This window comes from Ananas comosus, linkage group 21, assembly GCF_001540865.1.
Source record: "Ananas comosus cultivar F153 linkage group 21, ASM154086v1, whole genome shotgun sequence".
Taxonomy (NCBI): domain Eukaryota; kingdom Viridiplantae; phylum Streptophyta; class Magnoliopsida; order Poales; family Bromeliaceae; genus Ananas; species Ananas comosus.
Genome location: NC_033641.1, coordinates 9,255,818 through 9,396,806, shown reverse-complemented (window position 1 = coordinate 9,396,806; position 140,989 = coordinate 9,255,818). Strand labels below are relative to the sequence as shown.

The 140,989-nt window shown below is 36.4% G+C and overlaps 17 protein-coding genes and 1 non-coding gene across 21 annotated transcripts in view; 8 read left to right on the top strand and 10 right to left on the bottom strand.

Annotated features, from left to right (window-relative positions):
• Positions 8,327–12,129, top strand: LOC109726804 (probable inactive ATP-dependent zinc metalloprotease FTSHI 4, chloroplastic). 2 transcript variants are annotated; one of them, XM_020256594.1, is made up of 4 exons: positions 8,327–8,624; positions 8,934–9,303; positions 9,956–10,214; positions 11,865–12,129. In XM_020256594.1, the coding sequence occupies exons 1-4, from the start codon at positions 8,342–8,344 to the stop codon at positions 11,883–11,885; spliced, it is 933 nt and encodes a 310-aa protein (XP_020112183.1). In that variant the 5' UTR covers positions 8,327–8,341; the 3' UTR covers positions 11,886–12,129. The 2 variants fall into 2 exon arrangements, with proteins under 2 accessions (XP_020112183.1, XP_020112182.1); XM_020256593.1 differs by having other exon boundaries at positions 11,857–12,129.
• On the top strand, positions 23,794–30,658 carry LOC109726352 (bifunctional levopimaradiene synthase, chloroplastic-like). Its single transcript, XM_020255889.1, has 3 exons — positions 23,794–23,810; positions 23,917–24,166; positions 30,110–30,658. The coding sequence occupies exons 1-3, from the start codon at positions 23,794–23,796 to the stop codon at positions 30,656–30,658; spliced, it is 816 nt and encodes a 271-aa protein (XP_020111478.1).
• On the top strand, positions 35,212–42,725 carry LOC109726287 (probable inactive ATP-dependent zinc metalloprotease FTSHI 4, chloroplastic). The gene is made up of 17 exons (XM_020255799.1): positions 35,212–35,559; positions 36,383–36,638; positions 36,948–37,317; positions 37,970–38,228; positions 38,479–38,610; positions 38,729–38,803; positions 38,883–39,008; positions 39,371–39,480; positions 39,559–39,637; positions 40,109–40,246; positions 40,338–40,449; positions 40,738–40,901; positions 41,030–41,135; positions 41,242–41,318; positions 41,465–41,608; positions 41,702–41,867; positions 42,159–42,725. Exons 1-16 carry the CDS (start codon positions 35,266–35,268, stop codon positions 41,843–41,845), a joined length of 2,586 nt encoding a protein of 861 aa, XP_020111388.1. The 5' UTR covers positions 35,212–35,265; the 3' UTR covers positions 41,846–41,867; positions 42,159–42,725.
• On the bottom strand, positions 42,952–45,562 carry LOC109726288 (psbP domain-containing protein 4, chloroplastic). Its single transcript, XM_020255801.1, has 5 exons — positions 45,020–45,562; positions 44,264–44,367; positions 44,006–44,114; positions 43,354–43,581; positions 42,952–43,227 (listed from the first exon to the last, which is right to left on the bottom strand). The coding sequence occupies exons 1-5, from the start codon at positions 45,387–45,389 to the stop codon at positions 43,163–43,165; spliced, it is 876 nt and encodes a 291-aa protein (XP_020111390.1). The 5' UTR covers positions 45,390–45,562; the 3' UTR covers positions 42,952–43,162.
• LOC109726351 lies at positions 46,936–58,370 on the bottom strand. The gene is made up of 8 exons (XM_020255887.1): positions 57,932–58,370; positions 57,224–57,725; positions 53,665–54,002; positions 52,952–53,453; positions 50,937–50,946; positions 49,879–50,071; positions 48,319–48,557; positions 46,936–47,592 (listed from the first exon to the last, which is right to left on the bottom strand). Exons 1-8 carry the CDS (start codon positions 58,245–58,247, stop codon positions 47,164–47,166), a joined length of 2,529 nt encoding a protein of 842 aa, XP_020111476.1. The 5' UTR covers positions 58,248–58,370; the 3' UTR covers positions 46,936–47,163.
• On the bottom strand, positions 63,030–67,386 carry LOC109726181 (alcohol dehydrogenase 3). Its single transcript, XM_020255639.1, has 10 exons — positions 67,228–67,386; positions 65,381–65,517; positions 65,182–65,228; positions 64,713–65,038; positions 64,439–64,521; positions 64,248–64,323; positions 64,070–64,131; positions 63,902–63,997; positions 63,634–63,795; positions 63,030–63,237 (listed from the first exon to the last, which is right to left on the bottom strand). Exons 1-10 carry the CDS (start codon positions 67,262–67,264, stop codon positions 63,121–63,123), a joined length of 1,143 nt encoding a protein of 380 aa, XP_020111228.1. The 5' UTR covers positions 67,265–67,386; the 3' UTR covers positions 63,030–63,120.
• Positions 79,766–81,724, top strand: LOC109726350 (probable pectinesterase/pectinesterase inhibitor 51; the record flags this gene model as incomplete). The annotated part of the gene is made up of 2 exons (XM_020255886.1): positions 79,766–80,814; positions 81,052–81,724. Coding segments are annotated over 2 exons (1,491 nt in total), but the record flags the coding sequence as incomplete, so codon positions are not given.
• On the bottom strand, positions 83,224–87,286 carry LOC109726152 (UDP-glucuronate:xylan alpha-glucuronosyltransferase 1). The gene is made up of 4 exons (XM_020255599.1): positions 86,917–87,286; positions 85,863–86,069; positions 85,070–85,713; positions 83,224–84,445 (listed from the first exon to the last, which is right to left on the bottom strand). Exons 1-4 carry the CDS (start codon positions 86,973–86,975, stop codon positions 83,427–83,429), a joined length of 1,929 nt encoding a protein of 642 aa, XP_020111188.1. The 5' UTR covers positions 86,976–87,286; the 3' UTR covers positions 83,224–83,426.
• LOC109726870 (tRNA (guanine(10)-N2)-methyltransferase homolog) lies at positions 90,788–95,384 on the bottom strand. The gene is made up of 6 exons (XM_020256698.1): positions 94,998–95,384; positions 94,278–94,489; positions 93,498–93,815; positions 93,326–93,400; positions 91,985–92,059; positions 90,788–91,632 (listed from the first exon to the last, which is right to left on the bottom strand). The coding sequence occupies exons 1-6, from the start codon at positions 95,260–95,262 to the stop codon at positions 91,084–91,086; spliced, it is 1,494 nt and encodes a 497-aa protein (XP_020112287.1). The 5' UTR covers positions 95,263–95,384; the 3' UTR covers positions 90,788–91,083.
• Positions 100,662–101,773, top strand: LOC109726702 (dirigent protein 2-like). Its single transcript, XM_020256465.1, has 2 exons — positions 100,662–101,091; positions 101,305–101,773. The coding sequence occupies exons 1-2, from the start codon at positions 100,795–100,797 to the stop codon at positions 101,566–101,568; spliced, it is 561 nt and encodes a 186-aa protein (XP_020112054.1). The 5' UTR covers positions 100,662–100,794; the 3' UTR covers positions 101,569–101,773.
• LOC109726650 (pyruvate kinase 2, cytosolic-like) lies at positions 103,834–110,127 on the top strand. The gene is made up of 16 exons (XM_020256390.1): positions 103,834–104,061; positions 105,048–105,144; positions 105,225–105,322; positions 105,585–105,740; positions 106,306–106,383; positions 106,474–106,605; positions 107,211–107,291; positions 107,380–107,448; positions 107,544–107,633; positions 107,868–108,012; positions 108,291–108,379; positions 108,462–108,557; positions 108,642–108,709; positions 108,807–108,906; positions 108,981–109,037; positions 109,748–110,127. The coding sequence occupies exons 1-16, from the start codon at positions 103,993–103,995 to the stop codon at positions 109,901–109,903; spliced, it is 1,581 nt and encodes a 526-aa protein (XP_020111979.1). The 5' UTR covers positions 103,834–103,992; the 3' UTR covers positions 109,904–110,127.
• On the bottom strand, positions 110,195–111,459 carry LOC109726651 (NAD(P)H-quinone oxidoreductase subunit T, chloroplastic). The gene is made up of 2 exons (XM_020256391.1): positions 111,035–111,459; positions 110,195–110,678 (listed from the first exon to the last, which is right to left on the bottom strand). The coding sequence occupies exons 1-2, from the start codon at positions 111,340–111,342 to the stop codon at positions 110,258–110,260; spliced, it is 729 nt and encodes a 242-aa protein (XP_020111980.1). The 5' UTR covers positions 111,343–111,459; the 3' UTR covers positions 110,195–110,257.
• On the bottom strand, positions 111,773–111,845 carry TRNAA-UGC. The gene has a single exon. It is a non-coding gene; the product is annotated as a tRNA-Ala (tRNA).
• On the bottom strand, positions 112,370–115,836 carry LOC109726636 (multiple organellar RNA editing factor 1, mitochondrial-like). The gene is made up of 5 exons (XM_020256364.1): positions 115,393–115,836; positions 114,232–114,329; positions 114,019–114,084; positions 113,254–113,846; positions 112,370–112,653 (listed from the first exon to the last, which is right to left on the bottom strand). Exons 1-5 carry the CDS (start codon positions 115,776–115,778, stop codon positions 112,642–112,644), a joined length of 1,155 nt encoding a protein of 384 aa, XP_020111953.1. The 5' UTR covers positions 115,779–115,836; the 3' UTR covers positions 112,370–112,641.
• Positions 116,062–119,741, top strand: LOC109726833 (methylthioribose-1-phosphate isomerase). The gene is made up of 9 exons (XM_020256636.1): positions 116,062–116,301; positions 116,395–116,450; positions 116,874–117,029; positions 117,177–117,276; positions 117,711–117,853; positions 117,960–118,065; positions 118,327–118,465; positions 118,551–118,819; positions 119,372–119,741. Exons 1-9 carry the CDS (start codon positions 116,224–116,226, stop codon positions 119,435–119,437), a joined length of 1,113 nt encoding a protein of 370 aa, XP_020112225.1. The 5' UTR covers positions 116,062–116,223; the 3' UTR covers positions 119,438–119,741.
• On the bottom strand, positions 120,763–128,536 carry LOC109726534 (ran-binding protein 10-like). The gene is made up of 11 exons (XM_020256164.1): positions 128,370–128,536; positions 127,625–128,040; positions 126,464–126,610; positions 125,220–125,312; positions 124,743–124,788; positions 123,804–123,880; positions 123,155–123,308; positions 122,494–122,562; positions 122,025–122,084; positions 121,731–121,817; positions 120,763–121,390 (listed from the first exon to the last, which is right to left on the bottom strand). Exons 2-11 carry the CDS (start codon positions 127,996–127,998, stop codon positions 121,091–121,093), a joined length of 1,407 nt encoding a protein of 468 aa, XP_020111753.1. The 5' UTR covers positions 127,999–128,040; positions 128,370–128,536; the 3' UTR covers positions 120,763–121,090.
• LOC109726541 (uncharacterized protein At4g06598-like) lies at positions 133,912–138,228 on the top strand. Of its 3 annotated transcripts, none has more exons than XM_020256174.1 (5): positions 133,912–134,060; positions 134,507–135,152; positions 135,535–135,610; positions 135,735–135,861; positions 137,338–138,228. In XM_020256174.1, the coding sequence occupies exons 2-5, from the start codon at positions 134,530–134,532 to the stop codon at positions 137,538–137,540; spliced, it is 1,029 nt and encodes a 342-aa protein (XP_020111763.1). In that variant the 5' UTR covers positions 133,912–134,060; positions 134,507–134,529; the 3' UTR covers positions 137,541–138,228. The 3 variants fall into 3 exon arrangements, with proteins under 3 accessions (XP_020111763.1, XP_020111764.1, XP_020111765.1); XM_020256175.1 differs by having other exon boundaries at positions 133,912–134,098; XM_020256176.1 differs by having other exon boundaries at positions 133,912–134,103.
• Positions 138,518–140,989, bottom strand: part of LOC109726542 — a 3,281-nt gene continuing 809 nt past the window's right edge. The window contains exon 2 of the mRNA XM_020256177.1: positions 138,518–138,737. Within this exon, the coding sequence (XP_020111766.1) occupies positions 138,721–138,737 (17 nt within the window). The 3' untranslated portion in view covers positions 138,518–138,720. The remainder of the gene's footprint in view (positions 138,738–140,989) is intronic.

Below are 140,989 nucleotides of genomic sequence, written 5' to 3'. Positions count from 1 at the left end.
CGACGAAAGCTCCAACCGAGCCCTTCCTTTCCTTCAACCGGATGAGAGTGAGAGAGAGATGAAGATGGAGCAAAATGGCTCATCTCTCTCTCTACGCAAAGCTATATAGAGAGAAAGAGAGTTGGTGATACAAACGAGGGATAAAATTACCCAATTAGCCCTCTACCTACCCTTTTGTACCGGTACACGGGCTACTGTACCGGTACAAGAGCCAACCCGAGAGCAACTTGTGCGTAGCCTTGCTGGTTGTATCGGTACAGCCACGCTGGTTGTACCGGTACAGCAAGTCGAGAAATCTGCTGTTTTGCAGATTTCTTCGCTATAAGCTGCCCTCGCGTCGCACGGAGTCCGTTTTGCGTCTATTTGATACCAACGCGACTCGGACTTGTCCCGACACTCTCCAGAGCTGCCGACAAGCCACCACAGCTGTACACCAGGGACCTCACATCCTCCCCCTTTACAAAAAGTTTCGTCCCCGAAACTTAAACGTACCTCAGCTCAGGTATTAAACAGATAGGGATAGGCCTCCCTCTGTTTGAACAGGTACTTAAGACTTTTGTGATCGGTGAAGACCTCGCAGTGCTCGCCGTACAAATAATGCCGCCAGAGCTTCAAAGCAAAAACCACCGCGGCAAGCTCCAAGTCATGCGTGGGGTAATTCTTCTCATAATCCTTTAACTGCCGTGAAGCATAAGCAATCACCCTACAATGCTGCATCAGCACGCAACCAAGTCCACTGTGCGATGCATCACTGTAGATCACGAATCCATCCCCCATCACCGGAAGGGCAAGGATAGGAGCCGACGTCAACCTCAGTCTCAACTCGTCATAACTCCTCTGACAGTCGTCGCTCCAGACAAAACGAATCCCCTTCTGCGTCAAGCGTGTGAGGGGTGTGGAATGCTTCTCAAAGCCTTCCACAAACCGACGGTAATATCCTGCCAGTCCCAGGAAGCTCCGTACCTCAGTCACCGTCGTCGGTCTAGGCCAATCTCGAATCGCCTCAATCTTCTTCGGGTCCACTGCTACGCCCTCAGCTGAAATCACGTGGCCCAAGAAAGCAACCTCCCGTAGCCAGAACTCGCACTTCTTTAACTTGGCATACAACTTCTTCTCGCGCAGAAGCTGTAGCACAATCCTCAAGTGCTCCTCATGCTCAGCATCACTCCGGGAGTAAATCAGGATATCGTCGATGAAGACTACCACAAACCTATCCAAGAACGGCTTGAACACTCTGTTCATCAAATCCATGAATGCGGCAGGGGCATTCGTCAATCCAAAAGGCATCACCGTGAACTCATAATGCCCGTACCGAGTCCGAAAAGCCGTCTTGGGAACATCCTCGGCCCTCACCCTCAGCTGGTGGTAACATGACTGGAGATCAATCTTCGAGAAGACATAAGATCCCTGCAGCTGATCAAACAAATCATCAATGCGCGGCAAAGGATACTTATTCTTGATGGTCACTTTATTCAGCTCCCGGTAATCCACGCACAGCCTAAGTGAACCATCATTCTTCTTCACAAACAATATCGGCGCTCCCCAATGCGACACACTAGGCCTCACAAACCCTCTATCCATCAAATCCTGCAGCTGCGCCTTTAGCTCTCTCAGCTCTGCCGGCGCCATCCGATAAGGTACCTTCGAGATTGGTGGAGTTTCAGGAACTACATCAATCACAAACTCAATCTCCCTCTCCGGCGGCAACGACGTCAACTCAGGGGAAAAATACATCTGGAAACTCGCGGACTACAGGGATATCCTCGAGTTCTGGCGCCGCCGTAGGTATCTCCACAACTGTCGCTAAGAAAGCGATACACCCGCTACTCAGCATCTGTTGAGCCCTCGCCGAAGATATCCAAGTGGCAAACAACGTACTCCTGCAGCCTCTGAAAGTGAACTCCTCCTGGCCTGGCTTGCGGAACGTCACCGTCCTCGCTCCACAGTCGATCGTAGCATAGTACAGCGCCAGCCAATCCATACCGAGCACGACGTCGAAGTCCTGCAGCTGCCCTACCACCAACAGGTCTGCGGGCATAATCCACAAGTCTAGCTGCACTGGACACGACCAACAACACTCCACAACCTGCAAAACATGGTCTGAGATCTGCACCTCTCGTGCCTGAGATAACGCTCCTAACTCTAGACCATGTAACTGTGCAAATGCTCGGCTAACAAAGGAATGCGATACACCGGTATAAAAAAGAGTGCGAACTCTAATGCCAGAAATCAAAGTGATACCTGCTACCACTCGGTCGGCTGCTGTAGAGTCCTCCACCTGAGCTGCGTAGACCCTGCCACTCGGAGCCTGCTGTTGCCGCTCACTTGACCGCGGCACAGACGATCTGTCCTCCTGGCGGTAACTCGATACTGCTCCGTAAGACTGCTGTGGTGCTGGTGGTGCTGAGGCTGATGATGGTGTTGGAGATGCTGCTCCGGGACAAGCTGCCCTCATGTGTCCCGGCTGACCACATCCGTAGCACCTGCCCTCTCTCTGCTCGCACTGCCGGGGCCAGTGTGGTCCCCCGCAGATCACACACTGTGGCGTCCTCTGAGTCTGCCCCTACTGACGGGATCCCCTGGTACGCTGACGTCCCGAAGGCCCACGACCCTGATAGATTTAGAAGTGACAGATATATTAGTAATAATAATTGGGCTTAAATATTTTGGATCGATAGTGTAGACCTAACAAATTATTATTGTTAATGGATCCGACGTTTCAAAAACTTTTGGAGCTACAACTGTGACCTCATTTCTCTGTTTTTTCCTTTTTGCTAGTGGAAAATTTGGACACGTGGAAGAAAATGTAACATATATTCTACTTGGTAGAGAAATTAATTTTGTCACATTTGAATTATTGTAGTTTAGTGAGGTTGTTCATTGACTTGTCTTTGTATAACGATTTAGATATTTTGCGTTTGTATAACGATTTAGATATTTGCGTTACGTGTGGTAAGAAAGTACGATAAAAATATATTTTATTTATTTCTATACGTAATATTGCGTTCCGCATATCGCAATAAGTCGGTTACGATATATTTCTATTGTCCCACCGGAAAATGTAAAAATATATTCCTGTATGTCTTTACCCTAACTTTATTTTATCTAATAATGCCAATGGACCCGAATACCAAAAGAAGCCTTAATTAGTTTACTTAAAAATGACACGAACTGATATACTTATCATATAGAATAGTACGCTCGAAATATTTATGAATCAACTCGTAAATATTTAGGTGCAATTTTGGATGAGCACGAACATGATGCTGATTGTTGCTCTTTATTGTGCACAATGACTGCTTTTGTTTTAACCGAAAGTGAAGAGGGGCGAAGTAGTTTTGGTTGTCAATGTCCATTTTTGTTGTTTGGTTCATTGCACCATTATCTTTGTTCGAAACTCAAATTTCTCAAAAATATATGGTATAATTGACTTTGGTCTACACTGGGCAAAAAGTGAATTTCGAAAATATATATATATATATATATATATATATGTAATACTATATAGAATTATGTTACTATACTATCAATAGTACTAAGTCCTTGTACTATTGAGTTTTCGGCCGTGATGAAAGGATGTGCGCGTTAGGGATGATAGTGGTCACGTAGGGGTTGAGTGGGTGGTTGGTTTAATAGTATAATTAACGGGTAGAAATGATCAAAGGGTAGATCTAACGGTAGAAACTCAATAGTACCAAGGGCTTGGTACTATCGATTTGTATAGTAGTCGGCTCTATATATATATATATATATAATATATATATTATATATATATATATATATATATATATATATAGAGTTTTGCTAGAATACTATCGGTAGTAAACCGCTACCGATTTGTTTTCGATAATAGAGCCTTCCAAATTGATGATCGGCATCGCTGTAAACATGATCTAAACTATTTTAAACTATCTGGAAATCAAATTTCACACATTTTCGATATTGTTCTCTTGTCCATCAAGTGAACAGAAAAATGAATGGCTGGAAATGAATATCCTTCAAAAAGTGATGATACAATTTTTATATTTGAGATCTAGAGTCTAGATCTTATTTTAAATAGTTTAAAAAAATTTTTAACAAAACTTTAGTTGATTTGAACTCTTTTATACCGTTAAACGAGCAAACGCACTATATCGGCCATTAAAATTATAGATTTTGTGACCCTTTGATCGTTCAGTTAGTGATGCCAAAAAATCATGAAATTTGATTTTTAGATAATTTAAATGGTTTAGATCATGTTCAACAGTGCCGATCGTTGATTTGAAAGCTCTATCATCAAAAACAAATCGGTAGTAAACCGAGTAGTTTACTACCGATAGTAGCCCAGTCAAACTATATATATATATAGGGTCCGGCTACTATACTATTATGAGTACGATCACCCTCGTACTCATAAGTTGTTTTCGATGATAGAGCTTCCGAATCGACGATCCACACCATTAAACGTTATTTACAGCATTTAAAACTTCTAGAAATCAAATTTTATAATTTTTCGATATCATTTACCTTACGATCAAGAGGTCACAAATTTAATAATTTTTAATGGCCGGTATGGAGTACTTGCTAGTTTAACGGTGTAAAAGAATCGGAATTTGTTGAATTTTTGATAGAAAATTCTATTCACTATCTAGATAAAGATCAATAACTCCGATCTTGAATTGAATGATCGGATCATCCTTTTTTAGGACGTCGTTCGATTTTGACCGTTCATTTTATGCCCGCTTGATGGACTTTATTATGAGTTCGAAAAGTTACGAAATTTATTTTCTAGAAGTTTCAAATACTTTAGATCATATTTAACGGAATGGATCGTCGGTTCGGAAGCTCCAGCATCGAAAACAACTTATGAGTACAAGGGCTCCAATACTCATAATAGTATAGTAGCCATGGCCTATATATATATAGAAAGAGAGAGAGAGAGAGAGAGAGAGAGAGAGAGAGAGAGCTAGTCTCCTATACTATCTATAGTACTGGGGCTCTGATACTATAGTCTCGTTTTCGACCTTAGGGTGTTCAAATCAATGATCCACATCATTAAAACTGATTTAGGGTATTTAAAGTTTTTAGAAATAAAATTTTATATTTTTTTGACATAGTTTACTTTATGATCAAACAATTTCAAAATTATCAATTTTTAATGGCCTCTATGGCGAGTTTGAAGTTTAACGGTGTAGAAGAATCTAAATTTCTTCAAATTTTACTAGAAAATACTTTAAACTATCTAGATTAAGGTTAACATTCTTGATCTTGAATTTAAAAGTCCTATGCTCAAATTTTAAAGATTATTCAATTTTCACCGTCCATTTTGACATAATTTATTTAGTAAGTAAACGATGTCGAAAAAAACTAAACTTTTATTTCTAAGAATTTCATATACCCTAGATCATATTTAACGGTGTGGATCATTAATTTGAACACCCTAAGATTGAAAACAAGACTATAGTACCGGAGCTCCGGTACTATAGATAGTATAGTAGCCTAATTATATATAGTGTAAGGCTACTATGCTTTTGGAAGTACGGAGCCTTCCGTGCTTCCAGGTCGTTTTCGATGTTGCGACTTTCGAATTGTCGATCGGCTCCGTTAAACTTGATCTAGAGTATTTGAAGTATCTAGAAAATAAATTTTATGATTTTTCGATATCATTTGCCTAGTAATCGAAGGGGCTCAAAATCAATAATTTTAATGGCCGTAGTGAGCCGTTTGCAAGTTTAACGGTGTAGAAATATCCAAATCACGTGAAATTTTGATAGAAAATTCTTTATACTATATAAAACAAGATCAATATCTTTAATCTAAAATTTTAATGTCATATTATCACGTTTTGTAAGATTTTTATTTTCAGCCGTTGATTTTGAGCCCCTTCGTTCACTAGGCAAATAATATCGAAAAATCATATAATTTATTTTCTAGCTACTTCAAATACTCTAGATCAAGTTTAACGGAGCCGATCGACGATTCGAAAGTCGCAACATTAAAAATGACCTGAAAGCACGGAAGACTTTGTGCTTCCGGAAGCATAGTAGCCTCACTCTCTCTCTCTCTATATATATAGTTGAGCTGGAATACCAGCCTAGCTCAACTATATATATATATATAGAACTAGGCTGGAATACTATCAATAGCATCAAGCTATTGGTGCTATTAATTTTTTAGCTCTTGGATTGAGAAATGGGCGGTTAGGATAATGTGGGCCCNTATATGAATAATCTCTCAAACCTCTATTTTTACTATATTTAATTCACTTCCTGTGAAATAAATGATAAAAACTGGGGGAACTTTAATTCTACAGCTATACAAATAAGTAGCAGAAAAGAAAAAAATTTCACCTAAAGTTTAGTTTAGTTTACCCAAAAGTCTATTTCAACTTAAACTTTATCTTTGGTGAAACAAAAAAGCCTTAACGGCTCGAATAAGATGCTTATTTATAACTCAGTACTAAGGCCAATTAGTTGGATGTAGTTATAAACACAGTGTAATTAAAAATATGCAGCTGAAAGTGCAGCAATTGCTATACCTTGTTTGTTCGGTCCTGTACAGATGCAACTGTTGCAGATGTAATATTTCCTTTTTTTGATAACCTGAAGCTAGCAATCACCTTTGAGAATACTATCAACTTTCAGACAGAGCGGTGATTCGATCCCTCACCAACTGTTGTAGTTGAAACTATATTCAATTTGGGTGTAGTTCTAATTGCAGTATTTAGGTCTCTTTGTGCAGTTCTAACTACATCAATTGGACTTTTTAGATATGTTTTGAATTCTAAAACTGCAAGATTTCTAAACCTATTCGTTACAGTTTTCCTATTAAGTACTGTTTAGATTATGACTAATATACTAAGATTATTCCTAGTCTCAATAGATTTTTATTTCTAAGTGTATTAGGACTTAACCATTATTATAAATATACCATTTTATTTTGTAAATTTAATGTAGCAGATGAGAGAAGGTACGAGTATTTTTTAGGCTAAGGTTTGTGATAGAAGCATATACGAGTATTTTTTAGACTAGGTTTTGTGAGAGAAATATATTTTGTACACAATTTTGATTATATATAACAAAAATCTTCACTCTATTTTCGCCCATGAACATAGGACGAACTCTGTCTTTTCTGCTTTTATTACAATAAACTGGTATCAGAGCAAATCTAGTATCATGATAAATCGCTGATTCATAATAACCTTACTCAAATTGCATTGAACCAAACAGAAAAATTCAAATCTGTATATAATTACAACTTTACGCAACTAAACAATCCCTAATAAGAAGTAGGACGCAGCTGCGTAGACAAAGAGCATATATATATATATATATATATATATATATATATATATATAATAACTAGAGATTGTAGATTCAAGTCTCGGCGACTTGTCACTTGGTTTGGTCATTAATTCGCGATCTCTTTCAGTCTTCTTTCAAACCTTTTACTACTTTTTTTATTTTAGAATTCACAAATAATTAAAATTGAACTGTGAATCTTTAATTTGTTAATGTGCCTCTTATATTAATTACTAACCCCTCGTCAGCCTATAAAAACCAAGCTATGCATACATGGATACAGTTATACTACAGTTGTGAGTTAATTTATTACGAATTCTAGCGTTTCGTCAGAATTCGTAGCTGTAGGGTTCTTACGTGCGGGGTTTAAAAGAAGCAATGGAAGGGTTGTAGCTTCTAAATGCCCTTAGAACTAGGCAATAACAGCTATGTAGCAAGTGATTCCAGTTAAACATACTATGCTGCTTCTGTAAATTACATAGTAAAATGTGTTTCCATTTATAATTGATCATTGTATCAAAAATTTGTCTCATTCAATAGCATCTTTTGATGCATCAGTATCTTGTTCAGCGTACTCTGTTATTTACTCGAGGTCATGTGGTTGTTGATCTGTGACGCCCTAATAGTCCGACATCGTGTTGGATGGGAATGGAGAATTGCATGTGGAAATATAAGAACTTAGTGCTAATGGGCTGACTGGTTAAATGTGGTATCGGAGTCGATTACCAGTCAAAAATGCGAGACAATTCTCACATCGCCCAATGATCTTGGACTACGTGTGTGTGTGATTGGACTTGGTGAGTACGAACGGTGGGAGTTTGAAATACCCCAATAATTCTAAATTGGGTGAGAAAGTAATTATGCATGGAATTTAAGAACTTAGTGCTAATGGGCTGGGTCATTAAATGATCCATAGGGAGTATAGAAAGATGACGTTCTTAAACTGTATACATATATGCTCTGCAAGTCATTTTTCCTGGTTATAGTTGTAATTACTTACCATTTAACTTATTGCTGTATCCAAATAGGCTTTTGTGCCATTTATCTTGCTTGTGTCCCATATGACGTCACATACCTATTGTTTTCAGAGGTTGAAGGAAGCAGAGAGGCAGCGGGTAGAGAAGTTGGAGAAGTTTGAGAAGAAAGCAGATATGCAACTAGAGAGGCAGTTAATCATGGCTTCCTGCTGGAGCCGCACTTTGCTCACTCTACAGGGAAAATTGAAGGGTACAGAGTGGGATCCTGAGAACTCTCATAGAATTGATTTTAGTGAATTTTGGAGACTTCTTAATTCGAATAATGTTCAGTTCATGGAATACTCAAACTTTGGCCAGACCATTTCTGGTATGTGCTCTCTCTTATTACATCACATGTATAAGAACTTATTAGTTGCTTCTATTTGAATTGCTGCCTCAGAGCATACTTTTATAATCCTCGTTTTGTAGTTTGACAAATATAAATGTGTGTGGGTAGCATTTGCAAATAGATAGGTGCTGAAAATATTAACGAAGCTCTCTGTTTGAGACTACAGTTGGAAGGTGCAAAATACGCAGAAATTTTATTTCGAGCAAGGCTGTTAGGGGACACATAGATTTCATTGATGCATCCCTAAAAGTTCTGTATTGCGACACTGACTTCCTATCTCTTCTGCAGTTATTTTACCATATTACAAAGATGGAGGAGAAAAAGAAAACAATCCCAATAGAGAAATAGTATTTCACCGTCATATTGTTGATAAAATGCCTATTGATGGATGGAATGATGTTTGGAGTAAGTTGCACGAACAACTGGTAAATGTTGATGTTATTAACGTGGATGCTGTGCCTGCTGAAGTCTACTCTACTATTGCAACTGCTGTTGTATGGTCAATGCGTTTTGCCCTTTCAGTTGGTATATACCTATTGATCGATAGCGTGACAAGGCCAATTTATGCCAAGCTGATTCCCTGTGACCTTGGAAAACCTGAAAAAAATGCAAGGCAGCCCCTCAAGCGTCGTGCTCTTGGATCCCTAGGTAAAAGCAGGTAATCTACAGAAGTATTTTTTATATCAGCTTGTTTATTTAGTTTCAGCACTTAATTCCTAGAATCATTTACCAGGGGCAAAAATTTTCACACTAGAAAATGTGTACTTTCATTAAACAGCTTATACTTATGTTCATGGCTGTCTAGACTTCATATTGAAGTGCACGTGAATTTGTGACTTATATGTTGCATGATTATAGTACGTAAACTATGGTTTTGAAATGCTAGAATGCATCTTTTTTCATTTACAAGAAAGTTGTAGGTTTGTAATTGTACATAAACTATCATTTTTCGTCACTTTGCCTCTGCCATGTATGTTCCTTATGCGACTAGGTTTGTGTATTTTGTGGGAAATGTATGAACTGCAACCGTTCTTGTCAATATCCAAGTTTGCACGAATCACCAGTGAAAAAAAAGGTCTGTAGGAATCGGCATTGTCAGTGTCCTTGCCTCTTTTTCAGTCAATATGAAGGGAGCAATCTGAAGGTCAGAATATTCATTATCTTTGCTGATTTTTTATCTCTTGTTTCCGAATGGTATATAAAACAGCTTAGCCAAATGTAGCATCTGTTCTAGCTGTCTGTTAATTCTGATGGAAAAAAAAAATTGGTTTGTTAATTTCTCTTAAGCTTTTGAAATTGGTTTGTCGTAGGGCGAAGTTCATATCTGCAGAAGAAACCACCGGCGTCACATTTGATGATTTTGCTGGCCAAGAGTACATAAAAAGAGAATTGCAAGAGATCGTGCGAATCCTTAAAAATGAGGATGAGTTTCAAGATAAGGGAATATACTGTCCAAAAGGAGTGCTTCTTCATGGACCGCCAGGAACTGGGAAAACTCTTCTTGCTAAAGCTATTGCGGGTGAAGCAGGACTTCCTTTCTTTGCTGCAAACGGTACTGATTTTGTTGAGGTGAGAATTAATCTTCTTTTTATCTAACAAGCAGTTTTGGGCATGATCTCTAACTAATCCAAATGGGGTCCATTGAAGAATTAGGAATAAGGAATAAGAAACTATCATTAGGCCCCAAAGAAAAAGCTCGGAGTTATGCGATCGACGCGTATTTGTCGTTTCGGTGAAAATTAAGGTGATTGATTAATCCATGGTTTAGAGTTTGGTTAAAGGAAGTTTGGCTTTGCGGGATGATCCATCCTATAAAACTAAGTTTTGGGCATGGAGATTGTATTTTGATCATTAGTGCTATGCAATGGATCAGGTCGGTTTCGGTGCGGGTTGAAATTAGGTATTAACACCTCTACAGGTCAAATCTGAAGCTGATCGACCCAACCCGACCCGATCCAACCCGTTTCAGACTAGGGTTTAGCCAACTCAAAATTAATGTTAGTCCTAGGTGACCTATTGGGTCATTTGAAATTCGGGTTGACGGGCCCTCCAGGAATGTCCATTTAACTTCGTAAATCTCATCCGAGGTGTCAAGTTAAATCCATCAATCCGTTGTAACCCAATCCAACCCGTTAAGCCGACACAACCCTACCCGTTGACTTGACCTAACTTGTGAGCCGGATCAATTTCGTCCAGAAATGGACTGAAAATCCAATTCGAAACCGACCCGAAATTTTTTTGGATTCATATCTTTCAACCCAAAACTAAACCCGCCTTTATCCGAAGCCGACCCAAACCGGATTAGGTCGGGTTGATCCAATGGGTTTGGATGAAGATACAGGATAATAAGCACATAAAATTTTACGAGTATGGGTAAAAAATGTACAAAACTTACCTGAACTTCGAATAATTTTGAGTTGGCTACTTAATCTTTTAAATTTTGGATTTTACTGTCAAACATTTTAATTTGTTTGATTTGAATCAATCAACGGTATTTTGACTTTAAAATTTAAATGCATAATTTATTTTTACAAATTTACTTAGTATACTTCATACAATTCTCACAACTTAGATTATTAAAATAAGTGATTAGTTTAAATTTTGAAGTCAAAGTACCGTTGACTGGCTTGAATGATTGAATAGTAAAATCAAAATTGTAAAAGATTGAGTTGCAGATTCAAAACCGTCCATAGTTTAGATAAGTTCTATATATTTATACCTATATTATGTGTGACAATTTTTTGTCACAAGTTGGTGATGCTCATGAGGTAAAGAGAATGGGATCAAATATGAGAGTTGTAGGAATTTGTATATAAGTGTAGAGAATGTTGGGTCCATAAGCCTTGATGGGATTAAGGCCAACATATTCGTCCCGACCCGGCCCGACCTGACCCGATTTGACCTGACTTACTAGTCTGGTTTGTGTGGCCCAACATTTTGATGGGTTGGCCCAAACATAACCTGGTTTGTATGGCCCATATTTTTGTTTTGAGATAATTGCATACCGCTTCGCTCGAAGATATTAAATTTGTTCTTCCAAAAATCCTTCTGTATGCAAATATATTCTTTTGTTATGAAAATGTGGATTATGTGGATAACCATGAATTAAAAAAGTTAACCACTGTTTGGAAAGAGGCATAATGACCTTTTTACTTCTTATGTGTACAACTCGTATCTTTCTTTCCACCTCTTTGCTCGTGGTGGCGGTGAGGCCTACAGCGGCGACGGCGTCAGAGGTGAGACCCTTGGTCGCAGCGTCTTATGTTGCGCGGTCCGTGGCGAAGACGAAAGGAGAGAGAGGAAGAAGATAGCTTTTGTTATGGACAAATTTATAAAGATAAAGTGGTTATTTCACGCACCCCACCATTAAAAAATTAACGGTGGATCAAACAACAGAAACAAATATAAATGTATCAGAACTTTTGGAGGAATATATTTGCAAACCATAAAATTTTCAGAGAAATAAATCTGATTACTTAAGTTTTGTATGGATTTATCTGCTATTTTTATATGGATAAATTTATAAGAGTGAAGTGGTCATTTCACGTTTGACACTTTTGCAGGGAGTCGTGTGAAATTAACTCCTTTTTTTGGTAATTAGAATTTCAATTTCAATTGAAGATAGTTATATTTTGTTAGTAATTAATGACTAATCGCTAATAAAGTCTTTAATTTATTGTACCTTTCATAATTGACTAAATGCTGATTCACCTTTTTAGTTGGAGTTCATTTCTAATAAATTGAACTAAATAGGTAGCTTGCTACCTTTCCCTCTGTCTCTGTCTCAAAAAAAAAAAAAGAAAACAAAAGAAAACAAAATGTTCATAATCTTTTTCTCATTCGATGTGTGACTCTATCTCTCTCCCTCTCTCTCTCAAAAAGAAAAAAAAAAAACATTCACAACCTTTTTCTCAATCGATATGACTGTTGATATCCTCACTAGGTTCCATCGCTAACCTATGATTATCAGCCAATGTGAGACCATCATATACTTCTGATCGGTAAATTGGCTCTGATATCAAATGTAATTATTCATCGTGCTCACTATCATTAATAACTTTGTAGGTCCAAACTACAAGAATAAAATGCTTAAATTCAATAATTATAATTAGAGTCCATAATCCTTATATTTTTCGCAAAAATTTCTTTTCCATCTAATGTGGAATGCGATTTTTAATTTGTGCTTAGACCCTGATATTCTCGTTAGGTCTCGTTTCGTAATTTACGATTACCAAGTTATATGAGACCACCCTCGCGCTTTTTATGTGCAAATTGATTCCGATATCAAATGCAATGATCTAGCCCACGAGTACTAATAATTTGTTTGGCCTAAAACACCGGCCAAAAATGATTAAGTCTAGTTATATATTTAATACTACAGCCTGTAATTCTTTTCGGGGCAAGTTGGGATAAGAACAGATTTTTTGCCCCGTTAATTCTCCCTTTTTTTCAAGCAGAGCGGGATGGATTCAAGATGAATTAATTTTTATTCATTTTTGACCTTATTTACCGCTTTATTCAGGATGCCGTGCGGGGACAGAAAAGAATCTCTAGTTTTAAACCCTATTTTCTTTGCAGATCAAGACGGATTTGAGACTGCATCTCTCATTTGGCATATAAAAGTAAAACTAGTGCAGGATTTTCTTTTCTCCATATCCTGAATGGAGCGAGCACGTGCATGACGTTCTTGTACGGTTCATGAATGGAAACATCTCGTGGTCCTAAGAATGTCAACAATCCGTGGTGGATTTATAAGAACCTGAATGGGACCTGACTACTAAACTCAAAATTCAAATCCGAATCCGAATCCGATATATCTTAAAAGTTTATATTCAAACATGAATCCAACCAAAAATTCGAAATCCGAATCCGAAAAATCCCAACCCGAAACAATTATGTCTTTTTACAATATTTCAAAATATATTATATTAAATTTAAAATTTTAAAATACAAATTTAAATATAACATCATGCATATATATATATATATATATATATACCACTCAACTCTAACCGACTAATATCATCCTGACCCTACAATTTTTCATCCAAGGGTTAAAAACTTGATAGCAAAAAGAGCGTTTTACTATTAATAGTATTCCAGCCTAATTCTATATATATATATATATATATATATATAAATAATGTAAAATAATTTTGGGTTTGGATCGGGTTCAGTTTCGAGTTGGGTGCGATCAAAATTCATACTTGAATCCAAATTCTACGGATTTTCGTTTTTGATATCCATATTCGAAACTATATTTATTTAGAATTGGATAAATTCACTCAGTTTGAATTCTGATTCAAATTCAGATAAAATTTCAGGCATCCATATCCATCGACATCCTACGTTCCCCTCACTCTTTGGTCACTCTTTGACTACAACAAGAGGAAAAAAAAAAAAGAAAAAAAAAGAGACACCTACATGGTACAAAGGCATATTAAGCTATACGCCTACATGTGAAATATTTTCCCTCTTTTTGGGGAAAATTTTGGAGCTTTTGAGTAAGGTTAAAATACAAAAATATTCTGAGTAAATATTCCTTTTTTTATTTCTAACTTTAAAAGATCTACGTTTTATTTCTTTAAAATTTTAAAAATATTTTCGAAGGGTTACAATGTTAATGGATAGGATAAAATTACCAAATTATCATTATTTGTTCTATAAAAAAATAATCTCTCAAACCTCTATTTTTACTATATTTAATTCACTTCCTGCGAAATAAATGATAAAAGTATAAAACCAGGAAAACTTCAATTCCACAGCTATACAAATAATTAAGTAGCGAAAAAATTTTCACCTAAAGTTTAGTTTAGTTTACCCAAAAATCTATTTCAACTTAAACTTTATCTTTGGTGAAACAAACAGGCCTTAATGGCTCGAATAAGATGCTCATTTATAACTCAGTACTAGTGCCAATTAGTTGGATGTAGTTATAAACACAGTGTAATTAAAAATATGCAGTTGAAAGTGCGGCAATTGCTATATCTTGTTTGTTCGGTCTTGTATAGATGCAACTATTGCAGATATAATATTTCCTAACCTGAAGCTGGCAATCATCTTTGTGAATACTATCAACTTTCAGACGGAGCGGTGATCCGATCCCTCACCAACTGTTGTAGTTGAAACTATATTCAATTTGGGTGTAGTTCTAATTGCAGCATATTTTGGTCTCTTTGTGCAGTTCTAACTACATCAATTGGACTCTTTAGATATGTTTTAAATTCTGAAACCGCAAGATTTCTAAACCTATTCTATTTCAGATTTCCTATTAAGTAATGTTTAGATTATGACTAATCCTATATACTAAGATTATTCCTAGTCTCAATAGATTCTTATTTCTAACAGTATTAGAATTTAACCATTATTATAAATGTACTATTTTATTTCGTAAATTTAATGCAACAGATAATAGAAGTATATTTTGTACAAAATGTTGATTATAATAAAAACCTTCACTCTATTTCCGCCCATGAACCTAAGACGAACTCTATCTTTTCTGCTTTTATTACAATAAACTGGTACCAGAGCAAATCTAGCTAGTATCACAATTAGTCGCTGATTCATAACAATCTTACTCAACTTGCATTGAACCAAACAGAAAATTTTAAATATGTAAATAATTACAACTGCACGCAACTAAATAACCCCTGATTTTGTCACTTGGTTATGTCATTAATTCGCGATCTCTTTCAGTCAATTCCTTCAAACCTTTTTCTACCTTATTTATTTTAGAATTCACAAATAATTAAAATTGAACTGTGAATCTTTAATTTGTTAATGTGCCTCTTATATTAATTACTAACCCCTCCTCAGCCTATAAAAACCAAGCTATGCATACATGGATACAGTTATACTACAGTTGTGAGTTAATTTATTAGCTCGACAACATTAATAATGGCCCTGTGTCTCTCTTCCTCCCCATGGCTTCTGATCCACTCATCTCCTCCCCAGGGGAGCATCCTCTCTCCTAGGAATACAACTAGGGTTCATCCACTTCATGGTCCTAAGCATTCCCACAGTACTGGGCTCAGGATCATCATGAGCTCATCCATTAATGGTGGTGGTGCAAACCATGTTCACCACCATCCACTATGGTACTCACAATATTCATGTGCACCCACCCTCTCCCCACATCCCCCTCCTTCATGTGCTCTCTCACATGTTCCACAACTGAAGGAGATCAAGGACCCAATACTACTGGTTTGTTCCCTCTCTCTCTCTCTCTCTCTCTCTCTCTCTCTCCCTCTCTCTCTCATTCAATTTCGAAATATTCTGAACTGAACTCGTTTGGGATTACGAGGAGATTGCACTACATATGATAACAAAATACGATAAAAAAATATTATGCTTATTTCGTAAATATATTGCGTTCCGTATATCGTTATTTCGTAAATATATTGCGTTCCGTGTATATCGCAATAAGTTAAGTTAATTGGGATAAATATTCTACAATTTTACCGAAAACACAGAAGCATGCTTTTATATGCTTTCTTAGTTTCTAGTTCCATTTTATATATTAGCATTAGATAAGTTTCAATATTATACGAGCCGTCAGCCATCTAATTTGAAAATTGAGCTATATGCTTTTTTAAAAAAATGTTAATTATATACCATTAACTAACAGAGACTACATATATATTATATGTATGTATGTATGGTGCAGGAGGATCCAAAGGTAGAGGAGTTGATGGAGTTAGTAAGGGGAGAGCTCGGGTACTTGGAAAGAGAATTAATGGCGAGGGGAGATGGAGCATGTTATGCGTACGAAGCTCTATCAATGGTGGATTTGATCCAACGGCTAGGGATTGCCAGATTCTTTGAGCACGAAATCCAAAGCATCCTGCATAAGACCTCCCTGTGCGTAAGAGTGTCACGCCCTGGGGTTCCTTTTCAGTTTAAAACAAAGCGGAAAAGCGTCTGAAATTTTTTTTTTGAAAACCTGACTCCAGAGTATGCCAGATCCGCCACAAATACAGAGAATCCACTATTCACACGGACAGAGTCTCTCCTATATTTGCACGACGTCGCACGAGTACAAGAAGTCATCCAGGCACAACCACAACAAATGAACATACAGATAACCAACCGTTATATATATTCATACACCATTCACCACAGATTCACATTTATGCATAAATCCACACCTATCAGTTAAAATGTTTCCAACCACAGAAACAGATTTTGAAATACTAAGATATAAAATCACAGAAAACCTTTTGAAAGCTGTTTCCTACATGGAAATCTTTATTATTTAAAAACGCTACCACGAGGGGTAGAAAACCTTTTAATTTACAAAAATTCAGAAATCCACATTTTTCAAATGTAAATAAATACTGAACCATATAAGCTATCTAAGCTATATATCAACAGAAATATTAAGGATAATAACTAAACCGAAATAACCTGGGTCGGAAGCTCTATCGACCGCTACACACGTACCTCACGTCTCGTCTCACTACTCATCGCCTGCAATACCTNTTTACAAAAATTCAGAAATCCACATTTTTCAAATGTAAATAAATACTGAACCATATAAGCTATCTAAGCTATATATCAACAGAAATATTAAGGATAATAACTAAACCGAAATAACCTGGGTCGGAAGCTCTATCGACCGCTACACACGTACCTCACGTCTCGTCTCACTACTCATCGCCTGCAATACCTGAAAAGTTGTGGGGGAGGTGAGAACATGTAAACATGTCTCCCCTCCCAGTGGGTACCGCAAGCCGATGAAGGCGAGGAGTACTCACCGGATCAGGAAGAGCTAAATAACAACAAGGGTCAGTGGAAATATAGTAGCAACAATAATAAGGTAAAGAGTAGATATACCGAATACAGTAGCAATAAACTGAAAGACAGAAAGAACTAGACTGAATAACGGCTACCGCTACTGTAACTGGAACCGAAAGCATACATGAATATCTACTATAGCAGCAAGACAACTATAAAGTAAGAACTGTAAGTATGCATGCAATGACTGCTACTATAGACATATGCGTCAATCGGTCAAGAAGTCCAAAAGTACCCAATCTGAAACCAATGCTCTCTTGGTCAGCACCGCAGACCTCAAGCCAGTGCCACTACTACTCTCCAGTGCATATAACCCCTCTAGGGCTCACGGGTTGTCACCATTCAACCACTTTTCCGGAAAAGAACACTCCTTGCGGTGGATCAGACCGCCAGTGTTCGTGAAATGCGACGAGTATCGGGCGATCAGTACAATATGCTCAATGATCAACCGTCGGCAACCAGCCGACAATCCTGCCCCCCAGGGCCCATCGACCGCATAGGTCGTCAACTGTAAAGAAGCACAAGAACCGACCACTCAGGTCAACTAGGATGGGACAACATCGACATCCTCTCAAACATATGCAAATACTGCTCAATGAACCACAAGGACTGACCACTCAGATCAACTAGGATATGAAACTCGACCAATCACATCACAAGTACAGGATAAGAAACTCGACCAATCATGTCACAAGTATAGGATATGAAACTCGACCAATCACGTCACAAGTATAGGATATGAAACTCGACCAATCACGTCACAAGTATAGGATATGAGTAAAGTATAATCATCCGTCGGCAACTAACCGACAATCCCACCCCTCAGGGTATACCGACCTCAACGGTCATCAGACAACAAAGGTCGAGAAACTCACCGAATAGGTCACAAATACTGAATACTAGAATCGACCGACTAGATCACTAATCTCACAGATAATCACAGAATCGCTCTACTATAAATATGAAACAGGGTATGCAGAATAGCTAAGTAGAGCAACAAAGAAATATGGTATAACTACTCTACTCCTACTCATGATATAAAGAGAACAAAGAGAACAACCGAGTAGAGTGTAACTGAACAACATGGTGCTAGGCTCAATACTATATATCAAGATATATATATGCTAGATAATAACGAAAGAGCAAAGGTAAGAAACCATCACCGAGCGTGCACCACTGTACTGACGTCGAATCGAAGTACCCACTTGTACAATTGTCGCGCCTGTCTCCTGACTGCAAAAGAATGTCAACCGGACCTATAGAGGGTCCATCGGGTTAGCATCTAACCCACAACTAAGAAACCCTAAAAGCATAACCCCACAAATAAACCACGGAGATCGGTTTCCCAAAACCGATTACCGAACAAAACGGAAGTCCCGAAAACCGCACGGAGGCTCTGCCGGGACCCACGGACTGTCCCGGAACTCACCGACTCGTACTACGAGTCACCCGCTGCCACTAAATACAATTTACATGCGACTTGGCAGCAAAGACCTTAACTCACTCCAAAACGATTATCGTCGGATAATCGTTCCGAACCAGGTTCCCGGAAGTGTCTATTTCGACACCGGAACCCACCGTCGCTCACCCGTCATTTCCGAACCCTCGAAATGACACGGGTGACCGGCCAACTAGGCTCAGCGACACAATAAATCATCCCGAGACACCGTCGGAATAATTCCGAACCGAAACCGCGTTCCGTCGGCGGATTTTGCCGACAAACGCACCGGAATGCCCTTTTCGATCTTCGCAAAGGTCCGGGACCTTGGACAATCAGTCCGGAGGTTATCCTCAGCCCATACTTGCTGCCAACAGCAGCCACGACGGACAAAGTTGCATAAAAGCCCTTCCGAATACCCGAAATCGCATTATTTCATGCGACTTCGGCGCTTTTATGGTCCGTCCATGCAAACCAGAGGTCAATCAGCCGAGCCAAGATACCCATTGACAGGTTTCGACGTGCCGGAGACCGTGCTCACCTTTTGGAGCAATTTTGGCCACAGAGAGTTTAGTTGCACACATAAACATCATCAACAGAGAGTTTAGTTGCACTGTAAAAATCTCAGTCCTTACAAAGAGCTAGCTCCATGCAGCATATATAGTGCGATTTGATTAAGTGTTGTTTAGATAATATTAGATAAAATATAAAATACTTATTAATTTTTAAAATGTTAATTAAGTTATTATTAGAGAATGGTGCTTTTCATACATATAATATATAAACTAATGGTGCTTTTCATATCTATATCTATACTCTGTATTATATATAAAAGTGTATAGGAATTCCGACAATGACATACGAAATTTAAAAAAGAATAAAATAATATTCCCTAAGAATGGTTATGATTAATTTGTTAAAACTATTTCAAATAAAAACGAACGGTTATGATCAATCTATTAAATCTCTACTATATCCAAAACGGAATAAAATAATATTTCCTACGAATAGTTATGATTAATTTGTTAAAAATATTTCAAATAAAAACGAACGGTTATAATCAATCTATTAAATCTCCACTATATATAAAAATCTATTCCTTACAAATGGTTATAATCAATTTGTTAAAAAAAATTTCAAATAAGAATAGTTATGACTAATCTATTAAAAAATAGTATTCCTATGCACTTATAAATTCAATCCTACGAACGATTATAATCAATTTCTTAAAAAATATCTCAAATGAAAACAAACGGTTATGACCAATTTGTTAAAAAGTAATATTTTTATTCATCTATTTTACATTAAAATTAAAATTTGAGTTTAAATTATGAATTAAATTTAATTTTGATATCAAATTTGAATTAACAATTAACTTTTTTATTATAATAGCTCAAAATTAAATTTTAAATTTTAAAATAAAGGTGAATTAAATTTTGATGCTTTTAATTTAAAACACATATTTAAATTTAATTCATCAAAAATCAAGAAGTATATAAAAATGTTCGATGTATATAAAAAAAAAGAACACTGTAGGATATTGTAAATATTTTCTAACAAAATATAACATATTAATTTATAAATATAATTTTCATTGTAAAATTTTGCATATATATAATGTACAAATTTATATTGATTTGAAATATATTATAATAATTATTATGAGCATTTGCACGTACATTCAACTAGTATATATATATATATATATATATGTTGACTGGGCTACTATCGGTAGTAAACTGCTCGGTTTACTACCGATTTGTTTTTGATGATAGAGCTTCCAAATCGACGATCAGTACCGTTGAACATGATCTAGACCATTTAAATTATCTAAAAATCAAATTACATGATTTTTTGGCATCACTAACTGAACGATCAAAGAGTCACAAAATCTATAATTTTAATGGCCGATATGCTGCGTTTGCTCGTTTAACGGTATAGAAGAGTTCAAATCAACTAAATTTTTGTTAAAAAATTCTTTAAACTATTTAAAATAAGATCTAGACTCTAGATCTCAAATATAAAAATTGTATCATCACTTTTTGAAGGATACTCATTTCCAGCCATTCATTTTTCTGTTCACTTGATGGACAAAAGAACAATATTGAAAATGTGTGAAATTTGATTTCCAGATAGTTTAAATAGTTTAGATCATGCTTAACGGTGTCGATTATCAATTTGGAAGCTCTATGATCGAAAACAAATCGGTAGCAAACCGAGCCGTTTACTACCGATAGTATTCTAGCAAAACTCTCTCTCTCTCTATATATATATATATATATGACCTTTGGATTAATACTATTAACCTGTGGGGACCACTCAATCCTAGGGGTACTACTCAATCCTAGGAGGACCGCAATCATTCTAACCGTATAATTTTTAATCCAATGGTCAAAAAGTTGGAAGCATTAGATCCTCTATACTTCCGATAGCATAGTAGCTTCACGATATATATATATATATAGAACTAGGCTACTATACTATCGGTAGCACGGAGCGCTCCGTGCTACCAAGTTGTTTTCGATGATGCGGTTTTCAAATCGACGATCGGCTCCGTTAGACTTGATCTACACTATTGAAAGTATTTAGAAACTAAATTTTATAATTTTTCGATATCATTTACCTATCAAACAAGTAGTCTAAAATTGAACGGCTGAAAATAAAAATCTCATAAAAAATGATGATAAAAGATTTAAATTCGATAGTCAATATACTGATCTTACTCTAAATAGTGAAAAGAATTTCTATAAATTTTCATCCATTTGAATTGTTTTACACCGTTAAACTCACAAACAACCACTCCGGCTACTATACTATTAATAGCACGAAGCACTTGGTGCTACCAAGTTTTCCGCCATTGTATTAAGAGATGTGCGGTTAGGATGATGTGGGCCCCCTAGGGTTGAGTAGGTGGCTGGTTGAATAGTATGATTTAACGGGTGAAAATAATCAAAATGGTAGATCTAACGGCGAAAAACTTGGTAGCATCAAATGCTTCGTGCTATTAATAGCATGGTAGCCGAACTCTCTCTCTCTCTCTCTCTCATATATATATATATATATATATATATATATAGTCTGGCTGAGATACTATATATATATATATATATATAGTCCGGCTGAGATACTATCGATAGCATCAAGTGTTTGGTGCTATCAAATTTCCGCCATTAGATTTAACCCTTTGACTATTTTCACCCGTTAGATTATATTATTAAACCAATAACTTACTCAACCCTAGGAGGCCCACATCATCCTAACCGTATATTTTTTTTCATCCAAGGGCCGAAAAACCTAATAGCACCAATAGCTTGGTGCTATTGATAGTATTCCAGCCTAGGTCTATATATATAGAGACAGAGAGAGTATGTCTCCTATACTTTCGAAAGTACGGAGGTCTCCTTACTTGTAAGTTGTTTTTTATGATGAGGCATCTGATTCAGCGATTAGCTCCGTTAGGCTACGCTATTAGAACTATTTAAAAACCAAATTTCATAATTTTTCGACATCATTTACAAAGTGATTAAAGAGTTTCAAAAATGACTATTTTAATGCCCGATATGGCATGTTTGAAAGTTCAATGATGTAGAAGAATCCAAATTAAATGAAACTTTAATAAAAAAATTCTACTTAATATCAAGAGTAAAAATAATACTTCAGATTTGAAATTTGAGTCTTTTATCACTATTTTTTGTAAGATTTTTATTTTCAGCCATTCATTTTAAGCCTACTTGTTCACTAGGCAAATGAAGTCAAAAAATTATAAAATTTAGTTTCTAAAAAGTTCCAATAGCGTAGATCATATTTAACGGAGCCGATTGCCAAATCGGATGCTGCATCATTGAAAACAACTTACAAGCACAGAGGCCTCCATACTTTCGAAAGCATAAGAGCCTAGCTCTATATATATATAGTAGGACTTGTGTGCTATTAGGAGCACGGAGGCCTCCGTACTCCTAAGTTTTATTTTCTAAGTTTGGTTTCGAGACTTTGAGAGGTTAAAGAGGTCAAACCGAATTGAATGGGATGAATAAAATAATATTGGGAGTCTGTGGGGACTCAAACTCAAAATTTCATACTCTATTATGATATTAAATAATATAAAGTGATCATTACTTTTTAAAATCTTAAGTTACTAGAGATTCTTTCCATAAAAAAATCAAATCAATCATCAAAAATATTTTAATTTTTGCTGATGATCTTGATTCTGCTGAAAGCCTCTAAATAGTGCATGCTTCATTTGTATAAATAGTTTGAAGGATTTGAAAGAAATTATTGTTAGTATTTTTTTGAACATCACTAGTGAAACAATATATACATCTCTAAAATTTTTGCCAGTTTAATAAACGCTAAAAGGTTTATAGATTAGCTCTCTCAATATATCACTTGTTGCACTTAACCCCTAAAATAGAAAAATATATATATATATACTTAACCCTAGAATAAAAATTTATATAAAAATTTTGATCGTAGATTAGTTATTCTTAGTTAAATACTACATTTTGAAGCATTATTATTTGTGAAAAATTAATGGCAGGGAATGGGATGAGCAATTGGGGTTAAAGGACAAGGATGCCACAGTAATAGCATTTCACTTGCTTAGGCTCCATGGTTATTCTGTATCTTCAGGTACTTGGCTTTTTTTTTTCTTTTTCTTTTTATGAAAATGTTACCTATACACTTACATATAGATGTAAATCTAATACCCTTTTTTTTATTGTATGGTTTAAAATAATTCTTTTAAATTTTTAATATAAAAGAAGATTTATAAGACTAGTCAAGGAATGTAGATCTATGGATGCGTAAAGTGTAAATCTTACATATACACGTACTCTACTCTGTAATGATTGCACTTTTTCGCTTTTATCATGCCTTGTTACATGTTTATGTTTGGCGTAGGGTTGCTACATCTACATGGCCATGTTGCCTTTGTAATTAATTATAAGTCTAAATTACGTATCTTAAGCTTTTGTTAATCCTCTGCAACAAAGTTAATTGGCAGTGTAGTTCTATCTCTCCCTAATAATCCTCATGAAGATCTTGTACTACTATTGTAGAAGTACTTGAGAGAGCTAAAGATGATGAGAATGGAGGCTTCTTCTCTTTGTCTATTGACTCACCTAAAGATATCACAAGCTTGATAAACCTCTACAAGTGCTCCCAAGTAGCTTTTCCCCATGAGTTAGAGACCATGCAAGGTGTGGAGTTGTTTGCAAAGTCCCAACTCCAAAAAGCACTTCTTGTGGGTAACCCAACTGTTTTGAGTGCAAACAACCTTGAGATTGAGGTAATTTTCTTTTTCTTTTCCTGTTCCTTTTCCTTTTTAGTGTACTATCTCAATATTGTGACTAGGCTTTTGTACTTTCTATTTTTCACTATTTAACCATTTGATTATTTAAAAATTAAAGTGTTCACATAAGAAAGTTAAACTATCAAGCCGTGATATAGGGATAGTGGCAGAATTATCAGCGCATTTTACTTTCTGTTTTTTCTATCATCATGGTATCAATATTGAGATCAAATTACTTGGACAAATGAAGATAAAATTTGCTTTGGAGTATCCAAGGAGATATCTTTTGCCAAGATTGGAGTCAAGAAGCATTATAAGGCAATTGTGGCCCAGCAATGGGTGGAGAAAATGGTGCCTAGAACTTGCCAAAATAGACTTGGAGATGCTCCAAAGGCTCCATCAACAAGAGATGCAACTCCTTGAAGAGTTAAGATAACTTGGCCTATCTATCAATTACTCTCTCTTCTTCTTTTTTTTTCCTTTTCTTTTTATACTTTTAATACTTGCCTTGGTCTCACTTATTATAGAATAGCTTGTATGTTAGCACAAGTCTCCAAGATTACTACACACGTAGTGTTAGCCGAAAAAAGGTTTTAGGGTTCTAAATGTTGGCGTCCCAGTTAAAACTAAAAGACCGTTTGGATGCATATAATTATAAATAAATTACAAAATACATGCAGTTAAAAATACATTAATTTTAGTTGCATGAATCTTATTTGATCGAATATAGTAAAAAAATGATGTCGTTATAAATAGCCTACTAAACACAATTTATCTATTTTATTATTGAAAGATAAAAAAATCGCAACGAAGCGCAGCCATTTTACTTGTTAAAAAATGATTGGGCTTTTCCGCACAACTCTAGCCAACTAAAAAAAAGTGAAGTGACGGTTAGGGACCAATAATTATCAACACATTTGCCTAAATAGGTGATATATACATGTATATATGCATTACTAACATATACTATATATATTCATTTATTCCTTTTTTTTTTTTATTCTGTTCGTCATTATAAGAATTTCTATACGCTTATATATATAAATATATATTTTATTTTGTTTTACGTTTTCTCTTTGTATGTGCGGTAGTGGTGGAGGTCCAAGGTTAAAGAATGTGTCTTCGCCGTTTGTATCTGCTGCGAAGTGTTTTGTGGCCGCCGCACCGCGGATTTTGAGCCCCAGTTTTCTGCTTTTTCGGCGTAGCTAGCTTTTGTTAAGCGCATGCTTAGGCCACCATATTGGATTGATATTGTCGTTTTTGATTCCCAAGTTCTGTCTGATAATTTTCCACGTTTAATGGATGGCAGTTCAAAGTTACATGCTTTTATATTGTTATATATATATATATATATCTATATATTATATATATTATTATATATATACAACATTTGCACTTTGGATGATGTGATTTTTCTTAAGTACTTTTATATAGGTTTATGTGATGTATAAAATAAGGATAATTTTATCGCACAAAGAATCACATTAAGTGCGCATTAGGGGTGGAAACGAGCCGAGCTCGAGCGAGTTATCGTGCGCTCAATCGGCTTGATATTTAATTCGAGCTAAATCTGATCAAGTCGGATTGAAATTATTCGAGCGAAATTCCGAGCGAGCCTATTTCGAGTGAGCGGCCTGACTTAAACGAGCCGATTGAAATTCTCGCATTATATAATCAATAGTTTAATTTTTTATAGAATTACTCAATTTTTGATCATATAGTCCATAATTTCAAAATACAAATAATTTGCAAAAATGTGAGCTAGGGTGACTACCTGACTGTGTGAGGTCTGTGATGAGATGAGAGAGAGAAATGAGAGAAGACGAGAGACGAGAGAGAGAGAAAGATGAGTAAAGAGAGAGGGAAAAAAAAATAGGATTTGAAAATTTGAATGTTATCATGTTTTAGTATTATGTGTCTGAAAAAGAGAGTGTGTTATGTAAATTTAGAGTTTGGCTCAATTACACGGTTGTACTTGTTGAGTTTATTTTATGGGCCAACAATAATGGCCCAAATTAAATTAAAGCCTATATATAATTAAAATACATTATATATATATATATATATATATATATATATATTCGAGCTTTTCGAGCTTTTCGAGCCTAATTCGAACGAGCCGAGTAATACTCAAGCTCGGCTTGAAATGAATTTCGAGTCTTTTATTTTGTTCAAGCTCGGCTCATTTAATTTTGAATCGAGTTCGAGCGAGCCGAATACCGAGCCGAACACGAGTCGAACGCGAGCCGGCTCGCTCGTTTGCCAGCCCTAGCAGCAATGAAGTACCAACTGCACTTTACCGTACGTAGTTTGTAATCTATATCAAAATGTTACCACGAAACGTAAAGCATACATTTTTCAATCTGTACTGAAATGATAAAATGTAAATACGCTAAACCACAGAGGGATCCAATTTATTAACTTTGTTTGATTCTCTTTGTTGATTTAATCGTCATGTCTAATTCGTGTGATAGATGGGATCCTTCATTTTTGGCTGATGCGGAAGAACACACGGTAATATTCACAAGCTTGTGCCGTTCCGTAGAAGACATGGCACGAGAAGCAAGTAGGCTTCAAAATAGAGAGCTGCTTCCTCTTGATAAGACCTTGGTATGCATTTTTCTTTTTTTTTCTTTTTTTTTTCTTTTTCTTTTTCTCTTCTTTTAAGTTTTCTAGTATAAAATAATTATGGGTTGACAACTATGTTTCTTGTGCATTCAGACAAATTTTTAGGGTAAATATTTCATACTTATCTTCTCAACTTCATATATATATATAGAGTTGAGCTAGAATACTCTCGATAGTAAACGAGCCCGTTTACTATCGAGTTGTTTTCGATTGTAGAGCTTCCAAATTGACGATTGGCTCCGTTGAACATGATTTATACCATTTGAAGTGTATAGAAATCAAATTTCAAATCTTTTCGACATCATTTGCCTAATGATCAATGGGTTTCAAAATTTGTAATTTTAAAGGTGGATAAGAGATGTTTTCTCGTTTAACGGTGTAAAGATGTCCAAATCAATTGAATTTTTGTTAGAAAATTCTTTAAACTATTTAAAACAAGATCGATACTCTTGATCTTGATTACAAGACTCCTATCATCATTTTTTAAAGAATATTCATTTTCAGCCATTCATTTTTCTGTTCACTAGATGGATAAAAAATAATATCGAAAGTGCGTGAAATTTGATTTCTAAATAGTTTAAATGGTTTAGATCATATTTAACGGAGCCGATCGTCAATTTGGAAGCTCTATCATCGAAAACAACTCGATAGTAAACGGGCTCGTTTACTATCGAGAGTATTCTAGCTCAACTTCTACGTATATATTATATATATATATAGAGAGGAGAGAGAGGAGAGGAGACGAGAGGAGAGGCCGGCTGCCGCTGCGAGGAGGGAGGCGATGGACGAGAGAGAGACCTGGGCGGGCTGGGCCGCGCGGGGGCCGCGGGCGGGTGCCGGCGGGGCGGGCGATGAGGAGAGAGGAGAGAGAGGAGCGAGGGTGGGGCACGGAGAGGATGAGAGAGAGAGAGAGTGAGGCTACTATACTATCAGAAGCACGGAGCTCTTCGTGCTTCCAGCTTGTTTTCGATGTTCGACTTTCGAATCGTCGATCGCTCTGTTAAACTTGATCTAGAGTATTTGGAGTACCTAGAAAATAAATTTTATTATTTTTCGATACCATTTGCCTAGTGATCGAATGGGCTCAAAATCAACAAATTTCAATGCCTGTAGTGAGCCGTTGCAAGTTTAACGGTGTAGAAATATCCAAATCACGTGAAATTTTGATAGAAAATTCTTTATACTATATAAAACAAGATCAATATCTTTGATTTAAATTTTAATGTCATATTATTACATTTTGTAAGATTTTTATTTTCAGCCGTTGATTTTGAGCCCCTTCGTTCACTTAGGCAAATGATATCGTAAAATCATTAAAATTTATTTTTCTAGGTACTTCAAATACTCTAGATCAAGTTTAACGGAGCCGATCGACGATTCGAAAGTCACAACATCGAAAACGAGTTGGAAGCACGGAAGGCTCCGTGCTTCCGATAGCATAGTAGCCTCATTATATATATATATATATATATAGAGTTGGACTGGGCTACTATTAGTAGCAAAATTCCATTGTTGCCTATCAGTTTTTTAGCCTTTGGATCAACCTCTTTTTCATTATTTCTAAACCATTGGATTAAAATACTTAACCCAGTGGGGACACTCAACCCTAGCGGACCACTCAACTCTAACCGACTAATGTCATCCTGACCCTACAATTTTTCATCCAAGAGTTTAAAAACTTGATAGCAAAAGACGGGCGTTTTACTATTAATAGTATTCCAGCATAATTCATAGTATATATATATATATATATATACATATATTAGGGCTATTATACTCTTATGAGTATCGAGTATGAGTATAGACCCCTTCGTACTCATAAGTTGTTTTCGATATTGGGGTTTTCAAATCGACGATCTACACCATTAAATATGATCTAGAGTATTTGAAACTTATAGAAAATAAATTTCGTAATTTTTCGAAATTATTATAAAGTCCATCAAGCAAGTATAAAATGAACAGTTAAAATCGAACGACGTCCTAAAAATGAATAATCGGATCCTTCAATTTAAGATCGGAGTTATTGATCTTTATTTAGGTAGTGAATAGAATTTTCTATTAAAAATTCAACCTATTCTGATTTTTTTTCACCGTTAAACTAGCAAATATCTCATACCGGCCGTTAAAAATTGTCAATTTTGTGAGCTTTTGATCGTAAGGTAAATGATATCGAAAAATTATAAAATTTGATTTCTACAAGTTTTAAATGCTCTAGATAATATTTAACGGTATGGATCGTCGATTCGTAAGCTCTATCATCGAAAACAACTTATGAGTATGAAGGCAATCCTACTCATAAGAGTATAGTAGCCGGACTCTATATATAGATATATATATATATATTCAACTAATATCCTTTTAGGAGGATTGAGTTTTTCGTCCTCGCAAATCATTCTAGATGATAGAGATTCCAAATCGATGATCGAAATCATTAAAGTTGATCTAAAGTATTTAAAGTGTCTAGAAATAAAATTTCATAAATTTTACAAACTACATCAAAGAATCACAAAATTGACAGTTTTTAACAACCTATATGAGCTGTTTGCTTGTTTATAATCTAAGTCGTTTTAGATTATAAAAATTCCGAATCGATAATCGAAACTAAATTTGTTTAACGATGTAGAGCCAATTCAAGCTATTTGAATTTTTTATAATCTAAGTCGTTCTAGAGTATTAATATCATTTAGAAACTAAATTTCATAAAATCAACTGTCTCTCACGGCCTATATGAACCGTTTGTTTGTTTAACGGAGTTTAACGATGTAGAGCCAATTCAAACTGTTTGAATTTTTTATAGAAAATTTTTTATACCATTTAGGTAATGTTTAATAATTCCGATCGTGAATTAAAAAGTTAAATATTTAATTTTACAAGGTTATTCGTTTTTTACTATTTATTTTTTGACTCTTCGATGGACTGGAGTGGGCTAGATTTGGCCCAGCATGGCATGCAGTCGTGCCAGGGCGAGCCGGGCCACTGACAGCCCAGTCCCTTTTGCAGTTTAGATTAAAACATTGCCGGAAGTTGGCACGCAGACAGTAGACCTTGATGAAGGGAGCCAGCTTGCTGAGTCTTGTCCCTTAAAATTTTTGTCCCATAATAATGCTTCTCTAAAGTTCTTTTTATCGATCATGCATGCCTGCTTGCAAATAAACAAAAAAAAAGAAAAAAAGAAAAAAAAAGGAGTTTAAAAGTTTATTAGGAGCATCTGCGTGCAGAGACAGTTTAATCGACCATTCATTACTGTTGTAATATTCGTACATAGCAAACGGACTAACTAACCATGCACGTCGCGCCGTCGACGTAAACTAGTGGAAGGAGTACACGGCGGCAATCTCCAAGTGGCGGATCGACCGCGGCCGCGTGCCGCCGCTCGACGAGTACCTCGCGACGGCGTGCGTCTCCATCGGCGCCCCCGTCGTCTCCTGGACGTCGGCGTTCTTCCTCGGCTGTGGTGATCCCCCGATCTCCGACGCGGCGCTGCGCCATATCGGCAAGGACTCACGGCTGACCCTTCTGGCCGGCCGCGTCGCCCGCCTCACCAACGACGTCGTGACGGCCGACCGGGAGGCCAAAAACGGCGAGCTGGCCTCCGCGGTCAGCTGCTACCGCCGCGAGGGGTGCACCGAGGAGCAGGCTCTGCAGGCAGTGCAAGAAATGATCGGAGCAGCCTGCAGGGAGCTGGAGTGGGAGCTGTTCAGGTCTGCAGGGGTCGCACCCGCGCGCTACGCGCGTGCCGTCGCGAACTACGCGCGGGCCGCCAGCCTTTTGTACAAGAGGGCTGATGGGTTCCCCGCTGGGAATGATACAGCGTACGAGGAGATGGTGAGGGATTTTCTCTACGGCCCTCTCAATGTTTGATCCACTCATATATTGTATCGTATTCGTACGTACGCTTCGTATATAAATTAAATGAATAATTGCCTGTATACTCCTCCCCTCATACGTTTAAAAATATCTAATTTATTCTTTTTTTTTCTTTCTAAAATATTTTTTATGTATTCCACTGTTATTGTAAAATATCCTTTCAATTATCTCCTATTAAGTTAACTTAGGTTAAACATGAAAAAAATTAAAATATCACTTTTGTCCTTAACTTAAGGGCAAATAAGAAATATTGGTGACGGTAGAGGGGTATATTAGAAAAGACCAAAAGTCAAAATATTTTTTGTGCCATTGACTTCAAGGACAAATAAGAAAGTCAGTGATGGTAGAAGGATATATTTGAAAGGGCGAAATTGTAATTTTACAGAGATAATAGAGTCATTAATAGATTTTAACTCTAAAGATATATTAGAAATAAGTTGGAACGTAAAAACGGTATTTTCAATATTAGCATTTTAAGAAAGGTAAATCGGAAAGTCGGAAACTTTTCAGAAATATATAAGCAATTGCCCCTAAATTAAAATAAGGTCTTTTTGTATGCAGAAATTTATTTGGGCTTTGCATTTTCGGTAGGCGTGTTTGGCTCGAAATCGGAATCGAAATAAGTTAGAATCGATGAATCGAAATCGGAATAAGTCATTCCCATTGTAGGTGCTTGGTTAAGGTAAATATAAAAAAAGTAATTAAATTAATATACTAAATTTATCTTTGTAATATATTAATTTAAATTCAAATTAAAAATTAAAAATTAAAAATTTACATCAAAATTTTAAATCTATTTTTTTTAAAAAATAGATTTAAAATTTGGACATTATTTCAAAATTTTAATGTAAATTTTTAAATTTAATTTTTAATTTGAATCCATAAATTTAATTTAAGTTTTGAATGAAATTTGAATAAAATTTTATATAAATTAAAATTTAATTTAAATTCAAATTCATAAGTTAGTTTCGAAATCCTTGATTAAATTTTAATTTTTAATTCAAGTTCATATTAAAATTTAAAATTATAAATATAATTTCTGAATTTAAACTCATATTCTAATTAAAAGTATTAAAAAAATAAATTTAATCCGAATAAATATCAATTCCGTCCGGATTCAATTTTCAATTCGACCTCCTAGACTGGATTGGGAAAACAGATTATTGGAGAATTCTCATTTCACTCGGAAATCGAAATCGAAATGAGACTCTCGTATACTAAACACTTATAAACGAATTCACCAATTCCGATTCTGATTTCAGGGTGAAAAAGAAATAAACCAAACATGCCCAAATCGGATCGCATTTTTTAAATTTGCAGATTATGATCCAATATTTTAAAAGGTAACAAAAAGGTTCCTATTTTTTTTTTTCTTTGAAAAGTAGACAACTGTAACGACAGTACTTTATTTTTTTAAAATTGTACTCTTATCTGATATAAAAATAAAAGAGTAAAAAATAATCAATAAGAATAAAATGGTGTAATCCCTTCTCAAATCGCTAGGGCCCGGTCTAGGCTGGTCCGACCCAAACCCGGTGCACTTCGCAACTAGGGCGTCAATGAGCCGAACACGAGCTGACTTGTTAAAGTATCGAGCTAAAAAATTCAACTGAAAAAATGAGTCGAATGCGAGCTGACCAACGAATAATAAATTAAAAAAAATAGATTTGATACATAAAAATTAAATTTATAAAATCTTATTCATTAGACTTTGATTAAATGGTTGAAAGTCTTCATATAAATTAGTTTTTTTATAATTGAGTTCGGCTTTATATTTTTATTTTACTAAAAAAAATAATAAATAAATAAATAAATATATATATATATAATTATTTATTTAGAGCTAGGCTACTATACTATCGGTAGCACGGAGCGCTCCGTGCTACCAAGTTGTTTTCGATGATGTGACTTCCAAATCGACAATCGGCTCCGTTAGAGTTGATCTACACTATTGAAAGTATTTAGAAACTAAATTTCATAATTTTTCGATATCATTTATCTATCAAACAAGTAGTCTAAAATTGAACGGCTGAAAATAAAAATCTCATAAAAAATGATGATAAAAGATTTAAATTCAAGNCCCGTCGTCTCCTGGACGTCGGCGTTCTTCCTCGGCTGTGGCGAGCCCCCGATCTCCGACGCGGCGCTGCGCCGGATCGGCAAGGACTCGCGGCTGACCCTTCTGGTCGGCCGCATCGCCCGCCTCGCCAACGACGTCATGACAGCCGACCGGGAGGCCGAAAACGGCGAGCTGGCCTCCGCGGTCAGCTGCTACCGCCGCAGCCGCCGCGAGGGGGGGTGCACCGAGCAGCAGGCCTTGCAAGCAATACAAGCGATGATTGAAGCAGACTGCAGGGAGCTGGAGTGGGAGCTGTTCCAGTCTGCAGGGGTCGCACCCGCGCGCTACGCGCGTGCCGTCGCGAACTACGCGTGGGCCGCCAGCCTTCTGTACAAGAGGGCCGATGGGCTGAGCACCGTCAATGATAGCACGTACGAGGAGATGGTGAGCGATTATCTCTACGGCCCTCTCAATGTTTGATCCCTTCATATATTATTGTATCGTATTCGTACGCTTTATTTATAAATTAAATAAGGCCCCTTTGTAATTTGTATGAAGAATTTTTTTTGGCTTTGCGTTTTTCGTAAATTCGGACGGTATTCTCTTAAATTTGCAGATTTTGATCGAATATTTTAAAAAGTAACTAAAATGTTTCTATTCTTTTCTCTTTTTTTCCCACTTTATTTTTCTAAAATTGTACTCTCATCTGATATATAAAAATAAAAGAGTAAAAATATAATCAATAAGAATAAAATAGTGTAATCGGTTCTCAAATAGTTAGGACCCAGTCTAGACTGGTCCGACCTAAACCCGATGCACTTCGCAACTAGGGGTGTCAACAAGCCAAACACGAGCAAATTGGCTCGTTAAAGTATCGAGCTGAAAAATTCGGCTCGTGTTCGACTCGTTAATAAATGAAGCGAATACGAGCTGGTCAATGAATAATAAGTTAAAAGGATTAGATTGGATACGTATAAAAATTAAATTTATAAAATTTTATTCATTAGGCTTTGGTCAAATGATTGACAGTTTATATATAAATGAGTCTTTTTATAATTGAGCTCGAATTTATATTTTTATTTTAGTAAAAATAAAATAATAAATATATATATAATATAAATTAAATAAATTATATAAATATAAAATATATACATTTGAGCTGCTATCGAGTCGAACACAAACGAGCCGATCCTAATTCAACTCATTTACTAAACGAGCAATTTGATTTCAAACTCATTTCGAGCTGGTCGATAAGTTGACTTGCAAACGATAAGCTGAATTGCGACCCCTGTTCGCAACGAACGGACCAATTTCGGCACCAGGAAGAACCCCGACCCGAGGTAAAACGGATCCGACCCGTTATTACAGCCCCTTCCGTTTCGGATAAACCCCAAAACGGGGGAGCTGGAGCTGGAGCTGGAGCTGGAGCTCGAAGAGAACGAAGGGGGAGGCGACAATGGCGTCTCCGTCCCCACGTTCCTCTTCTTCCCTCCTCTCTCGCCGCGCCGAACCCTCGCTTCCTCTTCTTCTTCGCCCACGCCCTTCGTCGCTTTGCGTTCCCGATCTCCGGCGCCGACGCTTCGAACCCCACCTCTTCGTCTCCATCCGATTGGGGATTGGGATCAGAAGGGGCGGTTTTGTAGCTCGGAGCTCGGGATCCAGCCCTAGGGAAGCTGTTGCTGCGGAAGAGACGACGGGGAAAGAGGCAGTGGAGGAAGAAGAAGATGTGGAGTCGTCTCGGCTCTTCGAGGTGCGGTTTTGCTTCGCGCTATTGAGGTGTTGATTGTGTAATGAATTAATTATTTTCTAGGGTTTCTTCAGAATTCGTAGCTTGTAGGGTTCTTACCTGCGGGGTTTAATGGAAGCAATGGAAGGGTTGTAGCTTCTAAATGCCCTTAGAACTAGGCAATAACAGCTATGTAGCAAGTGATTCCAGTTAAACATACTATGCTGCATCTGTAAATTACATAGTAAAATGTGTTTCCATTTATAATTGATCATTGTATCAAAAATTTGTCTCATTCAATAGCATCTTTTGATGCATCAGTATCTTGTTCAGCGTACTCTGTTATTTACTCGAGGTCATGTGGTTGTTGATCTGTGACGCCCTAATAGTCCGACATCGNCTACCGATAGCATAGTAGCCGGACTCTATTTATTTATATATATAAATATAAATTATATAAATTATATAAATATAAAATATACGTATTCGACCTGTTATCGAGCTGAACACGAACGAGCTGATCCCAGCTCGTATTCGGCTTGTTTATTAGACGAGTTAAAAAATTCAGTTCATTTATTTAATTAGCGATTCGATCTTAAACTCATTTTGAGCCGAACAAAAAATGGCTTATGAAAAAAGCTGGATTGCCACCCCTGTTCGCAACAAATGGATCAATTTCCGCGCTAGGAAAAACCCCGACCCAAGATAAAACGGATCCGACCCGTTATTACAACCCCTTCCGTTTCGGATAAACCCCAAAACGGGGGAGCTGAAGCTGGAGCTCGAGCTCGAAGAGAACGAAGGGGGGAGGCGACAATGGCGTCAACGTCTCCACGTTCCTCTTCTTGCCTCCTCTCTCGCCACGCCGAACCCTCGCTTCCTCTTCTTCTTCGCCCACGCCCTTGGTCGCTTCGCGCCTCGGATCTCCGGCGCCGACGCTTCGAACCCCACCTCTTCGTCTCCATCCGATCGGGGATTGGGATCAGAAGGGGCGGTTTTGTAGCACGGAGCTCGGGATCGATCCCTAGCGAAGCTGTTGCTGCGGAAGAGACGACGGGGAAAGATGCAGTGGAGGAAGAAGAAGATGTGGAGTCGTCTCGGCTCTTCGAGGTGCGGTTTTGCTTCGCGCTATTGAGGTGTTGATTGTGTAATGAATTAATTATTTTCTAGCGTTTCGTCAGAATTCGTAGCTGTAGGGTTCTTACGTGCGGGGTTTAAAAGAAGCAATGGAAGGGTTGTAGCTTCTAAATGCCCTTAGAACTAGGCAATAACTATGTAGCAAGTGATTCCAGTTAAACATACTATGCTGCTTCTGTAAATTACATAGTAAAATGTGTTTCCATTTATAATTGATCATTGTATCAAAAATTTGTCTCATTCAATAGCATCTTTTGATGCATCAGTATCTTGTTCAGCGTACTCTGTTATTTACTCGAGGTCATGTGGTTGTTGATCTGTGACGCCCTAATAGTCCGACATCGTGTTGGATGGGAATGGAGAATTGCATGTGGAAATATAAGAACTTAGTGCTAATGGGCTGACTGGTTAAATGTGGTATCGGAGTCGATTACCAGTCAAAAATGCGAGACAATTCTCACATCGCCCAATGATCTTGGACTACGTGTGTGTGTGATTGGACTTGGTGAGTACGAACGGTGGGAGTTTGAAATACCCCAATAATTCTAAATTGGGTGAGAAAGTAATTATGCATGGAATTTAAGAACTTAGTGCTAATGGGCTGGGTCATTAAATGATCCATAGGGAGTATAGAAAGATGACGTTCTTAAACTGTATACATATATGCTCTGCAAGTCATTTTTCCTGGTTATAGTTGTAATTACTTACCATTTAACTTATTGCTGTATCCAAATAGGCTCTTGTTCCATTTATCTTGCTTGTGTCCCATATGACGTCACAAACCTATTGTTTTCAGAGGTTGAAGGAAGCAGAGAGGCAGCGGATAGAGAAGTTGGAGAAGTTTGAGAAGAAAGCAGATATGCAACTAGAGAGGCAGCTAATCATGGCTTCCTGCTGGAGCCGCACTTTGCTCACTCTACAGGGAAAATTGAAGGGTACAGAGTGGGATCCTGAGAACTCTCATAGAATTGATTTTAGTGAATTTTGGAGACTTCTTAATTCGAATAATGTTCAGTTCATGGAATACTCAAACTTTGGCCAGACCATTTCTGGTATGTGCTCTCTCTTATTACATCACATGTATAAGAACTTATTAGTTGCTTCCATTTGAATTGCTGCCTTGGAGCATACTTTTATAATCCTCGTTTTGTAGTTTGACAAATATAAATGTGTGTGGGTAGCATTTGCAAATAGATAGGTGCTGAAAATATTAATGAAGCTCTCTGCTTGAGACTACAGTTGGAAAGTGCAAAATATGCGGAAATTTTATTTCGAGCAAGGCTGTTAGGGGACACATAGATTTCATTGATGCATCCCTAAAAGTTCTGTATTGCGACACTGACTTCCTATCTCTTCTGCAGTTATTTTACCATATTACAAAGATGGAGGAGAAAAAGAAAACAATCCCAATAGAGAAATAGTATTTCGCCGTCATATTGTTGATAAAATGCCTGTTGATGGATGGAATGATGTTTGGAGTAAGCTGCATGAACAACTGGTAAATGTTGATGTTATTAACGTGGATGCTGTGCCTGCTGAAGTCTACTCTACTATTGCAACTGCTGTTGTATGGTCAATGCGTTTTGCCCTTTCAGTTGGTATATACCTATTGATCGATAGCGTGACAAGGCCAATTTATGCCAAGCTGATTCCCTGTGACCTTGGAAAACCTGAAAAAAAGGCAAGGCAGCCCCTCAAGCGTCGTGCTCTTGGATCCCTAGGTAAAAGCAGGTAATCTACAGAAGTATTTTATATATCAGCTTGTTTATTTAGTTTCAGCACTTAATTCCTAGAATCATTTACCAGGGGCAAAAATTTTCACACTAGAAAATGTGTACTTTCATTAAACAGCTTATACTCATGTTCATGGCTGTCTAGACTTCATATTGAAGTGCACGTGAATTTGTGACTTATATGTTGCATGATTATAGTACGTAAACTATGGTTTTGAAATGCTAGAATGCATCTTTTTTTATTTACAAGAAAGTTGTAGGTTTGTAATTGTACATAAACTATCATTTTTCGTCACTTTGCCTCTGCCATGTATGTTCCTTATGCGACTAGGTTTGTGTATTTTGTGGGAAATGTATGAACTGCAACCGTTCTTGTCAATATCCAAGTTTGCACGAATCACCAGTGAAAAAAAAAAGTCTGTAGGAATCGGCAATGTCAGTGTCCTTGCCTCTTTTTCAGTCAATATGAAGGGAGGAATCTGAAGGTCAGAATATTCATTATCTTTGCTGATTTTTTATCTCTTGTTTCTGAATGGTATACAAAACAGCTTAGCCAAATGTAGCATCTGTTCTAGCTGTCTGTTAATTCTGATGGAAAAAAAAAATGGTTTGTTAATTTCTTTTAAGCTTTTGAAATTGGTTTGTCGTAGGGCGAAGTTCATATCTGCAGAAGAAACCACCGGCGTCACATTTGATGATTTTGCTGGCCAAGAGTACATAAAAAGAGAATTGCAAGAGATCGTGCGAATCCTTAAAAATGAGGAGGAGTTTCAAGATAAGGGAATATACTGTCCAAAAGGAGTGCTTCTTCATGGACCGCCAGGAACTGGGAAAACTCTTCTTGCTAAAGCTATTGCGGGTGAAGCAGGACTTCCTTTCTTTGCTGCAAATGGTACTGATTTTGTTGAGGTGAGAATTGATCTTCCTTTTATCTAACAAGCAGTTTTTTTTTTCTTTCCATTGGTCGGAAGGAAGGTACCTGATCAGACTATCATTGCGAAAGTGAGCATGCTCAGTATTGTTTTGTTTGACATCTAACAAGTTGTTAGGCTGTTAGCACTATATTTGGCTAGAAGTTAGATTCTTCTATGGTATAGATCAGATTTTATATTCATTTTACTGAGTAAATCCACTTATAATGAGATATTTGCTGTTGCAGATGTTTGTAGGTGTTGCCGCAGCTCGTGTCAAGGACCTGTTTGTTAATGCGAGGTCATATGCACCATCTATTATCTTTATTGATGAGATTGATGCAATTGGCAGCAAACGTGGAGGACCTGACATTGGTGGGGTGAGATAATCTACTGTGTTTAATTATTTTCCTATGTAGGTGATATTTGTGTTTTATCCTCTGTTGCCTCTTGCTTGCATCATACATGCATGACTCAAATATTCCAGTCTTTGATCAGGGTGGTGCCGAGAGGGAGCAGGGCTTACTGCAAATTTTGACTGAGATGGATGGGTTCAAAGAGTCGACAGCACAGGCATGCTCTACTTTTTTGTATAGATTTTCATTTTTAAATGCAATGCTGCTGATAAATGCTGCCAAAATGAACTCAACAGGTGTTAGTTATAGGTGCAACTAATCGTTTGGATATATTGGACCCGGCTCTCCTCAGGAAGGGTCGCTTCGACAAAATTATAAGGGTTGGCCTTCCATCTAAAGATGGAAGATTGGCCATATTGCGGGTAGGTTTGTAAATATTCAGCTTATCAATATTTTAGCCTTCAAGTAATACTTTGTTGGGCTTTCACTATTTAACATAATACCCTTGCAAAAACATCTATTTACACACATGCTTGCTGTTTCTTAGGAAGAAAGACCCTCATTTTATGCTGGGGTGTCATCCAATTCAAGGGCAAAGTTTGTATTCTATTATAAAAGAGTTACTTTGGAGGGTTATTTTCGTAAAAATAAGGGTAGATGTGAGAACTATGTTTATATTTATATGAAAATTCAGATTTTATGGCGATATACATGTAAGTGGATAATTATTTATGGATATATTTAAATACTTCTAACCTGTTTGCTCCTCGAATTTCTTTTTCAGGTACATGCTAGGAATAAGTATTTCAGATCCGAAGCTGAGAAAGAGGCTCTTCTGCAGGAAGTTGCAGAGCTTACGGTAGACTTCACTGGAGCAGAGCTGCAAAATATACTGTAATAATTTGGAGAATCTTTTTTATGCATATAAATTCCATCTATAAGCAGCAAACAATAAATGCAAATAATGTTCAGGAATGAGGCTGGGATTTTGACTGCGAGAAAGGATCAAGACTACATTGGAAGAGAGGAATTGTTGGAGGCTCTAAAGAGGGTATTATTACATTACTGATTTGATTAATCTATGGGATGTTTGGTTCAAGATTTGTAATATTTCGGTAATCCTTCATATTTTCTATTGAAAATAATTAAATCATTATCTTTCAACTCAAGTTGGGTAGTTATAAAAGGTGTTAGTAAAGTAGTGGAATGATTGTAGTTTCCGAAGTAGCAAGAATACCAGATTATTATGGGTTAGGAGGTATTCTCATTTTCATACTTGATGGGAATCATTAGTAATCTATTAATAAGAATATATTAGTTATTAACAATCTCCAATCGAAGTGGCTTGATAAGTTAGTAACAAACTTGTCATTCCAAATATAAAATATACTACATTTCCATAATACCACAAACCGTGAACCAAACAGCCCCTAATAGATATTGCTTGATATGCTGTGCATGTAGGCAACTAGATTAACTTTTTATTTTACTTCTATGCTCTTGTATATTTACATTTTTGCAGCAAAAAGGGACCTTCGAAACAGGTCAGGAAGATAGTACTGAGATCCCTGAAGAACTAAAGCTTAGGTTGGCGTATAGAGAAGCCGCTGTGGCAGTTCTTGCTTGCTTCTATCCGGAGCCACATTGTCCTTTTGTGGAGGTTGACCAAAGATTCAAGTTTTAAGATTTTTTTTTTTTTTATCAGCTCTTCTGTTTCCTACTAAACCTAGCAAATTTTCGTATTTTTGCAGACTGATATCCGTACGATCCGCAGCAAGCCAAATATGCGGTATGCTGAAACCTCAGGAAGAGCTTTTCTGAGAAAATCTGACTACATTAATTCTATTGTGCGAGCTTGTGCACGTAAGTCCTATTTCTTCATTGTATTCTTTCATTGGACGCTTTTATGGAAATAACACACTCGTAGATATTTAGTATCATTCTGCTGTTCTTTCAAGCATGTCAATTGTGGTTTGGCATCCGCTATCCTTTTGTTATTAAAGATTCTTGACAAACTTGCAATAATCAACATATATTACTGGAATCTATATGGTTATTTGGGTTCTCTTTGTTTTGCGAAAGGCTGTTTGGTTGTAACTAAAAAGACCAAAATTTGCTGCTAATACATTTATTGGATTCTTGAATGAATAGCAAGAGTTATCGAGGAGGAGATATTTGGAATAGATAATTTATGCTGGATTTCAGCAACAGCAACAACAGACGCATCGAGGCGTGCCGAGCGTTTGATTCTTCAGACAGGGATGACAGCATTTGGCAAAGCCTACTATAGAAATCAGGGTGATCTTGTACCAAATGTAGGTCAACAAATTTAATCAAATTCTTATTGTATATTTATCTCCTCAAGTGTCAAGCAACTTGCTCAATTTCTTATTTCATGTATCAAAATCTCTCAATTAAATGTTTTGACGTGCGAGTTTTGCAGCTTGCAGCAAAATTGGAAGCCCTTAGAAATGAATACATGCGCTTTGCAGTGGAGAAATGTTCAGCTGTGTTAAGAGAGTATCGTTCAGCTGTTGAAACTATTACAGGTTTGTTCAATTCAATATTTAATGATGATGTTTGTTTTAGCAAAGATAGACATTTAAGATGCATTACAGCATATCTAATATGATATGGCACTATATGCTTGATCAGATATTTTGCTTGAAAAAAGAGTAATAAACGCGGAGGAGATTCGGGAGATATACAAGAAATCTCCACGAATACCTCAAGTATGTATATCATTCTTTTCCCTTAGAAATGTATCCTACCATTGAATCATCCAGAAAATTCATGCAATTCCTTTTGGATGGTCTGGCTCCATAACAATTTCTTGACAATTAATTGATATCCCAAAAACTTTGTATCCTTCTCCCAGCCACCTGTGAATCCAGTCGATGAGTATGGCGTGCTTATTTATGCTGGGAGATGGGGTATTCACGGTATCTCCCTTCCCGGAAGAGTTACGTTCGCACCAGGGAATGTGGGATTTGCTACATTTGGCGCACCCAGACCTTTGGAGGTATGCACAGTCGCATTCGCATGTATTTAGTCATATTTCATTAGCAGGAGTCGCTCTTTTAGGGCTGATTCCTGTTATTTTTCATCTCTACAGACGCAGATAATCAGCGATGAGACATGGAAGCTGGTAGACGACATCTGGGACAGGAGAATAAAAGAAATTAAAGACGAAGTCTCGCAGGAGATCAAGGAAGACACCGAAAAGCCACAGCTGCTTTTGGCTGATTACTTTCTTTAGGAGTTGAGCCTCTTTCATTTCGGTACAAACGCATATCCCCTCACATTAGTTGATCTTCATTTTCGTAAGATGTTTCTAAATAAAAATTTAAAATTGAATTACTTCAAAATCAATTTTCAGTTGCTTCAAAAGAAAATGCTCCGCTCCTAACATTTCTTTTATTATATTTACGTTTCGACCTACGATACTCATACTTAAGGGATTTCTTTATTTGAATTCAAAAAATGCAAAACCTTAAAGAAGAGAAACTAGCCATATTCTGAAGTTGATTTGGCTTCTAACACCATAACATGCTTGGGTTCTTCCACTGCAGGAATCTGGATTGCCATAAATGTTCCAATTGCTTCAGTGTTTTGCATGCACACGATCCCGAGTAGTTTCGTATATGAAGGATACAGTTCGCCCAACTCTCGAAGCAGATGCTTTCAACTACGTTTGCCGGAAGACTAGTTGAAAATTCTTTTTTTTCCTTACTTTAGCCCAGGATTTAAGTGAACCTGATGCTTGATGAAGTACCTCGACACACTTCAACGAGTTAAGATCATTCGGGAGAATAATAGAGTTGTCGCATCTGCAATGCTCTCGAAATTGAGTCGAACGACACAATTTTCCGAAGGGAGCGACACAAGATGTGTAACCAAGTACTGATAACATTTTCTCCATTGGATCGAATTTTTTTCTTTTTAATGGAGTTTCTCTAAAATGGTTTCTCTAAGGTCAAACTCTCTGTGTTTTATCTGAAAGATAAAGAGAATAGCTTTGTGTAAATTATGTAGATATCAATTTTGGGGCCCCCATGCCATTTATTTCTTTGAGGGGCTTATGTACTTGTTGATCTTTTTTTAAACCTGATTAATTAGTAACTGCTATTGTTGTCCCATATGCGATTACATGGTGATTTTCATTTTCCTTGTTTTCTACTTTGTGTCATATTATTAGTCTCTAGCAAATTCATTTTATCAGCATAACCGCGCAACTGCAAAGTTTCATCTTTGTAGTGTGATTTTGCACTGTGAAAACAGGTTTTTTTTCTTTTTGTTTTTTTTTCCCCATATTTTTCCCATCCTCTGACTAGGGTTTACAGTGTTACTGTGCACATGTTTTCACAACTAACAGAACAAAGAATAAGGTTTGTATAATTTCAGAAATTCCTACAGTAAAATCTCTCTCAAATGCTTAACATTCAACATCAAATATTGAATCAATCATATCACATTCAACTGCTTCAGAAAGATGCTAATATTTGTATCTGTGTAATCTTGGATATAATATAATCTCTTTTTCCAGTAATGTTCAGAAACTCTCCCATTTAAACTTCTAAACGACTCGGAAGGAGTCTGCGATTTCCTTCAAATCTTTATAATGTCTCTTCCACTGCAAACCTGCAAAAATTCAAACCAAACAATTTGAGTTTGAAAATCATATGACCTCTTATTCCATTCAATTTTCAGATAATAATTGTAAGATAGTAAGAAGAAAGGTGAAGGATTATATTATTATATTATTACCGCTCGCGGTTACGCTGAACAAGTAGAGTCGATTCCCTGCGGCCGTCGCGGTGATCAGGACATGAGGAGGCTCCAACTCAAACTGGTAGTAAGTCCTTCCTGAGTGTTCCACTGTCTCTGCAGTTAGAACTTTGCCTTCCACATTTTCGCCGATAACTTCGGGGCCGAAAGCGTTGATCACCTTCTCCGGCGTCCCGATCATTTCGATTGTCACCTCCCCTTCGAGATCTACGCAATGAAATGTTAACAACACCGTGAATCTACCACCTGAACTTCAAGCTTTTGATTTTACTACCGAATCGTCCGTTCTTTTGATTTCAGAAAACTTCTTAGTAATTTCGTCAGATTATTTTCGTATCTAATGGTTTACGACAAAAGTATTGCTACATAAGATTGCAAAATATTCCGTCACAAAGGATACTTAAATCAAACATATTTTACGCTCAAAATTTTCATGAATATTTAAGATTGAAATATTGGGGAATGCTCATCAGGTATTGAAGTTCATCAAGATAATTCTTTGGTTCTGAAGTTTTAGTTTGTCAGAAGCTGATAAATTCAATAAGCACATACAAATCATTAACATGTTATATATTTTATCATCACCACCACGAAAATTTTCGGAAAACAAGCAGTATTAGGAATTTTGTACCTGCAAATCTAAGAACAGGAGCTACAATAACGAATAAGCGGCCTTCTTTCGAGCTCGCGAATCTCAAATCAATCTCCGTGCCACCGAGATCGGCAATCGATACAGGAACCTACGAAAGACCATCAAAAACCAACCAAATTTAGAATGATCTGCCGAGTTTCGGTCTCTCAGAATACAATGGATACATTATTGATCTGAAACATTTTCAGTTTTACGCAGCACAACGTGGAGTCGAATAATATTTGGAAAAAATTTTACCTCATCCCACCCTGGTGGAACTTTGAAGGTGTAAGGGATTATCGGACTCCACCCGACTCCGTGCCCGCCGGATTTGTCGTCCGGTCTACGGTATGTCCTCCAACCTGTCTGAACCAACATTTTCCATCAGAAAAGGATCATTAAACTGTTCTTGGAGAGAAAATTAGTCCATATATATATATATATATATATATATATATATATATATATATATATATATGAACATGCAGTGACCAAGTTTGAAGATTACTAAAACAACTTTTCTTAGAAATTAGGATGTTCCAAACTGCGGAATACATATATAGTATAAAAACGTCGTTCTCGCATAGCTTAAGCTTTTAAATTAATCAGTTACTTTACATGGTATCAGAGGAGAAGGTCCAGATCCTGAGTTCAAATCGTCAACCATGTTTCTCATCAGAAGTATGCCTTCACGAATTATATAAAAAAGAACTAGGTACAATAATTCGAATTATATAAAAAAGAACTAGGTACAATAATTCAACACACACCACAACAAACTGGCCTCTCCTTTTCCACCATTTTATTCTCTTTTGATGCAGCCAATTTAGTGCTAGAATTCATGGAGAAGTTACACCTAACAAATAATTCTACTTCTCTAATATTTCACCTCTTCTTAACTAACTAATCCCTGGTTGATTATTTCATTAAACAAATCAAAGGAAACTCATATAATTTATGAGGAAAAAAAACAACAACAACAACAACAGCAACAAAAGAGAAGAGAAAAATAACCTTTTTCATCAGGCTCAGATAAGCCAGGGATCCTCCCAGCCAAGAGCCCTTGCTTGACAGCAAGCCCAGTTCCAGGAACAACCCCCAGAACCAGCCCAGAAGCTAAGAAAAGCCCAGCAGCCAAAGCCTCCCTCCTCCTCCCAGAAAATGAAACCACCCCAGTGCTTGTTGTGCTTCCTTCCCCACCACCACCACCTTCTTCCACTGCTGCTTCTTGTGTGGAACATTCAGTACCCTTCTGAGCTGCTGCTGCTGCTGCTGCTCTGCAGAAGTAGCTCTTCCCAGAAGCCCTCAGAAGATGAAGATGGTGTGGGTCTGATCCTCCTCTCAGGGAGAAGAAGCAGGAGCTGGTGAAGAGGGTGCTCCCCATTTAATTAACCTCTTCTCCTCTAATCACTGCAGGAGATGAAATGGAGCTAGACAGAATTATAGCTTCTTTTGGTTGCTGAGGCTGATCATAAACAACTCTCTAGATCTCTTTCTCTCTCTCTCTCTCTCTTTACCTGAAGGTTTAGTTTGCTTTTTCATTAGTTTATATGTTGTATCTGCTGAGATTTTTAGGGCCACTAAAAATGGGTGGTGTAGATGATTGGAGTGGAAGGCTCTGGCACAATCATCCTTGGAGCAGGCTAGGGATGCCGATGTGTACGGATACCAGAAATTTTATCCGAATCCGAATCCGAACAGAACGAATTTATTCGATGCTAAACGGATATGATTTCGGATATGGATATCAAAAATAAAAATCCAACGGATATAGATTTTGACTGTACCCGACCCAAACCCGAACCCGAATTTATTTTACATTATAGATAATATGTATGTAAAAAATTTGATGTTGTATTTGATTTTTGTATTTTAAAAATTTAGATTTGATGTGATATATTTTGAAATATTGAAATGTGAAATAATTGTTTCGGGTTTGGATTTTCGGATTTGGATTCGGGTTTGGGTTTTTGATTTTTCGTCCGGTTGGGATTTGGATATGGATTTTTACAATCCGCCGGCTTCGGATTCAGGTTCGAATTTCAGTTTGGGAGTTGGGTTCAGATTTAAATTTTTTTAAATTCACACAGAATCCGACCAGTTGACATTCCTAGAGGCTAGAGCAGGCCATGTGCATGCTTTGGGTACCCCCCAAAGTGTATTTCATGGTATCTGGCCTGCATGGTTTCGCTTCTATTTTTTAATGCTTTAAAAATCAAATCAGTTAGTGAGACGAGGATGTTGTAGGATTAAAGATGCCTGGTTCAATCATAAATATTTAATTATTATTTATTTTTAATTTTATTATACAAAAAAATTATATAGATTATTATTCTAGTGTTATACTTAATTATAAAATACTGATTTCTATACAAAATTAAATAAATATAAGTTTTCAAGTTTTTCTTTTTATTAGATAATATGACTTTATTAAAAAAATTCGACCGATTTAATTAAAGCGGGACCTGTTTATTGGTTTGATGACTGAACCATCGATTCAAATGGTTCAAAGCTTTTTTTTTTTTTTTTTCACTTATCCTATTCAAAGGATTCAACCGAACCAGTTCATAGACTAGGTAACGCTCGAATTGGTCAGAGCGACCAGCACAACCCAATTTTTAAATCATTGCTATTTTTACAAAATTACGTGCATATATTACGAAATGCTTAACCTCTGTTATTAATATTATACTCTTTACACTTCTCACTCATTTTCTCTAGTCTCTATGTATTTATATTTTATTGCAATAGAAGTAAATGGCGCTACATGTTTGTTTCACAAAAAGTGGCATAATTTTTGGCTATAAATAATCACTTCCGTTGTTTGATTCACTGTAACTTCACTTCCGACCGAAACTCAAACTTCTCAAATAGTGTAATTGGCTTCGGTCCATCATAGACTCAAGTTAATTACGAAAAAAAAAAGCGAGAAAACAAAAAATATTAGTTCATCTCTCACAACTTCAGTTTCTATTTCTACAAAACAAACAGTAGAATTGAAAAACTTCACTTCCACAGCTATACAAACAAACAACAGAAGAAAAATAAGTAGTATTCCACTTAACTTCTCTCTCTCTCTTTTTTATGTACATGTTTACTGTGATAGAAGTAAACAGTCCTATCTACTTCTGGAAGTAGTATTTCAACTACACAAACACTTATATTCTGAAAAGGATCAAACTGCGATCTACCTCCGCTGGCACGTCAATACAAGGCTCTGAAAATTCCGGCAATGAAAATGCAATCATTTTAGCGCTTTCCAGATAGGTCTGGAACAATCGAGCATCCGCCGAATTCTTCTCCTTCTCCTTATCTGTCAATATTTCGCGGGATGTAACGCTTCCTCTTATTTTCTCTCCCTGATCGAAAACTTTGGCTACGTACTCCGGCATTGTGCGGTGCTTCGACACACATCGTCGTCGGAAGGTCCAGTCGCCAGTGAGCCAGTCGAAGCGGTAGAGAGAGAGGAAGCGGTGGCCGTACGAAGCGGCGAAGTCGATCGCCGAGAGGATGAATGAGCACTCTTCTTTGGACATGTAGTAGCAGAAACTGACCCTGGTCCATCCTGGTTTCAATCCAGTGTAGCCCTGTTTTAGGTTAAAGGAAAAAAAAAAAAAAAAGAAAAGAAAAAAGTAAAAACGTAAAGAACTTGCATGAACTATGTGTCGTTTTGAATCTATTACTTTGACCTTTCAATACTTAAATTTTACGATCCAGTCGGTCAACTTGTTTGATTTAAGTCGGTCAACAACACTTTGACATCAAAATTTAAATACGTCGTCTATTTTTACAAATTTATTTATTATACTTTATATAATTCTTTATATTCTTTAATAAATTTATAGTTGCGAAAATTATATAACGTATGTTAAATAAAACTGAAAAAATAGACGACGCATTCAAATTTTGATGTTAAAGTGTTCACTGGCTGATTTAAATTAAACAAATTGAAAGAGTGAATAATAAAATTAAAATTTTGAAAGGTTTAGTGACAAATTCAAAATGGCTTATAGTTCATATAAGTTCTGTATGTTTTTACCACCACAAAAAAAAAAAAATCATTTGTAGTTCATTAATTAGCTAGTGGGATTTAGAAAAGAAATTTTTGGAAAAGATCAGAGATTGATCTCAAAGTGAAGCAATTTATTGAACTCCATAAATAAATTTATTAAAATCTCATTAATAGTTTTTTTTGGTGTAGATATTTAAGAACTTTTTTGTTCTATAATCCAAAAGAAAAGTAATGTGGAGAGCCTCTGAAGAGAGACAGTCTAATGAATCGTCCATCACTACTTTAAGATTCGTTTATGTACCTGTTGAATAGCAGATCGAATGCGGAGGGAGAGTTCCCGATCCACCCCGAGAAGGTGGTGCCCGTACGGCCCTGCACAGGCGCACCCGCCGCGCGCCTGAATTCCGAAAAGATCGTTCAGCAACTTCGCCACAAATCTTCCGTGCAGCGGCTTCTTCTTATTCTCGTTCTCATCCGTATTCTCATCTCGGGGGAATACGAGGAAGGAGAATATGGGAAGGCGCATAACCTGAGTGTTACCTGTTGAATATAAAATATAAAAATATTGTTTTATATCCGTTTAAGTTTTTAGTGATTTAGAGGGATAATATTTAATATGCCTTATAAAACTTCAAAAATATCTATCACACTCTTGATTGACCGAAATGTCTTTATTGGTTACAACTATTTTATTTTTCAAATATATCTCTACTTTTGGGTTTACTAATAAAGTATGTGGTTTAAAATAATATTTTGAAAAATAAAGAGTAAATTTAAAACCTTTGAATAGTCGCAAAAGGTCATATGAGTTAAAGTCCATAGTTAAAAATAGAACAATTATAACTATACTCATTTTCTATAATTTTGTGCAATTGCAGCTAATAGAGGTTTTTTTTTTTTTTTTTTTTTTTTTTTTTTTTTTTTTTTTTTTTTGGTTTAATAGCCTAAAATATCCTTAAAAAAAAAAAAATCGAGTGATCCAAATTTTCGCCAATTTGCTGCTGCAGTTGTAATCGCAGCCAATTTTAATTTGAGTGTGGCTTTCAACTGCAGTAGCTATATCGAAATCACATATGAATTTAAACATTGTTTTTTGTTTCATATGTACGTAAGTAAAAAGGCCCTTTATTTATTTATTATTCAAAATTTGCAAATTTATTCTGAAATTATTAAAATACTCTTCTAAACTACAAGTAAATCTTAAAAATTTGAGAATATTTGATCGTTTTTGAAACTCAATAAAAATATTTTGATCAATAAGAAATATATTAGATACTTTTAATATTTTAAAAAATATATTAAATATTATTATGAAGTAAAAATATCTAAAAGTAATACCTCTCTACAACTAAATAGGTAGTAGTAACCAGAGTAATAATAAAAATAAGGGTTAATTTCATACAGTTCCATGTAAATGTAGTAAATTACAAATATATTTCTACATAGCTCAACTTTCATATATTGTCCTTTCAAAAATTCTGATATTTTTAAATATATTCCTTTAAAAAAATAGTTAATCATATGTAAAATACATAATCTTAATTAGTTAATGAGATGATGACCTTTTCACCCCTCTTCAATTAACAGTTGGGACCTTAGAAGGACATATTTGTGATGGTAAAAAGATCATTTCACTTGTAAAATAAAGAGTGCTTTAACAATAATAAATCAGAGAAATATATTTTAAAATACTAAAATTTTTATAAAAATAATATACAAAAGTTGAATTTTGAAAAAATATATTTATATCTGCATGAAATTAACTCTAAAAATAACATTTCCGAACAGCAAAATTTCAAAATTAATATTATTTACGACCAGCTTAAACTTTTAAAGTAATCGATGAATTATTTCACGTTACCCAAGATAATGATGTTAGGATTGGCGAGGAGGAATCGGAGCGCGGATTCAGCGTGGAGGCGCTCACGGCAGCCGATGACGTGGCAGCCCACGTAGGATTTGACCCAGAAGGCGAGCGCCACGCGGATCTTTTGGATTATGGGTGGGGTCCCACCATCTTCTCTCTCCTCGATGCTTTCATAGTACAACGTGTCCTATAATAATAATAATTAATAATTAATAGTTAAATTAGATAATAAAAATATATAATTATTTTATTTTTATTTTATGTTGCATATTTTTGTACGTAACAGTATTGTATAGAACAACACGCTAAATGTATTTAAGTGGAAAGTTCTGAAATATAATATTTTGAGATTTTATTTTGAGGAAATTAATTTGTCGAATCGATAGTTTACGTGCATATATATATATATATATATATATATATATATATATATATATATATATATATATATATATATATATATATATATATATATATATATATATACTTTGGTTATACGTATTAATTGCACTTTTGAGTTGCTTTTAGAAATTTACATGTGCATATATAGTTTTATATATTACAAATAATCGATAAATAAAGGAGTAGAGAGTTAATATATATTATTAATGGGATCTTGATCTAATGAGTTTAAATTTTTGAATTGAATATGTTTTATAATTAGATGTGTTATATGTGGATCAGAATTAATCGAGCACGAAATTTGGTGGGTGGAGCATACAATTTTATTTTATATTTTTTTAGAAGTAATTTTTTAGGGAATTTAGCTTTAAATAGCAAATTAGAGTACGTAGCCTCGTGGTTGTTGTTGTTGTTTACTTTAAATAGCATAATAATAATAATAATATATGTGAACCAAGATCAATTTTAAATAATTTAAGAGTACTTGAATTGTAGGTGGGATTAGTTGATGATATCAATAACAATAATTAAAAGCGTTTACATCAATGCGTTAATTAATTCGCATGCACTCGTGTACATTTATCAATTATCATTGTCCCCGTCATTTCCCGAAATATGAAAATATTTATAAGAATAAGGAAATTAAAGACCTTTTTGGACCTAAAAATGAATGAACAATGTGTAATTTATTATATAAACATTGAAAATGGTATGTGAGAATCACTTGTTAATTTTCGTGGTAGTTGGGACTAAAACATATAGTAATACATAACTAATTAATTAACTAGGCATGATTTATAAGGTCAAACTTAATGAAACAATGCTGGGGAAAAAGAACATTTGAATATATAATTAAGGAGGTTAATTGACTATGTGATAAACCCTAATTACTAATTAAGTATATGAATACATGTAGCTATTTACAATTAGCATGTAGCTGACGTATACTCTTATCTGACATATTAATTCTCTATCTACATAATTCATACATCATTTCCTTAGACTTATATATATATATATATATATATATATATAATTGAGCTAGAATATTTTTAGAAATATCACCCTTTTGGTGCTTCTAGGTTTCTAGCCTTTGTATCTACTCCTTGATTACTAATAGTTTTTGGATCAAACACTATTCCACCTACCACCACCTACCACCATCATCTCAATCTCACATCTCTCGATCCAATGACTAAAAACTCAAAAGCACCACCTTCATGTTGGTTTTGAGAGTATTCTAGCTCAACTATATATATATATATATATATATATATGAGTGTAGACTTGGGCTACTGTGGAGTAGCAAAATCCCATTGTTGTTACCAGTTTTTTAGCCTTTTGAATCAACTCTTTTCGAATATTTCACCACTTTGGATTAAATACTATAACCCGTGGAGACCACGCAACCCTAGGGGCGACCACATCACTCACCGACTAATATCATCCTGACCCTATAATTTTGATCTAAGGATTAAAACTGAATAGCATAAAAAACGTGCTTTTACTTATTAATAGGTATTCGGTCTATTCTATAATATATATGCTAAGAGTGCGGCTGGTATGCTTCTGTGCTCGTACTTTCCAAGGTTCATGTTGATGTTGAGGACTTTCCAGACGATGCGATCATCTCGTTAGACTTATCTAGCAGTATTTTAAGTATGTAGAATAATAAATTATTGCGACTTTTTTTATATCATTACTTATAATCGAATGACTCAAATTCAACGGCTAAAAACTAAAAATTTCACAAAATATTGTATAATATTGCATTTAAATCTTTAGATCAAAAATATTGATCTTGTTCTATATAACATAAGAATTTGCTATCAAGATTTCACGTGATTGAATATTTCTACACTGTTAAAACTTGCAAACAGCTCACTTACGCTATTAAAAAATTGTTGATGAGCTCTTTACGATCACTAGGCAAATGCATATCGAAAAAACAGCAAAATTTATTTTCTAGGTACTTCGAAATACTATCTAAATCAAATTCGACGGAGCGATCGTCTGGTTCGAAAGTACCACATCGTGAACACTGATTCTTGAAGACGGAAGCGTGGTCCGTTGCTTTAGAAGTCATACAGCTCACTTTATATATATATATATATTAATATATATATATATAATATATATATATATTATATATATATATATATATCATAATAACTATAATTAATTTGACCAATCTTGAGTGTGAAAACACGCCGTTAATTTATAGTGTCTCTCTTTCAGAAGTTCCTCTTATGGTCCTACACTAGAGGAAACAATGTTCACAATTCAAAAGAAAAAAAAAGCTTCACTCAGAAAAACATAATTGTAAAATTACACAAATATAAACATATAAATATATTTATTTATATATATATCCTTTAAATTAAATGACTATATTAGTATATTTACCTTTATTTATTTATAGAGATGTTGACTAATAAATCATTTTATCCTTTTATGAAAGACTCTGTAAAATATTTTAGCAACCATTTATATAAGTAAGTATAATTTGATCATTTCGTTTTCTCCATTAATATCGTAATTCTCTAAAAATATTTTTAAAATTTTAATAGAGCAAAATATAGATTTTTGAAAGTTAGAAAAAAAAAAATATTTACATGAATTTTCAAAATTTTGGAGATAGTGGTGCAGGAACATTGAATCATACCTAGCGGCGAAATCGAAGCAGGCGAAGGCGCCGTGCCGGTGGAGGATCCGCGCGACCGCGCGGGTGTCGGTGACGATCCCGGTGACGTTGCTGCACGCCGAGAACGACCCAATCATGGGCCGGCCGGCGCGCCCATGCCGCGCGAGCTCGCGCCGCAGCGCGCGGACGTCGAGCAGCCCCTCGCTGTCGACTCCGATCTCCACGACCTCCGCCGTGCTCTGCCGCCACGAGAGGAGGTTCGAGTGGTGCTCGTAGGGCCCGACGAACACGACCCACCGCTCCTCGTCCCTTAGGGCCTGGACCATCCTGCCGCGCACCGTTGACGGGACAGCGATGCCCATCACCTCCTGCAAGCGCTTGACGGCCGCGGACGCGCCCGCGCCACAAAAGAGGAGAGCGTCCTCGGGCCCCACGCCCATGCAGCGCTTCACGTATGCCGCCGCCTCGCGCACCATCCGCGTGATCTCGCTCCCGACAAAACTATCCTCGGTGTGCGTGTTCCCTCCATGCATATACACGTACATATATATTGATCACTTTTAGTTACAATAATATATTTTTTTTTGTAATAAATAAATATATATTACAAAATTTACGATCGAATTACAGCTACATCAAACCAAACAGAATGTAAATAATTCCGAAACAAGAAAGAATTTCAAATTTTCAAAATTGGTTTATATATATTAATTGATCCTTGGAGGAGTGTGTACCATAGATGGGGAGAACATGTTGGATGATGTAGTTCTCAATGTAGTGCAAGCACCTTCCGGACGCCGTCTGATCGGCGTAGACGAGGCGGCGGCGACCCGCGAACGGGGTCTTGAACTCAACGTCCGACCCGACGAGCTCCGACCGGAGCCACGCGATCCGCTCCTCGCCCTCGCAAAGGTTCCTCTGCGACGACGAGGACGAGGACTCCACGCGGAGGCCACGGAGGAGCTCGGAGTTTGCGACGTGCGCGTAATCTTCGCGATCTTTCGAGTTCTCTTCGCCGCAGTGGTGATGGTCATGAACCAAATCCATGGATGCATGGAAGGGAGGGCAAGATCTTATGTTGAAGAAGAGCTAAAGAGTGTTATTCTTGTATATATATATTTGGTGCTTGTATATCTGTGTACGTGTAGTTGTTGTTCTCATAAACATAGGGATATATCTATATACAACATTTATCCTTACATATTAAAGTATATGATATATACTAGTTCGAATTGGTTGTTGTACTCTTCACGTAAACACTTTAGTTCAAAGTCATAAATTAATTAGTCTCATTTTAAACAATTATTATTCTCAAAAAGTACGTAATATATATTTTAGGTGTAGATTTTTGTTAATAAGATAAAATTAAATTAAATGAAGCTAGAAGTATATCGTGAAATTCAAACTCAGAATTTCCAATTTTATGAAATAATGTAAAATGGCCGTTATATCTAAAAGTTTGAGCCTCTTGATAATAAATTTTTTATATTTTAGACTCAATATAAGTTAAGTGTAATATATGTGTAAGAGTTTAATTATGAACTAAAATTTTGAAATTGAAACTGTATCACATGGAAATAGTAGGAAGGACCATTCATACAATTTTCCCAAAAGTGTATGTGAGGTGATTGAATTAATAAAATTTGAACTTAAGGACCCTTAGGTGAGTTTAGGAGGGAAATATATAATAGAGCTACTGTGCTATCGAAAACACAGAAAACATAATGCTTCCGACTTTTTGACTCTTCGATTAACCCTTTTGATCATTTCTAATCTTTCTATTAATATTATTACCCGATATGGACCACTCAACTCTAGGGATTAGTCAATTCTAGAGGGTAGCGCAATCATACCAACACTACAATTTTTGATCTAAGGACCAAAAAATTGGAAGCATGCACCAGATATCGGAAATATAAAAAATATGGTGCTTCCGACTTTTGATTCTTGGATCAAAAATTGTACTGTTGGGATGATTGTGCTACCCCCTAGAATTGACTAGTCGCTAGAGTTGAGTGGTCTTTATCGGGTAATAATATTAATAGAAATGTTAGAAATGATCAAAGGGATTAATCTAAGAGCCAAAAAGTCGAAAACATCATATCCTTAATTTGTGCTTCCGATAGTATAGTAGCTCCTATATATATATATACTACTATCAATAACACTGAGAGTATATTGTTTTCAATGGTGAGACATTTGAATCGACGATATGCTTTATTAACATGATCTACATTAAACCGACCGTCCCTAGAGCAAGTGGCAAAGGGCTTGGTGGTTGGCACCCGAGACCCAAGTTCGAATCCTAGTTGATTCACATTTATAGCTAAGTTTATTTCTAAATGAAATAAACGAAGCGGGTAACGTGCTACCTATTTCTCAAAAAAAAAAAAAAAAAACATGATCTACATTAATAGAAGTATCTGGAAACCAATTTTTATGATTTTTCAACATCATTTACTTTTAAAACGAATATTCTCAAAATAAATAGCTAAAAATAAAAATCTCATAAAAATAATGATAAAGAATTTAAATTTTATATCAAAAGTACTAATCTTATTCTAAATATTGAAAAAAAATTTCTATCAAAATTTTATTAAATTTGAATTCTTCTACACTATTAAGCTTAATTACAAATGCGTTGCATGGTCATTCAAATTGTTAGTTTGGGACCTTTTAATCATTAGTTATATATAAATATATATATAAAATTTGGTTTCTAAATAATTCCAATGGCACCGACCGTTCCTAGCGCAAGTGGCAAAAGAGTTTGGTGGTTGATATCCGAGACCCAAGTTTGAAACCTAGTTGATTCACATTTCTAGCTAAGTTTATTTTCTAAATAAAATAAACGAAATGGATAGCATGCATGCTACCTTTCTCTCAAAAAAAAAAAAAATTTCAATGGCGTAAATCATGTTTAATAGAGTCGATCATCAATTTGAATACTTCATCATTGAAAACAACTTAGTAGTATAGGAACTTCCGTGTTACTGATATATAGTAACAACACAAACTCTCTCTCTCTCTCTCTCTCTCTCTCTCTCTATATATATATATATATATATATATATGAGAATTATAGCCTTGGGTGGAAATAGTGGTCGAATAAGCCTAATCAATTGCAGGTCAAATGCTATTTCTAAAGGGAAAAGCACACCAATTTGACATTCTCCAAGTTTGTGTTTTAATATACTTAGATAAATAGACCTTCTAACAACTCTGTTTTCTCCTTAATTTGTTATCATTGTAAATTAAATTCAATTAGTAGTTTGCAACAAGCACGAATCCAGTGCAATTATATATATGAGAATAAGATGAAACTGTTTCGAGAAAACTTGATTGCACCAAATGAGATTTGGACAAAATCGAATTGTGAGAAGTCAAGTTACTTAACATCAGTATTTTTACACTTTGGTATTCGACACTTTCAAATAATATATAAGATTATCAATCACTATCAGCAGTATTTGAGGAGACCATGTAAGGCACCTAAAGCATTTACGCTGTTAATGGCAAATTTTGTGCCACATTTGCTAACATGAGATAGAGAAACTTGTAAGAAGTGTTAATTGAATATAACTCTTTGTAAACATATCAAATAGCAAATATATTCTTACAAAGTTTAACTTTATTTTTCTCCTTGCAAAAGTCCATCCTTTGATTTGTTATCATTAGAATACTATTTATTTTTTAACAGCAGATAAATGAATTGACATTTTTGTGATCCTTACAAAAATATCCCTTCAAAAGAATTATGCAGAAATGTTCCCTGAAAAAAAATATNTATATCATAATAACTATATTTAATTTGACCAATTTGAGTGTGAAAACACTCCTCTTAATTTATAGTGTCTCTCTTTCAGAAGTTTCCTTCTTATATGCGTACTAGAAAACGAGATTTCAACAATTAAAAAAAAAAAAGCATCACTCAGAAAACATAATTGTAAAATTACACAAATATAAACATATAAATATATTTATTTATATATATATATCCTTTAAATTAAATGACTATATTAGTATATTTACCTTTATTTATTTATAGAGATGTTGACTAATAAATCATTTTATCCTTTTATGAAAGACTCTGTAAAATATTTTAGCAACCATTTATATAAGTAAGTATAATTTGATCATTTCGTTCTCTCCATTAATATCGTAATTCTCTAAAAATATTTTTAAAATTTTAGTAGAGCAAAATATAGATTTTTGAATGTTAGAAAAAAAAAATGATATTTACATGAATTTTCACAATTTTGGAGATAGTGGTGCAGGAACATTGAATCATACCTAGCGGCGAAATCGAAGCAGGCGAAGGCGCCGTGCCGGTGGAGGATCCGCGCGACCGCGCGGGTGTCGGTGACGATCCCGGTGACGTTGCTGCACGCCGAGAACGACCCGATCATGGGCCGGCCGGCGCGCCCGTGCCGCGCGAGCTCGCGCCGCAGCGCGCTGACGTCGAGCAGCCCCTCGCCGTCGACTCCAATCTCCACGACCTCCGCCGTGCTCTGCCGCCACGAGAGGAGGTTCGAGTGGTGCTCGTAGGGCCCGACGAACACGACCCACCGCTCCTCGTCCCTTAGGGCCTGGACCATCCTGCTGCGCACCGTTGACGGGACAGCAATGCCCATCACCTCCTGCAAGCGCTTGACGGCCGCGGACGCGCCCGCGCCGCAGAAGACGAGAGCGTCCTCGGGCCCCGCGCCCATGCAGCGCTTCACGTACGCCGCCGCCTCGTGCACCATCCGCGTGATCTTGCTCCCGACAAAACTATCCTCGGTGTGCGTGTTCCCTCCATGCGTATACACGTACATATATATTGATCAGTTTTAGTTACAATAATATTTTTTTTTGTAATAAATAAATATATATTACAAAATTTACGATCGAATTACAGCTACATCAAACCAAACAGAATGTAAATAATTCCGAAACAAGAAAGAATTTCAAATTTTTCAAAATTGGTTTATATATATTGATCCTTGGAGGAGTGTGTACCATAGATGGGGAGAACATGTTGGATGATGTAGTTCTCGATGTAGTGCAAGCACCTCCCGGACGCCGTCTGATCGGCGTAGACGAGGCGGCGGCAACCCGCAAACGGGGTCTCGAACTCGACGTCCGACCCGACGAGCTGCGACCGGAGCCACGCGATCCGCTCCTCGCCCTTGCGAAGGCTCCTCTGCGACGACGACGACGACGAGGACTCCACGCGGAGGCAACGGAGGAGGTCGGAGTTCGCGACGTGCGCGTAATCTTCGCGATCTTTCGAGTTCTCTTCGCCGCAGTGGTGATGGTCATGAACCAAATCCATGGATGCATGAAAGGCAGGGCAAGATCTTATGTTGAAGAAGAGCTAAAGAGTGTTATTCTTGTATATATATATTTGGTGCTTGTATATATGTGTGTAGTTGTTGTTCTCATAAACATAGGGATCATATATCTATATACAACATTTATCCTTACATATTAAAGTATATGATATAAACTAGTTCGAATTGGTTGTTGTACTTTTCACACGTAAACACTTTAGTTCTAAAAGTCATAAATTAATCAGTCTCATTTTAAAAATTTATTATTTTCAAAAAGTAATATATATTTTAGGTGTAGATTTTTGTTAATAAGATAAAATTAAATTAAATGAAACTAGAAGTATGGAGAAATTCAAACTCAGAATCTCCAATTTTATGAAATAATGTAAAACAACCTTTATATCTAAAAGTTTGAGCCTCTTGATAATAAATTTTTATATTTTAGACTCAATATAAGTTAAGTGTAATATATATGTAAGAGTTTAATTATGAACTAAAATTTTGAAACTGAAACTGTATCACATGGAAATAGTGTAAGGAAATAGTAGGAAGGACCATTCATATATACAATTTTCCCAAAAATGTATCTAAGGTGATTCAATTAATAAAATTTGAACTTAAGGATCCTTAGGTGAGTTTAGGGAGGGAAATGTATGGTGGAGTTACTATGGTATCAGAAGCACAGAGGACTTGATGTTTTCAACTTTTTTGGCCCTTATATTAACCCCTTTAATCATTTCTAATCTTTCGATTAATATTATTATCCTATAGGGATCACTGAACCCGAGGGACCACTCAATTCTAAGGAGTATCACAATCATTTCACCAGTATAATTTTTTATCCAAAGACCAAAAAGTTAAGCACCCGAGATATAAGAACCATAAAGGATCTGGCTTCCGATTTTTTAATTCTTGAATTAAGAATTTTACGGTTGGGATGATTGCGGTATCCCCTAGAATTAAGTGGTCCTCAGGATTAAGTGGTCATTATTCGGTAATAATATTAATCGAAATGTTAGAAATGATCAAAGGGGTTAATTTAAGAGTCAAAAAGTCGGAAGCATCAGATGCTTCCGATAGCATAGTAGCTCTACTATGTATAGAGTCCGGCTGGGATATTATCAATAGCACCAGGGGCTTGGTGCTATCGAGTTTTCCACCGTTAGATTTAACTCCTTGATTATTTTTATCCGTTAAATTATACTATTCAACCAACCACCCACTCAACCCTAAGGGGCCCACATCATCCTAACCGCACATTTCTTAATCCAAGGGCTAAAAAATTAATAGCACTAATAGCTTTCTGCTATTGATAATATTCCAGACTATTTCATATATATATATATATATATATATATATATATATNAGATAAATTTTTTTGATCATTTCTAACTATTGGTTAAATATTATAACACAATATAGACCATTCAATCCTACGGGGACCATTTAAGCCTAAGGAACTAATATCATTTTAACCCTACAATTTTTCATCCAAGGATTAAAAACTTGATAGCAAAAGAGGCCAAATACTATTAATAGTATTCCACCCCAACACACACACTCTCTCTCTCTCTCTCTCTCTCTCTCTCTCTCTCTCTCTTTATACACACACACTACTACTACTATCAGTAACATGAAGGGTATACTGTTTTCGATGATGGGATATTTGAATCGATGATATGTTTTGTTAACATGATCTACACTAATAGAAGTATCTGAAAATTAATTTTTATGATTTTTTAATGTCATTTACTTTTAAAACAAATATTCTGAAAATAAATAGCTGAAAATAAAAATATCATAAAAAATAATGATAAAAAATTTAAATTTTAGATCAGAGCTACTAATCTTATTCTAAATAATGAAAAAAAATTTTCTATCAAAATTTACATTGAATCTTCAAGTTATCAAGCTTAAACAAATCTACTGTCATTCAAAAATCGTTGGGACTTTTAATCAGTAGCAAATAATAACATATATATAATAATATTACTATAATATATGATATAATTATAATATATATAATAATATAAAGAAAATATCTGGAATACTATTAAAATTAAAACCTCCTTTGCCTATCAAGTTTAACCCCTTGATAAAATATTAGGTGCATATGATAATTACGGTTAGAGTGAGTGGTCCCCTAATGGTGAATAGTCCCCCACTGAATATAGTATTAACCAAAATGTAAAAAAATGAAAGAAGTTGATCCAAACTAAAAAACTGAGCAACATAGGTAGGTCTACAATAGCCACAGTCCAACTATAATATATATATTATATATAACTATATAATATATAATATATATAATATAAAAATATATAATTTAGTTTCTAAATACCTTCAATGGCGAAATCATGTTAACAAAGCGGACGTCAATTGGAATATTTACACGAAACAACTATAGCACAGAAACCCCATTATAAGTGTAATCCTGAACCTCTCTCCTCCTCGTCGTCTCTCTCTCTCTCTCTCTCTCTCTATATATATATATATATATATATATATATATATATGTGAGAATTATAGCCTTGGGTGGAAATAGTGGTCGACTAAGCCTAATCAATTGCAGGTCAAATGCTATTTCTAAAGGGAAAAGCACACCAATTTGACATTCTCCAAGTTTGTGTTTTAATATACTTAGATGAATAGACCTTCTAACAACTCTGTTTTCTCCTTAATTTGTTATCATTGTAAATTAAATTCAATTAGTAGTTTGCAACAAGCACGAATCCAGTGCAATTATATGAGAATACGATGAAACTGTTTCGAGAAAACTTGATTGCACCAAATGAGATTTGGACAAAATCGAATTGTGAGAAGTCAAGTTACTTAACATCAGTATTTCTACACTTTGGTATTCGACACTTTCAGATAATATATAAGATTATCAATCACTATCAGCAGTATTTAAGGAGACCTTGTAAGGCACCTAAAGCATTTACGCTGTTAATCGCAAATTTTGTGCCACATTTGCTAACATGAGATAGAGAAACTTGTAAGAAGTGTTATTTGAATATAACTCTTTGTAAACATATCAAATAGCAAATATATTCTTACAAAGTTTAACTTTATTTTTCTCCTTGCAAAAGTCCATCCTTTGATTTGTTATCATTAGAATACTATTTATTTTTTAACAGCAGATAAATGAATTGACATTTTTGTGATCCTTACAAAAATATCCCTTCAAAAGAATTATGCGGAAATGTTCCCTGAAAAAAATATTTTATCCAATAATATAAGAGGGTAAAAAGGTCAATTTAACTCATTTACTATTCAGGTTAAATATTTTAGTTACGGTTAACTATATTTTTCTAATGGATTCTAACAGTAAAGGTATATTTGAAAATGTTAGGACTTTTATAGGAATAAAAATAAAAAGTCGAATTTTGTAAGAATATATCTGCAATTCGATATGTTTAAAAAGAGTTGTATGCAATTAATCCTCGAAAGAAAGAGAGATGCCAAAAATTCAAAGCCTCTTTATTAGCAGCCATTAATTAATAGGAGTACATGCTCATGGTTTTGGGGGTAAGAGTGTTCTAGTGCCTAAATTTATTTCTGTTGCTAAAGATACATAATAACTTGTTAGTACATTTAGCTGGAGAGGGTGATGCGACCAATTTAGCGTTTGAGTTTCTGAAAAAAAGTGACATAAACAAGCTAAGTCGAAAATTTTATTAAATTCGGTAATTTTTACAATTGGTGCAAGATATCTTTAAACGATTATAATTTTTCGCTTGAGTATCTTATTTCAGGGCACAATCCCAATTCGAAAAATACTTTTCAAGATCTACGCGTCAAATAGCCAATGCCATTTTGGCCGATGTTTGGAATCCAAATTCAATTATTTCGGCCTCCGTTTTGTATCTTTAGGTTATTTTCAAAAAGGTATGTACTTTTTTCTATTTTGAGTCACGTTATTTGATTATTTCTAATCTGATTAGATTTAGAAATATACTTCATCTAGTAGAATTTAGGTATCGCCTCTAAATACAGATCTGACATTTTAGCTAATGTAATCAGAGTTTTGAGAGTTAATTAATAATATTTTTGTCTTTGTCAAAAGATTAGTTTTTCGTGTATCCCTCTTTTTTCTATCCTTGTACTTCTCCCCTTTTAATGCGGTTTAGACCTCCATCAAAAGAGGACCACAAATTTTAAACCCGATACGCTACTGAGTGACTCAAATCAAACAAATTGAAAGATTGGTTAGTAAATCAGAATATTTTTGTCCATAGTTTAAGAAAATTCTGTACATTTTCATCATATTGATTTAACTCTTTGAACTCAATTACACGCTAATTAATTAATCAAAGTTTTAGTTTTGATTTTGTAACAATTCTAGATTACAAAACTAGTACTAGTACTCTGCAGATTAACCAACTATATATTCCTTTTGTTAGATGCAATAATGTGAACTAATGAGGACATATATAGCATGTATCATGCATATTAAAATTTGCCTTAATAAGTGTACTTATGAAATCCTTGATTGTTGCATAATTTGTCAAACCCTAACTACTTCTTAACCATGGTGGTTTTGACCAGGAACATCAATAGCAAAGTGTAGCACGAAAACAAAAACCCTAGATAACAAAATCGCAATCCAAATCGAACTTCATTCATTGATTACCAACAAAAGAAACATCGCGAAAGCACAAATTTAGTGTTTACTTGTGAGCTAATTACAAACAAAGGACCACATTTTTCTTTTTCTTTTTACATACATAAGAGATGAGTTAAGAAGCACAAAAGAGTGACTGCTACTGAGTTCAACTGATACCAAAAACACTTGGCCATTTTATTGAAAGCATCAGAAAAGGGCCTCTTTTGAGTCGATACATGCGCAAATGCTGATCACTTCGACTGTTTTAATCCGCCATGCGGATGATGCATCGAAGGCCTTCCCCGGTGAGCATGTACTCGAACGCCTTGTTGATCTCCGAGAACGACACGGTGTGCGTGATGAACTTCTCCAGTTCAAGCTCCTGCGCCATTCAACGCACCGTTTAGTCGATATTTCCACAATCACTTCCACTGAAGTTCTCCAGAACCAAACTTAGGACTACTTTGTAAACTCTTTAGTAGTGTTCATTTGGTTTACAATTTGGTTCTGGTTTTCCAAAATCTGCAACGGTTTTGTCGATAGAATATTTCTCAACAGAACAAAAATAAAGTTACTGAAACAAGAATAGGTAAAAACGTACAAAACTTACATAAACTTAAATCCAATCTTTCAATTTGTTTGATTTGAGTCAATCAATATCGTTTATCTTTACAGGATTAGTTAATATACTTCATGTAATTCACGCGGCAACTATAAATTCATTAAAATAAGTAATTAGCTTAAACTGTGAGGTCAAACAAATTGAATGCCGATTTACCTTATTCATGTACTTCTCTACAACTGAAGGGAGATCGGAGCGCGGTTTGTAGTTGCCAAAGAAGGTGCCCTTCAGTGTTTTCTCATTGAGGAAGTTCACAGGGGGGGTCTTAAATACCGCGTCTTTGTGCGGCACCCCGACTAAAACTGCTACACCCCAGCCCTGACAAAGAGAAATGAAAGTAATAATGATAACAAGAACACTGGTTGATATTTCAGCATAAATTCGCGCCTGAATCAATAGAATTTTAGCGATTTAGTGTTCGTACATCGTGCACGCATTCGAATGCTGATATCATGGCATTTATATTGCCGGTGCACTCCACGCTGCGATCGACTCCGCCGTTTGTCATCTCAGCAAGAACCTGGCATAACATATTAGAGTCATAAACATGAAATATCATGCATCATTTTGGTATGTTTCAGTAGAAACAAACCTCTTGAACTGGTTTGTTGTATTCGCTAGGATTCACGAAATCGGTGACGCCGAACTTCTTAGCTGCAAAATGAATGAAACAGAATGTAACCTCGCTAAATCGGAATTTTATGAGGTTGGTTTTTATGTTTTTTTTTTTTTTTTTTTTTTTTTTTTTTTTTTTTTTTTTTTTTTTTTACCTTCTTCGAATCGCCTTGAGTTCAAATCGACGCCGATAATCCTCGATGCACCTGCAAGCCTCGCTCCCTCGGCAGCCTAAAAGCATGTTTTGCAATTACTAATTGGTAATCGAAATCACTTCGTTAATTGAATCAATCTTGCTTTTTAAGAACTATAAGTTTAAGCACGGGTAACGCCGAAAGAGACTCACCGAAAGACCCACAGCTCCCAAACCGAAAATCGCCACCGTCGAACCCTTTCGTGGTTTGGCAACATTAAGAGTCGCACCGAGACCTAAAGAAACATCAAAGTGATTTAGTTGAATAACAAAAAGTTTTGAGCACAATACATTGAAGGGATTTTCTGTTCAAGTTCTGATACGTTCAAATTTGTTTCTGCCGTTTGATTCACTATTAGTTTTTCTGGCACAACCACAGTGTTAGTCCTTACCATGTTAAGTATCAAGTTACGAAACACATCCTTACCTGTTGAAATGCCGCAGCTCAGAACGCAGACTTTATCGAGCGGTGCCAGAGGATTGATCTGGGCCACGCATCCGACATGGACGACAGTGTACTCGCTGAACGTGGAGGTCCCGACGAAGTGATATATCGGCTTTCCGTTGATCGAAAACCTCGTCTTGCCATCGCTGATCATCACTCCCCTGTCGGTGTTGATCCGCAGAAGGTCGCACATGTTGCTCTCCTCGGACCTGCAGTGAGCGCATTCCTTGCACTCGCCGGTGAACACAGGGAGGACGTGGTCTCCCGGTGCTAGATCGGTCACGCCCTCGCCTACACTCTCTACAACGCTGAGAAGACGCCGAACAAAAAGAAAAAAAGAAGAAAAAGAAGAAAGATTTTACACAGTAGATAACTAGAATTATGCATTAAGATTATATCAAACTAAACATTACAAACAATTAAACATGATGTGTCGAATTCGATGGCATACCCTCCGGCTTCATGGCCGAAAATCCGAGGAAAAACAGGAGTCTGCCCCTGCAAGATTGTGGTAATTTCTGACATGTCAGTCATTGAGCTGATTCAGAAGAACATAAAAATTGTGCGCATTTTCAGCGAAATGGTTTCACTGCTGCACAAGAAAAACAGAACTAGTTATGGACTTTCGCAATATGAATATATATATATACCTTAGCTTCCCAGAAGTAGACATCGGTGTGGCAAAGGGAAGTGTAGAGGATCTTCAGCCGAACCTCCATCGCCTGAGGAGGCGCCACCTCGACTTCCTCGATCACCAACGGCTTCCCCGCCTCCCACGCAACCGCAGCTGTATCGACGAAGCAGATATTACATGCATTGACATTTAATCCGCAAAAAGCAAAGGAAAAATGAATACTCCATGTTACAAGATCAGTATATCAGCTCCTCTCATTCGAATAATCGCATGAACATCGCGCGATCTCTATAGCGCGTTTTGAAATGAGTATCTGAACATTAAAACTTTTGATCTCAAATGTTTACTCTTTTGAAGTAATTTACATGCATTGACATTTAATCCGCAAAAAGCAAAGGAAAAATGAATCCTCCATGTTACAAGATCAGTATATCAGCTTCTCTCATTCGGATAATCGCATAGCACGTTTTGAAATCAGTATCTGAACATTAAAACTTGTGACTTAACTCTTTTAGAGTAATTTTGGTTCAGTAACTTTCCATCAGGTGCTGTATCAAATACAAGCACCAGTAAATCCTAATCAAATCATTGGATAGCGAAATCAAAACTTTTGAAGTTCAGATACCTATTTCAAAATGGATTCTAGTCACTTATTAGGGGGTGTTTGGTTCTTCGGAAATTATCTCAGAAAATAGTTTTCGGGCTGAAAAAAGAAGTATTTTGCATCCGTTTGCTTCCTAAGAAAAAGTAGTTTTCTTAGAAAAAAATTTTCTTTCCATATTTTATGGAATGATAGAGTTTTTGGTTTTCGGAATTTTTATCTGCAAAAGAAAAACTATGGAAAAGGTGTTTTTCAGGGAAAAAAAATATATAGTTTTCCACGATTTTCTGAGAAACCAAACATCTTAGTGTCTCCGCATTTATTTAAGTCCCGTCGGACCACTAGTCTCATTTAATTTTCTATCATTTATTTCAAATTCATATTTTGAGTTTATCAAAAAATTTCTAGTCCAGACGCGAGAAAAAATGTTGAATATAAATATTAAAAACACAGTTCTCTGACAACTTAACCTTGTGAAGATCAACGATTGTTTTCTATAATCTAATATTCATTACATTATTCACAACCCATAGCATTCAATAAGAACAATATGGAAGGCACTGAGAAATGCTATACTTCTTTAATACTAAAGATCCAAAAAAAAAAAGAAAAAATTATACCCTACTTTTGAATGTACAGATAACATTTAAAAAGAAAAAACTTCAAATACCATCTCGGTGGTTTCATACGCTCTCACTTTAGTACACTGTAGCTTAAAATGTATCAATTTAGTGACATGTTGTTTCATTTTTATCTTTTTATTATCGATTCTACTAATTTTAAGAAAAACTTCAAATACCATCTCGGTGGTTTCATACGCTCTCACTTTAGTAATCTGTGGTTTAAAATGTATCAATTTAGTGACATGTTGTTTTATTTTTATATTTTTATTATCGATTCTACTAATTTTTTTCATTAAATCAGTGACAAAGTTAAGACTAAAGGGTATTAAAGTGAATATTTGATAAATCTGAGATATCTGAAATTTTTTGTATATAATTTAACAAAATATTAATACAAAAGCTAACAAAAAAAAATAAAAATAAAAATAAAATCACAGGACACTTGATACACTTTAAAAACCCAAAATAACCAACCATTGCCATAAAAAAAGAAAAGAAACATATGGAAAAGTTACTTTACTCTCTAAACAATTAAGAAGAGGAAAAATCCACATAGAACTTTTTTTAACAAATCTAATGATCTTAACAAATCTAATTGAGGAAATGGGGGATATGATTGAATCATGAGGGATTACTAACCTCTGCATTTTATCACTTTCCCAGCTGTGCTTGCCATCTTCTCTCCTCCTCTCTTCAATGTTTCTCTCAAACCAAATCACTTCTCCTTAAAAGTGCTTTTCCAAGTTGTGGAATGTCAAGTGATTGACACATCAATTTATACACCCCAAAAGAGAGAGAGAGAGAGAGAGAGAGAGAGAGAGAGAGTCTTTGTTTTGGTCAACTTTTTTTTTTCTTTATTCCCATACTGCGGCTCTTTTTGAAACCAGGGTTGTGTTAAGTTTATTCCCTGTTTCCATTTTTTGTATTGGTTGTGGGGTAAGATTAGTTATAGTCAGGCTTTGTTTGAGATTACGGCGAGGTTGTGTTACGTGCGATGATAAAAAAGTACGATAGAAAAATATATTGTTTATTTCCGTACGTAATATTGTATTCCGTATATTGTGATGAATCAGTTATAATATATTTTCTACGGTCTAATCGGAGAATGCAGAAGTATATCCCTATATATTTTTTTCCTAACTCCATTTTATCTAACAGCGTCAAATAGATCTCAATACCAAACTAAGCCTAAATATTCAATTTGAAACAGCTTTTCCCAGAAGCCAAAACCAGGAATCAATGGCCACCTGGTTTGTATAGCATGCTGGATTTGAATTCCCATTGGTAGAACCACTTATATATATTTTGAATCCCCATGGGCCATGGGTTGAACCATATAAAAAGTGTATTAAGGGCTAATAATAATGATCTAGAAGATTATTTATTATTATTATTACTATTAATATGATAATGAGCTGTTACCTTGTCCTACATGGATTAAAATGAATAAAAGTAAAAGTATCTAAAACTTAAAGTAAAAAAATTCTTATTTAGAGTCTTTGAATCTACTGCATAGTTGGGACAAAAAAAAAAAAAAAAAAAAAAAGGAAAACTTCAAATACCCCCGTGGTTTCGCACTTTCTCACTCTAATACTCTGTGGCTTAAAGTGTATCAAGCTAGTACCATGTGGTTTCGTACTTTCTAACTTTAGTACCCTCTGGTTTAAAGTGTACAAGTTAGTACCCTGTGATTTCGCATTTTCTCAATTTAGTACCCTGTGGTTTAATATTTCGTTAAATTATATACAAAAAAACTTCAGATACCCTACCTAAGTGTATCGAATATTCATTTTAGTACTCTTGAGTTTTAACTTTATCACTAATTTAACGAAAAAAATACCCCAAAAATAGATAATAAAAATAAAAAAATAAAACCACAGAGTACTAACTTGATACACTTTAAACCACAGGGCACTAAAGTGAGAAAGTGTGAAATCACAGAGTATTAACTTGATACACTTTAAACCACAAGGTACTAAAGTTAGAAACTAGGAAACCACAGGGGGTATTTGAAGTTTTTCCCAAAAAAAAACTTTAGTGGGAAGCTCACTACCAATGATGCCTCGTTAAGAAGTCTCAATTCGCTCGTCACAGGTCATTTTTATGTCTATTCAAAAATTATAATCCTTTTCTCTAAAGTTTAAAATTATTTTTTAAGTTTTTTCTATTAAAAAAAAAAAATCAACAAGCTATTAGATTGAGACAAAACTAACACTTAACAACATTAAAAAGTGTAGAGTGCATACGTAAGTATACGGACTAGGTTACTAATTCCATTATTAATTAGTTGCAAGTCTCTTATGATTACTATATAAAATTATTTAGTACAAAACAACTTAGGAATAGGATAAAAAAAAAAAATAAAACCATGCATCAATGTAACATAATTTAATGGTCTAATTGTGTCAACTCTTAATTGGAGTGTTCACCTGCTCCATATTATTATTTATTTCTCCAAAGTTTAGAATGTAGAAATGTAGCATTTTTATTTTTTTTATTAACTGGGCCCAAATTAAGCCCATTGAAGAATTTTCGACTGGGTCGGACCTTCACAATAATGGGTTGGCATCGAAAAGGTTCGAGCCGAGTCTCTTAGGGCTCATTTGGTACTGAGTCCGATCTAACGAGAATACAAAAACTAAAGTTGGGACGAAAAACATATAGGAATATACTTTTATGTTTTTCGATGAAAATATATATTCATTAGGATATACGGAACGTGATATTACGTATCGAAACAAATATAATATTTTCTTATTATACTATTTCACTGTACGTAACAGAATCTCTCAGCAATCTCAAACATGTCCCAATATAGAACCGGTCGGTTCGGACAATCGGATCAATTGGCCGGCCCAATAAACGACAAGAATTGGGTTCTCTTTGCCACCATTGGGGCCGAATGTGGCCCGGCCCGAGTAATAAATAATTTTTATGTAAAGCATATTGAGTCATATGAAATGTAAAATAATTTATTTGATTACCAAAATCTTAATATGTTTAGAGCACAAATTTGGACACTTATTAGATTGTGATGACCCAGGCAGATTCAAACAGATTAATTTTTATTCTATTTTTTTATCCTCACTTATCGTTTTATTCAGGACGAATCAGAAAGGGAGTGAATTTTTTAGCGGATCAGGGTGGACTGAAAAAAAAGAAGGGTCTCCCATCTTCCGCTCTATTTTATTGATAGATCGGGACAGGTTCAGAGCTGGTTATATTTTTATTATATTTTTTGTTCTCACTTACCGTCCCATTCGTAATGAATCGGGGTGGGAGCTCGAGTAGCAAAATTTAGCTCTGTGGGCAAAAAATGCGAGATAAAAACAACTCTATGCTATTTTAAAAAAAATAATAACATGAAAAGGAAAACAAGAAATAAGTTTACATCACTATAAAGCCAAAAAATTATGAGGGAGAAACAACTTAATTAACTTAATTATCCCATTCGAACATAAAGTATACATACATTCTAAAAGAATCGATACAAACAATTAAACAAGCAACAAAATTAAACACGTCCAAACCTTAATTAATTAACAACACTTGATTCATTTTTTGAACACACGACTAATTAATTTAAATTTGCACCATTTCAACGAAACTTTTAGGTAAAAATGCATGGAGACCCTCTCAATTATAGGCCGGCCACTTTGAAATAGCCTCTCCAACTTTTAATTATTTAATTTGTTGTTAATTAAGTTTATTATGGTAAATTTCGTAACATTAATTATCCGGTTTTTGTTGATAAAATTGCTAGCTGATTCCTAACAAAGCTCTTAATTTCAACAAAATGTGTAATTCAATTGAGGCTACATTTGAAAATGGACTATAATTGAGGGATCTCCTTACTTATTTAATTTTCCAAACATTTTTTTGAGCATATATTATATGCATGCATGCATGCGAAACCCTAGCTTATGTATAAATGTATATATTGCATGCAAAGTTATCCTTTATGAATAGGGGAGCCACCAGAAGTTTCCGGCGGCTTCCGACCGAATGCGAGGCCGGAGTACTCGCCCTCGACGACGGCGTCGCTCTTCTCGACAATCTCCACGACTTCGATATCTTCGTCGACGGACACCGCCACGACTTCCGGCTCACCGCAGGGGCCCGGAACGATCTCCTCGTGGATGCGGACATGCTCGACCACCGCGACCGCCTCCGCCTCCTCCGCCACCCCCTTCCTCAGCCTCTTCCTGAAGCAGAAGAGCGCGCCCGCGAGGAACGCGAGGAAGAAGAGCCCGCCGATCGAGACGCACACGATGACGACCACGGGTGGCGATGGTGGTGGTGATGTTGGCGGCGGCGGCGGCGGCGGCGGCGGAGAAGGAGGAGAAGGAGGAGGAGGTGGTGGAGAAGGAGGAGAAGGAGGAGGAGGTGGTGGAGGTGGTGGTGGTGGTGGTGAGTAGTAGTTGAAGCTTTGGATGCGGTTATAAGGCATTGTGATATGTGTATTAGGGCAAGAGAAATACAGAGTTTGGATCACTAATGTTAATTATTGGATAGCTTTACTTTGTATGAAGAGTGCATGAGGTATTAAAGAGGAGTATACAAAGTTGGTATTTATAGAGCTTTGTGTCTAGGAATGCAAACGGGGCGGATCCCAAGTTTGGCAAGCCGGGCCGGATTTGGTGTCGGTTGGATTTTATCCTATTTTTCTTCATGTTGGCTTAAAGGGGCTAGCATATACTGTCCTGTAGTGTGAGGCTGGGTTGTGACGAGTTACGCTAGCTAGAAATGACTTGAGGTGGATTGGGCCGAATCACAATTAAAATCAGTGAGTTCTGTATCTATATACTTTAAATGAATTGATTGCGTATTTCTAACAACTCGAACTTTAGGGATAAATAATTAGCATCAACTACTTACTGCTCCATTCAGGGCAAGTCTGACGAAAGAAAATTTTTTGCACATTTCTGAGCGGATTGGTGCGGATTCAGGGTGAGTTGTTTTTTTAATATGTTTGGCTCCTACTTACTGCTCTATTCGGGGTGGATTGGGTTAGGATCTCCACCAACCCAGATCCATTTGCATCCTAAGTTCCCAATTTATGTGTGGGCTTAATTTGTGTGATGGATCCATTAGTGCATGAGGGGGTTAGGGTTTTGGATATTGCTTGGGACAATTTGAACACATAATTAGGATGACGATGTCAATAATAATTAATTAGTTGGCTACTTGTGTATGACTCGACTTAGTATTATGGGTTTGCTCTTATAAATAAACAAATAAGAAAAATATTTACTAATTAACAATTTGGTGTAAATTAATCAAAATAAATCTCTCTCAAGTAACTTGGTTATAATTAACATCTTTTAGTTGGTGTATATATAGAGAGAGAGAGTGTGTGTGTGTGTGAGAGAGAGAGAGTTTAGTTGGAACGTTATTAGTAGTAAATAGGCTCTGTTGCCATCTATTTATTTTCAAATATCGAGCTTCCAAATTTATGATCGACACTGTTGAATATGATCTACACCACTTGAGGTATCTAGAAACAAATTTTTAAATTTGTTCGACATTATTAGCCTAATGATCAAAGGTTTCAATATTTATAATTTCAATGATTAATATAAGACATTTTCTCGTTTAGTGGCGTAAGGATATCGAAATCAATTAAATTTTAGTTAGAAAATTCTATAAACTATTTAGAATAAGATCTATACTCTTTATCTTGATTACAAGACTCTTATCATTATTTTTTAAAGGATGTCCAATTTCAGCCATTCATTTTTGTGACCAAGTACTACATGATGGAAAAGAAAATAATATCGAAAAAATATAATATTTAGTTTCTAAATTCTTCAAGTGATATAAATCATATTTAACAGTGCCGATTGTCGATTTGGAGGCTCCATCATTAAAAATAAGTATGTGGAAACGAAGCCTCTTTGGTATTTATAGCATTCCAACTCAACAATATATATATATATATATATATATATATATATATATATATATATATATATATATATATATATATATACACACACACACACACACACAAGATCATTATATATATAGAGTTTGGCTAGAATACTATCGATAGCAAACGGGCTCCGTTGCCACCCATGAGTTGGGCTAGAATACTATCGATAGCAAACGGGCTCCGTTGCCACCCATTTGTTTTCGATGATAGAGCCTCCAAATCGACGATCGGCACCGTTGAACATGATCTATACCACTTGAAGTGTTTAGAAATCAAATTTCAAATCTTTTCGACATCATTTGCCTAATGATCAAAGGGTTTCAAAATTTGTAATTTTAATGGTCGATATGAGGCGTTTTCTCGTTTAACGGCGTAAAGATATCCAAATCAATTGAATTTTTGTTAGAAAATTCTTTAAACTATTTAAAACAAGATCTATACTCTTGATCTTGACTACAAGACTCCTATCATCATTTTTTAAAGAATATTTATTTTCAGCCGTTCATTTTTGTGTCCACTCGATGGATAAGAAAACAATATCGAAAAAGTATGAAATTTGATTTCTAGATACTTCAAGTGGTATAGATCATGTTCAACGGTGCCGATCGTTGATTTGGAGGTTCCATCATCGAAAACAAATGGGTGGCAACGGAGCCCGTTTGCTAAGGATAGTATTCCAGCTCAAATATATATATATATATATATATATATATATATATATATATATATATATAAAACACACATCATGCCTTAATTAGGGAAAAATAAATGTGTAGAGACCCCCGGACCTATAGGACTTTATGAACTAACCCCCTTAACTATTTTTTATTAATATTATTGAGACTCTTCAACTTCTAAGTGATTTTAGTGGACAAATTTAGAAATGTTATCACGTTCTTTAGCGATTTTATCAAAATTTTTACATAATAAATTAAATTAGATTAACTAACGGTTAATAACATCGGATAAAATTTTTACCCCAAGTAAGTATAAAAACTCAATAAAAAAATAGAAGTTGAGTGAGTTTCAATGCAACCCAAAAATTTTAAAAAAAAAGTTTTGGGGGGCTGTTTCAGATTCTGCTATAGTTGAGGGGGTCTCTATATATTTCCACTTTAATTAAGCTGTGATTCCATGCGTATAATATAACCGTATATAGCAGTTATATTATTGGATGTACGTACGTACACGCAACCATGTGCGTATTATCTAAGTTTTCGTAGACCATGTGTTCAACCATATCCCTAAAGACCGAGTCATATACGTCCTCATACATAAAAATTAAGTGTATACACATATAGATAGTATTTTTGCACTACTTACGTAGTGCAGTTTCTATTATGAACATTCTTTTGACCATGTACTAATTAATTCTATAATAATATAGATAAGCATCTGACTTAGTGATGGATCAATACATATATATGTATGCATTCATATTGTTAAGATAACTCCGAATCGTTTTCCCACCAAATTAATTCGAATAAAATTAAGTAAAACTCAAGTGAGGTGAACATTAACAAACTATTTATGAACGCGCTATTCCAACTGTACGTGCATCTGACGTTGAATTAGATCTCTATCTGATCGCATCGTAATTCTAGATTAGTTTCACGAATAGTAATGAAACGAATAAAAATGAGATTCTGCGATCGGGAAGTGGTTTTTATGAAGTGGATAGTTAAGTGTACCTTTCAAACCTTCGCTTAGGTAAAAACGTATAAAATTTATCTGAATTAAATTGACAATTTTGATTTGGCTACTCAGTTTTTCAAAATTTTAATTTTACTATCCAATCTTTTAATTTAGTTTATTTGACTTCAAATTTTGAATGTGTCATTTATCTTTACAATTTAATTAATATAGTTTATATAACTTTTGCAACTATAAATTTATTAAAGTAAGTAATTTGCTTAAATTTTAAACTCAAAGTTTTGTTGACTGACTCAAATCAAATCAAATACATTGAAAGGTTGGATAGTTAAATCAAAATTTTGAAAGTTTAGATAGCTGATTCAAATTAGTCTATATACAGTTCGGATAAACTCGGTATGGTTTTACACCTCAATCTTTTGAGTAAAATTGTGAAGGTTCCATCGAAGCCATACATCTCACTTTCGTGTGGTTACCCAAATTTCAGGTTGCTCGATCTAATAATAAAAATCGGTACACTTAACATCCTTGCGTACGTGCATGGCAGAGACTAGACGACTATTTTAATTAAATAAAACGAGCAGAGGTGTCTGTCTTACTTCACTTTTACTTCGCCTTTCGGCTACGACCATCTCGCATCGCTTGCAAGAATTGTTGTGCACACGATGAGCTACTACAACCGCTTGGTTTGAAGCATCGAAATCGTATTCAAGAGTGATTGCTGCGCTTCTTCTAAAAGCACTTCTTAGATGGTATTTTATAAACAAAATTACACCTCCGATCGAAAAAGAATCAATAGAAAAAGAATCGAACGATATCTTCTTATCAATGAATATATAGATCTTTTTATTTGTACGGCTTAGATGTCTCGTATTTCTCGAAAAAGTGATTCGCTTGATGGGCCTCTGGTGTACCAGTTATCGTGCCCACCGTAAACGCTGGGTAGCCAAGTGCGGAGATGGCATAGATTAGACATACAGACGTTCCAACCCATTTTAGTGAAGGGACGTGCTTTTTGTTCACACCCATTAGTCGATCGAGCAATGCAAACATATACTGAATTTCGAAAAGTGGGGTAGGGTATTGTTGGCTGAGTTTATCTAAAAGCACCTCATGTGGTTGACTTTTTCTGTACAAAAGCATTATTATTAGGGCCCGTTTGGTTCAAGTTATGTAATATTACAAAGTATCTCGACATATCCAGGTATCTTGGATTTCAGCGTGAGATTACTACTGATGCTGCATTAGCGCGTTTGGTTTAATGCAGTAATGTAATACTAGATTACAGTGTTTATAGCATTAATACGTTTGGTTCAGTTTATAAAATTTAGTAATCCTGACATAAAAGTATAGTTTTTTCTAAAAATGCCCTTGTTGTGGTCATTTAAATATTATATTTTGCGAAAATGACGAATGGAGGGTAGGAGATCGTGATGATTACCTGGGAAGACGATAGATGTTAGTGCGAGAAAGAGAAAGAGATAGAGATAGAGAGAGAGAGAGAGAGACAGATAGACGTGCGAGAGAGAGAGAGCGAGAGAAAGCGACGTGCGAGAGAGAGGGGGGGAGGCGAGAGAGATGAAAATAATGCTGCTAATTAGATTTGGGATTGTTGGAGGGTACAATTATCATTTTACATAATATGTAGTATTAACGGATTTCAGTAATACAAGATACACGACCCCCCTCCCGTTAATTTTTTCGATGTAATCCTACTCGATTTGTAATACCACATTAACGACTAGATTACATAGCGGATTAACCAAACACAGTTATCCTGATAGGATTGCCTGTAATCCTGCCAGGATAACTCGAACCAAACGCACCCTTAGAATTTAGGGAAAACTTTAAAAAACCCTCCTGTGGTTTCGTAGTTTCAACCTTTGCTCCCCTGTGGTTTAAAATGTATCAATTTTGCCCCCCTGTGGTTTCGTTTTTTTCTTTTTATTATCAATTTTATTATTTTTTTTTTCTTAAATCAGTGATAAAGTTAAAAATTAAAAAATACTAAAGTGAATATTTGATAAATCTAGATGGGTATCTGAAGTTTTTTGTATATAATTTAATGAAATATTAACGAAAAAGCTACCAAAAAGATAAAAATAAAACCACAAAGGGGCAATTTGATATATTTTAAATCACAGGAAGGCAAAGTGAGATACTACGAAATCACAAGAGGGTTTTTGAAGTTTTCTCTAGAATTTAATTAGATGGTTGTTGTTGTTGTTGCTGCTTAGAGACTTTAATTTCCCATTTTTGCTAAAAAAGGAAAGTCACCTCCCGGATTTTGATGCAACACTCCAAAGCTATGTGATGTGACATAACACTATATTGCTGATGTGATGTCATTAATTAATTATTTGTATTCAATTTATCCGTTTCATTATGATTATTAAGATAATATTTTTTATATTTTTTATTCAAAAGGAGAAATATAATTAGACTTCAAATGGAGAGGTACGATCACCTGGTAATAGATGGTGTGGTGTGACTGATACAGAATGAAATCTCTTTGGTTTCCTAGTGATTTTTGCAAAATTCAAAATTGAAACAGAATGAAAGGTGGAAATTAATGTGAAGCTGTACTTGAATTCCGGAGTGTTTGATCTTTAATTTGAAAAGTAATTTTAGGGTCACTAATATTTTTTTCCTTCAACAGTAAAGTGTTTGGTAACCGCTTTTTTAAAAATCTGATTTTGATTCTCAGAATCAATTTTCTGATTTTAGAGGCTCAAACTCAAAATCAGTTAAAATCTGCTTCTCCAAATTTGATTTTAATTTTGGACACAAATTTTAAATTTAAATTTAAATTTAAATTTTAAATTTTAAATTTTAAAATTTTAAAGTCAAATTTAAATTTTAAATTTAAATTTTAAAATAAAATTTAGCAAAAAAAATTTGTTATTTGCAAACGTCAAAAATACTTGTTAAACAGCTTTATAGAATCACTTTAGAAAAATTACTTTCATGCTAAATTGAGTCAAACGCTTTATAACTTTTAACCAAAATCAATTCTCTAAACTAAAATCAGTTATATAGAAATTATTTTTTCAGAACAAAGTCAACAGCTCCTTCCGCTTATTAGAAATTTCAAAATTCGAAAACGAAATCGACATAAAAAAAAAAAAAACCCTAAAATATCAAACCCGAAAAATCTAAGCTGGATTTGGGTTGTAAAAGTTGCTATCGAATTTAGTTATTAGTTAAATTCCGCCGTTAAATTTAATCCTTTGATTATTTTTATCTATTAAATTATACTATTCAATCAATAACTCACTCAACCCTAGGGGCCACATCATTCTGACCGTTCCCGAACCACGCTATGTTCGGTTCACGACCCGGCCGGCCCGGACCAAAGTAAACATGGCCCGCCCGAAAATTTCTAGATACCGGCCTGGTCTAAAGTAACGTAGACGGCCCGAAACAGCATGCCCAGCCTACTCACCTCATCTCGCTCCGGCACCCTGCCGCGTCCCGTCGTCTCGAACTGTGCAGCTACCCACACCCTCACCTTCACATCCCGTGCGGCGTTAGAGCCCGCGCCGTCGCCGTCAGCAGTAGTGGCGATGTGAGTGAGGTATGGGGTCGAGTGTGGCAGTGACGTGTAGACGGTGGAGGAGGAGGGCGAGGAGAGAGAGTAGGAATATTTTGATCAGTTTTAAAAAAGGTTTGGTGTATAACATCATACAAGGTGATCAGGTTTTGTGAAAATATAAATTTTTTGTAAATTTTTATGCCAAATATCATACAATTTGTAGAGTCCGGTTACTTTACTATTGATGGTAGCACCCAGCATTTGGTTCTATTAAATTTTCCGCCGTTAGATTTATTCTTTTGATCATTTTTATATGTTAGATCATACTATTCAATTAACTACCCACTAAATCTTAGAAAATTACTATCATCCTAGCCGCATGTCTCTCCATTTAGGGTTCGAAAACCTAATAGAACAAAACGTTTGGTACTATTAATAGTATATTAGCGCTTAGTTTTGTATTGAGATCTATCTAACGCTATTAGATAAAATAAAATTGGGATAAAAGCATATAGGAATATATTTCTGCGTTTTTCGGTGGGATCACAAAAAATATATCGTAACCGACTTATCGCGATATGCGAAATGCAATATTATGCGGAAACAAATAAATTTTCTCACCATATATAATGCAATCTTCCTGTAATTCGAAACGAACTCTAGGCTATTAATAGTATAAAGCACTTTGTACTATTAGATTTTCGATCATTGGATAAAAAAATGTGCGGTTTCGAATAATAGTGGTCTCGGCGAAAAAAAAAAAAAACTTAACAGTACCAAGCGCGCACTGGGTACTATTGATTGCCGGACTAACAAAATTGCTGGGCCACAGAGGTGCTTTCCGGTCGGGCTGTACCGGTACGGATGTTACAGTACCCGTGCTATGCTGTAGCCCAGTTCGAGACCGTGCCTGGCCGGGCGGCCCCCGTGCTACCCGGCCTGTTTTACATCCCTAGTCAGACCCGACGAGGACATTTAATTTGATGGCAAAATTAGTCCCACATCGGATATCAACGTCCAAACACAATGATTTATAAATTCTCTTTGTTGCTTTGTCTGCTGTGTTCGTAGAAAGGAGAGACGGTTGGCATCTCCCCTGACAGGGACGGGAGCCGAGCATTCGTGCTCTACCTGTTGACACACACGGTTAAGGCTACCCGCTCCGGCGGATCTTTACCAAATTTTTTTGGGCTTTTTTTGCAAATAGCCCCCTTACAAAAAAAATTTTTAAAATTGGTCCTGGCAAAAATTTATTTGCAAAAATGGCCCTGGCCCCGCCACGCAAGCGCCACGTCAGCGCCACGCGGGCGGGGCTGGGCCAGATGGTTAAGTTGAACACGGTGAATCATNATTCACCGTGTCCAATACAAAATAGCTAAGATCGAAATATTTGTATTGGACACGGTGAACCATTCACCGTGTCCAATACAAATAATTGGACACGGTGAATGGTTCACCGTGTCCAATACAAATACCCCAATACAAATAATTGGACACGGTGAATGGTTCACCGTGTCTAATACAAATACCTCCAACTTAGTCATTGTTGGGGTATTTGTATTGGACACGGTGAACCATTCACCGTGTCCAATACAAAAATTTTGTATTGAATACAGTGAATGGTTTACCGTGTTCAACTTAAACATCTGGGCCTGCCCTGCCCACGTGGCGCTGACGTGGCGCTGGCGTGGCAGGAGCAGGGCCATTTTTGTAAATAATTTTTGGACGGGGCTATTTTTACAAATAAAATTTGTCAGGGGACTATTTGCAAAAAAAGCCCAATTTTTTTTTTAATTTTTAAATTGAATTTGTTTCAAACTATTTTAATCAATTTTTACCGATTGAATTTTTTTTTGGCGTTGTAATTTATTAAATTTAATATTTTAAAATATTATAATAATATTTCAACTCAACGCTAACTCTATGCACGGAGTATTCGTTCTCACAAATGAGGAAGCCTCTCCGCCTCCTCCTCTCTCTCCTCGTCATCGTCGTCACCATCTCCTCCCTCTCCCTCCTCTTCCTCCTCCCCTCCTTCTCCTCCACCTCTTCCTCTCCTCCCCATCGCCATTCCCCTCTCCTCCTCCTCCTCNTACCGGCCCCAGGCGCCGAAGTCGCGGCGGCGGAGCGGGCGCAGCTGCTGCTGCTCGTGCGTGCTGTGGACGCTGCTGGCGCTGGTGGGCCTCGTCCTCCTCGCGGCCATTGCCGGGGGGATCTTCTACGTGCTCTACCGCCCCCACCGCCCCACCTTCGCCGTCTCCNCCTCCCTCCGCCTCTCCGCCGCCGCCGCGGCCCCGTCCCTGCGCGGCGCCCGCGCCCTCTCCGCCGCCGCCCTCGTCTACCTCCACGACTGCTCCTCCCTCCTCCGCCGCCTCAACTCCTCCGACGAGGCCGTCTCCGTCTCCGCCGCCGCCGCCCTCACCAGCAACGCCCTCGCACTCGTCTCCGCCCGCCTCCGCTTCGGCCCCGACCCCGCCCTCTGGTCCCCTCCCAGAACCGAGCGCGACGGCTTTTGGGAGCCCCCGGAGCCGGAGCACCGCGGCGGCGGCGGCGGCGGCGGCGAAACCCTAACCCTGCCCCGATCCCCGCTGTTCCCGACCCCGCTCCCCGTTCCCGACGCCACCGTGTGCAGATCCGGGCCCTGCGACTTCCGATCCATCCAGGACGCCGTCTCCGCCGCCCCCGATCGCGGATCCGGCCGCTTCGTGATCCACATCAAGGCCGGGATCTACGAGGAGAACGTTCTAGTCCCCTTCGAGAAGACGAACCTCGTCTTCGCCGGCGACGGCATGGGCGCCACCGTCGTCACCGGCGCCCGCCACGCCCAGATGCCGGGCCTCACCACCTACGACACCGCCACCGTCGCCGTCCTCGCCGACGGGTTCCGGGCGCGGGGGCTCACCTTCGAGAACGCCGCCGGCCCCGGGGCGCACCAGGCCGTCGCATTCCGGTCCGACAGCGATATGTCGGTCCTCGAGCACGTCGAGTTCCGCGGGCACCAGGACACACTCTACGCCCGCTCCCTCCGTCAGCTGTACCGCCACTGCCGCATCTCCGGCACCGTCGACTTCATCTTCGGAAATGCTGCCGCGGTGTTCGATAGGTCGGCCATTGTTGTAAAAATTTATGATTCTTTGACGAATTCGCAAATAGCTCATGAATATTGGATTGGATGGCTATGTTAGTAATAATTCACTAGGCTGAGAGTGTTTGCAAGAAAATCATCAAGGAACTATGAAATTTCTAGGTTATTTATAGCCAGAATGGAGTTTGGATATTATTATTACTAACTGAACTATTTCGAATTCCTTTATAATGTTGAACCTGTGACTATGGACAGTTGTCTTATTGAGGTGGTGCCACGTCTAGAGAACCCGGAGAAGGGGGAGCGCAATGCCGTGACGGCGCACGGGCGGACCGACCCGTCCCAGCCCACAGGCTTTGTGTTCTACAATTGCACGGTTACTGGGAGCGCGGAGTACTTGGAATTGTACAGGAAGAAGCCGCGGGTTCACAGAGTGTATCTGGGGAGGCCGTGGAAAGAGTACTCACGGACGGTGTTTGTGAGGTGTTACTTTGGGGAGGTAGTGCGACCTGAGGGGTGGCTGCCGTGGCGGGGTGATTTTGCACTGAAAACGCTATTCTATGGGGAGTACGGGAGTTTGGGACCTGGGGCGAATGCTAGTGCGAGAGTGGAGTGGAGCAGCCAAATAGAAGAGGAGCATTTGGGTGTTTACTCTCCGGAGAATTTTATTCAAGGGGATGAGTGGGTTGCCTATTGAGTTTTGATTATAGTTACCATAATGTTTCATTGATGCCGAGAGTTTTTGAAGAATTTCCTTTAGGGAATTCGAGTGGATAATTTACTAATCATGCAGCTAAAAGGACACCGATTTGTGATGTTTCTGGTGTGGGTGTTGGTGGCAGATGAATGGGAGATGTTGCTGGAAATGTTTTATTGGACTTTCAGGAATTATAATGAGGTGAAAGCAATATACAGGGAATTGAGATAATTCATGGATTGATGGATATGCATCATTTTTTAGGTCTCTTGGATGAAATGCTGAGTTGTTCTCGCCAACATAGATGGTTGCACGGAAATGGTACTCTGGAAGCATGAGCAAGCTTTGCAAGTAAGAAATTCATCTAAGTCACCATGCCTAGATTTGGTGCGACAGTCCCAGATCCTTCATTTACCTTCCCATTTTTTACTTTTTTTTAATTTCCTTGTATTTCTTTCATTACATAGATTTTAGCTTATAGTTCCATTCTTTTAGGTTCAATTCTTATGTTTGCTTTTTTATTTCTTTTTTACCGAGTTTGCAAGTTCCATATCTCCTTATTTTGCTCATCTACAAATCCAATTTTGCATCTAACCTGTATCGTGAATCTTGACGGCTATAAATGAACCATTTTTAATGACTTTATGGTAGCATGATTGGCTATAAGTTACTTGATCAAGTTGTAATATAAAGCAACACTGAATAGGATATTGTGCAGCAAATTTAAGTTTCTTCTCCAAGTTTGCTTGGACAAAGTTATATTGAAAATATAATCTGGATTTATATTTGTTTTAGATAATCATCTCTAGGTATTTTTGTGTTTTAACTTCTATCATGATTTAGATTCATATATCTGTATTCTTGAACAAAAATATGTAACATGGGTTTGGGTGGAGAGAGAGAGAGAGCTCTTATAAAGTAGTGTTACTGAAATTGGCCCTTGAAAAGGATATAAGAAAGCAATGTTTCCTTACTGGACATAGACACAGCAATATTAAGTTTGAGCTTTAAGCTATTGTAGATGATACTTCAAGCTAAAGCAAATTAATTATTTGAGTTACTATGACTAATTCTTTTAATTCCAAAAGAAGTGGCTGAGGTCTCATGTTAGCAAGGATTTCAATCCTTTTTTTTGTTTTCTAATAGTATTCAATTGATTTTACTTGGATTTAAGGGACAAATTGCATTCTTTCGGCATATGTTAATGTGCATGAATTACATTACTTAGATGCGGGTAATGCAAATATTTTCTCATTTAAAAACTTTTTGTCTCCTAAGTTGCATCGCTCACTCCAAAAGGCGGCATTTAGGCTTTTGCAAAGAAAAAGTTTGGATCTTTTGCTTCTGCTCAAGCTGAATTGTGCTTTTGGTGCCCCATTGTAGGAGCTTAAGTTTGAAGCTTTTGCTTCTACTGCAGTAGGAAATCCTTGGGATTTTTGACGGAAAAGTTGTCGATGCTTCTTTAAGTAGTTCTATTCAGACAATACTTCTGTAGAAGCTTTAGTATCGAGGGCCAAAATAGCCCCAATTCAGTGTTTTTTCCCCCTCAAATAGAACCAATGCAGGTCTAAGAAAAGCAGTTCATATTTGTTCTAGTTCTAGTTATGATATCTAGTGGTCCGACTTATGTAATGTACATGAATTTGGTATTAAATATTTAGAAGTTCAATAATGAACACATTCCAGTTTTGTAAAGACAGCTTGTTTCTGAAGAAAAGTACAACTAGGTGTTCTTAAACAATATGATAACAGATGCTTTATTTTCACACAAAAAATTCTATAAACAAGAGATGCATTAGACAATGGCATCAGTATAGGGTCCTAAAATGTTCAATTTACACTCAGCATCTGTGTATATATTGGAAGCCTAAAGCACTATTCTTCTTCAGAAGCAAGAATCTGTATCAAGGAATGGGACTGAAACCAAGAAAAATTACAGCTTTGAAATTATCTTAGTGGAACTGGATGCATTAAATCCATGGTCTAACCGATTTCGATCGTCTGAAAGCTTTTCCTTTTTCTTCCCGTTACAGATCTCCTCATTGCAGATATTTCGTCGCGGATCGGTAATCGTCCTTTTCCAGTGGCCATCACTAGAATTCGCCTTCCTTGCCTGTATTCTATCCCACTCCAATTGGCCCTTCTGCTTCTCACTCAGAAGACAGAAGCTCTGCAAGTATGTAGTCATTCTGTCGTGCACCTTCCACCACCTGGCATGCGCCACATCACTCGCAAACTCCTGCAAATTATCCACATTCCAATTGCAGTCGTAATCCCTAAAGCACAACCACGGTTTTAGTCCCAAGTAGTGGAGCACATGTAAAGTCGGCGGGTCGGCCCCAAATAAGTAAGTCTTCAATGCCTTAGTCTCCTCCACATCTCCTTCCCAAAAATGCTTCAGAAAATTCATGTGTGAAGGAATTCTATGCCACCAAGTGAATATCTCATTTAGATAACCTTGGTCACCACCATTATACGATTCAATATCACCTATATGGTCCATTAACAGTTGAAATGTGCAATTTGAAGGCTCAATTACCATCACACCAGAGTTGAAAAGAGTTCCATTATTGCCAATTGCGCTGATCTCGGGCATTGAAAACAAAACATCGATGTTTCGAAGGATTAAAAGGTCGGCATCGATGAATATGATTTTATCATAATCGGTAAGACGCCAGAGCCAGAATTTGCTATAGTTCCACTCGTTATATGATTCGGGTTCTGCTTTAGGGTTCCGTATCCTTTTAATAGTTCTTATTTTCCAACCCGCCGCTTTGAGGCCACTTCGGTGATGATTATTAATATTTTCATCGACGAGGATTATTAGGTCTATTGTGGATCCTGCTTGTCGGATGCTTTGAGCCACAGTTATTGCACCGCAGACGTATACGCTCTCAGAGTGAAGTATGGTCGCGTAAGCTACTCGGTGAGATGAAGGTAAGTATGGGTGTTCTGCATTTGTTTTTTTAATAGCGGTAAGTGGAACTTTCCTGAACTGGGGGGAGAAATATATATATATATATATATATATATATATATATATATATATATATATATATATATAATCAAACCCCATAAATATTGTGATCTTCACGTTGTCCCTGTCAATTTTTAAAATCTACATTGCACCCCTATTAAACTTGCGAGCAAAGTGATGGATTTTCAGGGGCAAAGTGATGAATTCTGTATTTTAGGGGGTAATATATAGGTTTTAATATTTCAGAGGTCAAAATTGAAGCTATACAATATTTGTATGGGGTTTCTTGGAAGGACTTTTTCCAACATATACCCCCTTGCAAATAGGTGAAATTGCACAATTATCCCTGCGAAGTTGGTATCAGCATGTGTGCCCCAAAACCACAAGTTATTTGCATTCATGCCCCTTTGAAGGTGCATAGAGAAAACCACATTTGCATTGATGCCCTGACAGGGACAAGGTCACAAATAGGCAGGTTTTCAGGTTTACGCATGAAAACACCAACTCTACTGGGATGTCTGCGCAACTCCGCACATTCCCAAGGGTATGTGCGCGAAATTCCTTCCTGCGTTTTTACTAAATAAGAGAACCAAGCTGACCTTTTGCTTTGAATGGAAGTGCTAGTTTGCAAGACCCGACAGGGAGCTGTAGCTTCTCCCTGAGCTCTCTCAGCTCCGGCTTGTACACCCATACGTCTCCTTCACGAAACGCAAGGTATTTACACTTGAAGAGATTTGGAATAGGGAGACATCTGCTTACTACAAGCACAAACACTGGCTTTTGAAAATTCGTAGACTCCGTGGCGATTCTAGCTGCTGCGAGCTGCAGATGCAGCCGAGCAACATCTCTCGACCAGCTTTTTGAGCTCCTACAAGGAAGCTTAACTGCCACGACGTCAAAATGGGCCTTTTTGGAAAGCTTCGGGTTGGGAAAATTAGGGCAAGAGGGCACTTCAGATTCTTCTTCCTCGTCGATCCATTCGGGATAGAGATCCTCCCAAGTTACATTCTTTTGGACATGATCGAGATGAACTACGGAAACGTCAGTGCGTGGTAGAATGCTCTGCCATGTATTAATCTCTTCTTTGTTGAAGTTCAGCAAACCAGTTTTAAGGTCTACTTTTTGGCTATTGAGTTTTCCAATTGCTTTCGATATCTGCGACCAATCGATGATCAAGTTCGATTTGTAGCCTGTGTCTGGTTTCTCCGGGTTCCACATCCATCCGACAGTTACAAACCTGGATCTGTGCTCAGAGCATTCGAATTCAAAAAAGTTATTCAACATCTTTGAGAAAGATTCGTCAGTCTGTACTATGAACTAGTGTACATGAAACAGCTACGAGAAAATATCAGAGAAGAAGAGACTATCTAGCGGCGATGTTGAGGCAAGTACCGTGAACTAGTGTACATGAAATGCTCCTTATAATGAACCGTCGGAGAGTGCATGAGCATGAGGAAGAAGCCACATGTGAGAACGACGAGAACAAATCTCAGAAACCGTACTTTGCAACCCGAGCTCTCGAGCAGCAGTTTGATGAATGGCTTGCTGCCGTCTTTGAGATTGCTGCTTCTTTGGAACCTCCTTTTGCTCGAATTGGTGCTGAAATTGGAAAGAAGCCAACTTAGTTATATCGGTCCGTAACACAGCTAGGAATTGGGAAGAGGAAATGTATTCATGTAAATGTATTTGCGAAAATTATGTATGTTCGACTAGTTGTAAAGCTTGTGTAGAATTGGGAATTTGCGATAACCAAACGAACCTTCCCAATATTCTGAAACACTTGTGCTTCTAAATTGATTTATGTATTAGTAATTCTGAGATTCAGTTATGATAAGAAGTGTAGTTCTCTATCAATGGTCTTCTAAAGGATTATTTACGGTTTTCCGCATATTGAGTGTGTTACGCGAATCGATTTTTTTTGTTCGCATTTGTAGATTATGTTTCATGCCGTCGCATGTGTAAAAGGTTTTTCTTTTGGGATTCACTAAAAGCGGCAAATGATGCTCTGTGATTGAAACCGAAAGATAATGCATCAAAAATGTCGCTGGTAACAGAGGTTCTCCCACAAATGTTCTTTAAACTTCTCAAAAAAAAAAAAGAAAGAAAGAAAAAAGAGAGGATTTGAAAGAAAATGAAGAAATGCACAATTTATCAAGAAATAACGTAAAATTTCGCAGCAAAAAGAAATAAAGAATCAAGAGCATAAATGGTGATTCTGCGACATATACCACACAGTAATATAATCGAAGAAAATGATTAAAGTAATTCGAGTAAAAACATGAAATAACTAACTTGTTTATGACATGGATTAATAAAAACTGGAAGAATCAGATAAAAAAGTTGCAGGTGATATGGTTTGCAGTAACAATACTGATACTTTGTCCGGAGAGATGAAAAAGAAAAGTAAAAAAGAGAGAAAAGAGAAGCATAATGTGATGAAACTTACGGCGCCAACCGGTGCCTGGTTTCCGCATGGACTGAAGCAATGCCTGCGAGGCCCCTCATCGCAATCGGCTTCGGCGATTTACACCCTCATTTCCTATTTCTCCTAACAGATTAAGAACTCAGAGACTCGAAAATATTTACACGAGATCACGAGAGCATCGGAGAAAAGGTCTCTTAAATGGATCACTTCAACACAGTGAGATTAGATAGAACATGAATGATGAAATATGAGGACCAAATTAATAGTTAGAGAATTGCTTCTGCAGTGGACAAGGAGCAAAACCAAAATGACAAGGGGATGAAGCAACTTTTTAAAGTGTGATGATCAAAACAAAGGGGTGAAAAAGAAGAACAAGATACAAAAAGTAAGCTCCAAAATAAGTTACAGAAACAAAAAAATGTTAAGAGAACTCAAAAACTCAAAAAGACCAACTTTTCCAGTTTCTTAGTTTTGCAACAGTGACACTGCTACACTCTCTTCATTGTTGTTGTTTGTTGTACTTCATCTATTGTCCCTTTTAACTTTTCTCTTGTTAGTGATAGAAGGGTGAAATAGACTCTTCCTATGAAAATTTCAAATAAGATGGTAATATACATGCCAAATATTTTGACCATCCATGACCATTGTACATAACAATAAGTTTGGACATCAATTTATCTAATTTTGGTATATCTTTTTTGCTTTTTTTGAATAGATGGTATTTATGTTAAAACTAAGAGGTGTTGTTTTTGTTAAAATTATTTTTTTGAACAAAAAAAAAAAAGGAATTTGTTGGCATGTAGGTAGCCTACCTCAATGCCTCATCCCTTTTGTAGTCACCAAATCCAACTACCACAAAAATTTGGGCCCTACATCAAACCATCTCTTTGCTCCCAAGCAAAGCACATTTGGCTAAAAAATGAGTGAGGTGAGGGAGAGTTATCTTATAAAGTGTCTTATTGTTTAAGATTAAGGGTGGAGATAAGGGGCAACAAAATTTTTTTTTTAAAAAAGGCTAGTTTAAAAAGAAATTATACAAGAAGATATCAATTTTTTTTTTTTAAGGATTTAAGTGCCGTGATATGGAGTCATGCCGAAAATTTACTGGCAGAATACGACACAGTGCATGCCGAATCATATCGACGCGTGCCGACCACAACAGTACATGTGTGATGAAATATTTATTTTCTTTAGCAATAAAATATTCTACCTATTTATTATATATCTTTATCAAATTTTTTAAACTTTATTAAGAAAATTACTTACTAATTTAAAGAATAGAGGGCATGAGCTATTGCCATCGGCATGGAGGTTGTATCGTGCTGATATTTTATTGGCACGATACGATATTATGGATATGATTCATGCCGATGGGTACTTAAATCTTTGATTTTTTGTTTTCAAATTGATTGAATATCTATTGGAAGGGAACAGAAAAAAAAAAAAAAAATTAAATGGTTGGATCTAGAAAGGGACTATTTTGTGAGGTTAGAATAAGCCAAAGTACAATAAAAACCTTCCTTTCATCAAGAAATTGAAGTACAACCTAAACTATTGAAACTACCAAAATTTTGTAGTAAATAAGCAAGGAAGAGATTTCACATCTCATTTGGGAGAGAGGGAATAAGATAGGGTTAAATTTCACATCATGTCCTAGGTCTCAACATACTTCTTCACCCAACTTCTCTCTCTCTCTCTCTCTCTCTCTCTCTCTCTCTCTCTCATAACAAATATGATCTGTTCATACAAAAATTTTACCACTTTTTAGCTTAATGGGTCTCAAATTCGAATAATAATAGTATATGAAAAAGAAAAACATTCATGAGTAGGAAGGACTTGAATAATAATAGTATATGAAAAAGAAAAACATTCATGAGTAGGAAGGACTTGCTCTTAAAAATGTGTGAAAGAAATAGATCCAATTACTTTTCCAATTTAATCATCCCAATAACTCTCTTGGAATCATCAAGGACCCAAATATGGCAAACCAAACTCTTGACTCCTTCCATGCAAAGTTGCATATTGTAACCTACTTACAAAATAAGAAAAAAAAAAAGAGGCTAAATTACAAATAAAAACCCGTCAATACCTATTTTTTTATTTTTTTTTCTGTCATTTAAAAACCTACACTTTGCTATCTTAAAAAATAAAAAATATTCACTTTGACCTCCGCCGTCAGTGTTCCGTTAGGGTTTCGTTTATATCCTATTTTTTATACCTAAAATATTTCTGAAACCCTTCTCCTTCCTCATTCTCGGCCGTGCTGCCTCGTCCTCGCTCGCCACTCTGTCTATACTGACACACACGCCCTCATCCTCCTCCGCTGCTTCACCCTCGCCCTCGCCCACCCTCTGTCCACGCCCACCACCCCTAAGAAAATGAGGGGCAATTTAATTATTTTGTCACAACGTAACCTCCTGTGAATATTTTTTATTTTTTAAGCGGGTAAAGTGTAGGTTTTTGAATGACAAAAAGAAAAAGTGAAAAGCTGATATTGATTGGGAGATTTTTGTAATTTAGTCAAAAAATAATTAATGACAATTTGTAAACTAGAAAACATTAATGCTATTAAAAAAGAATTTTTTTTAAAAAAAAAAAGCATTAAGATAAAGAGTATGGTAATGACAATGATCTCAATTTCATAATAAAGTAATTGTACATTGAGATTTACATGCTACCAATTAAGGGAGAGGAGTGACATAAAAAGATAAAATAAAATAAAACAACAACAAAATTAGGTGAAGTGTAGCACATGAGATTGGAATGAATCACCTTGTGATTGCCAAATTAGACCTACCAACTTGAAATCCTCATGATATTGGAGTGTTGCTGTTTAATGAGGGAGTCTTTAGTGGTGTAGTGAGATGACTAAGGGAAGATATTTTAGCATTTCTTTTAAAAAAAAAATAAAATACAATATTGAGTTATAATAAGTTTTGTAAGGCCGTGATCAGTAATATCGGTTAGATATAGTGTTATTTAATGAAGCATTACTCAATTGTTTGGGCATGGTGCCCACGAAATTTTTGTCCCTAACTAAGTGGTACAAAAAATGCTTGAGATAGTAGAGTTTTTTGTGTGTGTATCTTGGAGAAACTCTTAAATTAGATACACCTTTTTTTCTAATCAACCTACCAATCTAGCAGTGATAAATAAACGATTGAAAAAATCCTAAAAACCGAATTGAATCTGTCTCATTGCCACTTTCCACTCACATTAAGACACTTCTAATTGCTAGATTAAATAATCCCTTGCATGTTCCACTCTAAAAATCCTCCTAGACAAATCACTCATCTTATTTTACCAAAAAATCAGGGGCTAAATTATCTATTTGTAGAAATAAAATATCGCATTCGCAACAACTCAATCAATAATTTAAAATAACAACTAACTGCACTAGACAGTGGTTCAATATAAAAATTAAAGCGAACATATCTCATTGCCACTTTTTACTCACATTAAGACACCACCAATTGCTACAAAAAAAAAAAAAAAAACCCGCATCTTTCGTCCAAAATATCTCTTCATGCAACCAACCAACAGCACTAGACAATGGCCGTATCTGTTGTTAAACAAATGCCCAGAGTTACAAAAATATCCAAAATCTGGAGCTTTTATTACTCCAAAATTGTATAAAAACACACATGTGCAATTAACATTTTCAATTTAATAATAAAACAAGTTTCATTCGGTAATAGTATTCACACCTAATTTTACTGAAAAAAGAAAAAAAAAATTGGATACAGTAGATACACAATCATACCACTGGATTACACGGGGAAAAACAAAATTTCTGATCACAAGCTTCTAGTTTAATGCACAGCATGCAAACATTGCGCTTCATTCACAGTTTAAGAACAACATTAAGTCAATAGCAATTCAGAGAAGTATAAAAAATCGCGAGCAATCCACGCAAAAGCATATAAAATCTTAATTTTGCCAAAAAGCATTAGGGTTTAAGTAGTACATCAGTGTCATGCCAAGATGGTCCCGAAACAACCTTCTCATTAGCTCCCTCATTCAGTTTACAAGCGAAATGCGCCACTAACCCCACCACCGAACTTAAACTAATCATACTTTCCGTAATTAGCGAAATTGGTTGATAACTAATCGAAACCAAAATTTCCAACAGAATTCGGGAAAGGGGCCTGAAATATGAATGCTACAACAAAAAAGATTAGCATTTCACTACACATACTTCCCTCTATATTTCGGCTTCGAGTCTCTCTCGAGCTTGAGAGATGCCATTTGGGACTCTGCGGGACTAAAAACCGCAGAGTGTAAATTTCCGTCCTCCAACCATTTTAAATGGTTCTCTTTGAACTCCAAGTGCTGCTTCTTTGCTGATTCTTCGATCTCCGCGGTGTAGAGGCCGGTTTTAACCATTGTAAGCAAAATTCGGCTGTAGCGAAAGCTAAGGATCTGCTCGCAAGAAGCGATAAGTGTGAAGCACGGGTGCTCCGGGAACTGGGTGTTGTTAGTCACGCCGTCCTCCCTCACCACGGGGTAGAAGAAGACGAGCCGGCCCCCCATGACTAGCATTCTCGCGGAGAGGTCGAGAAGGTCGTGCACGCACTCCGCTAAGCTGTAAGGAGCAGTTGACGGTATGTGGTCGAACCGTTTCTCCTCCGGAACTGTGTAGGGGCCCACGGCACCTTTAAGAAGCTTTCGACCGCCAGATTTCCGACCCCCTGCACGGACCCCATAGGGCGGGTCGCAGATTATCGCGTCAAACACCTAGTTACCGAAAAAAAAAAAAAAAAGAAGAAAGGAAATGTTCAACATGCATTAACTTCAATAAAGAACAGAATAATGAAATCTAAAAGAAAGGTTCTCTCATTTTCTTCTTGTTTTCGCTCACATTAATCATTGCCATCATACACATCTTTGGTCGCATCAATATATGTCTACAAGTATGCTTTGATGCTATAGATAGGTCAACATCTAAGCAAGCTAAGACAATTTTAATCCGCAACAAATATTAAAAAAAGAAAGCAAGCGCCCGACTATAAAACTTACAAAAATAGTACGTCTGCAACCATAAGAACCAGCATTTACCATAATGAACCATACAGAGAAATGAAAATACCTCCTTTAATCCTGGACGCCAAGGAGGCAGGTTATTGTCCGCCCTCAGTAGAGATATTGGCGATGGCAAGTTGTACTGTAAAGAAATTACAGTTAGTAGAGGAATCAGCTAAAAACAAGAACCACGAAAGCACACAATATATAAACTGTCCCGGAGAGCAAAAATAGGCTGTAACAAGTTAACTACTGAAGTTGCGCATCAAAAGAATGATGCTAATTTACCATGAACCATTCATCACATAGTGTTTATACTCTATTGTAACGTCAAGAAAAGAACTCTGACAAAGATCATCATTTGGTTGATTAGCGTAGTGGTATGAGTCTAACATTATATATAGGGCGTGTTAGGTTCGCTTCTTTTTTACCATGGAATTGGAATGGGAATGAGTGAATCCGTTTGTGGGTGTTTGGTACGTGGGAGTCCCATTCCGATTCCGATTCCCGAGTGAAATGGGAATCGCTCAATCACCCCTTTTTTCAATCCGGCCTAGAAGGCCGGATTGGAAGTTGAATCCGGACGGAATGGATATTTATTCGGATTAAATTTATTTTTTTAATTTTTTTAATTAAAATATGAGTTAAAATTTAAAAATTAAATATATAATTTTAAATTTTAATTTGAACTTAAATTAAAAATTAAAATTTAATTAAGTATTTCGAATCTAACTTATGAATTTGAATTTAAATTAAATTTTAATTTATATAAAGTTCATTCAAATTTTATTTCAAACTTTAAATTAAATTTATGGATTCAAATTAAAGTTTAATTTTTTTTTAAAAAAAATAGAGACATTATTTCAAAATTTTGATGTAAATTTTTAATATTTAATATTTAATTTGAATTTAAATTAGTATATTATAAAGATAATGTTAGTATATTAATTTGATTATGTTTTTATATCCATCTGAACCAAATATCGATAATGGGAATGATTTATTCCGATTCCGATTTAGGTGATGAACCAAACGGAATTAGATAATGAATCATTCTGATTCCGATTCCAGCTTATTTTGATTCCGATTCCGATTCCGACTCCGACTTCGAACCAAACACGCCCATAGTGCGTAATCATTAGGAAGGGATGGTTATCTTATCTCATTAAACATTTTTGAATAAAATAACAGATATAGAAATCTCAGAGGTGTTCTAAACGACATTTTCGCCAGTCATCTACAGGTGTCATCCTACATATAGGTGATATATAAAAGCTAATATCCAGTGAAATTGGCACTTGGCAAGAGAGTTGGAATTAAATCAAAAATCAAAAAGAAAATTTAACATAAAAAAGAAAGAACAAGACATTACTTTCTAAAATTGCTAAAAAATGTGCCAAAGAACTACCTGCTTAAAATTGCTCCAAACATTGCAATCAGGCCCACGCCCATCGCGCACAACCCTTATGTCAATATCTGCACCCTGAAGTTTCTCTATCAGAATCTCAATGCAGAGAAGAATATTAAACGACTAATAAAAAAATGGGCAAGAAAATAATATTCTCCGAGCAAGCACAAACCATCGTCATCGCTCCAAAATGTGCAGCAGCAACGAGAATACTCCCAGTGCCAACAAAAGGATCGTAGACAAGCTTTCCCTTTTGAGCTAACCCTTGATTGGCCATGATAAAGGCCATTTCCGCGTCCATGGCCGTGGGCCCCAAGTATTTACGGCTCTTAAGCTGATATGTAGGCAAAAGCTTCCTATCAGCTGCCCCAACCTCTCGACCAAAAAATACTGTCCTCTGAACAACTGGGGGGAGTCCGTTGTTCGCCCCATAATCATCGGTTTCAATGAGCCAAAACTTGTGTTCAGGGTTCTTCAAATCGACCCGCCCCTGGAAAAAGGACGACACTGATTATGCAAAGCAACAACCTGATCATCCTATAATTTCTTAGAGAGTCTGGCAAGGCGAGAGCATATAGTATTTTACTCTTTTCATGGAGCGGATGAAAGTTAAATTTTGTGTAGCGATAGGTATCGAAAAGCTATAAGCTTGGTAAGTATTTTATCTCTAGCAAGATGAACTTTATCATGCCCATATGAACTATATAGAGAGAGCCAAAAAAGGGGCGGGTGAGAATCTCCTTTCGCACGCAAAAGATACATTCTCAAACTTGGCGAGTTTGTTTTCATTAGATGTTATTCCACGTGAATTTCTACTTTCATTATGCAGCATTACATAACTTATTAAGATTGGCCATTAGAAAAGCTAATATATCTTAGAAGTTGGTAATGTAAGCATGGTTATAACCAAAAGAGTGAAGAAGGGAAAAAAAAGAAGCAAAAAATTAATTACCTGAAATGGTATGTAACTAAGTCCTTGAATCCGCTCATTTTGTTCTTCGAAACTAATCACTTTGCCAAAGCTGTCCACGACAATTCGGAATGTGCTCTCTGGTGTCAGATATGGCAGCTTCCTTTCATCTGGAAATTCTCTTACAGCCTTTTCCAGTTCTTCATAGTTAATCCCCTGCCCCCAAAGTTCGTATATTCCCTTAACAAGTATACCTACAATCAAATAAATGCTAAAAAGTATCAGTATGTGAAAGTGTGCTCGATCATGTAAAATACATTTTTAAAAAAAGGCCTCAATATAATGTTTATAATAATGCAATACCATCTAAACTATTCCAATTAATGTTCGATTCATCGCCCATTTGGCTTTCAAGATACTACATGTAAACAATATGAGATATATATATATATCAAAAAAAAAAAAATTGATTCAGTTAACAATATACTAATAGCTGATACTTAAAATATAAGGAAAAACTCTTTCCATTAAATAAAGTTGAAGATTAAAAGCTAAAGCTCAAAAAGTACTAATTTTTCTCAAATTAGCACCCAAATAGGAGTGAAATCTCACATAGAGAGGTGATTCTGATAACTGATCTGATCACTAACACAACCAATAAAGCACTGTGATGTGCATTTCACTTCAATCACAAATTTAACACTCCATTTGGTAACAAATCACTAGAGAGAGAGAGAGAGAGAGAGAGAGAGAGGAGCTCACTCCGATTGGCGATATTCCGCGCGATCTCCTCTGAGGGGAGCGAGACGAAGTGGAAGGGGGAGTCGACGTGGTGGTTCTCCGGGAGCTTCCACTCCAGCGACCATTTTCTAGGGTTCGCTTCCCATCCACCTCCTCCTCCACCCTCGCCGCCGCCGTTGCCGCCGCCGCCGCCGCCGCCGAAGGCGCCGAAGAGCTCCGCGAGCGCCTCCACCTCCGGGCGCCTGTAGTCCAGGAGCCTGTGGTAGAAGACGCAGAGGAACCACATCGATCTCTCCCAGCTTCAACGTCGCCGCGACGGTGGAGAGAGAGAGAGAGAGAGAGAGAGAGAGAGAGAGAAAGAGAGAGGAAGAAGAAACCCTAGCAAAACCCTAGCGGAGGAGGAGGAGGAGGAGGAGGATGAGGAGGGATCGAACGGAGAGGGGACGAGACGTTTGTGAACCGGGTCGAATTTGATCTGAACCCGATTCAATTAGGATCCGATTCGCTTTTTTTTATTTTGAAGTATATGGCCCTGGTGATTGCCATTGTAAGGTTTTAAACCTTTTAAGCCTCGTTTTGTAACAATTTTGTAAAAATAATTTAAATTTAGATTTAGATTTAGATTTAGATTTTAAGTTAAAATAAATTCTGAATCTAGATTTTGAATTAGGCTATTAGTAGCAGAGTTTATTTTCAATTGATTTCTTTTGTAAATTGAGTTGTTTCTAAGTATATTTCCAAATTAATTATACCGTAAATACTTTATATATGTATTCCATAATATACAATCTTTTTAAATACCTACCTAAACTATAAAAATTTGAATTAATTTAAAAACCCAACTTTCAATTTTGAATCTATTATTTGAATTTAACAATTATTGATTCGTTAAGTCTATTTTTAAACCATTGTATTTTTTCAATCTAATTTGTTTTTAGTTAGTTAATTAATTTTGTTTAAAATGTGCATGGAATGTTCTTTTATTCCCTTGAGAATGAAAAAAAATATATATATATTCGTTTTTTACATACATACATATACATATACATATACATATACATCATCTACGTTCCTGAGCTTCTTAAAAATAAATTTTATAATTTTTTGATATTATTTATTTAATGATCAATTGTTTTTAAAAAATCAAGAATTTTGGCTTTTAGAAAGTTCATAAAATGTAAATCATGCATGTTTAACTACTTATTAAATAATAAGTTAATTATAACACTCAAAAGCAGTGGGGTGAACCAATTTGCAATTATGCATGTACGAATACGTATTCATACGATGTAATTCATACCACGTATTCACGCGTATTTAAATAATTACAACCAATTCACAGTAATGGATAAGATTTGGCCCATGAGTCTCCGTATCCGTGCTTTAATGTTCGGGACACTCCATTTATGTTCTTATTAAATGATCCCAACCAATCAATTTATGGCATTACAATTCTTGTATTTTCTTTTTTTTTTATCTGCCAATTTATGGCATTTATAAACTTATGAATTGAGAACCTGAGCTTTCCTGACTCGACACGTGGTGGCGGGTGCGAGGGACGCGAGGGCGGGCGCGAGCGGGCGGCGCGGGCGCAGGCGGGCTCGAGCGGGCGGTGCGAGCTGGGGCGGGGCCGGGCGGGCGTGCAGACGTCGGCGGCGGAGATGGGGTGAGCCGGCGCTGGCAGGGGCGCGAGCCGAAAAAAAAAAAAAAAAAAATACAGTTGAAAAAAATCAAGCTCACTTCTCTTTTTGCAGCGGTCCACGAGTGAGCACGTGATGCCGCCTGAGGAGAGAGAGTTCCTCTTTGAGATTATATATATATTATATATATATATATTATAATAATAATTTATTTTGAGAATCAAACAAAAATATATATTTTACTTTAATTGATTTTCTTATTTTTTTATTTTTAAATTCTACAAGGATAATAATAAAAAAATGTTATGTATTTTTTAATATTACAATGAGATTTTTATTTATTTTAACTGGTTTATTATTTTTAGACCCACTCCTATCTCTGTCTCTTTTTTGATTTTTTTTTTTTCTTTTCTAATCCTTCTTATTTTAGAGTGTTATGATTTTTGAATTTGTTGCTTAGTTTTATATATTTAGTTAGTATATTTTATGTAATTATTGTAATTAAATATATTTTGAAAAAAACTTAATTGTAGTGTTTTTTTTATAAAAATGTATTAGTTATATCTAAATAATTATAAAATTAAAATTAATATTTAATACATATAATCTAAAATATTTTAAAATTAGGTGCACATTCCTATGCACATCTAATTACATTTGAGTGATATCGAAAAAACTGCATAGAAATAAACATTTATGAGCTGATTATATATTAGTTTTATACATAAAATGCTATTGCTCATGGAGATGAGACCTGACAAATATTATACCTCTTCTTTATTCAACTTTTTAATAGTGATGAGAAAAAAGAAAATATATATCTTAGTTGCCAAATCCTGTGTGTGTTAAATAAAGGAGATCTGAGTTGAATGGACTTTTCTTTTTTTTTACAATATTGAAAAACAGTGCTCATACCGACCGTCTCTAGAGCAAGTGGCAAAGGATTTGGTGGTTGGTATCCGAGACCCAAGTTCGAATCCTAGTTGATTCACATTTCCAGCTAAGTTTATTAAAAAAAAAGAAAAACAGTGCTCATAGCTTGGTGGATATGGTTGAAATTGTAATGTGATCAACATCTCCACCACAAAAATAATTTGGTTAAGTACATGTCAAAGAATTAATCTCTTTTCTCTTCAAGTTTTGAAAAGTAGATATATGTGATCTTGACTTTTGAAAATATAGCCTCAAAATGAAAGGAAAAACATCAAGAGATAATATTCTAAGAACATAGCATAACATTTTCTTGTGAGATTGTTTTTGATGTTCATGTAATTGTGTTTCATTAACTTAACATGACAATTAATTAAGTCGAAATCATTCACATTGAAAATCATGGAATCAGTCATTTTTATTATGTATTCTTCTTCGTTTTCTCTTATTGGCTCAACAATTGACAATGAAATTTCATAGTTAAACATTAATGGTGCATTTATTTTGGGTTGACTATATTAGCCAATATGTGTAGAAATGATGGATCACCTTTAACTTTTCTTTTTTTGTTTTTTTTGGTCGAAAGAGCCAACAGGCTAATTTATTAAAAACAAAAATCGATTACACTTTGCGCAAAAAGACTCTACCTGCAGAGTCTTCAAAAAGAATCCTAACAAAGTCTATGGAAAGGTCACTGGTAGGATCAAAAACCAGTTTACTTCTTGAATTAAGCGCATGACTTGCTAAATAATCAGCGGCCCTATTGGCTTCACGATATATTTTAACAAAAATACACTGCTGCAAATGCTTCGCCAGAGATGTGCATCGGTCAATGATATTTTGGAGTCGCCAAGGAGGTTCAATCTGTGAACTAACATAAGAGAACAAGTTTTGAGAGTCTATTTCAACTATAGCTTTAGAGATTCCACGCTTGATTGCCTCCTTCAACGCCTCGAGCAGAGCGGTGGCCTCCGCATGCAAGGCCGATGTAGCCATGAATTGGGCTGCCCCTGCACAGAATAAATTTTCCATCTCAGTACGAATAATAAAACCCCCACCTCCCTTTGAGATTTGCATGTTAAAAGCACCATCAGAATTTATTTTGAAACATCCAGGAGGTGGAAGGTCCCATTTAACAATGGTTTCGACATCCATTGTAGACTGTTTAGCAAACTTGTTAGTTGGCTTGTTAGTTGGGTTATAGGCACTCCAGAAGGCCATCATTGCACATCTAAAAATGGTAGGAGCAATAAAGCTCTCACAGTTAAAGAGAGTGGCGCATCTACTTTTCCGAATGCACCATAAAATAGCAGCAATCATAGCTTTGAGATCATTCGGCACCTTAGAAGTCAGCCAGCACCCATCATGCAACTGTTGGACGTTAATAACCTTGCCCTAATCTAACTGAAAGATGTGCCATACCTCTTTGGAATAGCCATTGGAAAAACAGATGTTGAATATTCTCAGCAGCCTCTCCACATAAGGCACATAAATTACTTTGAGTGAGGCCTCTCTGCTGCAGGAAATCCTTAGTGGGGAGTCTCTCCCAAAAATACTTCCAGAGAAAAGTTTTAACCCGCGGGGCGACAGCTAATCCCCACAACTGTTTCCGACCATCCCAAGTGAATATGCAAACTATTAACACCATGATATCGCATAATAGTAATACATGACGTTGTGCTTGATAATTGCTCATTGTTTTTTATCGCTTGATTCTTTTCTTAAAATTTATATTTGCGTGTCGTCATTTGCTTCGCGTGTTGGCTACAACATTGAAATGGTGCTTCCCCAATTGTGAATCATGTTACACGCATGTACGAAAGAAATATGCGAATGAAAAAGAAACACGACTCTTAACAAATTTTTCATACTAAGGGAATCGATCATTGAAGAAAAATGTGGCTGAAATTCACAACATGATAGAATATAATTTCATTGACAACAATATTGCCACTATGTTTTAAGAAACCAAATAATTTAGTTAAGTTCATAATCATATAGAGATCATCTTTAATTTTCAATCATTGTTTTGAATCAGTAAAAGAACAAAATAATACGGTTGGTTAAGTTCGCAATCATACAAATTAATACCATTTAATTTCTTCAATTGTTAGGGATTGGTAAACGCATTCCAAAGTTATTCAATCAAAATTTAGCACTTTTTTGGGGCTAGTAATTCGTTGCAAAGTTTTGTTTTGAATTGGCTTGGTCGTTATTTTAATTTCATTTCCCTATTTCTAGATATCATATCTTTTGTGTTTCTATTTGCTTATGATCGATGTTCTATTTATGGCATGACAATTCTTTTTTTATATTATATAGTAATGATTAATTAAAATTTTCATATTGTGTTGTGTATTTGGATATTATTTTGACCTCATATGGCTTAATTGGATTGATTTCGTACGAATTACTATTTATTTTTCTGGGCGAAATGAGAAAAAAAAATTTCTAAAATGCACTAGTTATATTACTGATATAACGTCATCAGCCAATTAGATTGTTCTCCTCGGGTTAGAAAAAAAAAATCATACTTTTTACTTTAAAAAATAGATATTAGTTGTTAATAAATAATGTGGTGTGACTGATACGTAATAGAATTTCTCGGAATGAAAAGGGTTTAGTATCGAAAAGAAGTAACATGTACAAATGTAAGATGTAATTATGTACAAACAAATGCAACTTGTACTTGCGTTTTTCTATATACCATATTTCTATACAATAATAGCACAATCTTAGCTATTTAAAATTCTTAAGCAATTTATGCTCCATATCGACGATAAAAAGAAACTGCTCTAGAAGTTCGCTCAAGTGAAGCTCGCAGTGACAAATTGAAGGTTAATTAAAAGCTCGGGCTACTGATCTTAGTAGCTGATTATTTACTTTATTAATATAATTAATAATTATTTTTCTCATTTATGGATGATGTTGACAAATAAAAATTAGGTGAACCATTGATTAAACTGTTTTACTCTGAGGGGATTCCGTACTTTTTTTTTCTTTCGATTGAACATGTTTACCTAGCCTTTCTTTTTAGTAGCTTATTAATTGCTTACTTTATTTAACATGATTATTTAATGAATATTTTTTTTGTTTATAATGCAATGATTGATTCATCAAACTAAGTGATAAAATGAACGGCTGATTAGATTGAATCATTATAGCCTACCTTTTCTATCTATAAATACCAATGCTCAGGGAGAAGTATAGCAAAACAAATTATACATTGTGACACTTCAAAAACATTAATGGGTTCTTTTGTTCCTACTATCTCTTTTTGCTTCCTTTTCTCTGTCCTGCTCTTCGTAGCTACCTGTTCGGCTTCATACTACGTTCGTGATGCCGACGACGACGGCACCGCCCACCTGCACTTCTACATGCACGACGACTACACCAGCCCGCACCCGACCGCCATGCGGGTCATAACCGCTCCGTCGATGAACAGTGAATCCTCCTCCCCCCGCCGCTTTCGTGATATCGTCGTGCTCAACAACGTGCTTACTGAAGACCCAAGCCCGGACTCGCAAGCCATCGGGAAGGCTCAGGTCCAAAACAATAATATTTTTCTCCAAAAACTTAAACTATTTGCTAAACACTCGAGTTGAACATTCGAAAAAGTGCAAAATCTCCATCATAGAGTTTCTGTCTCGCCTCTGTTGTAGAGAAAACCGAAAGTTATCCTTTTAGGATAATCATTTACTAATATTATTTAAGCTGATAGAGCATGGTGATTTAATCATTTATATTTAGTGCGTCAGGGTTTTGCTGTTCGGGTGGCGGAGGACGGGATTGTGTCGGACCTGAGCTTACACCTAGCATTCGAGGACGGGCCATTAAAAGGAAGCTCGCTCGCCGTGCACGGCCGGATTGCCATGGACCAACCGGTGCGGGAGTCGGTGGTGGTCGGCGGGACTCGGCATTTTCGATTCGCGAAGGGGTACCTCTTGTCGAAAAATTACGATTACAACCTTAAAGATGGTGGAATTGTGAAGATGGATGTGTATGTTTCTCACCAACATTGACTGATACAATTCCTCTTGCTCAAAAAATTTAAAAAAAAATCCTCTTTATTAAATTAGGGAATCTTATTTTCATGGAATTTGTGGTAACAGGGAAGTGAATTAAGGATATTGAAGGGAGATGTTACATTCCCAAATATTGTGATTTTTGAATTGACTCATTGTAATAAAACAAAAAATTATGACGGAATTGTTAAGATTATTAATTTCTAGATCGTTTCTTATAAGTTCGATTTTTTCTAAGTCGTTTTGCATAAGATCGATCTTCGTGTGTGTATGAGAGAGAAAGAAGGCTTGTTTCTTATTAAATCAATCTTTTTCTAAGTCATTTTTAATAAAATAGAGAGAGATTGTTTCTTATAATATCAATCTTTCTCTAAGTGTTTTTCAATAAAATAGATCTTCAATTATGTGTGCAGTGAGAGAGAGAGAGAGAGAGAGAGAGAGATTGATTTTTATGCATCCAAATCAAACCACATGATCAATTGAAAACTACAGAAGCAAACACAATAAAGATGTTAACTTAATATGATGTGGACAATAAACCAAAGTTATTTACATAATAAAGATGCTTCTTCAATGAACATACATCTTAGTTTCATTGTGGAACAATATTATAAATTTGTACACAGATAAATATACAAAAAAAAATATACCTCCATTATGTTGATTTCAACCTGTCCAACCTGAACTTCTTCTGCATAAAATGGTTGAGAAAATTTTTTTAAAAAAAATCAATTACATATTCAAGAAACTATAAATGATTTGCATGTGTCATGTGTGGATATATAAATATATATACTTACCACAAGGCTATGAATTTGCTCTTGGAGAGATTTAATTAAGCAATGAGATTAACTTGTGAATATCATTTGCAAACATGTTGTAATCTTTGCCCTTTAACATGAGCAATTCGACGAAAATTTCTCTCTATGGAATGAGCTTCGTAGCTACCTATTTGTTGATTATTATTTTTCATAAGTTAGCATCATAATACAACATCATTCACAAAATATTGATGAATAATAGTGTAGCTCAATTTAATTCTTAAATTGTGCACTTTTTTACTTAATTATGACATATAAGGATTAAGATGGTAGTGTCAATAAGTTTTGGAGAGCATATTAGATATTATTCCAAAACAATCAAAAGTAGATTTTGCATAATAGCGTTAGTTGCATATGTTGGCTAAAATAAGCCAGCATCTTATTCTGTGGCGGGAGGCCATGTTGGGCCAAGTTATGTTCGAGGTGGTGTGAAGCTGAATGGGTCGAGTTATGTTCGAAGTGGCGTGAGGCTAGTTGAGCCAAATCACAATCGAGACCCGCGGGTGTTGTATCTGTATGCTTTAAGTGAATTGATTGCGTATTTCTAACAGCTCAAGCTTTTGGGATTAATAGTTAGCGCCAACGATCCGACAAGTGGTATTAGAGTCAGAGGTCACAGGTTCGATTCCCGCATACTGCAAATGTGTACAGGTGCTAAAGAGGGTATTGTTTGCTTAAATAGGCTAGCATCCTGTCTTGTGGCGTGAGGCTGATTGGGCAGAGTCACAATCGAAATCCGTAGGCGCTGTATCTGTACGCTTTAAGTAAATTGGTTGCGTTTTTCTAACAGCTCGAGCTTTCGGAATTAATGGTTAGTGTCAACGATCCGACGGCATACAGCTCCATGTTCCTACAAAGTTCAACTTTTTATTTTTTTTCTGACAAAAGTCTTAATATTTTCAAATATACTTATGCTAGTAGGATCTATTAGAAAAATATAGTTAACCATAAATAAAATATTTAACTCTGATTAATAAATGAGTTAAATTGAGCTTTTATCCCTCTTATATTATTAAATAAAATATTTTTTTTAGAGAATATTTCTGCATAATTATAACAGTTAGAGCTTTTAAAGGAATATATATACATATATGTAAGGACAAAAATAGTATTTCAATTATTTGCTGTTAAGAAATAAACAGTGCTCTAATAATAACAAATCAGAACGGCAAATATGAATATCATTAGACTTTTGTAGAAATAAAAATAAAAAATTGAATTTTATAGTGATATATTTATAATTTGATATATTTACATAAAGCTATATGCAATTAACGCTTTTAAATAATATGAGCAAAATTACATAGGATCAAATTTAAAAAAGAGTAAATAATAGGGGGGTATCTGAAATTTTTCCTAATAAAAGAATTATCAACGGCCTCCTCATTTGTCTCCGTCCCCTTATAAATACCTGTGGCTTCGGCCCCAAGCTTTTAAAAAAAATAAATTAAAAAAAAAAAAACCGTCGCGTATTCGCACGCGCTTTTTCCCTCCACCTCCGCTTCTTCCTCTTTCGCCCCCTCTCTCCCTCCTCTACGCCCAAATCGAAACCCTAAATCTCTCGATCCAAACCCTAGAAACCCCCCGATCTCGATTCGCGATGCAGGGGGGCCACATGCTGATCGAGGAGCCCGTGCGCCTCGCCTCCGTTCTCTGCCCCTCCAACACCGTAAGATCAATCTCACTCCCTCTCTCTCTCTCTCTCTCTCTCTCCCCCCCCTTTTGATCGGAACGATGATAACATCTCCGATTTTGTTTGTGGATGATCGAATCGTGATCCGTTGTTGCAGATTCCAGTATTGTTTTCATTATTGTTTTCTTTTTTTTTTTTACTTTTAGTTTCGATTTTGGATGCTTTTTTTAGCCTTGGTGTGATTGGATCAGCTGAAATCAGAATATGTGTTTGTTCGTGTTACTTGTGGAATTCGATTTATATCTTAAAATTTGATTTTTGCGTATGCTTTGGTGAACTATGCTGCGGATTTATTGGAAGTCAACTTGTACGGGAACAATGCAGAGGGAGTCGATATAGGAAATTGTCGTAGGAATGCTTTATGCGAGTGTGATATATGTTGGTGATAAAGAGAAGGGCAGATTTTGAATGATAAATTGGATACTGTTTGATCGATTTATACTGTAGAAGAGGCAAGATCTATAAACTGGAGAAGATGACAATGGTTTTAACTGTTGTATCAGTTGATTTCCAAAAAAGAGTGATGCAGAATGGAAAAGATAGTTAATTACGCTAGGTATAATGATTGTACACAAGTATGTTCTACTAAAGTCCTCATCGTGTATTCATTTTAATGGAGAAATAAAAAAGAAATTTTAAATGCTTTGTAATCCTATTGAAGTTGGAGAAAGAGTCTGAAAAATTAATTGCTGGAATATTCTGTATCATCTGATGTGTTTTTATTTTGCGATCCAGAATGGAAAAGATAGTTAATTACGCTAGCTATAATGATTGTACACAAGTATGTTCTACTAAAGTCCTCATCGTGTCTTCATTTTAATGGAGAAATAAAAAAGAAATTTTAAATGCTTTGTAATCCTATTGAAGTTGGAGAAAGAGTCTGAAAAATTAATTGCCGGAATATTCTGTATCATCTGATGTGTTTCTATTTTGCCACCTATTGTTGTTTTGCGGAATTGCAGAAATTCTTTCCGTCACTGACGAAAATTGTTGGGACGCTTGGGCCAAAGTCACGTTCTGTAGAAACCATTGAGCAATGCCTTACAGCTGGAATGGCAGGTTTGTTGGTGGGTCATTGGATCGCCTGTGCATGTGCATGAAACTTTTGGTCTGACATTCTTGTGTCTTGGCTTTGGCAGTTGCACGCTTCGACTTCTCCGGGTTGAATGCTGAATACCATCAAGAGACTCTCAATAATTTGAGGACGGCTGTTGCTAATGCCAAGAAGTTGTGTGCTGTAAGTGAAACCATATAATGTTGAATATCATCAAGAGACTCTGTTCTTTCCATGGGTCTTAAGAACTCACTGCAGTGGTCGAATTCCGATATTATTAAAAGATCCAACATTTGTCAAAATAGTTTAGAATGTTTTACTTATATAACATCAAAGTGATGATTTATTTCTGCATATTTATGTGGTTGCACTAGTCTTATTATTAGTAAGTTCATGTTTCCTGTGAATAATTTGGCTGATAACATCTAATAAGATGTGATTTTAGGTAATGCTGGATACCGTGGGTCCAGAGATACAGGTTCAAAATACAACGGGCAATTCAATTGAGCTGAAGGCTGGAAATCATGTCACAATAACCCCAGACCTTTCGAAAATTCCCTCAGCTGAGATATTACCCATTAATTTCGCTCATCTTGCCAAGGTAAGCATGATAATCCATTTGTAAGATTTGTGGTATGGCATAAATTTGTGGTAAGCATGTCTTTGTGATGATGATTTTGTTTTCTGCATTGCTCCTGACATATGTATGTTATAAGGTAGCAAAGAAATGGAGGCATGAGCACATATAGGTGCATTTTGATATTTGGGGCGGTGAACCTGAATATAGTGCAATACCCATATTCATACTGAAGCTCTTCGTCTGTTTTTTTTTTTTTTTGTCATGTTATATAGTGATCCGACAATCAAGCATCCATTTGTCTGTAACAGCAATTTGTGATGAGTGGCACTAAGAAGACAATTGAAATTGTCAGCCTTATTCATTTTTTAGATCCATTCTTCTTATTAGATCATCTTTGCTAGTGTGATTTTGCATCCTACTGTGATTTCTCTAAAGACAATCTTGATTAGCGCACTATATGTAGCACTGCATTTCTGCATCTTCGGGCTTCATTCTGATGCATTCGTTTCTTTGCATCATCATTTTAACATCTTTTCTCTGCAAGTCTTCATATGATCTTGATATCCTTCTTCTTTTCGGACTGTAGGCGGTGAAGGAAGGTGACACTATTTTTGTCGGGCAGTATCTTTTCACTGGAAGTGAAACAACATCTGTGTGGCTTGAGGTAGAGATATTTATTGGTGCTAGTTGAATTACACTAGAAATTACATAACTTTGTTGTTTCTTTTTTATATTCATGGTCAGTTTTCCGCAGGTTCTGGGGACTGTCGATCAAGATGTAAGTTGCCTCATAAAGAACAGTGCTACACTTGCTGGCTCCATCTTCACCATACACGTCTCTCAAGTTCACATCGATTTGCCTACTCTGAGTAGCTATGATAAGCAAGTAATTTTTATTTCTCATCAATTCCTAACTAGCCATATGCAAAACTGTTCCAAAGCATCAAATTGTGCTCTGTTCTTGATAGAATTGAATGAATATCTTTTTAGTGGTCTTTTACTGTCAACTTTTGTTGCACGACCTTATGAAGTTCTGTCAGCCTTTTTAGAAGAGCATATTTACATAGCACTGATAAGTCAGTTTTATGAGAGAGTTTACATGGTCATTTCATATGCAAAACCTGGTTTCGAAAATACAGATGTAGTATGTAGTTGAAAAGATTGATTGTTCAGATTCTATAGAACTAAAATGAAGTTGAGGCTATCAACCCTATTAAAAACTTTCAAGATGACAATGAATTTGTAGTAATCCTATTGTCATTTGATTATTCTGTTGTCATTTGACTACTAGTGACATTATACCATTATTTGATAACAGCTATTTTTTTTTCTTTACTATGTAAATCATAAAATTTATCTATGTTTTGCTTTCGAGAGGTTCTTTATTCGACTGCTTAGTCACTTTATAAGTCGGTAATGCTGGTGAATTAAGTTGAGTTACTCTGTTCATTCTGAAGTGAAAATTTATCTCTTTGGGTTTGATGTCGATAGGTCATTTCAACATGGGGATCCTCTAATAACGTTGATATAATTTCTCTTTCTTACACCCGCCATGCTGAGGATGTAAGAGAGGTGAGTTTATTTGAATTTTTTTTTCCCTCTAATTTGCGTATGTAGTTTTTTCTTTTTCACTAAACGTGCTTGCTCTGCCATCTATCAGCTTAAAGAGTTTCTGAAGTCTCAAAATCTGCAAGACACTCAAATTTATGCTAAAATTGAAAATGCTGAGGTGAGAATACATCTTTGACAAATAAGTATGGAGTTATGGTAATACTAAATCTTCTTCTTCTTTCGTAACTAATCTTACTTTATCTTGCTGTATAGGGCCTGGAGCATTTTGATGAAATTCTTGAACAAGCAGACGGCATCATTCTTTCTCGAGGGAACCTAGGAATAGACCTTCCACCAGAAAATGTAAAATATTTCTTACCACTCCATCTGCATACAGATTCTTACTTTTAGTGGCAATTGTCCTATTTATAAGTGTTACTTTGGCTGATGTTGACCCATTTATAATTTGCGTTATGGGTTCCTCCAGGTGTATATATATATAATATATATAACTTGGCTGGGTTCTATACATTGAAGCCACTTAACTATTTTGTTCTGAAATAATTTATTTTAGTATTTGTTCTCTTGATGCGGCAGGTATTTTTGTCCCAGAAATCGGCTATTCAGAAATGCAATTTAGCTGGGAAACCAGCCATAGTCACCAGAGTGGTGGATAGCATGACCGACAATTTACGTCCCACACGTGCAGAGGCCACTGATGTTGCAAATGCCGTCCTGGATGGTTTGTAATTTATGCTCAAATGTGTTATGTTTGTGCTCTTACATATATAGCCATGCAAAATCATCTATTTACATGTATACCTTTGTAAAATATGTAGTCTACCTGAAAGTTGGGGAATCATCATATTTTGGAAAATTAAGTTTTGGAAGGTCATATAAAAATTCAAATTTTATGGGATGCATCTAACAAATGTTGCATGGGGGTGTATGTCATAATATCTATTTTCTACTTTTTACATTCGTAGATTTTCTGGTTGATGTTGGTTGCTCAATTTACAGGGACTGATGGTATTTTGTTGGGTGCCGAGACACTTCGAGGCCTCTATCCAGTTGATGCAGTTAAGACAGTGGGGAGAATATGTGCAGAAGTATGAATCCATTCATATGGGAGAAGTTTTGCATGTTCTAGATATGCTTTTCGTGAGCAATAACTCTATTTCTCTTTTGTAGGCTGAGACTGTGTATAATCAGTCTCTTCAATTCAAGAGAATAATCAAACATGTTGGTGAACCAATGTCGCATGCCGAGTCTGTTTCATCATCAGCGGTAAAATTTGTCCTTTATTATTTCAATTTTTCTTTTTTTCGTTTCTAGACAAAACACTGGAAAAGTGGTCTCTCATTTCTTCAGGTGCGTGCGGCTATCAAAGTCAAGGCTGCTGTCATCATTGCATTCACTTCATCAGGCAAAGCTGCAAAGTACTTTACACTAGTTCTCATTAGCAATTCGTTCCACTCATTTATTTATTATTAAAAATTTTGATGGTTGCATTAACACTTAATTTGTTTTTAACAGGTTGGTTGCAAAATATAGGCCTCCAATGCCTGTGCTAGCTGTTTTCTTCCCACGGCAAGAATCAGGTGCACTAAAATGGGATTCCTCTGGCACTATACAGGTTTGCTTAACTAAGTTTTTACTTTTATAAGCATGATATTTTTTTAAGATATTGAAGAGTTACTTAAACTGCAGGCGAGGCAATGTCTTGCTGTAAGAGGAATCTATCCTGTACTGGCAAATCATAGTGAGGTATGCAATTAAATTTCAAGTTAAATTTTGAAATAATCTACCTGTAAAAATTAATAGTTTGTAATGTTGAATCTTATACTGTTAGGCATACTTATAAGTAGCATGAGGTATTGCTGCTTTAAAAGAGTACTTTTTTTTATCATGTTGCAATAATAAAGGTGGTGGATATCTAACTTAGAATATAATTATAACGACTTAATTCTCTAGCAATAATAATTTGTTGGGCGTAAACCACCGACCTAAAATATTTAAACCCAATTAATGTGCTAGTTTTATTTAAGGTTCTCTCGCTCTTCCATATTTTCCGAATATGAGATTATTGAGGTGTCACAGAATAGATGTTGAAAGAACACTCGAGTTTAGCTAGACTCCTTGCTGTGTTTAATTTTCTATAAATATTAAAAATACTGTTTTTTGACAGCTCAAGCTTTTGAAGAACAACGGTTGTTTCATATAACTTACTATATATATAGATAAAGGAAAAAAAATACATTGAAATGACAATTATTGCAGTTGGTAGAACTAATATAAGAAAAGCTTTATCTGGTGAAACGAATTTAACTATTTCATCAAGTTAAGGGCTCTGATATTAATGATTTTAGCTTAGGACACTCAGGGAAAGCATTGTTGTTCTTAAAGTACAAAAGTGAAATCATTTTCTAGTTGTAGATTGGTGGTATACTAACAGTTCTTTCATTGTATCATAACAGGCTGATTCCGCCAATTCGAAGGAGGAGTTTGGCCTAAAACTTGCGCTAAATTACGGGAAATCAATTGGCATGATAAAACCATACGATCGTGCCGTCATATTCGAGAAGATTGGTGACTCCTCCGTCGTTAAGATCATCGAGTTTGAAGATTCCTGAACACAAATTAACTACTCATTGCACACAAAAAGAATCACTTTTGTCAAACAGATTCTTCTAATTTCCACATTAAAGCAGTAGCATGATGAACTGTATCAGTTTTGGGTTACCTCTGCAGTTTCTGCAAGAGATTTAATAAAAAAAAACACGCCATGTTGCTTGACCTAGATCGGTCGGCTTGTAAACAATTCAACTCTGTGAGATTTCTAATTTCCTGCTCGATATATTCGGTCTTCGATCTTTTCTCATGCATAGTTCAGTAAATGATCCATCATATGATGCATCAGAGAATTCCTTTGAACTATCTATTTTAAATTTCCTGTTTTAAAACTGAAGAGGTTTGTACACAAGCATTTAATAAGGTTCTTCGAACACTACCACATAAATAATGCAGCAGATGGAGAACAGTATGATCGCGACATCGATCGTGAGCGCCGTCATCGCCTGGTCGCTGAGCTTCATGTTCTTCCCCCCGAGCCGGTCGACGGTGTCGGGGACCGACTCCCAGTTGCGCAGGTCCTGCATGTATGGGTCCTCGAGCTTCGCCCTCATCTGCTGCATCCGCCGGCTCTCGGCCTCCTGGGCCAGGGTCCAGTCGTAGAATCGCCGGCTGCCGTCGTTGCTCAGCACGTTGTACGCCTCCCGCAGCCGGATGAACTTCTCGGAGGCTGTCTTCAGGGGGAGCGTCGTCGTGTCCGGGTGGTACTCCTTGGACAGCCTTCGGTACGCAGCTTTGATTTCCTCCGTATCTGCCTTCGGCAGTACTCCCAGAAATCTGAGCAATAGTTCTATCGTTCTCTGTCAGCTTAAAATTTGTATACATTTCAATTTCTCGCTCTCATCTAAGTATCTAACTTCTAAAATGGATCCTCTACTCCGAAAAAAATTTTCTTAAACGTTCGTGCTTTTTCTAAATTGCTCTATTGAAACAGCACTTCTACAGAAGTTTTAGTCGTGCTAAATAAGGAGTCAATTTCCACTCATTTAATTCCAAATTCTCTTAGCTATGTTTATCTAGAAACTTTCAAACTATGTATACAGTTCTCAACTTTTCAACAAATTTTGTTGTTTCAAAAAAAAAAAGAGCAACAATTCAAATGAGCTTGTAACAAGAAGCATCATGGACTTAACTGGTAGTGTGATTCAGTTGATCTGCTGATCAAATCAGCAAATTTCCCGCCAACATACTCGTCTTTCTTGTCTTGCACATCAGCCTCAGTTTTCGACTTCTTGCCGCCGATCCACCCCTCGTCGGGGTTCGACCAGTGGATCCGCGTGTCGACGCGTGGCTTCCGCCTCTCGCGCGTCGCGGGTTCCTCTCCGGTGGACGTATCGGAAGCCGCCACGGCGCGAAAGTCACAACGGCAGCTCCGTCGTCGGTACGCCGACCCGCCACACAGAAGCGGCGGGGAGAACGGCCGGGAGGCGGTCAACGCCATCGGCGAAGAAGTAGAAGTAATGTGAGATATAAGATACAGAATTAAAAAAAAACAAAAAAAGGATTAGAGAGGGAAGAGAAATGAGAGGTGGAGAGAGAGAGAGAGAGAGATGGATGTTGTTAGTATGGCATGGTCCCTCCTCTCTCTCTCTCTAGTGGAATGGAACAGTTTCAAATTTTGTGGCACATGTTACATGTAGCACTAGAAATGTGGGGTTGCAAAAGATGACCACAATAATTTCTAAATTTCTATATGAAAATAGAAATTGTAGATTTTGCATGTTCACAAATCTTGTGTGGCAGAGAATCAAGTAGCTACTATTTGGTGTTTCATTTCCTAATTAAAGAATCAATTATGATAAAACGCATTAGAAAATTAGGATTACTAGAAGAAAAAAAAAAAAAAAAAAAAAAAAAAAAAAAAAAAAAGGTGGAGATGCGGGGTATCGAACCCCGTACCTCTCGCATGCAAAGCGAGCGCTCTACCGTTTGAGCTACATCCCCAATTATTAATTATCCTCTTTCATTTTTTATTCATAATAAATCCATAAATTTTTGGTCACTGCAAACACCGAGAAGATCTAAGGCTTAGTTTAATAATATTGAGGTGAATCTAATGTTATTAGATAAAATAGAGTATTATACTTCTGTTCTCCAATAGACCATAACCGACTAACCATTATATACGGAAACAAATAGAGTATTTTTCCATCATCGTTTCGTACAGCACGTAACGCAATTTTCCTATAATTCCAAACAAAACCGAACACACAAGCAATAGACGCACCGAAGTTTGAAAATCCGACATGAAATGAGACAGACGACTACGTCAGAAGGAGAGCTGCCGCAACGCGGCGGCATCATCAGGCTCGAGCAATGAAAGCTACTAGTGCTTCCGCAAATAGCTCAACTGGCAAAAACTCCAAAACAAGCTCTTAATTATTAAAAAGTTAATAATTACCGCTTCATCTGAAATTAAAGCATAAGCAACAAATCAAACCATAACGAAATAGACGGACAAAACACAATAGCAAAATTGTATGTAGTAGTAATTATTTGAACTCTAATATTATACTTGTCGAAAGAAAACGAAGTAAACACAAACATTCTCCAAGCAAGCATCAAAAGACGCGCTTCAAGTAACAAGCAGTTTGGTAGAGACAAGAAACTTAAAATAAACTAAGTTCTTGATGCATTGTTCGAGACGCGAATATACACTAAAACAAAAGCTAAATAGTGTCTTCGGATGGCTGGCTCTTCTCTAGCTCGGAGAACATCAACTCCAACCGCAATCAGCAGCTTATCGCCCCCCCTGTTCCGTAAAGAGCAAGAAATATATTATCAACAAAGTAATAAGACTAAGTCATTCAACCAGAGCATGGAATGTATATAAAATTAAAACAGTTAGGGCAAATTGAAGTAGAAGAGCAATTTAATTGATTGGTGATAAACTTTGGCGTGTCCAAATACTGTTAGAGCTCAAATATAAAGTGCCTTTATAATTTCTATGGAAAATGCTTTGCCTACTTTGATTTACTCAAGAGTGGCAGGATGGTGCTCTAGATTGGTCAATTTGCAGATTTGTGGGGATAGCACTAACCCCGATGATTGCACTAATCACGACAATCCATCCAGTTTACTCTAGAGCAATGTGAGTGGTAAGGGTATAGCCTTACTAATTTTCTATAAACCATCGAGCACCTCGGAATCTAAACCTGGTGAATGACTGACTAAAAGAATACACACAACCAACCAACCAGCAATCATTATACAGATATTAACAGTCCATGCCTAATAATGTAGTTTAACAGCAATTCTCATTCAGGATGTCTAACAAATTTACTACTTAAACCTTTCGACAAGATTTAACTATTTCAAACTTCCAAATAACAATTGCGAGTAAACGTCATACCTGCCATGACCCCGGCTGTCCATCCACAGGACCTGCATCGTTCTGCCCACCATAAGTAAATCCTCCGCCCTGCCGATTATCCCCTCCATATCCGGGTCCTCCGTCTTGTACATTACCTCTGCCATAATTGGAACTCATGCCTCCCCCTTGGTTATTGAAATTAGGTCCGGGGGCCGGACCTTGTCTATAATCAGCATTGTAGCCATGGGGCGGGCCTTGCCTATAATCTCCCTGACCGTAAGATCCACCTGGTCTAAAATCTCTTCCCTGACCTTGCGAGAAGTTTCTCTGTTCTTGGGGAGGAAAGTTATTTTGAGCTCCTTGGTTAGAAGTCCCCTGATAATTAGGCATCGGACCTCTCCTTTCCCCTTGCCCAAAGTCGCCCCTCTCGCCAGGTGGGCCGAATACCCTTCCATCTTGGCCAGGCTGGCCATAGTTCTGCTGCACATTGTAGTTCTCACCATAATTATTTGGGGGTGGCCTGTTGTTGTAGTTTGGGCGATCAAACCTGTTTTGATTCCTCGGTCTTGTTTGTCTCCCATATTGAACAGGGGGAGGTCTGGGAGTGATAACGCCATTGTCATACTTGTCTCCTGTGATTTTTTTTTTTTATTTTGCCCGAATAAAGACAAAATATCATGGCATATCATTATCAGCAGAAGTTACAGAGAGGTGTATGATATAGTTTGAATCGGAGACAGCATATATAGTACCCTAAGACTCATAGCTATCAACGAAAAACACTAAAACAAGAAATGGACAAACCTCCATACTCCTTTGTTTCAGGATATAGGTACGAATCAGGCAAAATGAAGACAACACCAGGCAAGCCTGATCAACATGACATAAATGGTAAGAAATTCACGAAGAGTCTATCCAAAATAGAAAGACACCCCACATCTTCCGCCAAAAAGAAAACCGAAGAAAATCTCAGAAAAGAAAAAAAGATAGAAAAAAGAAGAATGCTTCAGGACTCACCCCGGAATTTCTCGGACATTTCTTCTGTCATCACAGCTTGAAAACCTATGTAGGTGGTAGTGCTACATGCATACATTCTCTTCTTAGCTTCCTCCACACTACATTCAGCAACCATGAATCAGCCTAAATCCTTTAGATGTAAGTGAAACATCACAATGCTCCCAATAGGTCCATTCAGATGCTAAATAGCAGCCGATAGATATGCTTCAGATATTAAATCTAATATCAAACTGCCATAAATCCTAGTTTGATCACTTTTATGATGTAGAGATCTACTGGTTTGCAAGTACTTCTAATCAATCAAGGACAATTAATATACATATAAAGAAACGCACTCAAGGATATAAATTTCAAGCTTTACCATGTTTTAGATGAAATCACATACTACAGTTTGGTAATGTACAAAATCATTAATCGGAAACTGACAAGCTTAATTGAAATTGCTGAAATCTGACCAAATCCAGAATATTTGCCAATTTATCATTTCCTCAGTTGCCATAAAATATCAGCAATAATTACCCACTACCTTGCATAGCTCTGACTGTTTCATAGCACTATTTGGAGCTAGAAAGTCAACTACAAGCCGCTAAAAGTCCACAACAAGCAAAAAATTAGTTTACGCCAGAAAGATTATCATATCCACTAGATATATGGTACCATGTTCATGTAATCTACATAAGCCTTGAATCAATACATACCAATTAATCACTCATTATACATGGGAAATGCATAGAAGAAAAAAGGAACAAACGAAATCCAGCACATCGCATCCATTTCCCAATGTCACAATACCTAGATATCCAAGTTAACTGAGCTCTATCATCTAAAATCTGTAAACAAGCAGTACGATTTACAATGATCCATACGAACGCCGAATGGCCACAAACAAACATGATCTTACTGATGAAATACAACAAATTTTCTAAAATGTAAATAAGCCAAAAAATTGTCTTCGAGGTAACACTAATTTATGTCAAAAACAGCTTATTAGAAAGCAACAGATACCATTTCGAGCAATAAGAACATCTGAGTACTACTAAAACATCATGAAATATTACAAGAGACTAATCTACTCAACAATAGGATCCATTCTAGAGATTTGGATACAAAGCAACACGAACCCAACGAAGATCAAAGTAGAAGAGGGTGGTGAACGGTGACCTGCCCACAACTTTGGCTAGGGTTTGGACGTAGGTCTCGACCATCTCCTCGGGAGTGGGCTTGGGATCCTGAGGGAACTCCATGGTGATGAGCCAGTGGTTGTAGTCACAACCCTCGAAGAGGATCTCGTCGGGGGAGATCTTCCTCTCTTGCTCTCCTCCTCCGCCGCCGCCGCCATAGTCGGATCGGCGATCGGAGAGATGCGCCGAGGAGTGGAAGGAGAGGGCTCGGGTGAAGGATTGGGATCGAGGGGTAAGGTTTTCGAGACGAGAGAGAGCGGGGAAGGGAGCAGGGAGCCGGGATTGAGGAGAAGACGTGGAGATCGGACTGAGGAGGCGGGGTTTGAGGAGGGAGAAGGATCGGCGTAGGCGGAGGGCGAGCGCCATGGCTAGGGTTTGGAGGAGGTTCGAAGATGAGGCTGAGAGGGAAGGGGAGAAGATACTCTACTAGGGTTTAAGAGAGAGAGAGAGAGAGAGAGAGTGTGTGTATCTTTCCTGGACCAGGTCTACCACGTCATCCAAATTTTGGACCTATGTAAGAAACTGCAACGTGTAGGGGGTATGAAGGGATAAATGACTAAATGAGACGTGTCTAAAATGCAGGGGCCTTTTTGTAATTTAGCCTAATTATTGTGGTATAATTACAGGTACTTATTCCGCACACATACAAAAACCGCGACGCTATTCCGACATTTATTCCGGGAACTTATTCTCCCACTGGCCGCCATATTCGTGGATAATTAAATTAATAAAAGGCTCCACTAAACCCTAGATCGATTCGAACTCTAGGGTTAGGGTTAGGATTTGGGGTGTTCTCCCTCCGACGACGACGATGGTGGAGACTAATGGCGTTTCCGATTCCCTGCAATCGATCTGCTACGAGCGCGGGTCCCTTCGCCTCCTCGATCAGGTCTGTGTGGTTGCAACATACAAATTTTCACTTGTTTTGGATTTGGGAATTGTGATCGTGTTGTAGTAACGGAGTGTTTGTGTTCTTGTACAGAGGAAGCTTCCGCTGGAGACTCTGTATTTGGATGTGTCGAATGCCACGGATGGATGGTGAGCCTTTAAAATCTCCTGTTTTTTATTGCGTTTTTTTTCTTTGGTTAATTTCCATTTTCATGGTGTTTTTGGGAGTTTTCTAGGTTTTGAAGTAGAGTTTGTGGTGTTTGTTTTAAAAAAAAAGGATAAAAATATGATTTTGTGTTGCGTTTTGATGATTATGAGTTGAAGAATGCTTAGAAACCAATGAATTACAATAAATTCAGCTTCAGAAAAAGGAAATGGACGCTTGTTAGCAAATTAGGAAAAAGCTATTGAGGAAGGATGGGAGTGGAGAATTGATGGGTTTAAGTTTTACTTTTAGATTTGTGGCACATGAACATGTAAATTCTGAGTTCCGTTTTGCAATCGATTAAGAAACTTTATCGATTTAGATTTTTCTGAAGCATTTAATTCATCCCTCGGTATAAACTTTCTCAGGAACGCAATACGGGATATGGTGGTTCGTGGCGCACCTGCAATTGCTATAGCAGCAGCCCTTTCACTTGCTGTAGAAGTCTTCAATCTCGACTTCGATGGTACACCCGGTGACGCTGCTTCTCTCCTTGTGAGGAAGCTGGATTATCTTGTTTCTAGGTACTATTACTTAAATCTATTTACATCAAGATTATCATTACATTTCTTTTAATTTTAAAATGGCACTCATTTTCACGATATATTATCAGTTCATTATTGTTCTATAAAGTGTATAATTGCTGCTAATTATGTTTCATTTCATGGCAGCCGACCAACTGCTGTGAATCTTTCAGAGGCCGCGACAAAGCTTCAAAATTTAGCACTGAAGACGGCTGAGAGTGCTACCGAGGCCAAAGCAGTTTTCCAGGTATTGGCTCATAAAGAACTGTTGATCTCACTTCTAGTAGTTTAATGTCCTGTATCTTGTTTTGATGCCCTAGCAAATATCGATGCTTAGCTAGAACTATTTTTGATATCTTATTACTCGTTTAATATATGTAGAAGTAACCAGGTTGAGGGTAGGTTAATGTTATGAAAAGGAGTTCCTTGTTTTCACAGTTGAACCAGTTCAAGGCGCCTTCGCATGTGTAGTAGTATTATCAAAATATGCAATACTTTTGGTTATTACGTGCAAATATCCAATATATTTTTCTCTGATCTATGTGAGGGACTTATTTCTCATTTGAAGCCTAATATCTGCAACTCTTGACTTTATTTTGCAAATTTTTACAGAAAAAACTGGTACTTCCTATTTAGTTTTTGTGGACTGGTGCCTAATTTTTTCCCTCATTTTTCCGTAAGGCTTTCATTGATGCTGCTGAAGTCATGCTTATTGATGATGTTGCTGCAAACAAAGCAATTGGCCACCATGGAGCCAAATTTCTTCAAGGCCAGTCAGGAGACTCCAGACTGCTCTCTGTTTTGACACATTGCAACACCGGAAGGTACCTCGAGTCCGCTAGTATTTTTCATTGTATTCTTGCATTCATTTTTTGTTTTTTTTTTTTATTTTTCTTTTCGTGGTACTAATCTTTCTTTTTGGGTCTGTAGTCTTGCTACTGCTGGATATGGAACCGCCCTTGGGGTTATTCGTGCTCTACATGCTGAAGGGGTTCTAGAAAGGGCCTACTGCACAGAAACGCGCCCGTTTAACCAGGCAATCATTTAAACCTGCTGTATCTCTTTTTATTGCTTTAGTAGTCAAGCAAAATTTTCAAGTTATATAAGAAACTATGTTTTCCTTTGTATTTTAGTTTCGGCTTATCCTTTTGATCCGTCAAACACCAAAACTCTTCCCTAGTATCTACTTCGAGAATATTGACTTTCACATTTGTAATAACCTTTTGCGGTGGTGAAGGCAGCATAGTTGGCTATCTTTGGTTTTATGAGATAAAATATAATTTCTTGCATTTTGCAGGGTTCAAGACTTACAGCTTTCGAATTGGTTCATGAGAAAATACCTGCCACTTTAATAGCTGATTCAGCTGTCGCCGCACTGATGAAATCGAGGCATATCGATGCAGTTATTGTCGGGGCAGACCGAGTAGCCGCTAACGGTACCTAAAAGAAGCAAGATAAATGAATTTTTTCTACCTTTTAAAACTGGTTCAATTCTAATTTGGCTCTTGAATTGCCACCCAGGTGACACTGCTAACAAAATTGGAACCTACAATGTCGCTCTTTGTGCGAAGCACCATGGAGTACAGTTTTATGTCGCAGCGCCTGTAACTTCTATTGATCTTTGTCTATCATCTGGCCAACAAATAGTTATAGAAGAGAGATCACCAAAGGAGTTGTTAAATTCTGAAGGGGGTTTAGGAAAGCAAGTAGCTGCACCAGGAATCGCCGTCTGGAACCCTGCCTTCGATATTACTCCAGCAAACTTAATAACAGCTATCATAACAGAAAAGGTCTCTCTCTCTCTCTCTCTCTCTCTCTCTCTCTCTCTCTCTCTCTCTCGTGTAATTTGTGTTGGTGGCCAAATTTAACAGTTAAATATGTAGTATTTTAAACAGCTAGGGGTGATTGGGAGCCAAAATTTGATGTCTTAAAAGGCACAGAATAATTTTCTCATTAAATGAAAATATAAGGTTATTTTTTTGTTTTTATCAATGGGACATATTTTTGGCTCTTTGCAGCTAAAAGTTAAGAGAGACTAATGAAAGAAGTATGTTTTTTATGCAGTGAGCACCTTAGAGTATCTGACTTTTGCTCTTTCAAACTAAATCAAAGAACAATTTCAGCTATATTCTGAATCAATGAACTAATATTTGCACTTATGGGTTTATTAATATGTATTAATATTAATATGTTGCGTAATTTGTGAACTTAAAATCACGAATCTTTCCGCTATGATCCTTTTCCTATACAAACTGCGCAAAAACCTTACATAGCTTTCTTTCCAGTGTTATTCACATGTGATTATCTCTCTGAAATCAATGTTACTCTCACTTTCTCTCCAGGGTGTCATTACAAAGTCTGCTGAGGATGCTTTCGACATCAGCGGTTTCTTGCAAAATGCACATTAAGGTAGCAGCTCTGACGAGCACTGGTACCCAGTATGAAACATTGTATATGCTTTAATAATGTGTGCATCCTTATTTTGCTCATTGGAGCATGTTTGCTTGGTAGTTGTACCTGAACCTTGGCTTAAAACAATGGGAAGCTTTACTTCATTTATTACAAACTTGATCATCCATATCTTAAGCAGATCCGCGTGTATGGTATCGACAAGGTTGATGGTTTTCGGCGTATATAAATCTTGCGTCCGAGTTATTCCGCATGTTGGCTTCATTGAATAATGGCAGAAATTTGGACCTGAAGGTTATGACAGCTTTTTGAACACATGTTGGATCAAGTTTTGCTATTTTTCGGAGTTCAATCTCTTTTTGTATCACAAAGTGTGATTGAGTTGACACTTGACCTGCCGTTTATTCCATTTCTTTGTCTTTCAGGGCATGTTTAGTTCAATTATTTTTAGGCTATAAAATCAGAATGAAATTTATTAATTCCGATAGTTATCATTTGTTTTATAGGAATTAAATTTCGATTCTCATTCCACTTTGGAATGAAAATGATCAAATCCATTTATAACTCAACCCAGCTTTAAATTCCGGATTGGTCCATTCCAAAGTAAATTATTCAATATCCTCTTTTACCAACACCTATCTCCCCATCCTTCATCACTTTTCTCTCTCTTAATCAAAATTCTCTCAAAAATTCTAAATTTTTATTTCAATTTCTCTTTTAATAATAAATCAAATATTTATTTCAATTTCTTTTTTAATAATAAATCAAATATTTATTTCGATTTTTTTTTTCAAATATTTTTAGACGATTCGTCATTTCATTTTTAATTTTAAGGCAATCGAATTTAGTTTTATTTCTTGTTCCTATTTCAATCATGAACGAAACATTCCATGATGGTTTGAGGCTGACCTCGGCACATCTCTTCTAAAACAAACTTTTTTAGAAAAGTATGGCTTGTAGAGTTTTCCTTCACTCCAAATAAGACTAACAAAACAAACCCAAAACAGAGTATCCGACATTAAAAGAGAAAAAAGAAAAAAAACTAAATTCAAAAAAAAAAAAAAAAAAAAAGATACATATAGCTAAATCTCAAAGACTGAATCTACTGCAAAATACAAACACCAACAGTGACTAGGCTCTCATTTATAGCATATATATGTCAAGCAATAAAATTCACTTCTTTAACTTCAATCATTATTAGAAACATCAAATAANAAAACAAACCCAAAACAGAGTATCCGACATTAAAAGAAAAAAAGAAAAAAAAAAAAAAAAAAAAAAAAAAAAAAAAAAAAAAAACATATTCATCTAAGCCATCGAAACCTGTACCAATCAAGGCTATATAAAGAATGCGTCGAAGCAAGCACACAAACCCAGGAATTGCGATTGTAATCGAAGGGTTTATTACATGAAAGATTCAAACTCTTAACATCACAACAATTCTCTATACACCGTTTTTTAACCACCGCGGCTACTTTACAGTTGAACATGGCAGAGATTCTTTCTAAAACCCTAAACAGGAACAAATCTGTATCTGTTGCAGGAAGCTCACCTGCATCAGCTCTAAAAGTTATCTTTATCATATGCTTTCTTTGTTTCCCCTAAAAGAATAACTCTACCACAGAGCCAGGAAGCGGTACCGATCGGAGAGTTTAATCCGAGTAGGCTGAACTCCGCTTGACTCCTCCGCGGCTACGTAATTCTCTGTGGAGATAGAACGCCTCGCCTTGGCCGCCGCTCAGAGTTCGCCAGTCCAAGGTGCACACCGTCAGCTGCCTCACCAACTTCTCGAGGGTCGAATACATGCAGCTCTCCGAGTCCGTCGAGTTAGGGTTCGTCGAGAGGACAGACGCGTTCACTGCATCCGCGACAAACTCGCGCTGCGGAGGCTCGAGCAGGTAGCTGACGCACGATTCCGCAGGCTCGTTGTAGGCAAGCAGTGCAGCAATGTCCTACGAGAGAGAGAGAGAGAGAGAGAGAGAGAGAGAGAGAGAGAGAGATTTGTGAGCATGGTTTATTCATGAAGTTTCCCACCAATCCGAAAGCAAACGGTAGAAAATAGCTGAATATTATTTGCAGATAAGACTAGTTAAGCTAGTTACCATGATTATATATGATAAATTTTAGCAAGAACAGGAGAAGGTTTGAGAGCTTCAATTTTAACTAAGTTGCCGATTCTGTTAGTTCAAGAAAGTTTAAGCAATTACACCGCCGTGAAGCTTGTAAGCGAAAAAAGATACAATGTCTGCAATAGAATGTTCGGATGCAACCGTACAAGCCACAAGACTTTACCTCAAGCAGGTTTGCAAAAGCTTTAACAGCAAAATATCTAGCCAGCTCAGCACGGCCATACATTACAGCTTCCTCCAAATGGCCAGCCTACACGCATAAAATATTCACAGTAAAATAAAAATTCACAAAGAATAGAAAAGTTAATCAAAATAAAGGAAACGAACAAAAAACTGATTTTGGGTTTCATTGGTTACAACTCGTTCAGTGTATGAACCGCCAAGACATGAATATACGGACAGAAGAGTGCATGAATGAAATTCGTATAAATAAACGTAGAGAATATTAGAGATTTACCCGGATATACTCGATGAACCTTTGGGAATGAAGTAAGAAACAAATGACTGACATCTCATCCTGCAGGAAAAGTTGATTATTTTGTTTTATATTTAGTAGAAAAATCTTGAGTAGAGCTGCTTCAAGGATACAAAAAGTATCACGATCAAAACTTAGATTGTTAAAGATGAATTCAGATCTCCTATAAAACAATACAAATTGTAACTTAGTTGGAAATTTTGACCAAAATTATACATTCAACGACTATCAGATGACATCTAAAGTCCATACAAGCCAATAAATATATTACGAACAACTAAGTTTTATAATAAATGAAAATGGCATTCTCTCTCTTTGCATAATTAACATAAGAATAGATTTTTTTTTTCTTTTTTTATATTTTGATGTGTAGATCACTTGTTTTCATTTTTTTCGTCTTTTTGTAAGTGACTTAGAAGTCACATATTGTGGAGTCATTAGGAAATCTTACCTGTACTACCTGAGGATACCATTCTCGGAGTTTCTGAAATGCAGTATCAATATCTCCATTCCTGATCAGCTTCATTAGTAAAAGATACGAGATGGTTAAGAAACAAATATTTTACACCTTGAAGGTAGAGAAAGGGAAAACAAAACAGATAGTTCCTTTTTAAAAACTTCAAATAGTAGATGGAGTCCAACAGGGGTATAGAGATGGCAACAAAACTGATAGATAGCACACAACGGGTTACCATCAAAAATTACTTCAGATCATACGAGTATAACCTCAATTATTCTTCAGACATGATAAGGTTCCAATCATCTCAAACAGAGAAGTTTTCTCTAGGAACATTAATTAGACATCCAAACTGAAAATTGTCAAAAAGTACTATCTCGAATGCTTTCAAGAAACTGGATTCCACCACAGAACAGTATAAACAGTATTTCTGTCTCTTAAGTCTTAACAAGATGAAATTTTGGAAATATCTGGTTGATTAAGTCGTACCATAATATTCACTCTAAATAAGTATAAATAAGTTACAGCTCATCAAGTTCCATGTAAAATCATAAAGAGAGAAAGGTAGTAACAGAATAGCAGTCAAAAATCAGTTCAAACTTCAAAGTAATTGCTGAAATGGCTTGCGATTTTTTGGGGAGTACACCACAGTTACCTGACGCAGAACCTTTCTATGGTTAAGAGCATACATGTTTGTTTGCTCATCGACAGTAGTTCTTTTGGTGAGAGAGGGATTACTTTCAGTTGCAATGTCCAGAGAAGCCAAAGTATCTTCATACCCATAATGTAATAGATACGAACGAACTATCCTGTGATGAAGAAATGCCACATACCTATTATGTTTTTGCATAATCACAACAAAAAAGAAATAACAAGGCCAATACTTACACAATATTTGATAAAAATTTCATTGGTCGTTAAAAGCTTTGGAAAGGAAGTCCTAATGTTAACCATCAAATGATATCTCATATCTCCTTTCTAAGAAAAACTAATGCACATTTAGAAAATGCAATGCTCATTTAGCAACTTCAATGGGAAAGGCACAGCGTATATACATATGTCAGTAACTTCTACTGCTTTTTCACCATTCTTATTTGATTATCTTTATTCCTATCTTTTGTACTTCAACAACATCAAGACATATACATCAGATATAGTCGCTTTTCATGTCATAAGAGAAGAAGCAAACAGATTATTAACATACTAAACAATCATTTTAAAACAAAATTATTTCACCTCACAATTTTCTCATACACCTTTTGATTATTTTGTTGCAAAATGGTTATTAATGATGCGGAACTTACCAATGACTTAGATGAGGAGGCAAAAACTGATTTTCAACCACCGCAAGCTGTTTTTTCCTCTCTTCATTGATAAAATTCTGCCCACAAAGAGAAACTGCATGAGATCACTACAACGAGATCTAGTCTATGAGATGTTCAAGAAGCAGAAAGAAGTTCGATGCGTGTACTTAGCAAGTTCAGTAGTTATGCTTAGTTTGCAGCTTAACAGGTTCTATATCTTGATAAAATCCAAGCAACATAGATATATGCCTAGTCTGCAACTAAACAGGATTTTTCTCTTAATAAAACTCAAGAGATGTAGATAAATAGGAGAGGCAGCAAAATATACATGAAATAGCAAAATGCAATACTAACATACACCTAAAGCATTAAATTACGGAGTACAACTCCGGGAAAAAAAAAAAAGAGTAAATAAAATGATATGCAACAGTCTAGCAGAATTCAGGATTAATACACACACAATAACAATTGGACAGTAGAATATTTCAACTCCACTAAACTGACTAACTCTCGCACTTCAAAGTTACAAGACAATGCAAAGCATAACTAATCAATAAGTTACAAGGCAAGGTGTGCAAATCAATCAGGAAAAAAAAAAAAGACGAAAGCTGAGAGATACTCAAGAGACAAGAATGGAAGGTAAAAGGAGAATCATATACTGTAAGAGTAAATAATTGCTAATGAAGTAAACCATAAATACATATAGCAAAGAAATAAATTCATGGTATCTCTATAAGATACATAAGATAGTGAAAAAAGGAAAGCATATACAAGAAGCATTTACATTTATAAAGAGGACTGAGCAAATCAAATAAAAAGACAATTCAAGGACCTCTATAAAAAAGAAGTGAAATGATACCCAAAAATTACTTAAAAGGAGAATTTACAATGTACTGGATCAAATAAAAAATGGTCCACAAGAAAAGACATGCAACATACCTCTAACTCAAATTCGAATGGTTGCTTTCCAAAGTTCACAGTAACCCTGATCAATCATCAAAATCAGAATAAATAGGGAAGGAAGGCAAATGACATGCTGAATGAAGAAGATAGAATAGACTGCATTCACTTCGCTGATTAAGACGCTAATAACTATTCAATTTCACTTCCTGTTATGGTCTAGTCAAAATGATTCTTGTCACGTGCATGGCAGACTAAAACACGAAGGGAGGAGCAAACACTGCCAAACTAAAGAGAGAACAAATTATAATATGCTCGTATAATATACTTGTTGATGATTATGATTACAGCTAATATATTAGGAGAAACAAAATGGACAAGGCAGGCTAACATGCAATGCTGTGCAAATCTGATCAGTGTGTGTGCGCGCACGCAAGCGCTCATATGATAGAAATAAGATATAAGAAAAGATAGGATATAATAGAATAAATGAATTTCTTGCACTAATGGGCGTACTCTTCATTCGGACTATGAACGGCAACGGTAGGATATAGTGGACCTTTTACATCCTTGGAGACGGAGACAGTGCCAACAACTGTTCCATTTTTTCTGCACATCAGAATGGAAAATTAAGATTCCAGCAAACATTGAAAAAGAAAAGGCAAAACAGCAGTTAGATACAGAAGCAGAAAAAGTAGAACAAAAGTAAACACATAGGAGAAAAAAGGAAAATGAATTCAGCGATTCTTAACAACACATGATATTGCTCATTGTCAACCACTGTCTTAACTAACAGCCAATTACAGCCGATATAGCTGCCGCTATAGCAGTGACAAATGATAACTGCTATGTTATGCAATGAGGTTGGGATAATAGCAAGAAATTTGACAGCCTTGAACTCACTATAGCAGGTCCATATTGAGTGCCTCAGACCCCAAATCCCTAAAGATACCAGGCAGGGTTGGTTTGGCCGAAAATAACTAAAGATTCAAGGAACTATTCAGTTGGAAAAAATAAAGTACTCGATGGGGATCGAAAAACTATTCAAGCATGTTCGTTTTGGGGACCTAGGATTCTCTTTGTATAGGTAGAAAAGCACAGAGTGACTGTGAGAGCTTATAGGCGACCACAAGGTTTTGTCAACAGATCACCATGGATCATCGATGGCCACCAAGGATCACCTGTTAAGTCCAAATGCACTTAAGAACATAAATCTAGAGAACTCTGATAGTGTTATGCTTCTAGATTTAGAACTGATATGTTCTTTTATACATTTTAGATAAAAATTCAATAAGGAAATAGAATAGTACTTTCTTGTGAACACCAACTATGGGCTCATAGTTGCCGCTATAGGACCCAATCCGCAATTCGCTATAAACACCCCCAACTGATAAGTGTCTGTTGTGCACTACAACTGATAAAATGTAAGCCAATCAAGTATTTCTAAGCAGACACGAAATTCCAATGGTTTCAGTTCCAACTTCCAAATTAAAAAAGGACTGTTTACAGTTGCCTAGAAAAATAACAGGAAACGATTTCAAATTTCCACATGTTGCCATAGCAGTTCATCTAAGTTGAAACTAATCCAATGTGTTTCGCAGATAAGTATTCAATTAAACTTGAGATTTAGGAAATCTAATGCCAAAAGAATGAAGAAGCACACAACAAAGCCACAGAGTAAAACTACAAACCATCTATATTCCATATGAACACTAACAACTGACTATTAATGTTTACTAACAAGTAACCTACCAACTTACGTGAAAAACAACTTTTGTGATGCATAAATGATACCAGCACCAACTACATCACCCGTTGTAAATTTTGGGCCAAAAATTTCTCCTTTTCCTTGTCCCTGATAAAGATAACCATCATCTCCATGATATCCGAAGCTATTAACTTCCCAACTGCAAGAAAAAGTACCCTTATAAAACCCAACAAGTTATTGGAAGTACAGTATGACAAACGGGCAGACAGACAGTCGTTTAACAGCAATTCAAAGCAGAGATCCAAAACAAGTATTACGAAATAATAACTAAAGGTTTCTAAATAAAGATACCACAGAATTTTGTTAGTGCTTTTCCAAAAAAACATATACAAGGTAACACATCAGCATCCGTGCATTGTAAAGAGTCAAAAGACTAATGAAAAGAATATATATATACATATATAGACAAGTGAATGCATAAGTATTCACACCCTAGGTTTAGTTATCAAGGATTCCACCACAATCAAATAAAAATAACTGCTCATGCCAATGGTTTCAGAAAACATGAAATAAAAACGCAATAGTTTGTAGGGTACCAATGAAAATAGACACTTCATAAGATGTGACCGCTCCAAAGAAATATAGAGACCTTTTTATAAAACTCAAGGCTTTTGGGGAGCATGGCCATTTCAAAAATTATTTGCCACAGAAAACCAGAAAGGGGATTCAAATCTGATTAAAGTTGAACTGATATTTCAGCTTTATGGGACAACTCGGACTTATTTTTTGCTTTAGGTTACCAGTGCAATTTACCCCAAGTAGCTGCATTAAGCTAAAAGATCCATATGAATTCTAATATCACACATATCTGAATGATTATAAGCTTCAAGAAATGAGCTAACAATGTGTTCTCCATGTTCTCTCTTTTCTCATTTTATCCACTTTTAACTACAATAAATAACATATACAATGTAAAGACTACAATTCATCACAGAAGTTTGAGCGCAGATTGTGCCACTAGGAAGATAGAGTCCTGTACTTGCTGCCGCAATGAAGAAACAGGTTTTGTGATATCATCTTCAAAACAGCTTAAAGACTAACAATACAATTTTGCTACAAGTAAAGTTGCACCTAGCCAATTAAAGGCCCATGCGAGAATATTTATAACTCTAAAGTAAAAGCATCCAACTTTAGAGACTGGCAATCCTCTTACCCTGGTTGCCTCCGCATCTTGAAATGCTCCGTGGTGAAGCCGATGGCAACCTGGCCCTTGACCCCAGCATCCTTGACAGTCATCTCGAAGTAGTAGGCGAACCGCTTGGTCGGCGCAGGGCAGTTGGCCTGCACGGTACCGACGTCGTGCCCGTGCTTGTGGATCCCGACATACTGCACCGACAATTTGTCGGTCGACACAATGTGGAACAGCCCAGAGCTGTTTATCGTGTTGAGGTGCGACGGCTCCGGCTCCCCGTCGAGCTCCTCGTCCACCTTCCTCCACTCAGCCGCCGACCTCCATCTTGCCGCCAGCCTCATCGGATCAACCAAACCAGGCGTCGCAGCCGCCACCGCCGCTTCTTGACTACTCATCGCTAACCCCACCTTCCCCTAACCCTAGATCGTTCACTCCGCCTAAAATCCCACAAATCCGAAGCAAAAATTATAAGGAAACCCCAAGAATCCCTGAAAAATCTAGATCGTTTTCTTAACCTAAATTTCCACCAAACGACTCAAATCCGAATCAAAATTGGAAGGAATTTCAGCTAACCCTAGATCATTTTCTTAACCTAAAATGACCTTAACTCCCGTCAAATGACTCAAATCCGCATCAAAATTAACAGAAATTAATAAAAAGTTCCGAGAAACCAAGCTTACCCTATATCACTTTCTTAACCTAAAAACTCCATCGAATCCGAACCAAAATTAACAAAAAAAGAAAGAAAATGCGGAGAATCTGAAACCTTAGATGAAGAGATCGCTTAAGATGAGCCAAGTTCGATCGAAATCGTCGTTTTCGCCGGAGGAAATGGAAGCCCTAATGAGATCGGAGCTCTAAAATGGGGGAGAACGAAGAGAGTGTGGAGTTTAAAAGAGGTTTTAATTGATAAGAAATGAGTTATGCGTAAAAGACAAATATATCCCCCGCTTTAAATTGGGTGCTTCTGTATCTCAAGAAATGGTAACGATAAGCTTGTAGACTGGGTTCACCACGTCAACCGTGGACCGCCAAACATGCCAAAAATGCTTCGAGACCCCTCAAGTATTAGTAACTTCGTAACCGTGCCCCTTCAATTTTTTCCATTAACAATTGTTAACTTCTTTTTTTTGCTGGGTTATTTTGGTTAATTAAGTTAAACTTTTATTATTATTTTTAGATTTTTAAATAATTAAAACTATTATAATTAACGGAATTATAGATTATTTGATAAAACCGAGGGACTTCTTGAAAATGCTCTATAGTTGAAGGGGTCTCCATGGAAAACATTAAACATTGGAACTTCGAAATGCACCGGACGGTTGGGATTCAACGAGACAAAGATGGACGGCGGAGGGCTCTTACGGTCCACAGATGAAGCTACGCGCTCGGTCCATGCGATATTTTTATCCGTCGCCGATGCACCGTGGCTCCAGAACCGTCCATTCCTGATGATCAAAACGGCGTTTTGGAACGCCGTGTCCCCCAAATCCAACGGCGTCGACGACCACCGTTGCGGACATAGCATCGAGTGGAGACACGTGTACTACAGTGTTTCTGGGCCGTTGGATCATATTGGTGCACACAGATAAAACAGAAAACTCTTTCGTGGACATGGTCCACCATGAACCGGTCTTTTAAGAAATTTGGTTGCACCTTTGGTTCTCAAACCATTATTTGTTGCAACAGTTAACACTCTGAACTTTCTAAATTATTATAATAAAATTCTATAAATTAAATTTAGTATACTGAATGATGATGTGTTGTTAATATGATAGTGATATAAAATTTTAGTCATTACTATAATATTGATCACAACACTCTCGTATCAATTACATGTTTTCATTCAATCAACTAAATTGTATAGTGAAACAGCAACAAAAAAAAAAATTAAATTAAAAATTATAATAAATCAAATTTTAAGAACCAAATTATCGCACTGTACAATTTCAGGAGCAAGAGTATAGTTTACCAAAAATTAAAATCTGTTGCATAAGTTCAATTGAAACTTTTAAAACTTAAAAAGTTTTAGAAAACTTATTTCTCATAATATAATAATAATTTTTTTATCTTTTTTCTGAAGTTATTTACGACGCCCTCACCTCAAGAAACTCTAAAAAGAGGATTATATGGGAGTTGTGTAAAAAAAAAAAAACTCTTTTGAAAATGACATGATATATAGATTAGAAAATAGCTTTTCTTAAATAATGACCTTGATTTACATAAATTATTTAGATAATTTTTTTTTAGATTTAATAGAGTTGATGATTTAAAAGTTTAAAGTTGTGAACCAATTTTTTATATGTTGAAATCTATTATATCCTACATGGCCTTTTCAAAATTATAATAAAAAAAGAAAAACTTCAAAAACCCCCTCTATGGTTTCATATTTTTTCATTTTAGTACCCTATGGTTTAAAGTGTATCAAGTTAGTACTATATGGTTTCTTACTTTTTCACTTTAGTACCCTATGTTTTAAAGTGTACAAAGTTAGTACACTGTGATTTTATTTTTGTATTAAGTTAGTACCCTGTGGTTTTTAAACCATAGGGTACTAAAGTGATAAAGTGCGAAACCACAGGGTACTAAAGTGATAAAGTGAGAAACTACAGAGTACTAACTTGATACACTTTAAACCACATGATACTAAAATAAAAAAGTGTTAATCCACAGAGGAGGTTTTTGAAGTTTTTTCTAAAAAAAAACTCAAAATTAAAAATTTATTTATATATGATGCTCCAAAGATCCACATATTAATAACTATTAATTTCAGCAGCAATATTTTATATATATAATTGAATTTTATCAAAATTTGAAATCTTTTTTTAAACATCCTATAAATATTCAAAATTATATCTATTTGACAGATTTGATTTTAATATATTGCTCATGAAATATTAAGTGCGGTGCATGAGATGTCCGGATACACCGGGCTCACGAAAAGGATTCCTCGTTGGTTGGACTGATTCCAACCGTCCATTTGACCACGGTCTCTGTGTACGTGTAGCAGCACATGGGATCTGACGAATCCAACGGCTGCGATCGACTCGGAGGTGGCTCCACGTGCGCCCACTTGGCACGATTTGAATCGTGCGCCCTTTATTTATTTATTTATTATTTGTTTATTTATTTTATAGAGTTCGTTTTTAACTGGTCAAAACAAATAGGAAAAACTTAAAAAAAAAAAAAACCTCTCCCCTGATTTCGTAGTTTCTTATTTTGTCCCCTGTGATTTAAAATGTATCAAATTGTCCCCCTGTGATTTCGTTTTTATCTTTTCGATAGCTTTTTCGTTAACATTTCATTAAATTATATACAAAAAACTTCAGATATCCATCTAGATTTATCAAATATTCACTTTAGTATCCTTTAATTTTAACTTTATCACTCATTTAAGAAAAAAGTAATGAAATTGATAAGAAAAAGGAGAAAAGAGAAACCATAGGGGGACAAATTGATACATTGTAAATCATATGGGGCAAAGTGAGAAACTACGAAACTACAGGAGCGTTTTTTTAAGTTTTCCCAAAAAAATATTTACAATAACAATTATTATCATCCCGGAATCGGAAACGATATGATATGAGATTACATTTTATGTGCTATTATATCGTGAGATTATTGCTCATTTATCATAGTTTAATTATACTAATACTAATACTAATACTAATAATATCAATAATAATAATATACTTGCCACTATGGTTATTTTGCTAATTACACTAAAATTATTGAAATATCTATGCTACAAAATTACGATCTTAAGTACTGCAGTAACTTCTAGGAATGCAAATAGATCCGGATTGGTTGAGCTCATGCCCTAATTCGCCCTTTATGAGGCAATAAACAAAAAGAAAAAAACAAATTCGGGGGTAGAAAACGGGTGACTTTTATGATCCGAGGCAGACTCGGAACACGAAACAGAAAAAAATCTTGACCCAATCTAAATCCGTTCCGAATTTGAACCATCGTGATCCGCCTCGAGAACTGTTTATATTTTTTAAAAATACTCTTAAAAAATATATTTACTAAAAAATCTAACTATAAGTAAGTTAGTGTTCTCATTTGAAACTTTTGACTTTGATTGTAAATTATGATTGATATATTTGAGTTTCATAATTAATATTGTTAATTATATATAACTTGATATTATTATTCATTATTAGTAAACAAATTATTGATATATATTTATAATATATTAATAATATTATAATTTGGCACGGCGGAGGTGGGTTAATTATGAAACAGGACATGGGATAATTCTTTTTGATCCGTCACGGATTCGGAGAGAGGGGCGGGATGGATATTCCTCCTCCAGAGCCGTCCCGTTTGCATCCCTAATAACTTCGTATCGTATTATGAAATCTGTCACCCTAATAATTTCGTACCTTATTATGAAATCTGTCATGTTATAAATCGTTAGTCTCTATCCTCTAAAATCAAAATAATTCTAAATACGTGGCGTACAATGCACACTCATAAACACATTGATATTAGTGGAAGAAAAGTAATATGTAGTTTAAGACAACTACTAACCATATAGACTAATCATTAGATATTTATATATTATATCAATCACCCTATCATCATCAAAAACCCTAATAAGTATGAGTAAACAAATTGATAATGACCACATATATATATATATATAGAGAGAGAGAGAGTGTCTGGCTACCATATTCTTACGAATATAATCATTTTCGTACTCATAAATCGTTTTCTATGATAGAGCTTCCGAATGGACGATTCATATCGTTAAACGTTATTTAGAATATTTAAAATTTTTAAAAATTAAAATTTATAATTATTTGACATCATTTACTTTACGATCGAAAAATCTCAAAATTGATCATCTTTAACGGCCGGTATAAAATACTTGCTAGTTTAACGGTGTAAAAGAATCAGAATCGGTTGATTTTTTGATAGAAAATTCTATTCACTGTCTAGATAAAGATCAATAACTCCGGTCTTAAATTGAAGGATCCGATCATTCTTTTTTAGAATGTCGTTTCGATTTTGACCGTTTATTTTATACCCGCTTGATGGACTTTATTATAATTTCGAAAAATTACGAAATTTATTTTTTAGAAATTTCAAATACTCTAAATCATATTTAATGAAATAGATCGTCGATTCAGAAACTCTATCATCGAAAATGACTTATGAGTACGAAGACGGTCGTACTCATGAGAGTACAGTAACCCTACTCTATATAGAGAGAGAGAGAGAGAGAGAGAGAGAAGAGTTAGTTTAAATTAACAACCCAACACCACCCAAATAGAGGAGTGGTAGCAGCTGTATTGAACCCACTACTTAGCTGTTTCATTGTTGGCACCACTACCACCATCCTACATTTGTACTATATATATATATATATAAAGCATCTAAATACCAATACATTAATTGTTGAGAGCATAAATATCCCCTGCATAAAAATATATATACATATTAAAATTAGGGCTATGATCTTATCCGACCGTTGGATCGGTTAATCGGACAGCGAGGACTTCGTCTTTGAAAAGTCGATATTAGAGGTAAAATTATAAATTTTACTATATTTATAACTATACTATTCATATGATTCAAATAATCATTGTGAAATTCATGTGGATAAATAAACAAAAAGTTATTAGCTAATAAGTAGCATTTTCATTAGATTGAAAATTATAGTAATGGGGGTTTTTTGCATTTTAAAATTCGTATAGGGGTTATTTGCAATAATGATGTGATAATTGTGCTCTCCCCGTTAACATTTTCTTTTCTTTTTTTTGATAATGAAAAAGTCGCGGTCGGAATTTTTCCTCTTGTAGTTCGCTCAATTCCCATGAACCCGGTGCACCATGCTCCTTTTCCAAATATTTCATGTAGAGCCCTCATAATTAGAATTTACTTCACAACAATTATTTAAAATATTTAATCCTTGAATTAAGGCACTGATAATCCGATATTAAATACGGTGCAATATGTACGGATACACCAGGTGCACGGAACAATTCATCCTTGCTCTAAGTCCTCTGATCTCTGTTCAACCGTCAGATCGTCTAATCAGACGGTTGAGATTTCGTCTGCGAGGAATGGGATTGTAAAAATTATAACGAAGGGCTATGTTACAATTTGGTATTATTGTAGGGGTTTATTTGAAAATACGACCCCCATTTTCTAATTTCGAAAATAGAAAAATCTCGATAATTTTTTTTTTTTTTTTTACACATTATTTCGCGATAAAAAAAACTCTCCTTTTTTTCCCCACCACCATCACCACTACCACCACCACCACCTCCATTTCCCCCTTCCTCTTTCCCCTCTCTCTCTCTAATCTCCCTTCTATCTCCCCTCCTCCTCCTCGTCCTCCTCCTCCTCCTCCTCCTCTCTCTCGAACCCTAAAAGTCGCCGCTTTTAGGGTTTGATCTCGGGGGCATCGGCTCGGAGGGAAACGGAGGATCGAGCCGATCGTTTGGTGCGTCGATTTCGTCCCCGTGTGATTCGATTGGTGTCGCATGGTTTCTTCTTTGGATCTCAAAGACAATCTCCTTAATTCGGTTTAATTATCTTAAAAAATGCTTAATTGGTGTTGCGTTTGTGCGGTTTCTCCTACTTTGCAGCAGTTTTACTCAATTCGATGGCTTTTTTTTTTTTTTTTTCTTCCTTCCCCTTGTTTCTATGCGGAATCTATCGACTTTTGCGTTATAAAACTATTTGTTAGGGTTTTTAATCGCAATATTTATGCTTTGTCCATCTACATTTGCTTGTTGATAGGATCTGAAAATGAATTTGCCATGCATTTGATCGATTTGATTCTTGTAGATGACTGAGGATTCAATCCCAATTGAAACCCTTGTCCTCTGATTTCTTATAGTATTTTGTTGTTCCTCAGCTTACTATCATTGTAATCTACTTCAACAGTTTTGGATTTGAAACACAAAACCATGGCAAGCACAAAAGGCGTGGCTAACGTAAGAAGCTCATCATCTGCCGCAAAACAATCGTTCCTTCCTCCAAAAAGCCCTTTTCCAATCGTATCCCCGTCGTACGGCGATTACGGTTCCATCGGATCGAAAGGAAACCCTACCCATAAGCCGAGAGAGGGAAACAATCGATACCACCATCAGCGTACTTCGTCAGAGAGCTTTCTTATTGAAGAGCAACCCTCGTGGCTCGACGATCTTCTCAACGAGCCAGACACCCCTGTACGGAAGGGAGCCCATCGTCGGTCGTCGAGCGACTCTTTTGCGTACTTGGAGGGGGCGGCTCACTCGCTGCCTCCGTGGGCGGCGTCGGCTCAGGAGTATTACCCGCAGAATAAAGTGTGGGAACCTCAGATAAGCTCGGTAAATTATCGGCCAAGTGGCGGCCCCGCGATGAAGGAGAAGGTCGTGCATCATGGGTCATCATGTGTTTCGAGGAATGCTGATGTGGCGCCTTCGAATAATGCCAGTGAGAAGAATGTCCACGAAGAATCGGCGCAGGATTCGAAGGTTTCCAATGAAAGAAAGGAAGTCTCCCATGCAAAGCATTTGCAGTCCGAGGTGGATCCAAAGCGGGCTAAACAGTGAGATTCCTGCTATTTACATTCATATTCCACTTTGATGTTTCTAATGCGTCGCTAGTATGAGTATAATGGATCTATACTTACTATCTTTCATTAATGGCATCTGAATTTTATAGAAACCACATTTCTGCTAAGTATTCTAATGAGCAATGATGTTCCAAAGTTCGTTTATGAACGGATAGAGTACCATATATTTCTTGTTGCGTATTCTGCAAGATAGTTTAAGACTATTTGCTTCATGCAAAATCAGGGTCAAATCTAACGTTATTTTACACATTACTTGTTATATTGGCAAGAAACAAATAGCAAAGATCATTAAAATTTGTCTTCTCTGTCATGAGAACCTTCTGTTGCTGATGTGTATATCTCTCGTACACGACAGGCAATTCGCGCAACGCTCACGAGTTAGGAAGCTCCAATACATTGCCGAGCTTGAGAGAAATGTTCAAGCATTGCAGGTAACTTAGCGACAGATAATTGAGCTTCAAGTGGTTTTGTTAATCTCATTTCATGGAAGGCGGATGCTGTAGAAGAGTTTTGGTTCTAAAAACGTTGGCTCATTTGGTCTGTTTTACTCCGCAGGCCGAAGGGTTAGAAGTTTCAGCTGAAATCGAATTTCTCAGCCAGCAGAATCTCATACTGGACTTGGAGAACAAGGCTTTGAAGCAACGCCTCGAAAGTCTGGCTCAAGAACAGCTTATTAAACGCTGTAAGTATGCCTACAAAACAAGTAACTTATGAAATGGGTCTGTTCTGCACAGCTGAAGCTTATGTAGAGGTGTTGTTTAAGCAGAGCTATTCTACGAAGCACTACTAGATTTTTGACTGGTTTGTTTAACACAAAATAGGTATGTTATATTAATTGGTAACTTAAAGTAGCTACTAGTAGCAGCTCGATAGCAAGTACCTCTTAAGTAAGATGTTTATAATAACATTGGCGCTTTGGTGCTTTATTCCTGCATGTGTATTAATTGATTAGGTCCGACGATGATTGATCAGGAGAAATACGTCTTGCCAGTTAAGCTGGAATCTTTCATTAGTGCTACCACTTATTAGCGCCCATTATCTGTCACTTCTAACCATAGAAATATAGTCTGGATATGGACCATCATGCCATGCATGGACCACAAAACTTCGCAGCTACATATACCCCGAATGGCCAAGCTGTTTGGTGGGCAGGCACTTTTTGAGAAAGCTGTTTGGTCGGGTGCAACAGGTTTCGATAAGCCTAAAAACCCTTAAATCAGGGGTATGTGGCAGCTTTTAGGGGGTTGCGGTCCCTGGTCCAGGTCCAGCCAATAATTTTTGGTCCCTGGTCCAGGTCCAGCCAATAATTTTTGTCCCAACCACACTTTGAGGAATATCTTGAAGACAAATGATTTCTAATTTATTTAGGGCAACAGTTCTTTTCTTCAGATGCAACTACATGCAACAAAAGGATGTTGTATGTGATCACCACACCCAATACCTCTTGATAAGAAATTTCTCCAGTAGTACCCGTTTGTACCACCTACTCGGCCCCTAAGACATATCTGCTTTGGATGGAAGTGAAAAGCATATGTACTTTATAAACGAATGACCCTTGTCAGCTTTTACTTTTTTTGTAGTGCTCTTCATTTCATGCTAGAACAAAATAGTTGCAAAGCTACATGCATTTGCAGTAATCTGCTTAACGCATTTTTTGATGAAATAATATTTAAATCACCTCCTTCGAACTCTTAATCATCTAGTAGCGAGTGCAAATTCTTCTCCTCTGTGCACAATTAAATGTTTACTTATTCGCTTACTTTATGTTATTTTTCTCCTCATCTGTTTTCCCTGTGAAAGAAACTCTGATCACCCGGAATCCCTTTCAATACTCTATGCTGCGTAACTTTAAAGCTACATGAGCTCTAAAACTTCCAAAGTATATCCCTTACTCAGAATAGGACAATAGAATTAAATGTTAATTAGAATACAAAGACAATCCATTGCGTAAGACAAATTCTTGGAATCTCATACTCTTGTTTTTCTTGTTTGGGTGTTGATATGTACAGTCCAGCATGAGATGTTTGAACGAGAAATAGCTCGTCTTCGGTCACTATATCATAAATGTTAATTAGAATACAAAGACAATCCATTGCGTAAGACAAATTCTTGGAATCTCATACTCTTGTTTTTCTTGTTTGGGTGTTGATATGTACAGTCCAGCACGAGATGTTTGAACGAGAAATAGCTCGTCTTCGGTCACTATATCAGCAGCAGCAGCAGCATTTACAGGCCCAACCTGCCCCGACTCATAACCGAAGTAGCAGTAGAGACCTAGACGCACAGTTTGCGAATCTCTCTTTGAAACACCAAGATCCGAATACTGGGCGTGACCCAGTCTCCGACCCTCTCCGCATTTGAAGTTTTGTGGGTCCCACGTATCATAAGCACTCCCTCTGGAAGTACTTCCTTATTCTGCAGATATTTGCTGCGAGAAGTGAGCTGGATATCTTGGAATCACAATCCAAGACGAATAACTAACGAGGATGGCTTAATAATAACTTTTTCCCCCACGGAAAAGCCTATCTTTTGTTTTCTTTCGCGTATGTGCACCTGGCGGTCATCTTCATCTCGTGTGCGTCCATTCGTTGATGCTCGACCAGTCGGAGGTGTTTAGGGCTTTCTTGTAGTTCGGATGCGTGCGTTCATCGCATCTGTGTGTTATCACGAGTTTGATTTTTAATTTGTTCCCACTGGCTCACTTTCTCTTGTACTTTTTTCTTCCATTTTCATTTTCTTTTAACTACTTTTCGGCATCTGGATCTATCCGGGGCATGAATTATGTAGAGCATCAAAAGGATGTTGTGGATGCTTCTACATCCTTCAATCTATGTACTGGTAATCAAGCAATTGCTAGTGAACCAGGCTGATGGTTCTTTTCTTTCTTTATGGTTGTTTCTTAAAGTGCTTTTTTCGGTCACCTCTGGTGCTTCTTGAAGCAAAGCGCTTTTGTATGCCAAAAGATTACTAAAAGCTGTTCTAGTTTTTGTAAATTTTCTGTATCGCCGAACATGAAAATTAAAGAAAGAATGATGTACTTCTTTTGTGATCTTACTAGTACATTTTTGTGTTATTTTCCTACGGTTATAAACTCGCATGCTAGATTTGACTAGGTTTAATATATCTGCTACACCGATAACAACTCTTTGAATGATAGGAAGATTATTTTTCGTGTAATTATGTTACAATTTCACTCTTCAATGACCACATGCTGCATTTTGATTAGTTAAATTACTTAGATCAAGAGTGTATTAGATCTTTTGTGATCATTTTAGACATCTAAGAGTTTATCGGTAGGTTTTGAATGTCGCAAGGGGGTCGAATTGCAAATCGCGGTATTTTCAGGCAGTTTTATCTGTATTATGGCCTTCAGACAATACAATCTTAGTTCAATCCATTAATCATATGCTCTCTCAAATACTAATAAATAGGCAAATTACACCAGTATTTTCCATGCAGATTTATTCATTCTACTAGTTCATGATCTTCTTGCATGCTTTGTCCATACTTAGTCTCTGCTCATGCTTCTACTCTCCAGATTTCAGGGAGTGGTGATACCTACAAGATGTCAAAAAAAAAAAGAGAAAAAAACTTAGCCACACAAAAAGGATGGACCTTGTCAAATTAACAACACAAACTTAGCACACAACTAAAATTTTGTAGCCGTTTGGTTTTGCTTTTGTAACAGCTTCTCGATCCAAAAAATAAAATCCTGATGCGGTATGAATGTAAAGATTCGATTTAGTCATTGTTAGCCAAATGAATGGCATAAAATTAAAATTTGGTGCATGTTTGGTTAGACTTTTGTAACATCTTTAATTGAAAGGAAAAAAAAAATCCTAATTTGGTGTAAATAAAAAAGACAAGTTTTCGCTTTTTAATCCAACAACTGTGTTTTGCTTGTTGAGTTAAAAAAAGTTGTTGTCTTTTGCTTCTCAAATGGAAAAACTAGTTCAAGATGTGGTTTAGAAAGATACTTTGAGCTTCTTCTATGTAAAGCTACAAGTTGTTAAAGGAACTTTATGAAAAAGTGCTTTTAACTTTTCAAAGAAACACTATCAAAGATCATTTATCAAACAAGCTCTAATTTCTCAATACATAATTTCCAAAATTTCTTTATCCATGTTCAAAGTTTAACTATTTGTGAAGAATCAATATAAATAAATTGCACCAAATGAATTAGTCCATAACATAGCTATAGGTCACTAAAAGCTACAAATCCCTACTTATATCATTTCTAATAAATCAATACTAACTACTTGAATAAGATGATCAACTAAAAGATATTCCTTACAAAATGGCCGAAAAGCAATGCTACTGTACACCTATTTATAGAGCGTAAATTATAAATTCTATCGTTCCAATGCCATTATTTTTTTACTAGCCTCGTCAATTTTTTCTTTTTAGAAAAAAACTTGGCTAAATTACAGAAAACCACCCGTCAAAACCTGCTTTTTCACTTTCCCCCCTCTGTCATTTAAAAACCTACACTTTGTCCGCTTGTAAAATAAAAAATGTACACTTCATCTCTTACCGTTAGGGTTCCGTTATAATATATTTTTTTTTATGCCAAAAATACCCCTCCGCCCCTCTTCCCTGTTGCTTCGATGGCTTTCGGAACGGCGCCCTCGCCGGCCTCGCCCTCCTCCACGAGCTCAACCTCCTCTTCGACCGCCCCCTCGACGCCATCTTCCTCAACTCCAACCGCCTCCGCCGCCGCCGCCCCATCCCCGTCAACCTCGGCGACTCCCTGGCCTCCATCGTCGTCCTCGCCCACAACAAACTCGGCGGCTGCATCTCGCCCTCCATCGGCCGCATGGCCGACACCCTCAATGAGATCGTCCTCCTCGACGACGGCCTTGCCGCCTGCGTCCCGCCCGAGGTCGGCCTCCTCCGTCGCGGATGAGGAGGATGAGAAAGAAGACGAAAATGGCGAAGGGCAAAATGGTCATTTTGTCACACTGTACCCCTTGTAAATATTTTTTATTTTATAAGGAGGCAAAGTGTAGGTTTTTAAATAACAGGAGGGGAAAGTGAAAAAGCGGATTTTGACAGGGAGGTTTTCGTAATTTGACCAAAAAACTTCGTATCCTAGTCCTATTCTTTTATTACTTTATTACTCTATGATTTTTATTTTAGTTTTCTTTTACAGTTAAACCTATTAAATACCGTACATATACTTTGGAGATGTTCTTAAAAAATCAATAAAAAAATGTATAAAACCTCTTAGAAAAGACTTGAAACTCCTTAGGCAGTGTTTGGTTCAGGGGAGAATAAGCCCTCGTCCCCCCTTTGTTCCCAAACGCTATGTTTGGTATTCGAGAACAGTATTTTTTGAATTTCTGAAATAAACTGCTATAAGACTAAAACTATTGTCCCCCCTTTTTTCTGAAATAAACTTGTTTCTTGATGGAAATAAGGTTAATTAAAGTCTAGATTTAATTTTAATTATGATATTAAATTATTAATTAATATAATTAATATATTTAAATTATTATTTATTGTTTAAATAATAAAATAATTAATTTATTTATTATTTATAATTAATTATTAATAATTTAATGTAATATTTATATTGATCAACCATTAATATTTTTATTAATCTAATTAATTTTTTTTACTAGTTATCCAGCTAANAATATTCACAGCTAATAAATTTATTAATTTATTAAATTATTTTTAAGTAATATTTGATGTTAATTAATTAAATAAAATAATTTTAATTTAAAATTATAACTCTTATTCTCTTTGTTCTAATATAACCATCTAAATATTATTTACCTTATTTCTAGGAATAACCTAATTTTCAT

What these genes read in the sequence shown, in the direction of transcription:
- LOC109726804 (XM_020256593.1), top strand. Translation starts at nt 8,342, where the DNA reads ATGACGTCACATACCTATTGTTTTCAGAGGTTGAAGGAAGCAGAGAGG. An exon ending in CTTTGGCCAGACCATTTCTG is followed by an intron (nt 8,625 to 8,933) that starts GTATGTGCTCTC and finishes TCTCTTCTGCAG; the next exon opens with TTATTTTACCATATTACAAA. An exon ending in ACGGTACTGATTTTGTTGAG is followed by an intron (nt 10,215 to 11,856) that starts GTGAGAATTAAT and finishes GGTGGCGGTGAG; the next exon opens with GCCTACAGCGGCGACGGCGT.
- LOC109726352 (XM_020255889.1), top strand. An exon ending in CAAACAACCTTGAGATTGAG is followed by an intron (nt 24,167 to 30,109) that starts GTAATTTTCTTT and finishes GACGTAAACTAG; the next exon opens with TGGAAGGAGTACACGGCGGC.
- LOC109726287 (XM_020255799.1), top strand. Translation starts at nt 35,266, where the DNA reads ATGGCGTCAACGTCTCCACGTTCCTCTTCTTGCCTCCTCTCTCGCCAC. An exon ending in TATTGTGCGAGCTTGTGCAC is followed by an intron (nt 40,450 to 40,737) that starts GTAAGTCCTATT and finishes TTGAATGAATAG; the next exon opens with CAAGAGTTATCGAGGAGGAG. An exon ending in AGGGTGATCTTGTACCAAAT is followed by an intron (nt 40,902 to 41,029) that starts GTAGGTCAACAA and finishes CGAGTTTTGCAG; the next exon opens with CTTGCAGCAAAATTGGAAGC.
- LOC109726288 (XM_020255801.1), bottom strand. Translation starts at nt 45,389, where the DNA reads ATGGGGAGCACCCTCTTCACCAGCTCCTGCTTCTTCTCCCTGAGAGGA. An exon ending in ATCTGAGCCTGATGAAAAAG is followed by an intron (nt 44,368 to 45,019) that starts GTTATTTTTCTC and finishes TGGTTCAGACAG; the next exon opens with GTTGGAGGACATACCGTAGA. An exon ending in GTTCAGCGTAACCGCGAGCG is followed by an intron (nt 43,228 to 43,353) that starts GTAATAATATAA and finishes GAATTTTTGCAG; the next exon opens with GTTTGCAGTGGAAGAGACAT.
- LOC109726351 (XM_020255887.1), bottom strand. Translation starts at nt 58,247, where the DNA reads ATGGATTTGGTTCATGACCATCACCACTGCGGCGAAGAGAACTCGAAA. An exon ending in TGCTTCGATTTCGCCGCTAG is followed by an intron (nt 54,003 to 57,223) that starts GTATGATTCAAT and finishes CTTCAACATAAG; the next exon opens with ATCTTGCCCTCCCTTCCATG. An exon ending in TCCTAACATCATTATCTTGG is followed by an intron (nt 48,558 to 49,878) that starts GTAACGTGAAAT and finishes TATATTCAACAG; the next exon opens with GTAACACTCAGGTTATGCGC.
- LOC109726181 (XM_020255639.1), bottom strand. Translation starts at nt 67,264, where the DNA reads ATGGCAAGCACAGCTGGGAAAGTGATAAAATGCAGAG. An exon ending in TCTACTTCTGGGAAGCTAAG is followed by an intron (nt 65,229 to 65,380) that starts GTATATATATAT and finishes ACAATCTTGCAG; the next exon opens with GGGCAGACTCCTGTTTTTCC. An exon ending in TGGGAGCTGTGGGTCTTTCG is followed by an intron (nt 64,324 to 64,438) that starts GTGAGTCTCTTT and finishes ACATGCTTTTAG; the next exon opens with GCTGCCGAGGGAGCGAGGCT.
- LOC109726152 (XM_020255599.1), bottom strand. Translation starts at nt 86,975, where the DNA reads ATGAGGGGCCTCGCAGGCATTGCTTCAGTCCATGCGGAAACCAGGCAC. An exon ending in ACCAGGCACCGGTTGGCGCC is followed by an intron (nt 86,070 to 86,916) that starts GTAAGTTTCATC and finishes TTCCAATTTCAG; the next exon opens with CACCAATTCGAGCAAAAGGA. An exon ending in ACTTCCATTCAAAGCAAAAG is followed by an intron (nt 84,446 to 85,069) that starts GTCAGCTTGGTT and finishes AAACAAATGCAG; the next exon opens with AACACCCATACTTACCTTCA.
- LOC109726870 (XM_020256698.1), bottom strand. Translation starts at nt 95,262, where the DNA reads ATGTGGTTCCTCTGCGTCTTCTACCACAGGCTCCTGGACTACAGGCGC. An exon ending in ATTTTGGAGCGATGACGATG is followed by an intron (nt 93,401 to 93,497) that starts GTTTGTGCTTGC and finishes GAGAAACTTCAG; the next exon opens with GGTGCAGATATTGACATAAG. An exon ending in TTTGGAGCAATTTTAAGCAG is followed by an intron (nt 92,060 to 93,325) that starts GTAGTTCTTTGG and finishes ATTTCTTTACAG; the next exon opens with TACAACTTGCCATCGCCAAT.
- LOC109726702 (XM_020256465.1), top strand. Translation starts at nt 100,795, where the DNA reads ATGGGTTCTTTTGTTCCTACTATCTCTTTTTGCTTCCTTTTCTCTGTC. An exon ending in AAGCCATCGGGAAGGCTCAG is followed by an intron (nt 101,092 to 101,304) that starts GTCCAAAACAAT and finishes TTAGTGCGTCAG; the next exon opens with GGTTTTGCTGTTCGGGTGGC.
- LOC109726650 (XM_020256390.1), top strand. Translation starts at nt 103,993, where the DNA reads ATGCAGGGGGGCCACATGCTGATCGAGGAGCCCGTGCGCCTCGCCTCC. An exon ending in CCTTACAGCTGGAATGGCAG is followed by an intron (nt 105,145 to 105,224) that starts GTTTGTTGGTGG and finishes TGGCTTTGGCAG; the next exon opens with TTGCACGCTTCGACTTCTCC. An exon ending in ATTCCTCTGGCACTATACAG is followed by an intron (nt 108,907 to 108,980) that starts GTTTGCTTAACT and finishes CTTAAACTGCAG; the next exon opens with GCGAGGCAATGTCTTGCTGT.
- LOC109726651 (XM_020256391.1), bottom strand. Translation starts at nt 111,342, where the DNA reads ATGGCGTTGACCGCCTCCCGGCCGTTCTCCCCGCCGCTTCTGTGTGGC. An exon ending in TCAACTGAATCACACTACCA is followed by an intron (nt 110,679 to 111,034) that starts GTTAAGTCCATG and finishes ACTATTGCTCAG; the next exon opens with ATTTCTGGGAGTACTGCCGA.
- LOC109726636 (XM_020256364.1), bottom strand. Translation starts at nt 115,778, where the DNA reads ATGGCGCTCGCCCTCCGCCTACGCCGATCCTTCTCCCTCCTCAAACCC. An exon ending in AATGTCCGAGAAATTCCGGG is followed by an intron (nt 114,085 to 114,231) that starts GTGAGTCCTGAA and finishes CATGTTGATCAG; the next exon opens with GCTTGCCTGGTGTTGTCTTC. An exon ending in TGAAACAAAGGAGTATGGAG is followed by an intron (nt 113,847 to 114,018) that starts GTTTGTCCATTT and finishes AAAAAATCACAG; the next exon opens with GAGACAAGTATGACAATGGC.
- LOC109726833 (XM_020256636.1), top strand. Translation starts at nt 116,224, where the DNA reads ATGGTGGAGACTAATGGCGTTTCCGATTCCCTGCAATCGATCTGCTAC. An exon ending in AAACGCGCCCGTTTAACCAG is followed by an intron (nt 118,066 to 118,326) that starts GCAATCATTTAA and finishes TGCATTTTGCAG; the next exon opens with GGTTCAAGACTTACAGCTTT. An exon ending in AGACCGAGTAGCCGCTAACG is followed by an intron (nt 118,466 to 118,550) that starts GTACCTAAAAGA and finishes ATTGCCACCCAG; the next exon opens with GTGACACTGCTAACAAAATT.
- LOC109726534 (XM_020256164.1), bottom strand. Translation starts at nt 127,998, where the DNA reads ATGAGTAGTCAAGAAGCGGCGGTGGCGGCTGCGACGCCTGGTTTGGTT. An exon ending in GGTATCCTCAGGTAGTACAG is followed by an intron (nt 122,085 to 122,493) that starts GTAAGATTTCCT and finishes CTTTTCCTGCAG; the next exon opens with GATGAGATGTCAGTCATTTG. An exon ending in GGTTCATCGAGTATATCCGG is followed by an intron (nt 121,818 to 122,024) that starts GTAAATCTCTAA and finishes TTATGCGTGTAG; the next exon opens with GCTGGCCATTTGGAGGAAGC.
- LOC109726541 (XM_020256174.1), top strand. Translation starts at nt 134,530, where the DNA reads ATGGCAAGCACAAAAGGCGTGGCTAACGTAAGAAGCTCATCATCTGCC. An exon ending in GATCCAAAGCGGGCTAAACA is followed by an intron (nt 135,153 to 135,534) that starts GTGAGATTCCTG and finishes CGTACACGACAG; the next exon opens with GCAATTCGCGCAACGCTCAC. An exon ending in AGAACAGCTTATTAAACGCT is followed by an intron (nt 135,862 to 137,337) that starts GTAAGTATGCCT and finishes TGATATGTACAG; the next exon opens with TCCAGCACGAGATGTTTGAA.